Consider the following 141,500-nt stretch of genomic DNA (forward strand, 5'->3'; position numbering starts at 1 on the left):
CAAGACAGAGGGGGCTTATCAAGTATGAGCCCTTGCCAGATGCAGAGGTTAATGAACTCTGGCACCCACTGCTATTTGCAGTTGGTTGGTTGTACGTTCATAACAAATATGCAATCAGTTCAGTGCGGTCAGGAACCTGTTTGATCACATGCACACCAGGGCACAGGTACAGGCTTGAGCTGTCTCATTCTTCTTAAACTCTTTAATGATTTTCTCCTCTGTTGGATAGACCCTGAGCTGCTGCCCATGAGTAGTTCTCACATCTCCCCTTCACAAAATGAGTGCACAAAGGCATCTGGGGAGAGCCGAAGTTACTCAAGATTTTGACAACAGGTACAGCTGAAAAACATGTTTGTTTCAACATCTTCTTTTTTCCCTTCATTCCACCTGAGGACCTTTGTAACTCTTTGAAAGTCTAATGGAAGATTTTTAAATGCATTTTTTCCATTACAAGTAACTGTAAGTATAAGGGGAGGTAAATACAGGGTTAGGAAACACTGCAATGTTCAGGTTAACAAAATGCTTCTGATTGCTCAAGATTAAATATTTTTCTCCTCCCTGTCTTGCTAACCCAGACCTGTTCTCTTTTTGGTTTGTTTTGACTCTGACTCCTGAGCTGATAAACACTCCTGCCTCTGTGCCTGCTCGAGGGTACAGTAGGTGCACCTTTTGTACATTTTGTGTTTCTCCCCCCAGTGTTCTCATTTGCCTTGAGCTCTTTGAATTTGAAACCTTTATCTCTGCTTTCCAGCACATTTTCTCCCCTACCAGCTGAGAAAAAGCATGTTCAGCACTGTGACCGTGGAGGCAGCCACACTGAGCCCTGAGGGCAAGGGCTGTGGCAAAGCAGGCTCATGGAGCTGCAGGAACCTGAGGAGCCCCTGAGTGCCAGTATCAAGGTTTCACTTACGAGAAAGGAAGGATGCTTACACTTTCCCTTCATGGATTTTTTTTTTTGTTTGTGAAAGAACCAATCTGACCTTATCAGGTCCTCTTGCACATCTCACCTTGGGCAGAGCCAAGGCCACGGACCTGCGATACCCTTCATACCTTTCTTGGAAGTACTCCAGTGGCAGATGGGGTCACAGTTCTGTTATATCATGAATTTTATATCACCAATGTATCTTTATATCACTATATCACTTTATATCTTCTCGGTCAGAGAACATCTGCAATCAGCCTGGCCCCCATCCCCAACCTCCCGCATGCCAGGGCAGCAGGAGAGCAGCTCCAGCTCTCACCCCCAGCTGAGTGGGTTGCTGTTCTTTGCCACTACAGATCAGCTGTCACTTCTGAAAGCATCCTTACTTTGCAAGAGAAATTCTGAGGATTCAGAAGATTTTGAGCTTGGCAAAGTGTTTTGGAGATGTATTGTGGCACAGTAAGATTCCTTACTTTGTGGTTCCTTTGCTTTCTGCACTTTGGTGGATTCCTGACACTGCTCAGTTTAGGATGGGTTTTTATCACACACTTAAAGCCTGCCTCCATCTCATTAGGGACAGCCAAAAGCGGCAATATAAAGATACAGACCAGCAGGCTGATGTGTGGAAGCTTCAATGTCTGCATTGATGGCTTGTCTAATTCTCCTTCCTGATCCCTCAGCACATAATATTGCCATCCCTGATCCTTCTGCAAATGCCTGTTTAGGGTACAGAAATGTCAATGTCACAGAAGAGAGTCCTCATTGACAAAACCACAAACATGGGCAGCTCTACAGGAAAGCTGGTGTATTATACGTACACCAGATAACTGCCCTGCCAGGAGAGCGATAGCACAGGCAATAAAATTTAAACAATGGGTGTTTGCCTGGCAGCTTGTGGGCTCACAGAGGGCTGCTGGAGCAAGCAGGGAGCAGCTCGGATCAACTACTTCATGGTCAAGGCCAGAGAAGCAGTAAAGGAGAACCTGGGGAGGATCTGCTGACAGCTGGGATCCTGTTGGGTAGATCTGCATTTGTGGTCCCTTAGACAAAACTGCAGCCTTGAATCTCAACCATCCTGCTAAAACAGGCCATGGACCAACCATGTGTGACTTCTCCCACTGTCTGTTTTCTTCCACACTGAGCACTGTATGAGGAAAAGGAAGGAGAAAGCAGATGTAGGTGCAAGCAGGAGTATGAACTGCCCCCAGCTGAATAAAGGTTTTCATACAGCAAGTGAGGAAATACTACACCCTAGTGTGAATAAATTATGCTTATAATAATAATAATGAGGCTGAAAATCAGTTTTGCACACAAGTGGATGTGCAAGAGTGCTGAGAGAAAGGACCCCCATTCAACAGGTGATTCCATAAGCCACCCTGACTGCCCACATCACAGGCAGCTGCTATATCCAGGACTCAACCAACTCAGGCTGTTGTCTCAACAGTTGTGTCTTCCTAATCCCCCCAGCCACGTGTTAGAGCTCCCTTGGCATGCCCAGCACTGCTGGCAATGGCTGCAGCTCTGCTTGGGCAGAGCAGCTGGGAGTGTGGGGAATGGTGGCCTCCAAGAAGTCTTTATTTTCATGCTGATAAAGATCAAAGTTTTTCTCTCCGGAGTTTCATGGCAGTTCCCACCCGGAAGGAGGTCTCCTTGGGAGCTGAGTGATCTATCACAGGGTGAGGCATCAGCCACACTGATAAGGCAGAGCTACACGTGGCACCAAGGGCAAATCACAAAGGGCATTTTGGGACAGAGGGACTGAGCCCCTGGTGCATCTGTGTCCAGAAAGAAAAGCTCTCATTGAAGGTCATCTGGATCACAGCATATTTGTCACCCAGGGGCTTGTCTTCAGGAAACATGGGTTTTCATTGCCATGGCCTTTCACAGCCCATCACCCTCCTGTATCCCTTGGTGATGTCACTACTGCTTCTGAGAAATCCCACGTGTGGACCAGCACCCACCGTGTTAGATGGCATGTGGGCATTGGACATGGTCATTATCCCAAAACATCTAAATACTCTAAATAATGAGGGAAAGGTGGCAGATAGACACAGCAGTGGATTCAAGGAGGTGACACTGTTCAAGGAGGGTTCAAAATTTTAAAAATCATGCAGAATGTTGCAAGCCTTAACAAAAAAAGTTGTGCTGTGCTGAGAGGAATATCCTGCAGCTGCATGGCATTAGTAAGGGTGGGACTTGATAGCGGAAGCATTAAGAATTCTGTTTTGCTCACTTAGAGATTATTATCATGACAAGAAGAAGATGCCACAGTCTAAAGCTGAGATTTAAACCTGAGGAACTGTGCATGCACCAGAAATTTGGATGTGTGCGAAAAAAACCTTCCTCCCAGCTGGAGATGTAAAACTGTTACAGGATTATTTGAATTGCAGGGCAAAGGGTTTATTTACTATGTTACACACAGCACATCTTCCAGCTCCCAGGTCTGTGAGGCTGGTCCCCAGTGGGGAATTTAGATTCTTTTTCCCAGTTAACAGGGTGGGAAAATAAGGTTTTGGCTGGGAAAACAGAACAGGAAAAGGATAAATTACAGCTGGAGGAAAAACGAATAAATCATTTTGCACTGAGTTGAAGATTTTCAATACTTGCAGTCTCCTTTAAGTGTTTAACTTCTCATTCAAAAAGAAGTGTCAAGCAGTCATGCTTTAAAATATTACATTTGAATCTGTGGTTAGAATTTGTATTCCTCAGGATCTGGGGTGTTTGCTGAGTTTGACCTGACTCCACACTTTGTCATTCAGCAGAGCTGACCTTTTGGGAGAAGTTTACTATTCATCATGCAGCTTACACCCAGCTTTTATGAGAAGGGCTGGTCTGCTGATATTTGTTGCTGTTTAGAATCCAGAGGCAATAGCAGAGCAGTGCAAAAGGGTGAGCCAGGACCTGTGATTCAGTGAAACAGAAACACAATTCTGCAGCTATATTGGGTTTGCATGACAAGATTTTAGTAGCAGGAGGACTACACTGCTGGCTCCTGCAAGAAGTTGCTGGAAGCTTCCCTTATGGCCAAGAGGGCCAATGCCACCCGGCTCCAAGGTGGACTCACTGCTGGCCGAAGCCAAGCCCAACAGTGACAGTGGTAGCACCTCTGGGGTAACGTATTTAAGAAGGAGTAAAAAAAAACTGCAGTGGAACAATAGCAGTGAAGAGGGAGGAATGAGAATATTTGAGACAAACAATTCCAAAGACACCAAGGTCAGCTCATAAGGAGGGGCAGGAGGTGCTCCAGGTGCCGGAGCAGAGACGCTCCTGCAGCCCGTGGTGAAGTCCATGGTGACAGAGCCCCTGCAGCCCATGGAGGTCCACAGCGGAGCAGAGATCCACTTGCAGCCCATGGGGGACCCCACACTGGAGCAGGTGAATATCTGAAGGAGGCTGTGACCCCACAGGAGCCCCCTGCTGAAGCAGGCTCCTGGTAGGACCTGTGGCCCTGTGGAACAGGTTTGCTGGCAGGACTTGTGACCCCACGGGAGACTCACGCTGGAGCAACCTGTTCCTGAAAGACTGCACTCTGTGGGAGGGACTTAGCCTGAGCAGTCTGTGAAGAACTGCAGCCCATGGGCAGGACTCACATTGGAACAGTTCATGGAGAACTGTTTCCCGTGGAAGGGATCCCACACTAAACTAATTTCCCAAGCTGAGTCTGTTTTGCTCTTGATGGTAATTGCTGAGTGATCTCTCCCTGTCCTTATCTCAACCTATGAGCCTTTCTTTATATTTTCTCTCCCCTGTCCAGTTGAGGAGGGGAGTGACAGAACAGCTTTCATGGGCACCTGGCATGTGTCGGCATCCAGCCAGGGTAAACCCACCACAACATCCCAGCTCAGATGAGCCAGTATCGCTTTTTAGAGCAAGTCAGTGAATGTGAGCAGGACCTGTGTGCTCACAGCAGCACCCTCAGTATGGAGGCTCTGCAGTAAAAAAAGAAATCAGGAAGGTGTCCCAGCTGGCAGAGCAAGTCCAGATCAGCAGGACAGCGGGAAGCCAGCCTCACCAGGGAGCTCATCAGGACCTCTCACAGTGTGTGATTTCCTACTCTTTTTAAGGCAGCTCTTCTAATAAAATCTTTTAAGTAATTGCATTAATAAAGACATTGAATCCATGCTGAACACAGGTCTTAACAATCATTTGTAAACAAGGTCAGGTTTTCCAAGCTGCCCTCATGGCTAACCAGCCTGAAATCCATCAGACAGTATTGAAGTCATCACCACCACAAAAAGTATTTTTCAAAAGATAAAGCAAGTATATTAGCAGCTATGTGACAGAGAAAGCTACCTCAGATTTTCTTCCAGTACCAATATGATGGACCATAATCATATAATGATTGGAAAAAAAACTCTTTTCACAGATCAGGAGGGAATATTTAGTGGCTGAAAAATGTTTTTATGTGTTAATGCCTTTGGCAGTGCTTCATTCTCAGATTTCTTATGAGATACATGTGTGAACACAAAAACTAAGTCAATTGTAAAAATATTTGGGACAAAATCAAAACTAAAACCAAATGTTGCTTGCCCTACTTCTAGAAGTGCCTTTTATTCATGGCTGTCACAGCAGTTGAAGTTGGTCTGGATGGAACATAAAAAATGGGAAAAGTAAGTAAAAATAATGCTAAAACAACAACAAAAAAAGGTAAGAAGGGAACAAAACTCTTCACACTGCCAAGATTAAAATGAGATGAGATCTCCATGTGTTACTTTGTCCATCAGAGGAACTCCCTACTCCATCTGGGGCACTTGGTGCTGGTAGCTCTTAACGCTGTTTTGCCTCCATCTGGAGCACAGGCAGTGCTGAGGTTGGCAGGGCTGTAACTGCAGACACCACCCTGGGAGGCAGCTCCGGTGCCTGGGGACATGGAGCTGGGCTGCACACTGGGGACCACATGGCCATCTCTCCTGCAAGTGGGGCCCTTGGAAATGTCTTGGACTATCCACCCCTTAGCTGGATTGTTAATGGGCTCTTCTGCTGGAGTGGTTGCTGGGGCAGGGACCCAAGAGAGGTGCAGTCCTTAAACCTCATGTGATAAAATGCCTGGGGCAGGTGGTCTGGGGAATGTCCTTGGCTTAGCATGGCTGTGAGCAGGGGCCCACAGCACTCTTCTGAGAACCAATTTGCCCTTTCTGTACAGATCAGTGGGGCCAAGGCCCCTCAGGTATCCTCCATGCGTGGGAGTTGAGGGTCTCTCACTGCTCTCATCTGCCACCCTTAAAAGATCTTCAGTGCCCGCTGCAGAAGCAGGAGGATGTGGAGTGCCCTTGCTGGAGGACAACACAGCCTGTATTCTAATTCTGCCTGTTCCCAGCCCACTAGAGAATATTTTTGTTCCACAAGAGTATTATTTTCTTCTGTATTTAAGCCACGTTGCAGCTATGAATTCCCTTCTATCCCGCACGTCCCTATCAGGTCTAACAAAAAGAGCGAGATGGGCTTCTGGGAGGAATTCCTGTCTGAAGCTGATGCTGAGAAACACTTTTTATGAGCTGTTTACTGTCCTTTTTCAGTAAGTGACTTTTTTTTTATAGAGAATGTTGGTCAAAACCTGCAGACTGTTGTGAGGCTGGGATGTGAAATGCCAGGACAGTGTCCAGTTAAAAGTCCTGTGATGAAGACACGTAAGTGCAGAAGATGAGGATTCTGCTCACCCATCTCAATTGGCACAAATGCTCTTCAGTGTCATGAAGGTGAATATCCATGCAAAACACGTTTTGTTATGAATTCAGAAACAATTATATATCCAAATGAATTTTTAACATTTTGCAGCTTCTTCATTGCTGAACCCTCTTCCCTCAGCCAGGATGAGGTACAATCCTGCTCCGGCCAAAGAGGTTTTTCTGGGACACAGAAGCTTTCTGCAAATTCCTTTCACAGACTGTCCCAAGGCTGAACAATCCTTGGAGGCGTTGAAGCACTGTCTGTAGGGCTGGGCTTGCTTTCAGAGCTGATGGCTGCTTCTAGAGAAAGGTTTTACATTTTCTACAGTCCTTGTCATCACAGTAGAGCTGTTGGTTTGTCCTCTTCTCCTCCTGCCTAGGAGACATTAAACATGAGCTACAGACTACTGGCTGAAGAGAAGGCATATGGAAAAGACTTTCTGCACTACTGGAAAAAAGTGTGGTGATGATTCCAGAACGCAGACCAGAGGGAGAATGAGCTGAACTCTTGCCACATGACAGCCAATCATTTTACAACATGGAAATCCATTTTCTTGTTCTCTTTGAATAAAATATGCCTTGCTTTTAAAATGAAGCTTGCAGGAGTTTTGGTGCTGATTACTCATCAAAATACTACTGGGTGTTTAGTGAGTTACCAACCTTCAGCCCAATGCAAAAGCTTCCAACCACATGCTGCAGTGACCCAGCTACCTAATAACCTTGCCTAGAGTCAGGCACCAAGAGAAAAATTAATTTTAACACGTCTAGATCAGCAAAAACTAGAACAGCAAGAGCTAAGCACAGGGAGTACAGTAGTGGGGTCAGGAAGGAGAAAACATTTCTGTCAGCTGGATCCAACACTCCGCATGCTGCTGCCTGGAGGACTAATCCATGCTCCTGTGCCAGGGGGATGGAGCTAAACACCACTTATGGGGCTGGAAATGAGGTTAACCTCATTGTACCCACATCCTGCAGCTGCTCCCTGCACTGTAGCTGCACTCTGCGTGCTGTTTGGGCTTCTGCACAGATGGGAAAGAAGAGGAATCCCAGCATGACCAGCACTAAGAGGTGCTTTCCTGCAAAAAACAGAGGAACAGTAATAGTAGCAGATAAGGCTGAAAGTGCTTTGGAGAGGGTTACTAGTTTGTCTTGTGTCCCACAGCAGGACGACAGGAACCTGAACCACCCTAGACTGATTTTTGTTTGCCCTGTCTCTGCGGTTCCTCATGTTCCTCTTGTCCATTACAAGGAGTTCCTCTGATCTCTGCCCTGTCCCACACACCATTACCACAAAAGCCACATTATTTTCAGGCAGTTCTGTCTTTCCTGCTGTGTCTGCAGCAATAAAGCTTAGGGAATGTGAAACACTGATAGGTAAATGTGGGCTGATGCACCAGCACCAGTCCATGCACTCACTATGTCCTGGGAAGGCTGGCACACACCAGAGCCTCCTGGTTTTGATCAGCAGGATCAGCCCTGCCCCAGCAGTGCTCAGCTACCTGGACATGCAATTCAGGGCAAAGCAGCTTCCTTGGATCTGCTAAGATCAAGGCATCTGGCCTGATCTCTGCTCTGAAGAGGACAGGAGGAGGTAATAAAGCCTTGCAGTTGCTAGACCTGTTAGAGAAACTGCTCCACTGAGTTTCTCCCAGCCACTGCACTGGTTTTCACATCTCCTGGGCCCAACTGGAGCTACATGGGGTGTTTGGTTTGGCAGGCGTGGTGCAGATTGGCCTCAGAGCTGGGAGCAGCCACCCCAAGCCACAGCCTGGGCTGGGAGGCTGGAAAGCGACTTCTGTACCAGGCAGGGTGCAAGGGAGCGAGTGTGTGTCACACAGACAGCCCCACACACGGTCCTGCTGCCTTTCCCACACCCTGCAGCGCCTGTGCAAGCACACACATGGCTGGAGAGAGAGCACTGCTTCTAAGGATAACCTTTATTTCCCTCTTGGTAAATATCCTTATCCAAAATCAGTTTAAGGGAATTCTGTGAGTCTTATCTTGTTCTGCAATTTTCATGCTTTACACAGTCACTAATAGTTCCCTATTTATTAGCACTCCACACATCCACGTCATCTCCCAGGCCCTGGGCTTGCAGGAATGTAGACAGCCCTGCTTGGCTTCCGCTCACCATGGATTTTGGAGCCTCTGGGATGACTGAGTTTTGTAGGAGCTGGAAGAACTTTGTGCCAGCATGAGTAAAAGAGAGAAGGAGGCAAAAGGTAGAGGGGCAAAAAAATAACAAAAATAAAGTTCAGAGAGAATGAGAACAAAATATTCACAAATATATTACAGACTAGAGGGACTAAAAATTTCAAATTACTTAGAATCATAGAATAATTTAGGTTGGAAAAGATCTTTAAGATAATCAAGTCCAACCTTTAACCCAGCACTTCCAAGCCCACCTCTAAACCGTGTCCCTCAGTGCCACATCTACAAGTCTGTAAAACCTCTCCAGGGATGGTGACTCAAGCACTTCCCTGTGTAGCCTGTTCCAGTGCTTGAGAACCCTTTTGGTGAAGATATCAGCAAATGGGGAAATATTAGGAACATTAGAAACAGTGTCCTTGAGCAGCAGGAACACTTCCTCAGTTATCAGGCACAGCCTCTGGCTCTCAGCCTGTAGCAGATGAATATAACTCATTAGCTGCCATGCAGTCTCTGTGCCTCATTTTAACTTGAGCTGAGCCAAAGGAAGGCAGAATGGAGGGAAAAATGAAAGCAAGGCCATCGCTGGTGAGCCTGACTGGCATGAAGGTCAGCACTGTGCATACAAGGCTCCTCCTTGGAGGCCCTGTACACTTCCCAGTTTATCCCATGCCAAGCTTTCTATACCGTGCAGAGTTGCCTGTGTCAGCAGCTATTCTGCTTCCTGCCTCCAGTCTTTTCCCAATGACAAACCAACTGCATAAAGTATTGATCCAGCCCTATCTTGCCAAACCACCAGGCTTTTCCCACTTCAAACCCTTCCAGGGTAACTTTGTCCAGCTCTGAGCAGGTTGGCAGGATTCAGTAATAAGAAGCTGCATGCAGAACGTCAAGCTGTGGCAATAACCAGGTTACTGCACGCCAAAGTGTCAGCCCAGATAAATGACCAAAATGACTCACTGTCAGCTACATGGCCAGTGACTGTATTTTCCACAGTTTGCAGCTAACTCAGCTTGGTTTTCTGCCCAAAACTACCTACATCTGACTTCCTGCTCTCTGGAAATATTATTTTCTTTGTAAACAGTTGTTTCTACCTTATCTAGGAGAGAGGTAATGTGGATTTAGTAGCTTCTCAGGGCCTGGCCTTGATGGGTTGATAAATTAAGAGAAGACACAAAAGCACCTTCCCATTGCAGCGTTTTTTTTTCCTTTGGTCCACAGTGATGAAGGAGGGAAGTTCATCCCGTTGATATGAACTGCAAATAAAGTCACCCACTCTCTTTTGAGCTTCAAAGGTCAATGAGTTCTCTGTAAGCTCGACCCATAAAGCCCCCCTGTAATTAAGGGTTGTACAAAGACATTACTTTAGTATCTCTGACTTACCAGTCCTGGGTTGGAACTGAAGAGCTCTCCTTATGCTGCATGGGTGATCCCTGAAAACCTCCCCTTGGCAGGAAAGAACACAATTTTAAAATAAGATGTATAATGCAGGATAGGGACAGCACGAAACCCTGGGCAACTCCTTCGACAAAGCATGAGGACATTAAACAGGAGGCACTGGTGGTTTCATAACACAGTCCAGAGCCCCACAAGCTGATCTGTTACCTGGCAGCTGGGACAGTGAGAGGGAAGGCAGCTGCCAGGCAACCTGCCCACAGCCTGGCAGGCTGATAGCTTCGGTGGGTAATCTGCATTCACATGGGGAGTCTCACAGACCTCTTCAGACTTTGAATACAGATTCCTTGCACTGGACAAACTTGCTGGATAAATTTACTGGTATTTATTTCCCCAAAGTTGTTTTTAAGTAAAGAAGTGCCCAGAATTATTTGAGTAAATGTTTCTAGCAGGAGGTAAATTCAATTTGCTGGAGTTCAAAATATTATGCAGATTCCCATCTGCTTTTGTGCAATGGAAAAAAAAATAGTTCCAGATTATTAATCTATTCACAGTGCCACTCAGTTGTTCTTTTTGATTGATGACAAGTGTTTTTGACATTAATATCCTGGTTCTTAGATTCTGTTAATGTTGTGGGTAAGTATTTGCAGAAAACAAAACAAAAGTCTAGTTGAGAACAGATGCCCTAATTCTAATGGAAGAATTTCACACCAACTCCTTAAAGCCCTCATCTGAACCCATATGAACTCTTCCAGTATGTTTTGCAGTTTCTCTTTCTCCTTGGAATACTGTGCATTAGAGACACAAGTTTTTAATTGCCCTGTCAGGCTTTCTCTCCTTCTTTCTGGTTGTCACCACCCCTAACTTATGGTCTATGATGATCTTGATCTTATAGCACCTATCTTATCCACAGGATATCAGCATATATTGTTCAATAACTCAGCCAGAAGCAATTATGGAACTTTTATACCATGGAAGAGCAGTACAGATGTATTGCTAAGCTGCCAGATAAGAAGCTTATATTTAAACAGACAATAAAAGTTCATTTTACTTCTCTAGGCACAGAGTCACACTAACATTAACCTGGCAGTGGCAAAGTCTATTAAGGGCCTGTCCAGATTCCACTGGAGTCAGTGGCAAAGTCATACTGGATGCAGGGCCAGCTCTTACTCTGCCTAGTGATATCTATTGCAATAAACTGCATTTATGGGAATCCATTTCCTTAAAGTTAAAAATATTCAACACAAAAATCCAGCAGGCAGTCCTTCCATTGTGGATCTATAGCCAGCATTTTCTAACACCTGCTAAATTCATCATATTCTGCTAAAGAAGAGAATTAAGGAAACATTGTTTAAACTAATCTTCAAAAATATGGCCTATTACTTTCCTACTAAGTTCCTATATCCCAGTAGTTTGTGAAGTTGGCATCTTCTATTTGCATATTTTCTACAATAATATTTCACTATAACTTCATTTAAAAGTCATATTAAATTAAACTAGTCATGTTATAATTCGGGTTGGAAATACCTCTTGCCGGTCTGGCACTAACCTCTCTGTTCAAGCACGGCATTATGTGGAAAGTCACTCTGTGCAAAGAGTGCTCTTTGCCATTTTCTAAATATGACTCTTTTTGAAAGGGTTTTAAAAATTTCCCAAATGTAATTTCAGGCATTGGTCAATACTGATATTCCAGATCCACCCTGTGCTTCAGTCTTTGTTTAGAATCTTTGTGGGACTTTCCATAAAGGTACTGGTCTTCCCCTGCAACCTTTGCCAAAATTTCACCTTTTCTTTCCCATTACATCACCTGTGGATGCAGTGAAATAAGAACTGAACTGCCTCCTGTCCTGAAAAACTCTGTCCACTCCTTCCCAAAGCCGTAATTGCTGAGCCTTGTGTTGATGATTATTGAAAAAAGGAAACCGGTGTTTGTGTTAGTGTTTTTAAACATAAATAATCACCTAAGAACATGCAGTTGTGTGTTTTCTCAAAGAAGGTGTTTGCTACTTATATGTAAATAAATGTCCATATTTTGACATTTCACTCAGAATACAGTAATTACATTGAGCACATAATAAAAATCTTAAACTGAGCTTGATGGTTATATCAGGGTGCTAAGTGGTGGTTGTGGTTGGATAAAGGGATGTGTCTACTATAGTTCAACTTTCTTTGTGCATGAAGACGTGGGGAAATCCTAATAAAGAGGCAACTGGTAAATGTTCAATATGTTTAATACTTTGCTGCCTCATTTGGAGAACAAAGAGTTGCCTGTTTCATACTACTGGTTTGGACAAAGGCAGGGCATGGAAACGTGTAATCTGCATTTTCTGAATAGTCAAGATACACAAAGATGATTTCATGTCTCTAACTCTTTTATGTTGGCATCCTAGTAAAATGGGAAAAAAGTAATCTAAAGTTTTGATGGTGTGTTTTGGTTTTTTTCCCCCCCTAAAATCCAGAATCAGAAATATTCACAGTTCTGTTGTGTTTCTAATGTGATGTGAAGGATTGGTCTAATCTAGACACAGGGCTACCACCCTAGAGTGTAAAATTGAACTAATCTTTTAAATAAGTCTAAAATTACTACTCCTATCTCTGAGAGCTGGTCTAATAAACTAATGAATATGTAAGAGTTTCTGACACCCAATGAGAAATCCAACAGTATAAAAAGAATGAAAGGATCAAGGGAAGAGAGTCTAATTCTTCTCAGGAAGCTGCTCTTGCTAATGTGATGAGGAAACTCCTGCTGTGAACTGTGTCACTTCCATCATGTGGGACCACTTTGTGAGACCTTGTTATTTTGTAGCTGTGGAAAATAACTGAAAAATGAATTTTCCTGGCAGTTTTGACAACAAAATATGTTTTACTTTATGTTATAATGATCGGACTGACAGTCTTCCTGTAAATAATTCATACAAAACCTCATAACGTGTGACTATGCAATTCAGGTCCAGAAATGTTCACCTGTAACAGTGGCAACATAGGGACTAAGTACTCATTGCAATGAATTTCACTGGGCAGTTCTAGTTAAATATGCCTTATATTTACTTAATTTTTAAAGAAGAGAAAGAATGATGTCATGTTGGTGTGCACCTTATCTATTAATAGTCTGTTAGGTAACTGTTGCCTTTTGGCAAGTTTAATTTTTCTGACAGTGGTGAAAAATAGTTAAACATCAAAAAATGGGACATGTGCTATTATGTTATACAAGAGCTAGCACCTTACATTAGTGTTCCTGTTTTTTCTCTGAATGTATTACTTTGTGCTGTTCTCACCTCCAGGCATGGGAATGTCTGATCTTTCTGGCCTGAAAAGGGTCTTGTGTGCCTGAATGCTTTTCTCCTAAAACCAGAAGATATTAATACTTGTCCTGGTGGAAGTGCTAGTGTCAGGCCAAGAGTGTGAGGTTTCTCATTTGGGGAAATGGCTTCCCCCTTTTCTGGCCCAGCTTTGCAGTGCAACTCTGCCCCCATCTCCTTCTCCTTGTTCACCTCCTTCTTCCCACAGCAAGTGTTTGCTTTTTCTTTCTCAGTTCAAGGCCTCTTTTGAATTAACTTCTGTTCTCCACCACTTTTACGCAAAAGCGTCCCTAAGGCCCTTGATTTTCTGAACCCTTCTAGCGATTTTCAGCGTGAATGTCTGTGTGCAAATGTAGAAATTAGGACAGTTATGAGGTCACGTATCCCAAATCGGACAGCTAGAGGCTGGATGGGGAAAGGCCATTGCAACACTCCCTGCCCAGGAGCACAGAGTACAGGATGCAAGGGCCAGTCACTCGGACTCCCACATGCTCCTTGTGGGAGCCAGGCCCCGAGCCAGCCCCTGGCTCTGCTGTGTGAGGAGCTCCTTGCTCGATGCCCACCAGCATCAGCTTCTCCTGGGCATCCTCAACCCCACCCCGAGGGGAGGGGAGTTTGCAAAGGGAGCCCAGAGCTCCTCTGTCTGTGTAGCAGAGCTGGGGGAGCCAGAGTTGCCTGTGCATGGGAGACAGGACAGTCTTGCGTAGGAGAAGGGATGCAGGCACAGGAGGAGGAAGGGATGCTTGTAGATAGAAGGGATGCTTACTTGGAGGAGAGTTGTACATGGGAAGAACAAGGGATGGTTGTGGGGCAGGAGGGATGTATGCACGGGAGGTGGGATGCACGCAGGGCAGGAGAAGGGAGGGATGCACGCAGGACACGAGGGATGCAGGCAGGGTAGGCAGGGGAAGGCAGGGCAGAGCAGCCCGGCGGCGGCGGCGGGGATGGGGGCACGCCCTGGCTGGGTCCGCAGCTCCTCCCTCGCCCTGAGTGACTCCGCGCTCGCCCACTCGCAGCGCGGGGACAATGTGATGTGCAGGCGTGCGGCCCAATCCGGCCGGGGCGGCGGGGCTGGGGCGCGCTGAGCGCGGGCAGCAGGGCTGGACTGGCACGGCGGGACGGCTCGGAACGGCACGGAGCGAGCGGTGAGTGCTCTCGGGGCTCTTCCAGCGCGGCCACAACTTGGGGAAAGTTTGCCGGCGCTCGCCCCGCCGCCTGGACGTGCCGCCCGCCGGCGCGGAGCATCCCGGCCACGGCGGCGGTGGGAGCGGAGGAGGCACCCACTGGCCCGGGGGCTCCGCGGGGCCCGGCCCGGCCCTCGCTGCCGCCCGGCTCCGCTCCCGACCAGGCGTGTCCCCGGCGGGGTCCCGGGACAGCGGGGCGGGCGCAGAGCCCGGGAGTGTCGGTGCCCGCCGGGACGCAGAGGACGTGTCCGCCGGGCGCGCTCCTGCCGCCGCTTCCAGCCTCCCCGCGGCGATGAAAAGGCACTTGTCTGATTCATCCCCCTAGAAAAGTTCACCCCCGGGCTGAGCCGGGGCGGGCCGAGGGCGGGAGATGCTCTGCCCGCGGCCGAGCCGCGGCTCCGCGCTGGGATGGAGCCCTGGCTCCCGCAAACTTGGGGCTTTGTGCGAGCTGGGGGAAAGCAGAGCCCGACCGAGGGGCGGGGAGGTGCCGCTTCCCGCTGCGGGTTCCCGCAGGGCTGCGCTGAAAAGGGGTTCGGTTTGCGTTTAACTTTTATCTTTTGTTCAGGATAGTATTCCCAAAGCAGAAAAAGTGAGGAAATGGGGGCGACTTTTCCTCTAATAGAAGCAGGGTGAAATAAATTGACCTCATGGGACAGCTGTATGAGTTTATTTTTATGCATCTCTAATTTGGACTGGGAGAGGAAGTGTCACCCTGCTCCCCCTAACAATGGCTTCTTGTTGGGAGCCTGAGGAGGGGAAGAGGAAGGGAAGAGCATGGAATTTTTCAGGAGGTAAAACTTCAGACTTTCGTTTGCTTAGGAAAGGCTGGGACACCCTGACGCTGGCTGTAACTATTCTAACGGATAGTATCAAATCCCAGTGCTCGCAGAGGCAACAAACTCTGCAGTCATGACTATGCCACAGTGTTAAGTTTTTATCTAAGCAGCTCTGAGACATGTGCGTGGGAACCGACGTCCTTGGGACAGCTTGCATGTGTCTGTAAGAGCATCTGTACCTTCAAGAAGGGCATCCCTTGTACACATAGATGTCTATTCAGGAGAGCTGCTGGTATAGCTCCGAGCAAATGCCATCAAATCAGCCTCCGAGGTTGTTATTGCTGTTACACAATTCCCGTGGAATGTGAGAGCTGGGCTTCCTGTTTTTGGTCAATCTGTAGAAGAGACTATAAAAGATAATAGATATCTCAGATAAATTGCTTTTGCATGAAAACTCGGAGCCATTGTTCCACCAGTAACACTTGTGACTTCTCCAGTGGGCCTGGTAATCCGAGAAACTCCTTAATGCTGGGAGACTTGCTCAGAGTAACTTTAAAGACAACAGCTGGAACCTGGATATAAAGAGGGAATAGTTACCAAGATCAACATGTGTTAGTGCTGTGCATAATGATGTATAGAAATTCAATCTGTTTTGAAAAGAAATCTTGTGCTGAGGAGCTGCTGGTAGCTTGTAAGTGGAGAGCAGTGATTCAGGGGGATTAGTGGACACAAGGCAAGTCCCCTGGGTGCAATACTCTGAAGCTGATTTTTGCCCTGGGGGTGTTTGATGGTCTTATGTGTGGGGTGTGTGCTCGCGGAGACTTTAAATTCCAAATCTGCTGTTCTGCATCTGAATAATTTTTAAAAAAGTTATAAAATAATTTGCTAAGAGAAGTATTTTTGAAACTCTACTGTTATCACAGCCTGTTAATCTTGCCAAAGGTTTAACAATTTGAGGATGTAGCTTGGTTGTAACCAAGCTCCTTTGAAGGAATTTTCTGCTTGTGAAAGATGAATTACTCATTCTTTGTCTGAGTTAAGAGATTGTAATGTGATTATTAAACTCAGTTATTCAGTGCTAGATATAAAGAATTATGTTTAACTGGGGTCTTTGTTCTCTTATCAAAGTTAATCTGATTAAGTTTCCCCTCCTATAAAATAGGCAAACATCTCCCCAGATTAAAGAATGCCCAAAACTCCAGAAACCTATTTACTAGTTTTTGCTAGATTAGCTTCCCAGTGGACAGGGCTCTGGGAACTGATGACTTCATTAGGTATTTGGCTGATGGATGCTTGGAATTGCGATAAATGCAGAGGAACCCCTTCCCCTGGGGCTCCCTTACTGACTTCTCTGTTCCGGGTTTCAATTGTTGTGAGATTAAGGTGGTGAGTGAAGGAGTTGCAGCCTTGTTAAATGGGTTTGCTGCTGAATCCACTCATGCGGGATCTTCTAGTAACTCTTTCCTGTGTTTACTTGGCTTTCTGGTGCAGCTTTGGAGAAGCAGAAAGACAACAGTTTTGACTTGAAGGAAGCAAGGGAAAATGCTGCTGAGTGATTGGTCGGGAAGGATGTTAGGGGCCTTAATTCAGTAGTTGTGCTGAAGCAGCTGCTGGTGATTTAAGTGATCTATGTGCCTTGTGAATAACTTTATAGGTAAACTGCATGTCTTTTGTGTAGTAAAACTGCAAGTGCTCCGCTTGGAGCATCAGCAGAGGAGTTGCATTTTTTCAGTGTCTGTAGTGTAATGCGTCAGGAGCGTGAAATGCTTCTCTTTTAAGTGATTGGCAGTGAGTTTGGGGAGGGTGTGCCCATCACGGATACTGTAATCGATTTCCTTATCCAAGTAGATGGTGTGATCAGTGGCTCATTTAGCACCTGAGGTTGTCTTGGTGGTGATATTTAAGGTGGTGTTAATTTGTTTGGTGACGTGTCCCAACACACAGATAGTGTTCTTGGTAATCTATTTTACGTAGTATTAAATAATAGGTGGTGAAACACAAAGGGGCTGTGTTTTCAGCAGAGCCCAAGGCCAAGTAAGTTCTGCTTTATGTCAGAATTTTCAGTGTGGTATTTTTCTTCTTTGTGGGTGGGGTTTGTTTGTTAGTTTGTTTTTAAGTTACAATGTTTTGCATCTTTTCACTTCATTAAGTGCTGAGAGGTGTGGACCAGCATCCTCCCTCTTTAGATACAGGCCTGTTAGCTTCATTTTTCTTGCACGTGAACTGCCTGTGGCAGAGGAGATGATGGAAAAGCAGCATCAACCCTGCTTGCGTTATTCCAGCACAGGTTTTGTACAGATCCATCGGTGCCCTACAAAGCACAGCCCCAGCTCTCTAATGGTGTTCACAAGGGCAGCTCTTGACCTGTCACGCTGGGAGGCAGGTTAACCCTGTGCAGGGACGTGGGGGTGTTTCTGATTGTGAAGAGAGTGGAACGGAAATGTGAGGATGGAAGGAGGGAGACGCCACTGCTACAGTGTTGCTTTGCGTTTTGCTGAGGGTTGGACAGGGAAATTTCGTGCAGCTACAACTTGGTTTTTTCTGTGCTACGTTGTAGCAATGTACAGCAATAGAAACACGGTTTAAATCGTGGGTTTGTTCAGGCTTTGACTATTACCTTTGCTCCGTGTATATTAAAGCAGTAATTAAGCATAAAAAAGCAAATTCTCATCTCTTGGGGCCAGCTGTTTAAACATGACTGTCAAGCTATCAAGTTGCATGGTGCAATAACAGATATTAATTTTTAACTTACTAGTTACTACTGAGAAGTTCCTTGCAAATAGCCACAATATTATGTGTTGATATTTATTAACTAATTGCTGACCATTGCATACTCAGCACTTTTCGAAGTAAATACCAGTGTGCATAATTAATCTGTGTATCTTTTTGGACATTGAGCTCGTGGAGTAATTATAATTGTTAATTACATCGAAAAAACCAAACATGAATCCAGAAACTCCTATCACCAGATGTGTGAAAAGTAGAATTAAATACTGAATTAAAAAAGTTTACCAAACAACCTTAATGTGTATGCAGAGCAAAACATTTCTGAATATCTTTTCTTTTCGAGCATATTGCAAAACTGAGACCAGCTCTTTTAATGAGGGTGATGCAAGGCTGAATTAAATCAGTATTTGTTGGGTTACTGCAATGAATGTCACAAGATCACCTATCCCCGGTCCCCAGACCCCTTGATAGGCATCTGTTGACATCTTTGCACCTACATTCCTGTTCGTATTTTGGGAATTGGTTTATTGCACAAGCAGCAGTGGTTGTGTTTGTGGCAGAGGTCTGCCTGAGCACTGCTGGTAGGGGAGGGCATAAAAAGGACCGTTTCCCCTCTGATCATCCCAGGGACTTGCTCAGGCTCTAATGCAGAATAATCTATTCCTGCTTGCACTATTAAAGCCCTTTCCAGCTCGGAGGTACGTGCTACTCTTGTTACTGGTAGATGAGTAGGTGGGAAGTGTGAGAAGTGAAGGCAGTTGGGTGATGGTCCAACATCTGGGCTCTGGGTGCTGTGGCTGGGAGAAATGATGCTAACTGTCCATCCTGGAGGTCCTGTGAGCTGCAGCAGCTGACAGTGAGTGGACAACTGTAATCACTTTCAACCATGTGACTGCTGGTCATGAATGAACTACTGTTGTGTCCCCTGCTCCATACACAGGGGTTTGGGTGTACTGTCTCTCTTGGATTTACTGAATGGCAGGGAACTAAAAATAGGTATCTCTGCATGGTCTGTGCTGGGAGTGGGTATGGGGTGAGTGGTGCTTAGACACAGAAACATTTAGTACAGCTTCAGTCTTAGCAGCTGCCTACTTTGTGCTCTTCAGTGCTGAAGTTGTAGGTGCTGGGTTGGTCTTTTCTGTCCATCCTTGCTAGTGTTTCCTGCCCTGGATGTTCTTCCTGCCTCTAGGTCAGGTTTCTCGGAAGTGGAGACTTGGATAACACCTCTCCATCACATGCTGTGAGATTCAACTGGAGCACTGCAGCACAGTCTGCGAGAAGTCTCCTGGTTTGTGCACGTTTCTCAAGGGAAGGGCTGGGTTAGATGTAGATTTCCTCGGTTTTACCTGGATGGTTTTGCTCACAGGTGCCATCAGCACGAATACAGGGAATTCCAGCTGTCAGAAATCCTCCTGCCTTGTCTTGCTGTGCTGCAGCCCCCAGCCCACCCCATCTCCTTTGGCACATGGCACCAGTAACCTGGGGTGGGTGTGCTGCAGCACTGGGGATGTGCTGCATGGGGAGAGTGACGGAGGCCCACCCTTTTCACTGATGATCAAGGAGATGATTTGATTACAGCTGAAAAATGGGACTTGTGTGTTGGTGGCTGCAGAGCCCAACATGGGCAGCAGGTGCTGTGTTTGAGGTTTTGGGTATTTGGTTCCTGTGTGATTTGCCAGCCATGTAAAGAGCAACTGGTCTCCTCGTACAAGCTGAGCAAGAAAATGGGGTTAATCAGTGGAGCCGGAAGACAGAAGTGTCCACCTAATAGGGCTGGAGAGTGGGGTGGGAGGAGAGGACATGCCCATCTGCACTCTATTCCCACACAGGTGGTGGTGTTGGAGGTAATAGAACTCTTCCCCATGATGGGTATGTCTGATGTCAGTGCTGCTGACCAACAGCTGCCCTGACAGCAGGACTCCTGTTTGGCCTGGTCCACCCTCTCCCAGCAGCTCTGTTCCCATCAGGGGTGTGGACCTCCCTGGACAGGGTGCTGAGCTGCAGTGGCCAGCCAGGCCAGACCACTCAGTCACTGTGGCATCTGCTGGTCTCTCAGGAATCTATAGTCTGTTGGCTTTTTTTGGTAATAGATTACAAATGCCAAGAATGATAAGCAAGTCCTGTCTGGCCTGCTTGGAAGAATTATATCACATGTGCTCCTCTAACAGCTAGGGTTTCACATCTGGGTTTTGTGGGTTAATGCCTGGGCTACTCAAAGCTGGTTTTGTCACTGGGTTGTGAATGGTATGATGATGAAGAGGGAGCTTCCCAGTCCACAGGAGAGTTGCTATCAGCAGAGATGGAGCTATTGACAGTTATTCTTTCCCTTTTGTTTGTTTTGCTAGTTGATTCCTGTTAGTTTATCTCCACCTTTCAGCATCTGTGAGCCGTGAGGCTGACCACTGTCCATGGAAATGCAGCATCCTTGGCAGGTGGGCTTGCCTTAGGCCCCCTTCCTTGTGTCCCCCTGTGCTGGTTGGTCCATACTGACACCCTGTGCTGTGGGGCAATGTGCACGTTCCTGGGGGTGAATTGGCTCTTCCTGCAACATCCAGACTGTTCCCAAGGGCTGTGGTGGCCTGTGTATTACTAGCATTTGGGAGTCAGTATGGAAGAAATAAAATAATTGTTGATTTGACATGCATCTGAGGATGTGGGGAGCTGGACAACTGTCTGAAATGGGAAGCTCTGGTTAGGACTGCTGCTCATGTCAATCCATATGGGCCATATGCTTCTAACCAGTCTCCTTGTCTCATTTCCTTCTCTGAAATGCTTACAGCTGTTTTTCCTGCCTCTTCAGTAGGTTTTTTGTTCCTGTAAAAAGAGTGACGGCTCACAGATGCTGCTGGAAGTCCCCACTGCATAGCTAGGAAGAGAGACTACTACTGTGATCTTCAAGGGAAGATAAAGTGTAGTGTCTCTGCAGGAGGCCTGATTACTGCTGTTTTGAAGTAAGCTTTTTTGGTTTTTTTCTTTTTAAAGCTGAAAATAGATTTCACTGTCTCATTCACTGTTTCCTCATCACATACTGCCCTTAGTGATGGAAGTGAGAGCAGGTAGTTGATGAGGTCACTTTTATAGGTAGAACAAGGAAGGACAAAGTGATATTGGCAGTGATCATATGTGTTGAGGTGTTCGACATTCAGTCTTGCTACTGTGCATATAAAACCTGGGTTAAACTTCAGTGTTGCTTAGATGTTGGCTTTTTCTCTAAAGAAGTCTGTGACTGAGTTATTAACAGTGTTGAGGTTCATTGTTACTGGTCCTCCAGTTATCCCAATGTACCATCTCTTGCGTTCTGCCCTTTTTGCATTCTACCCAGAGAAGTAATTGCAGATCTCTGTAGTTGGGTTAATGATCCAGCCCTGGTCAGGTGAAGGAGCTCTAGGGATGCTGATGCCTATGCAAGTGTTTCACGGTTTATGGATGGATGGGAAAGGGCTATGAGAGAAGCTCTCTGTACTCACTTTTAGGCAAATGACCTGTGTACTTCAAGGAAGGTGGGCTTAATGTGGCAAAGTAAATGGCTGTGTTGAGTTGGCTTGAATGCCAAGTTAGGACAGTGCCTGTAACAAATAAAACCTAGTTGTGTGTTTATGTCTGAAGTCTATGTGATCTTGGGTTCGTTTAGGTGCTGAGAGTACAAAAAATCTCTGCTTTTAATGGGTCAGTTTCCTGTTGACCATAAACCTAAATAAACAAAACTTATTTTCCAATCCTCTGATATGACGTTTTTGCAGTCCCAACTACACAAAACAACAAGGCATCCCAAGAGTTGTTTCATTGGTATCTGAGATAGGAAACCTTGTATAAGATCCCTGTGTTGTGTCCATGGCTGGTGACCATTTTCTTGCCTCATTCTTCCAAGGCTCTCATTACTGTGCAAGGAGCCATGGATTGGCTTTTTCTTCTGCACAAAATATAGTGGGGCTGTACTCTCCTCAGCCCATGTTGTAAATTATACTTTATAATCTGCTGTAGGAAATGGAAAAGAAAGTAATTCTGATTTGTGTCCTTTTAGAGCCCTGTTCTTTAGACCAAAATACACAGGATAAGTCTGGCCCTTCCCTCTATTCACTTTTCATAGCCTCCTTTGTTTTTAATTTATATATCTTTTTTATTCTAAATTCCTCCCATCCCCAAAATAGAACAGACATCAGCCTGCAAGCAGAGATTGCCAGGCACTGGTCTTGTGGATTATAGTGGCTTTTTGGCCTGGTTGGAGACTGAGCCGCACCCTACGTAGGCTTGAATTAAAAATAGTCTTCCTTTTCATCAGACAGAAAACTGTGCACAACACAATCTATGTCTTGGTTTCTGGGATATTGGCAGCCAAGGGAAACCCTTCAGCTATAAAATACCTCAGAAAATCTGTTTGCTGTTAATTCATCCAAAAGTGCAAAGGTGACTGGTGTCGGGAAGGTGTAGAGCCAGGTGTCTGACTGCCAGCCACGTTGTTATTGTAGATGTTGAGTAAAGTTTTAGCCATGCTTCTTGAAGGACCTGAAAGAGTTGAAAACTGTAGACTACAGCCGATACATTAGGCTGCCACTTTAATAATGTCTCATCTTAAGTGGTCAGATGGAAGTCCAGTGGCCAGGAGACTGCTCCTGCCCCACAATCTCCAGCTCAATCCTGTCTGTCCAGACCTGAGCTGCACACTCCTTCCTCCTCTTATAAAACAGGAAAAAACCATCAAGGGCAAGAGGTTGACCAGTATCTGGTGTGGTGAACTCACTCTCCCACTGCCTATTGGAAAAGTTAAGCCTCAAACCCAAGCTTCTCAGGCACATCTGAGTGGTTGGCCGTGGGATAGCAGAGGGAAGATCCAAGTGTCTCCTTGCCCTGGGCATCTGCTCTCTACCTCGTGAGCCTCAACTGTTGACTTCTTGTGTGGTTTGTTTTCCACTGTCCTTGACCATGCTTGGTGAGGGCAGTGATTTGTTTTACAGGGTAGTAACAAACACCAGCCTCTTGCAGGCCCCTGCCCGCTCCGCAGGGGAAGGCAGGATGCGGCTGATCCGGGATGTGGAAGCGGGCGGTGCTGCCTAGCAATTCCTCCAGCTTAACCATAAGCCTTTATGGTTGTTTAGGGCAGGGGTGGGAGTAAATGAGCAGGGGAGTGTGATGGGAGGAGGGCAGGGAGACTCTGCCCATTGCCTGTTCACGGCTGTTTATGACTAGTGTGCTCTGTGGGCCTGGTTTACATGACCTTGTCGATCAAAGGTCTCTCTGTAATGAGAGAAAACGCTTTTTTCTTTTCAGTTTTTGTAGACTCTGCCTTGGCCTGTTCTGTTTCTTGTTCTTTTATTCTAGACTAGATAGATTGTAAAAAAAACTTGAAAATGTGAAATATTGTGTCTCATAAAACCTTTGTAAACAGTTTTGTTTTTTTTTTTTTTTTTGAAACAGTCACGAAACTGGCTGTAGAAGGATACTAGAAGGATTTTATTTCTCCCAAAGCCTAGGGACGAGCTTTCAACCTTTGTCTAACTCAGTTAGTTGCATGTTTTTAATGTAACTGAGAGTCAAGGGGCTATTTGCTCATATCTCAGTTTCTTAAAGTGGAAAAACTGACTCCTGCAGTTATGTCTTAACTACAGACTTTTTTTTTCTATAGGAAACTGAATTTTGTTTGGAAAAAAATGCTAGCTAGGATGTTTTTAAAAATTGTATCAGTACAGAAACTTACACAAGGCAAAGTGAGCTGCTACCCACTGCAGGGTCAGGTCAAGACAAGGAAAAACACCAATTTGGGAAAAAAACATAAAGAAGAAAATCTCATAATTTGGTAGATGAGACAGGCTGAGTTACATCAGAAATGCTGCTGGCTTGTATCAGTGTTTCCTGTGTCAGCTGCTGAGTGTGGCTGTGGTTTGGGGAGATGCTGTGTGTTTTGGGGGTGTCAGTGACTGCTGGAGTGACCTCACCTCTGGCAATAGGTAATCCTGACCCTGACCTGTGTCCTATTAGTGCAGCTTCTGCCAGAGTTTTGTGTGCTAGAACTGCTTCTGCTGCCTCGGTTCCAGATGATGGGGAGACTTCTTGTTAGGGGAAAGAAAAAAGAAAAACAATTGAGTGCAGAGTTCTGGGGACATCCTCTTGGATTGCTACTGAAATTGTTGTCTCTTGTGGTGGAGGAAAAGAAAGCTTGAGAAGAATCACCTTTGTTCTCCTATGCTTTTTTTTTTTTTCTTTCCTGAAGATCAACATATGAAAAGTATTTTGACACTAGAAGAACATACTTGCACAAAGAGTGGATGTGATTCTGCACTCAATTTATATCTGTGTGGCTTATTTTTTGCTAATATGTTAGGGATTAAATTAGAGCTTTCAAGAGCTGAATGCACAAGAAGTTTGAAATGCAAGTTGAAGACCTTGGATAACAGACACTCATACCCTGTCTGGATTGGATAGAAGGTGATGTGCAGTGGATTGTTACTGAAATAAGTTTGCACAGTCACCTGTGTGCCATTTCCATGTTCTTTCCTGTCTGTTGTGTTATCTGAAAACTATAGCTGGAGTCCTTCTTTTCTGTATGCTCCTTCCCTCAAAGTATCTTTGCAGCTTGGCATCCCAGGAGCTGACTGGGTGAGTGAGATGGGACCTGTTCTGCATGCTGAGAGTACCACGTAACACTCTGCATTGTCAGTGCCAGAAATAGTGACTGTGAGTGATGCAGTTCATGTCAAGATGGAGTGGAGAGATGAGTAGTTTTGTTTTATGGGAACATCCTACCTACGATAGACCTGTAAGCTTGCAAAAGAAACTGGATATTGGAGCACTTTGGGTTACCATGCTCATAGCAATGCATGTGTCTCTTCCTCAATTTGATCAGATTTGAGTTTTTTTTAATGTTTGTATTGGTCTTTGCCTCAGTGATTTTCCAGTGCATGTGGTCCCTGGTGGCAGAAGCCCACGTACTGGGACTTCTGCTCCATGGACTATGCTCAAAATCACAGGGGGTTGCTGATCTGCCTCTTCTGCTGTCTCTCCAGTGCTACAAGGTAGAAGAGTGTCTTGTTTTACTTTCACAAACAGTAGGACTGAACTTGCTGCCTTTGACTCTGCCCTGCTAGGAAGGATGGGAATGGTGAATGAGATCCCATGTTTTCACAGTCTCTCTCTCCATTTTCATGGCAGAGCTCAGCACAGCCCCTCTCAGCAGATGAACTGCTGGGCAAGCACCAAAGTTTTCAGAGTGCCCAGAACAGCACTAACCAAGTGGAAACTTGAATTCAAACTACCCATCCCTGTAATTGGCATTCATATTTGGTGAAGCAGTGCTTCAGCTGGGTCACTTACTAAACAGTGTCTGAAAGATCATAAATTGTGGGTCCTTGTTCGTGCTGCCATCGCAGTCTTGTGCTTCTTCCTGCTAATCAGCCAGGAAGGGTCTGTGAAGCGTTGTTTGGGTTTGGAGCAGGGCTGTGGTTTTGAGATTCCAGGATGCTGAGTCTTGTCCTAGGGATGGGCTTGGATGCTCTCCTGCCTTGGAGCCTGTGCAGCAGGACATTAATGATACTCCAGCCCGTCCCTGTTTTCCTTGGGTTAAAACAATGTTTACCTTCTGCTATAACTGTCGAGCAGCTGCAGTGCTGTGATGGTGTATATACACATATATATTCTCCTATAAATCCTGTAGTTAAACATTTCCTTGACCCAGCATAGAATAAGGTGCTTGTCTCCAGCTGGTCACAGAAATAAAGGAAGTGAGTTCCAAAACAATATTGCAATTAAATTGTTTCTTCCTGAATTTCGCACAAAATGTTTTGCCTCCGAAAATGCATTGTGAAGACTTTATTTTAGGGAATACATAGGGTGTTGTAGGTGTATATAAAGTTACCCTTTATGATTGCTATTGTGCAGGCATTCAGGGAGAAGGTTGGCCCCTGCTTTTAAGAACTGTTTCTGAGATGATAGCAACATTCTGAAGGTCAGTAGAGAACAAATGGAAATACATTTACCAAAACATTCATTTTTCTCAGTGCTCCTGGAAGTAATAAGCAATTTTCTGAATCCTCACTTAGGTAGAATTCACCTTTCTACAAGGAGAGAGGGGAAACTAGGCATTCTGAAAACTGAAAATATTTTGAATAAACAGCCTTAATGTCTGACCTAAACTTTAGCCTGTTCCTTTCTGCACTGTTTGGCCAAGGTTGGGACTAAGCTTTCCTTGGGGATATGGATGGGAGGTTCCAGTGCAATCCTGCTCCTGCCCTTCTGTTGCCCACCCCTCTGTAATGTTCTCGTTGATCTAATTTCCAGCTGGGCTCTTGCCATTGTTTTATATAAACCAAATGCTCAAGCAAAAGCAGCATAGTCAGACTTCTTGTTGAAAACCTTAAATTGCTTCTGCCTAAGAAGCTCCTGGAAGTTACTGTACCTGCACTGGATGGATGGTTGTGGCAGTGCCCATCCTACTTAATTATATCCATCACTAATGACAAAAACCTTTGTGTCTCCCCTACTTCCTCCCCGTTCTCTAAGTATTATATACCCTTTTTCTGTGTTACATAGGGTTATTTTTGTTGGTCCCCTGTGTTCTGAAGGCCTATATAAAAAAGATTTGGGAAGCGATGAAATGGAGTAAGATTCTGCCCTGTACCAATGGCCTTGGAAACCCCTGTTATGCAAGAGCCTTTACAACCAGTACCAGTCAATGATTCACTTTAGCAATTAAGGCTTTGTGCATTGGGTTGATATCAACTTGGCACATAGCAAGGCATTGCACTTTCTTTCAGTGCATTGCCCTTTCACGTGTAACTCTCTCAGCTGATATTCTTGCTCAGCATTTGGACCTCTTTGGTGTAGTCCACGTTGTACCTTGTGGTGTCATTGTTCCCAAGCTATAGATTTACCTCTCCTGCCTGAGCCACAAAGTTGCTTCATGCCTCCTGTTGAATAACACAGCCTTGCTTAGTCTTGGCTTTATGTAGCATTTGTAGATTTTTTGTTTGTTTGTTTGCTTTTTCAAATTGTTAGGATGAGGATTTTTCTTAATACTAATTCATAAAGCATTAAACTCAACAGCAACAACAGACTAGAGAATACAAGAAATCTACCCATCAAAGCAAAGACCGGCTTCACAGCATAGAAATCAGTCTGCTACTAGTAGCAGTTTTTTATGGTATGGAAAATGTGGGGCAGCTCACTAATTAACAGTGTAATGAGCTGTGTGGTGAAGATTGCACTCCAGGGACCTGAAGGCTATGGGTGATGGCAACTTACAGTATATATGTGAGTGGCTCTACCTCACCTTTCTACAAGTTTGAAAAGAGTGCAGTAGTTGTGGGAACCTCTGAAGTTGTCCTGTCCAGCAGGTCCATCCTAAAGGATATTTTCTGTTGGGGTCTGAGACAAAAGGAGCAGTTGGAGAGAAGCCAACAAATGCGTGATCTAAATACCAGAGAAAGTTTCAAGGTCCCTTGAGATGAGATTCTGGACTAACTCAACACAGCTGAACTTGTAGGTCCCCTTGCACAACATGAAGGGCCACGTGTCCCTGGCAGGATGTCCAGATGAGATACCAGTCCCTCCTTGGAGATGCTCCCGGACTGGGCTAGATGTGTGGGCTGATGCCCAGGCTGGTCAGTGACTGCACCAGCAATGAAACCTTTCTGATGGTGGGAGGTCACCTGCAGATGGGTTGTGTGGGACTGAGGAGCCACCCAGTGGCAGTGTCCCACAGCCTCCCACTAGCCAGGAGTGGGTGCAGAGGACTGGTCTGGAGAGTGGCCAGCATTTGGCCAAATGTCCATTGGGTGGTCAGAGCAGGCTGTGACTGCAGTGGTATAATCTCTTCTTGGGTATAGGTGGAGGATATTAAGTGGTTTCTGACCTCTGGTTCTGCATAATTGCCAGTCTTGCTACAGCCCACGGATTTATTTTTCAAGCCACATCCTTTCTACTGCTGTAATATTATTTTGAAGATGACACTAATTTTATTAGTAATTTAATAGGGTGCTCCTGTAGGCAAGTCATTGGTGATTTTTGGCATTAGAGAGGGCTCTTGTTTGAAGTTGAGTTTTTGAGTCAATATGAGGTGCATTGCTTGACTTTGGCAACAGTATTTATGTTTTAGTATTTAGAAAGTGAGTCTTCTCAGGGAAAAAGTCTGGCTCGAGCAGCTGAAAACTTTGCAAAGCTGTTGCTGCTGCTCAAGCTGCAGAGGACTTATCACTGGCAGAAAATTAAAAAGCTTATGACAGACTTGTATGAAAATACAAACCTCTTCTGAACAAATCCGTGCTCTGTCATTTACATTGTGCTACAATTTGCAGTTAAGATTGTACTAAGGTCTTTTGACATGCAAAAAAAGAAAAGTTTTAAGAAACATCAAAAACCAAAGACCTATTCTCTATTCCAAGCTCCTCCAGTGTCTTCTCCTTTGGCTCAGAGGAGAAAGGATGGGAAAGAACCTTAGAAGTGGTAGTGGCCTGCTCAAGCCTGAGACCTGCCTGCCTGGCCAGAGCAAATCCCAAAGGCACTGCACACCCCTGCAATGTGCTGGCTTCTACCCTGGGAAGTGTAGCACATCTGGCAACTGCTTTTCCAGTCAAAGAGCCGAAAGGGTTCCCATGTCATTCATCTTTAGTTTCTCTCTCCCTTTACTAAAAAACCCCACCCAACACTAGACTCTCCAGGGCCTGTGGTCTCGAGGGAATAACTTGTTCATTTTTTTTCCACATATTCCTTCTCCACACCCACCTTTTTTGTCTTTTGAATTTAATAAAGTGGGTGACTCAGTACTAAATATAAAGCCTGCTTCCGGCATCATCTGCCTGTGGCTCATTTCCTGGAGCTGACATCAGTTGAAGCCTCCGATTTCCTTATGAAATAGCAAGACATGAAATATCCTTCACACAGTGTTCTGGGCATACTTGTGGACTTCTCTGGTGACTGCATGGCTCCCTGATCTAAGCTGTGAATAACTAGCTGGTTAATTGCTAAGCTGAACACTGGTGGAGCACAGGGTATAAATCAGGCGAGCCCTCAGATCTGTTTTGCACCACAAAATCATACTGTAGTTTGCAGGCATTTTTAAAATAAAGACTAACTTTCAGTCCCTCCTGCATATGCAAGGTTTTTATTAAATAAGCATGAGCCTGACTAATGTCTTACTTTCTTCCAGATGACAGGCTCGCTGACAGAGCAGCTCAGGAAGCTTTTAGTGGGGAAATCTAGCAAAGATGGATCTGTTTTTTCTTTAAAAAGACTGATAAACCGAGGAGTTGAGGTCAAATGCTTGCTCCTCAGTTGTCACGTCTTTCCATAGTTGTTTACATTGATGGAATGTGTGCTGCCATTGGTTGAAATTGAGGGCGAAAGCAAGAAGTGCACAAAACCCCAATCTGTATCGAAAAGCATAGAGGAGAGTGCTTCTATCTGTCTGTGCATAATTTCATTAAAATCCTTATCTTTAAAAGAGAATGTGGACAGAACTGGAGGAGGGGAGCATCTGGTGCATGGCAAATGTCATTGATCCCAGTCCAAAATGGGATAGTGGCTGGCCACTCAGCTTTGCACTCTAAAGCCCTGGCTCATAAAGCATGGTGGTTTTTTTCTAGTGAAGTGAAGTAGACTACTTAGGTTAGCTGTCTTCTATTTCACTTATTTATTCTTTTGTGCCTCTCCCCACTCTCTGCTTTTTTCTTCTTTTTTTTTTTTACAGAGAGGGAATGTTCCATGTGCAGCACCAGAGCAGGCAGAGGCAGGCAGGAGGCTGAGCCACCTTTGCTGCTCTTGGAGGCCCACTGAGGTCTACTGATACTCTGTTGGCTCTGGGTTCTCCTGAGGCTGCTGTAGACCAGTTCCCTGACCATGCAGGTTGATCTACTATGGAGATGCTGGAGGGGCCCAACACATCTTATACCCCCTTGGCTGATTGACAGTAGAGCTGGCTGTATCCCAGCAAAAAGCTGTTTTAGACAGCAACTAGAAGTGCCCACAGGTAAAACCCATCCAAAAAACCACTAGGAGTGATGTAGCATGCTCATCACCATGGGTTTCGTTGGTTGTCTTGAACAGCTTCTGATATTAGCGTGACATCTCTTGGCACTGCTAAGTAGGTTTAGAAACTATTACTTCTGGAGTGGGCAGGAAAACCTGGTGTCCAGAAACAGGTGGTTGTCCTCACATGGGCAGTGGGACTCGCTGTGGGGAGCAGTGGGGCTGCACAGCGTATTGCAGCCAGAGGACAGCATGTTGGATAAGCTCCCTTCCCCCCCAGAACTTTGCCATAGGGTCAGTTCTTGAGGGCTAGTGGTAAAAGGAGAGGGACAAGGTGACTCCAAGATTTAACTTCTCTCTTGTCACCTGGAAGGCAGCAGCTGCCGCTCCCACAGCCATCGCTGAGTAACTTCTGGAGGGCAAATATGTATTAGTGGCCTCCCAGTGAAACTTGGCAGCTGGAGCTGGGGAGGAGATGTGTCCCCTTGCGCAATGGTGTGCTGAAGGAATCCTGTCAGTGCTGGAAGTTCTCCCTGTGCATAAACCTACATGGCAATGTTCCTTCTGTGCAGGGGAACGGACATGTCACCTGAGCACCTCAGGCACCTTCTTCTTCCCTAAAAGGCTTTTTAAAGAGGAAGGAAGAGGAAAATACACTGGCATACTGTCTCTACCAAAAGAATTCCTATTTTGGAAGACTGTGGGGAGTGGTGTGTGTGACCAGGCGTGTTGGAGGAAGTGGGCTGGGAGTGCCCGGGGAACTGCGCGTTCGCTGCCTGCCATCGCCACACCCCGGCGTGGTGAGTCTCGGGGCATGACGCACAGATGAGTGGTGCTGGCACTGCCGAGGTGCTATTTTGGGTTTGAGTGTAATTGCAGGTTGGACCGACAGGACTGGATTTGGAGTATTCAGGGAGCTCTTAAAGCTCTGGAAAAACTGGCTATCGCTGATCCTTTGCAAATGGGTATTTCACGCGCACTGTGTGTGTGCATCGAACTTCTCCTGGTGGTGGAGCCACTGAGGACCTGTGCTGCCTGATGACAGTGACTAGGGATGTCCTTTCCTTTTTGAGAGGGAACAGTGACACCTGTTAGCCCTGTAGGCTGCTTTTTACACTTACCTGAAAAAAAGAAAAGTGAGTAAGTGGAGGTCTGAAGACCCATGGGCTGGTGGCTTTTAGGCATCTACCTCTGCAGCGTGAATCTGTCACCTGCACATCTGCAGGTGCTGCTTTTCTGTCCCAGCAACACAGATGCCAGAAACAAGGAGAGGAGGCTTTTCTTTTTCCTCCCAAAAGCAGACATTACTTGTACAATGGCTCTGCCACTGATAAAAAGTCACAACCTAGTTTGGGAGGTGGGCTTTGGCATGCTCTCCCCAGGACCTGTCAGGCCCCAAAGCCTTAGCACTTTCTAACCCTTACAGGATGTGCAATATGCTGTGCAATATGCTCCCATGTAGAGAGCAAAGTGGAGGCACTAAACTTCGTGAAATAAGTTCTTGTTGCATGTTTGCCCTCAGACTTCACAGGCTGGATTCAGCCACTGATTTGGATTGGAGCAGCCAGTTGGGCTCCTTGCATCCAGGAGCTGATGTGATGCTGAAGCTGGTTGCTGATGTAAATCAGAGCAAAATCAAAGTCATTCTTCCCTAAACCCTATCTGATGTGCAGTCAGCCTGGTCTTGGTGGATTGCAGAAGTGTTTTTCCTTTTAACTTGCAGCTGCAGTTCTGGGCATAAAAACGTCTATTTTGGTTTCCATGATGTTTAGTATCCTGAGGAAGCTGTCAGGCTGTGGGTTTGGGGTTAGGTTTTCTGTTTAAATTTATTTTGGGGTGTGTTTTATACCTCTTTTGAATCTTTACAGCTGGAAGCTAAATTTTCAGGTGATACCCAAGAAGTGGGACTGGGTAGTGACTCACTTTCCTGGCTGATGTAATTTTTAAAAAGAAACAACAAAAAACCCCCAGTGACGCTATTGGTCAAGTATTCTTGCCTTTTAGAACAGTCACGAGTTCTTCAAATTCTTCACTAATTCAAATATTGTGTTTATTAGTAAATGACATCCTTTCCTTTTAGCTATGGGAAGGCTGAAACATTATGGACTTAACAGGATCAGAAATTTCTGAAATATGTGATTATAGTTTGGAAAACTCACTTAACCTTTTTGATGATTGATTCTGCTCCTGTGCACTGCATTAGCAATGACACAGTACACGATGTTTCTGTTGCTTGTGTCTTCCTGGTTGGCAGCAGATGTCTGTCCATGTTTCATCTAGAGCAGACAGGGATTTATTGCTGAGGTAACGCAATATACTGTAGTATGGGCCAGCTCCAAACTCTGTGTTTAACCACTTATTCAAATCAGCCTTGGGTTTTGTTTTGTTTGCTTGTTTTTGTTTTTTTTTAAGGAACTGTGGGGTGCAATAGCAGGCAGCATCCTCCTTTAATGCAGACTGAGGCCAAATAGGTCTGGATCCTCTCAGTGTTCTGTGAACTTCTGGTTTTTTCAAAGACATTCATAAAATAAGTACATAAAGCAAAATACAAGTTCTGCATTGCTCTTGGGCTGGACATGCCGAGAAATAGCAAAGCAAAATGCATTTATTTTAAATAGTAAAGAGCAAAAGAGAGGGATTTTTCTTTTTAATTTAAAAAAAAAAATAGTTTGCTTACCTAAAAGCTTTGTCTCTAACTGCCTTCTTTTCCCAAGTACCAAGCAATAAAAGAACAGGAGCTGGTTGTTGGGGGAGAATCCCCTCTCCGTGCCCCGTGCTCGTGGGATGCTCGGGCCGTTCTAGCGCATCTCTGCGCGACATGACCGCATCCCTCCGCGGCTCTCGGGAAGCGACCTCCCATCGCTGGGCGGGGATGGTGGGAGGAATGTTGGCTGCCCAGCTCCGGGCTGGGGGCGTGGGAGACGCTTCAGTGCTCGGGCCGGGCGAGGGAGCGATTCGCCTTCCCTGATAGAGGAGGAGAGGTAAGGAATGGATGGGTGTCCCGGGGCGGGCTGGCGTTCAGGTGCTGCCTGGCTGTGCGGATGCAGGCACAAGCCAAAGACTGTCCTGCAACGACTTGTTTTGCTTTTCTTTTCTCGGCAAAACGTCTAGTGATTCCTGCTGCTGTAACAGATAGAGGAAAATAGCTGTGGGCAGAACGAATTTAATGTTTTAATATGCTTAAATCTGGAATTTATCTGTGCACCTGACTGAGCAGTGTGTGCAAACTGCAGCAGCGAGGGTTGCACCGACTGTGCATCACCGAGGGTTTAATGTTCCAATGAGGGCAGAGGGTGTGCCTTCCCAGAAATCTGTCTGGGACACAGTCCTACTCCCTCTCAGTCTGTAGCAGGCTTTTACAAAGCAGAGCTGCTTAGACTTGCATGTTAGAAGTGTTAAATATTTAAACGTCTGCTTTGCAGAAAGTGTGAGGAGCTCTGGGTACTTTTGGGAAATGGCTGTAGGCTGCTGGCTGTGACAGGTACTGAACTTTTTGGGGTCTCTCATCTGGAAAGGCTGGGCTTTGCTATTGCAGTTGGAATGGCAGGAAGCATTACAGTCTGGCAGGATTTAGTTTCCAAACTGAGGAGTTTACCTTGCTTGCTGTGTTTTCTGGTCATGACCGGCTATACTTGTTGCTGGAAGCCCGTGTAGACATTCTCCAAATACTTTATAGCAACTGGCTTAAAACACTTATATACCAGTACTTTTAAGTACTGAACTGAAATGCTGAATTTTTTTGTGCTGAAAAACTTAAACTTAACATGTCTGCAAACCTGTAAAACACATTAGTAAACCTTTTTTGTGTCCTGATTTTGTTTATGCTGAATGTGTTGCTCTGAGGTTTTGCTTAGTTATGTCTTATTAAACTGATATTACACTTGATCTTAGGCAAAAGTCCGAAAAGTGATATTTCACTCTTACCCTCATTTATTCTGCAATGCATCTGTCTCTAAAGAATGATTTCCACAGCTGGAGGACTCTCACACTCTCCTGAAATTCAAAGTAGTGATGAGGTTGCATGGTGTTTACAGTGCATAGTCTCTTTAACCACAACATCTGTCCTAGGGGTATGGGGCACTGGCTGAGCTGTGAAACTGAGGGAGGAGGAGGAGGCAAAGCAGCTTGAAGGGTCCTGAGGAGAAGTTAGTGCTCGGCTCCAGGAGTGCTGGATGCATCTTGGAGATCCTGCATAACCTTGAAATCTGCTAATTAGAGTGCATTGTGCGGAGGTTATTAATGCTTGTCCAAAATCCAAGAGTCACAAAGTAGAGCTTGCCTGATCCTGGACTAGTGACTGCTCCCTATTGCTCCTCCCCATATTAAGTTAAATTATAGTGAAGTGTGGGGAACACCCTGCAGTAAGAGTAAATGTGATTTCCCTGTCATGGCAGCTTCCTGGGAGGCAAGGACAGCAGTTTTCCTTCTCTTCTAGCCATTTCACGTTAATTTTTGAGATTATTGTTTCTGCTTTTGTAAAGAGTGGATAGGATCTGTACCGTCTTCTCTGGAGTAAATAAGTGGTGAATTTATAGGGTTTTTTCTTACTTCCTAAAGCCACTAGGAGAACTATGCAGTGACACTAATTTATTGCAATTTAGTGTTGCTTTCTTCTTCTGAAACAAGTTATTTTGACTTTTTTCCTCTTTCCCTAGTGCTTTCTAAACAAGATTACAGACAGGAGGGGAAGGATGGAAAAGGTGGTTTATTTCTTTTTTTTTTTTATCAGTAGCTCTTTCTGGTAAGAGATAAGTTACTGAAATTCCTGGGGTTTAAGACATTTTTAAAACATAATTACAATGCCTAGGGTACGGTTTGTAGTTTCTATTGTTTCTTTTTAAGAAAACATTCATTGACACATTTCTGAATGTTTATCATCTGGGCTGTAGTTGCTGCTGGGATTTCAGCCCTGACTGTGCCATTGGCAGCTCTGCTTACCTTCAAACTGATAAAACGGTCTGCAAAACTGCTTTACCACAGCTGTACTTTCTAAAAGGTTGCACGAAACCCACCCTTCAAATATTAATTGCTGAAACTCCCTCTTGTCCTTCTTGCCAGGGATCAGCACCATCATGCTGGGTGTTTGGCTTGCAGGAGCTTGTTTGCTGGCGTTGAATAAGCAGTGACTGTACTGTGATTTAATTTAGGGATCTGGTTGATTCCCCCACCTGGGCGGGGGGGGGGGAAGTTTACCAGACTGAGTAATGCTTCTTGCTTTATCATGCCACACTGAATATCAGTTGCTGTACCTGCCAAGCAATGGTGCTACCCGAGAGCAGAGCCTGGAGGTACTGGGGGGATGGAGATGGGTCTGGGCTGTGTGGGCTTTGAGGGGCTTTATCCACCTGCTGCAGACCAGGGCACAGGCTGAGATCTGCAGCTCAGCCTTGTAAGGAATTGGGCTCCTTTGGGGCTCAGTATTGGGAAATCAGGAGATGCATGCTTAAAGCACGTTGAGGGTAACCTGCAGGTCTCAGCAAGCAGGTCCCAGTCACTTCTGGGGAAGAAAATTCACACTGACTGAGCCTTGTGATACTCATCTCTCCTCACTTATGCTGGCAGGGAACCCACTGTCTTTGCCCCCATTGCTCTGAGAGTCCCCTCATAAAACGAGGGGTGCTGAGTTTTGCAACAGGTGGTAAGAGATGGGTCCTTTTGTGAAGATGTGTATGGATAAGATACACAGAAGGAAGTGTTTAATGCTGCTCATTATTTAGGGAACTATGCAAGAATAAGAATTGCTATCAGCATAAGACTTTCCTGGGGTGCTAGCATGACTTTTTCTGTGCCTGAGCCAGGAATTTAAATGAAGCCTTCTGAGTTTCAGTCCATTAGCTGACACCTGACCCTGACCCCCCTCTCTTTTACCTTTTTGCACTTAAGTTTAAATTATCTCTGAATGTTACATGCTTTTGCAAGTTCCAGGCATATGAGCATACAGCTCTTCCTTTCCTGAGAAGTCCTGAAAGGATCACCTGTTCCACATTGTACTAGCTAGGTAATGAGAATATTGCTATTCTGTTTCCACTGATATGAACAAACTATTGAAATTCAAAAGTTAGTTAAACCAATCTGGTGGGTTATGATCTCAAATGTTCTCTAATCCTGGAGTCATCATCATCATGGCTAGGCTTCACAAACGAAGATTTGAGAAAATCCTGGAGTAGTTGCTTTGCTAAAACCAGAAGTGTGCCAAAATGTAACATTTAGGAGGAGTATTTGTCAATGAGGCTTTTAAGGACTGATTCATTTGTGCCTTGAGTGGTATTTTATCTGTGTTTTCACTGTGCCTTGCAGATTAAAAGTACTCTCTAGATATATATAATAGATTTGGAGCAGCAAGGCAGTCTGTATGCTGTAGCTGCAAGTCTGCAGCATGATGGATGTGTGTGAGTGTATTGTTCTCCTCTGTGAAAATCAGCTCTGTCCCTGCTTTGACCCTACATCCAGTCCACTTGGCCCTGGGCTTCCATGTCAAAAGCCTTCAAAGAGTGTAAGGTCTTCAGAAATCTTGCAGTGCTTCTCCCTTACATTTGAGTCCCAAACCAATTTTATGTTTCTGTTGGTTCAGCCTCCTTCTAGTAGATGCTAGGACTGAGAGTGACCAAGCATCCATCTAGTCTACCCTGGGATAGCATCTCACTCCTTAGTGTGCATCAGAGACAGTGTGCATCTGGCTCATAGGATGGGGATGTGTTGGAGGAGATTTCGTGGACGAGTGGGGAAGCTTTATCTTCCCTTCCATGGACAACTGGAGCGCAAGCATTTGTGTTCCTCTGACTTGTGCTTCCCTTCTAGCCTTTGGGCGATTTGATATCACATGGCCAAGCATCCTCAGCTGCTTGCTCTCTGTTTCCTCTATCTGTGAGACAGAGGGATTTGTGTTCTTGAATCCCTACAAATTTCTGTGTTGTATCCCTAGCTTTCAACATTCTGGATGCTGTCCTGATCTTTTATCAAGAGGTTGATTCTTATTTGATGCTGTGACTGGATTTGATGCTGATTTGGGGTTTTCTCTGGGTAGTGGCTATAGCTCGGTTCTGGGTCAGGGTGCTGAACATGCTGACCGTTATCCAGGCCTGGTTGAACCCCAAAAAACTTCTTTGACTGGGAAGTCAAAGGCATGTAAATTGGCTGATGGGTCAGTAGTTGTTTTTACTAAGGATTTAAGATGGTTGAAGCTGGGGAATCTGGTTCTGTCATGAAGGAAGAGGAGACACTTTGATCAGCATGCAAAAGGGGAAGGATCAGGTTGTCCAGGCTGTCAGTGGATGTTGGAGCAGCAATTAAAATCTAAGGAGAAGCCATGGGAATACTGGTTGGCTGCAGTTGTTGCCATACTCTTGGAGTAGCCCTGCCTGTGTGCAGCCCAAATCCCTGCTGGGCATCTACCCAAGTGCTGCTTAGAAAAATAGCTGGCATAGTTCTACACAGGTCTAGTGAGGAGAAACTGACTTTCTAACCTGGACCTTTGAAGGAAGGTACTTGTCCAGAGGTGGATACAATGGAGACACGCCTCCAAATCCCGAGAGAGCCTGTCGAGCTAAGTGCTTGTGTCTCTGCTCCTGGTGGGTTTGGCAGATTTGTCCCCTGCAGCAGCAGTGAGCTGTGCAACAACTGGAACAGAGTCTCACAGTCCACTCCCAGGTGAATGTAAACCTATCAGGGACCCTACATCTCCCAGGATGACTGTTTCAGGAGTTTGAAAGAACATAGAGCAACCCCCACTTAATGAGACTTTTGTTGACTTAGAGGTGGGCTTCAAAAACAGCAGCTGGAGGTAATCTCTATATGGGATTGGGATGAAGTGAGCTGTAAGATGCCTGTGCAGTGGGAATCCCTATCTGCAGTCATGTGTCCTTTCCCTGTGATGCAGCTGGGGGGCTACACAGCCAGCATCGATCAGTCAAGGGGTGTATTGTGTGTAAAGGCAGAAGCTTGAGGGAGCTGGAGAACTGGGAGGTGCAAGGTAGTAAATTCAAATAGCCAGGAGAGGTTAAAGAAATTCAGGATTAGAATAGAATTTGTGGGTAGTCGGTCTTGGCCTGTTGAGGTGAGTTTTTTTGGTGGTTTTCATGGCTGAGAAAAGCTTGGATTAAGAATTAAGTAAAGCTGGGTTTGCGTGATGGCTTTGCAAGTGTTAGAGTGCAGTGCTGTTCAATAGTTAAAAGCATTGCAGACCTTGAGAGCAGAGCTGTTGAGCCTGATGTGTGTGAGGCTGGAAAAACTTCACTGAAGGGAAAAACAACAGGAGATGCAGCATCTCAGCCAAATCTGGCACCACAAAGAAATACTTGCTCAAAGCTTTTTGTGCCCCTTTCCTCCGGAGGCAGGGGAAACAGCTGAGTCTGTAGGAACACCACAGTGTTTGTGTGCAGAGTACCACGTTTGTGCCAAGAGTGACACCAAAATGATTTCCGGGGGTCAGTATGGTGCAGCTCTGTGGATGGGGTAGCATCTTCTAATCTGTGCTCTTGTCAAGATGACACCTATCATATCACGGTGTGGAAACATGAAGTGTGGTGAAGGTCTGGTTTCAGTTATTGCCTCTGACCAGTGGTTCTCTGAAATGTAATTGCCAATTAGAAGTTTATGTGCTTCCAGCAGCCCAGTGTTTTCTAATAACCACACATAAGGTGTGGGTGCTGTCATGTAGGAATTTGATGAGCCAAACATTGTGATGAGCATTTGATGAGCACACAAACTGGTTATGAGCAGGAGAGGATGGATTGCATGATAGGTTTTCATTTACAGGCCATCAATCCCTAAACTTCCCTGTCTCCTCCCAGAGCATTGGAAACTGTTTATCTCAGAGGATTCATCAGACCAAGTCTGTGCACCACATGCTTTCATGTCCTCCTGTTGCTGTCAGGTTTGGAGATATTGTCTATAAAACCCCAAAGGCTTTGCTTGGACTGGACCAGAAGAAGGAGCTGGCAGAGCTGATGGGGCGGAGGGGGGTGTGTCTGTGCCCTCTCCTGCCTCTAAACATTTCCCAAAGGCAGCATGAGCCTGTGCCTGTGGAAGAGGGTTCCTGCAGTGTCATGAGATCACCGCAGCATTCTCTGCAGCTTCCCAGTCACCTGGCAAGGGATGCAAAGAAAACTTAGGCTTGCAACCCTTGCCAGTGAATCGCTTCCCTCACTGTTTGCCCTGAGGGTGGCTGCTCTGGACTGGCCCAGCAGCTCCAGAGCTTGCACAGCCGTGATGGGATGGTCCCAATGCTATACCTTGTGGAGGGGCCTTTGTGGTATTTGGGGGAGAGGCCCTTGCAGCAGAGAGGGCTAGAAAGGACTTTGTGGTGATTCACACATCTTTCAAAACAGGCTGGGGAGGGTAACAGAGGGGAGTGCAGATGGCCACCCCATTCTCTGATGCAGCCCTTGGCAGGGACCAGCCCTAACTGCAAAACAGGGAGGAAAAGAAGGTTGGGGTGAGCCACAGGAAGCCTGGGGGCTGGATCCTGTATCAGCTGAATCACCAGGATTCCCTCCAAATTGGCTGGGCAGCTGCGTCAGTGCCCAAGCCCAGGGGCTCTGGCCCTTGCTGTGGGTTGCAGGGGAGAACCTGAGTGCCTGGCTGTCCTATTCGTTATTCCTAAAGCAGGACTGATATGTGCTGGGTTAGTGGTCACAAATATGTGGGGTTTGGGTATTTTTAATTAGCTAATGCTGACTGACTTGCCTTCTGACGTTGGAGCCTTTGTCATGAAAAGGCAACAAAACCACAGGTTCCTGAAATGGGGAATACATGCAGGGTGAGTCACAGCCCCAGACTTGGTCTAGCTCACTCAGGATTTTTTTTTTTAATCAGATGGAAAAAGGACACATTAATACCTTTTTGTTGACACTTTAATGTGTCTCTGCATTTGCCTGTTTGAGTAAACAAGTTGATGTTGTTAATCAGTCATTTGTAGAAATGTTAATGCAGGGCAGGCCTGGGAGGGATGGAGCACTCAGTTTTCAGACTAATGCAGAGCTGCTAAGAGACCAAATTCTTCCATTTGGATCAGCAGCAAATTCCAGCTCTGTTTCTGTTGGAAGTGTTCAAGTGCCTGTCAGGAAATATTTGGTTGTCTTGTGCTCTCAAATTTGAATTAATCCTCCAACTTTAAAAATGTGCAAATATCTGAATGCCCCCCTTCCATCAAGTATCACTGATCCTCTATATAGGATGCAGCTCCCAGTGAAAAGTCTTGTGGACTTTTTTTTTTTTTTACTGTGCTTGAGTGTTTTTAAGTTGCTGTCTGAGCAGTTAATCCACCCAAATGTCCTGGTTAGCTTCTGGCACTCGTGCTGGAAGTGCTGAGGCTGCAGCAGAGGCATCCCTCCAGTGACAGCCCCTGTGATGGTGTGTCCCCAGGTGGTTTACAGCTGTCAAAACATGGGCTGGGACAGCTTTCCTTGACCTGCCCGTGTTGCAGTTCTGTCTGGAGAGCAAATAAACTAACCCCAATTCGGTGACTGCAGTGTGTTTAGGAGCTGTAAAATTTGTTTGCACAGAAACTTTATACAGCCCCTCTCAAGGAAGGGAGTTGATATTCCAAAACCTGAGACACACTTTAAACAGCTCTGATCTGTATCACACATGAAGTCTGCACTGTCTGCCAGCCATGCTCCTTTGGGTAGGTGCTTTTGGTGCATCTGTGTGTTACAGAGCTGCTCTTGCTTTTCTTCTGTGTGGTGAGGGATGAAGGCATAAACAAAAGGGATCTGGAGCAAGACTCTGTTTGTGTGTATTGACCCATGGACCATCAGCCACTAGACTAAAACGAGTGTGAGATCACTAGCTCACTTGTGTCTCCTCTTTCCCCCTTATTCTCTCTTCCTCTAAAAGTCTCTGGCTGTCATTGCAAACCCTGGCAGAGGTTGTGCTCACAGCAGGAATGTGACGTGGTGAGGCGTGAGCAGTGTGGTGTGTCCCACAGGGCTTGGAGTGAGGCAGCTGATGTGTGATCCCTATGCCACTGAGATAAAAGGGCTTTTTATGTTCCAGAAGACAAAGCCTCTTGTTTAAAAATGCAACTGAATGAAAAACACGATTATGAATGCCCTAGACTCAGCTATTAAAAACAAACAAACATAACCCCCCCAACCAAAAAAAAAAAAAAAAGCTCCTCTGACCCCCAGTCCAGTGTGCCAATGATGGTGTAATGGCTCCATTGCAGAAAAGCTCTGTACATTTGCTTTGGGAGCTTGTAACGTTGTGGCCCACTAACCTTTTCATAGACTGTTTTGTTAAATCATAACATCCATTCCCCTTTCCAGACAGCCCTAACACCTAAGGTCAGGTGTCTGCTTTTTCTCTGTTGGTTCAAATTCTCCCTCCATCTTCTCAAGCAAAGAAACGGAAGGAAGAGGAATATGAAAACTGAGAGGACTTCTTTTATGCATTGACTGAGCTCAACAACCTAGGGACTGGAAAGGAGAAACAATTTAAGTGAAGAGCCACACAAACAACTGCAGGGCATATCCAGAGTGTGACGTTTACCTGACAAAGTCAAACAGATCAGCTTTCTTAAAAGCTCTCAGCTTATGGTGGTGTTTGCTGCTTCTTTTGGTGTTAAAGATGTTAGAGATAGTCAGCAGCAAATTAAATTCCAATTAAGTGGTTAGATAATGATGCTTCGGGAAATCCCTTTTTAAGTGAAATCCTCATGGTTTGAAAATTAATTAGTGCATATTAGGATTAGGAAGAAGGCAGAATTTGTGGAGGAGAGTTGGCTGAGTTTTCAGTCTGTAGCTCAGCCTCTCCTACCTGGCAGCTCATGCCCGTGGAGCCAAAACCGGCTCCTTTCTTGGTAGTGTTCTGCAAGTGTTTCTGCCAGTTGTGAAATCCACCTTCTGTATCGTGCAATAAGCCTACTCAGAGCTGATTTTCTTGCTGAGCAACTCCTTTATCCCCTGGAAATAGCAGCCAGGTTCTAGTGTCACTAAGGCTCAGGCTGCTGGGGCACTCTGGGAGTGCTGCAGGGAAGGGGCTGCTCCAGGAATGGGAATAGGTCCCAGACTGGACATTGAGCAAGACAGGCATTGCTGCACACAGCATTCCTGCATCTGGCAAGGACCTGCATGGTAGCTTTGCCTTGGTCAAGTAGCCTAACTTGTACTCTGTGAAACGGCATAAAAAACTTACTGTGGTGCCTTTTTTCTTAACTCTGTCAGTCTGATGGAGCTTTGCTGTGGTTCCTCCCCTGTCCTATTCTTTCATCTTGAGCCCAGCGATGAAGTTGGTTGTCTTGTTGGTTCCTTTTACTGACTGTTCAACATCTTGTGTTTGCTGGCAGCTCTGCAGATGCTAGGAGGTGGGGTCTGCTGTGCTTTCCTTCATGTCTCTGCCCAGTGATGCAACTTCTTGTTGACTTTCTCTTCTGCTAGCACCTGTTGGAGCTGCTTTCCCAGTCTGCCACACCTGCCCATCGTGCTCATCTCTAACAGCTTCATTCTTTCCAGACTGAGTGAAGTGTTACAGAAAATGAATATTTACAGCTACAGGCAAACTTGTGTTCTTAAGCTAACCAGTGCTTGTTAAGGCAGCTGGGAGCCTCAGACAAAAGAAGGTTGCTAATCAGAGTACAGGCATTTGTGAAACTGAGCCTCCTGTTGCTTGAGCCTCGAGTCAGAGACAGCCTGTTCAGCATCTTGCCTTCTGACAGTCTGTAAAACTCAATCCACCCCTCATCCTTTTGCTTACAAAGGAGGAGGCACCTGTGTCTGTTCCCATAGGCAGAGGAGGAACCTTTTATTTCTTAACTTCAGGGACTGTAGCTAACAAAGTGGGAGTTGGAAATCTTGGGATGCAAATCTCATTTGAAGTTTCACCTGAGCCTGCCAAAATCCCTATTTGTACAGACCCTGAGCTAGAGCTAGCAGAGGTGCTAGAAAATGCTTATCAGTGCCTGTCTTTTTGTTCACACACAGGGATTACCCCTGTGTGCATTGATGCATCTATTTCTGCTCTCTCATGGTCATATCAGCCAGAGCACCAACAGGGCAGTTTATGTTCTGTCACGAATGTTGTGGGAAGGGGACATGGGTAGGTGACTGGTTTTCTCCCATCCCTATGGTGATGCCTCCTGTCCAGGCTGGCTGGGTGGAACCTAATCAGTACTTGGAAAGAAGGATGATAGCAGATGGGTGGAGGAACTCTATGCTTCGTCCTCTCTGTTTCTTAAACACCAAGCAGATCTGATCAAAGCAGAGTTTCTGCGTACTCGGGGTTTCAGCGTGACTGGTGCCTGCTGTTCTGTGCCTGCTCACGGTGCTCCTTGCTCAGGAGGTTGAGGGGATCAGTGGCTGTGCAAAACAACTTGTTCTTTACGTGTTTTTTTTGAGACTGGCTCTGGGGAAAGAGGCAGGTGTTTATTCAAACAGCTTTCTTGTAGCAAAGCAAACTCTTTTCATTTTTGCAAACAGTATCAGGTATACTACTTTGTGCCAAAAGACCCTTTGCAGGGTTTGGTAGCTGTGTGCTCTCAGGGGATCAGACAGGCAAGCAGAGCGTTCACTATCTCTTGCATTAATATTTTAAGTCTGGATTCTGGTTTTGCTCAAAGTTGTGGAAAATCCCTGGAGATGTGAGCTTTTCTGACCTACAGAATACACTGGCAGCGGGTATCTTAATGTGTGCAGAACAGCATAGCTGTAAAATAATACACAGAGCTAAATATTAACAAGGCTAATGGGATTTTTGACTTGTTAAGGAGTGTATTTCCCACCTCTGAGTTTCGCACATCTGTTTTCTTAGTGGAAAGGTAAATGTGGTTCTGAGAACTGTAGTGATATTGGCACAGATTGTTGCTATGCTGCTGTTTGAAACTGTATGTTACTGAATGCAGGCTGGTTTCACACACTGTTCTTTTTCTCTTTAGGTACTCCCTAAATTAATGAGATGGCCAACACCATGCAAATCTCCAAAGATGAGCTGGAGGAACTCAAGGAGGCTTTTGCCAAAGTTGGTAAGTCACAGTGAGGAGGGCACCTTGCTCCTGACTGCTGTACATTTGAAGTGGATTTTCCCCACCCCTGCAAGCGGCAGTTGCAGCAGGATGTGGGCATTCTGCTGCTCTCGTGATCGTCTCAGTGCCAAGGAGTCCCTTGGCAGCCTTGTTGCTTCTGGCTTGTCACTTCTAGCCAAGGAGCAGAAAAGCTGGGGCACGGGCAGTCTGACTGTCAGTGAGCACTGGCAGACAGCCTTGTGCTGTTGTTCTGTGTTTTATTTCAGAAAAAATATCCAAACAGGCACTGCGTTGCTTTGGCCCAGACAGCATTTCAGGGCTTGGGCAGAGCTTGGTTCTGGTGATGCTGGTTTTGGCAGGTTGGCTGAGCCTTGCAGGTGGTAAATGTAGGTGCTGCGTTTCAGGTTCGTGCAGGTGCATTTGAGCGTTTGTAGGCAAAACCCAGTTCGTGTCTGTTTACCTGGCCAGCATGGAGCAAATTGTGGTGATCATAAATGCTTTGTGGCTGAGCACACCTGCATTGCCCTCTGGTGGCTCCATCTCTGCTCTGGTGCTCACCTCCCTCACCTCTCTGTGCTCCAGGGGCTGCACAGCCCCAGCTGCTCCATCTGCCTCAGAGCTTTCCCCCTGCGCTGGCATCGCAGAAGCCTCTGACAGGCTGCTTCAGGAAGCTGACATGGGCAAAAAAACTGACATCACGGAAAAAGATCGTTTTCTGTTGGTTTATTTTCCTGATATGGCTTGCTGGAGTATCAGAGAGATGGCAGGGAGGGGTGGGATGGGAGCTGGAGCACAGCCATGGGGACTGAGGTCAGTGTGTGCAGCTGGGGAACCACACCCGGGACTGGCACTGGCCGGGAGCGAGTTGATCAAGTGGTCAGAGCCAGCGTGTTGTTTTCCTGACTGGACATGGGCATCGCTTGAGCACTGGTTGTAAATACAAAATCATAGTTGCCTCATACCTGTATCAGGTGTTGCTACCCTCTAGAGCAGGGTGGCTGTGAAAAACTCTCACTTGCTCAAAATTTTCGATCTGCAGAGAGAAATGTGAATTTCAAAGGCAACTGATTGTCATGGAATAGTATTCCCTGTTGGAACTTGAAACAAGTTGCATTTTAGGGAGTTCCCTCTCTGTCTTGCTTGTCCTGAGATTTTCCCAGCAGGTGGAATTCAGCTGCCACAGAGCAAAACAAATGACCCTAGTGTTTCTCTTTGCCTAATGTGTCTCTGAGTGCAGACCTCAATAAGGCTGGGATGTAGGCAGCCTGTTCTGTTGTTGGATACATTTAAAATTAATAACCTCTCTGGAATGTGGTGGCTTTTTGTCATTAGTGTGGGGGAAATTATTGAGATTAGGTTGGCTGGCTGCCTTTGCACTGGAAACATGGAGAAACCCAATTCAAATGCTGGTTTGTTTTAGCAAACCAGCTCACCCTGTTCAGGAGGTGCATCCCTGTTTAGTTTTAAATTATGAAGGCAGTGTCAAAGTTTAGATATTAATGAGAAGTGTGATAATTAACCTGGACATACCCACAAGTGAGATGGTATCTACTAGTTCTTTTCATCTGCCTTCTGTTTTGTGTGCTTTAGGCATGGTACAGTCCACAAACATGTGGGACATACCTGTCAGGAGTGTCTTTAATGCTCCCATTGCCTTTATTCTTGCCTAAAGGAGCCATATTTGCCCTGGAATATAGAACTGGTTGCTATGACTTTCACTGTGAACTTCTAATGCCATCTTTAGTGAATGTGAACAAAAGTTGGATTAAGACTGCTATGTAAAAAAAAAGTCTGTTTTTCATCTCCCAGCTACCTGGAAGACTTGGAATGCAACTGAGAAGCATGGTTATAACAAAACTCAGCTGGTTGGCTTCTAGGATGTCGAAAGGGAGATATGGGGAGGAGGGAATGTTTCACAGGGTGATTTCTCCTCACCAAGATGTGCCCTGCTCTAATATAGGGCTTCCTGGAGACCTGCTTTAAGTCGAGCATGGGGCAAATTGCTGCTCTGGATGTGTAGGTTGATGGGACATGAAAGGTGTGTGTTTGACCAGCTTTTCTGTATGCAGGTGGACTGGATTGGGGCATCTGGTAGTGCTGAAGGCAGTGAGGTGTGTTACTATGTACTCTGTCACAGCTTGCCTTCCATGCCATTGAAGGTATTCCCTCTCTCCATGCAGGTGGTGTGCTGTTCTCTGACAGCCATCAACAGGTATGAGTCCCATAAACACCTAGTAGTTACTAGAACAGTCCACTGGTGAGAAACCACTGTTCAAGGTTATCACTAAAGTCAGCTATAGCGCAGACAAGCAGCTTCCAGCATCCTACAGCCTGGGATTTGTATTGGAAGTGATCCAAGGGGTAAACAGCAGTGGGGGAAAAAAAGCATTGTAATGTCTGAGAACAGTAATTAAGTGGGTCATTGGAACTGTCTAGGCTTTGGGTGACCCACAGGTTAGTGGGAGAAGAGCAGGTTGCTCCAGATCTCAGGGGAGCTCTGAATTTGTTCTGCAGAACAGGTGTGTGTGTGTGTGTGTGTGTGTGTACTTGGCCAAACAGTGGCATTTCAGAGGGGAGGCGGGGCAGAACAAAATCTGCAAACTTGTTCTGTTTATTTGTCTTCCTTCTCCCTGCTTCTAAGATAAGCAGAGATAAGTATCTTTTCTGGAAACATGAAGTACTCAAAAATCATAACCCGGCTGAACACTTTGTTCAGTGCTGCAAGGTGGTGAAACAATGCTCCGAAATGTTTGCTCGAGGCCAATAGGGATCTGTGATCCTGCTAGTGTGTCCTGCTGAGCATTTATCCTTAAAAGGAAACTGTGTGGGTTACTTTCCCCTCTTGCATCCTGTTATTTAAGCTATTTTAAGTACTTGTCCTCGGGAGGAAGCTGAGCCAGAGCTTGAAGCAGCTTTTGGGATTCGCTGCGGCTTTGCTGCGCCACCTGTGTCTGGGCAGAGGCTGGGGCCGTGCGCCGCTGCCGTGACCTTTCCCAGGTTTAGCACGCTGGCCGTGCATGCATCTTTCAGTAGAAATAGGAAACTTCAGATGTGCTGTAGTTTCCTTTCCATCGGGCAGACTATAATGAATCCAGGCTGGGGCTTGTCTGTTAAAACAATTTCGCTTTCTTCCATTAGTAATTCCGGGCCAGCCGCCGGAGGATTTAATTTGGGATAGCTTCTATTTTGACAGCCTCTTCAGCTGTTGAATAACACCTTGGATTTTGTTAGAGAGGTATTTTAGACCACCTTCTGTCTGAAGGCTGGGCCTGTTGCAGGACATCCAGCAAGGCACCATATGGTGGGCCTGCAGTGATGCTGGAAATAATTTTGGAACTTGCTGGTATTGCCAAGGTGGATTATTTTTTTATTTTTATTTTTTAAAATTCTGCTTCTCTGTACATTTGATTGTGATGCCAGAAGAAGCATCTGTCCTGTGGGATAGGGGTTTCAGGCCTATTTGTCACATCAGGCTTTTTGACATGTTAAGAACGGATCCATTTTCCACCACGTAATCAATCACTAGTTAAGATTACTTGACTCTGCTACCAAGCCAAAACCACAGGCTTGCACATGCACTAGGCTTTAACTCTCAAATCTGCCCTTCTGTGGCCAAGAAGCTAAAGCTTGAAATGAGAGCATCTTTACTGCAAAACCAGTACCTTGGTGTGGGGTCTTGCAGTTCAACCAGCAGACCTGACTTTCTTGTAAATCCCACTCCCAAGTGTCCAGGACATAGGTGCCCTTTTAATCTATAAAGTAAATCAGTGATTAATTTTTTTTTTTTTAAGGATACTATGGAAGAGTAATTCTTACTGATGGGTGTTTTGGATATTGTTAAGATGGAAGAACTTAAGTCCTGAGTCCTGAGAACAAAAGGTTTTGAGTAACTTAAGCAGCCTTCACATTTATGTGCTGTTTGTCTGAGCCCAATGCAGGTGTTGAGAGCCACTGCTGTGCAGTTCCTCCTGATGGGCACCATCTTTCCTGGTGCCATGCTCCTGACTTTTGGGAGTTCACATGTGAGCGTGCATTTCAGATGGCTGTTCGTGTGGCAGAGCTGCTTTTTTTTTTAATTTTTTTTTCGGTGAGCAGAGGTAAATCTTCTTTGAATTAGGCACACCTAGAGGACTGGGAAGATACTGATTGCAGGAATGAATGAAACCCTCAAAATGAGCAGATGTTGACTCAGACTGGAGTGAATTCCTGGAGCAAGTGTTGATGGACCAGACAGCCTGGGCTAACCCCTCAGTTGCATTTCAATCAGTGTTTTTAAGTTATGATTTCCTTTCTTCAAGCAAACCAATACAAAATCAAGGCTGGGGATTAACTCCTGTAACTAGATTGTACCCTTAAAATAGAGATTAGGAAATCCCTTCTTGACTGATTTTCCTCACTGGCTGTGAGGTAGGGAAAAGATGCATATTGTGGAGTTAGATTCAGTAATAAAAGTACTGTAATAGAAGCTGTGATTTATCTAGAGGGGAAATAGTTTGCTCATGACATCGGAGGCTGGACCGTTAATAAAGCTTGCCTTTGTAAGCTTATATTATTTTGGAATCAAATTCTGAAATTGAGGGCCAGACAGCAGCCTGTTGGTATCATTAATCATTGCCCCAAATGACTTTATTTCACCAGCATTACTGTAAACACTGACAGTTCATAAAGTAATTTAATGTATTTATTAATCCACTGAAATTGATGCCCTTCTCTAGTTTGAGGTGTAGGGGAGGAGTACATGTTTGCTCTGGTTGCTTTGGATGTTTGCCACTAAGCATTTGAGTTTCACTTCCTTGCTAACTGATAAAAACAATTTTAAAATCCCATATTCCCCTACGGATCTGGAAACTGAGGAAGGTTTGAGTGCTGGTGTAGACATGCCGCTTGCTGGAACGTTGTTGTAAAACAAAACCTAAAAATTACACTGACATCTCACTAGAAGTAAATTGACCTTTACAATTTGGTAAAAAAAACCCCAAACCTCAAAACAGGACTTTAGAGCTATCCTGATTGCTTTCTTTTACTCTTGAAAGTATCTCCCTTTAAGCGTAAATACTGACCCTAGTGGCTGTGGTGTGAGATTCCCTCTTGAACAAAGCCAAATGCTGAGGCTGATGCAGCTCTTCCATCCTGCCGGGTGGGAGGATGTTTGGGCAGCAGAAGCTGTTGCTTGAGTGGAATTTAACTCCGTGGCTTTAAGGACAGTATGGTGGTGGATCCCTCTGGGACTGTGGGCTGATGGGATTCATCCCATGGTGCTCAAGGGGGCTGTCTGATGTAATCGTGAGACCTCTCTCAATGGTTTTTCAATGGTAGTTGGTGGTGGTGAGCTGCACTCAGCAGTGCACCATCACAGCCCCAGGAGCTCTGGAGGTGTTGGGGGAGAAGCTAACACAGCTACTTAAATGGAGGAAAAGCTCTCATTTAGCCTTAAAGGGCTGGGCTGGTGTCTTCAGTACAGGCACTGTGTTGACTTTGCAGAGCTTGTGGTTCAGTGATGGTCATAGGAGACTGACACTCTTCACCTCCTCAGCCCATCCAGGTATTTCCCAGCAGCAGCAGTAATCCAAGGTTAGCATCTCCCCACAGCCCCAGGCCTGGGGAGGAGACAGCAGCTCAGGCAGTAAATCAGCTTCCCTGGGCTATCTGTAGCACTTGCCTGCAGCAGAGGGTTTTTAACATTGCTAGTCAGCCAGTAAGAGCTCAACTTGCCCTGAATTCCTGTCTCTCCAAAGATGGGGCCGGAGGGTTGTTCTTATGTCCTGAGATATGAATCTGGGCTGTCCACAGCTTCAAATGCTGTATCTGACTGCGGACACGAGTCCTGAAGCCTTGGAACCAGCTGTGCTGTGAGGCACACTGCTCATCCTGTTAAGCCTGAAGAAGGAGGCATCCAACCACTGCCTGTCTGTCCATAGCGGCAGGAAAACCTCACTTGCCTGAAGAAAGGCTGGGGCTGCTGGATTTGCCATGTATTGTTGGTAGATGTGATGATGTCCCCAAAGGGGTTGGGATCTGTTAATGTGAAAAGCTTCAGTTTCACAATAGATTCTTGTTTTCGTCCTCAACCTAGTAGGTGACAATGTCTCACAAAGCATGCAGTGCTGTGGCTTGGAGACTGACTGTCAAAGCAAATGTTCTTGCAGACCATTCTTGGGCAGCAATAAAGTATCTTGTTGCAATTTGCTGTCAGTGTTTAAATGGAGAACATCATTATCAACATGATAAAAACGCAAATGTAGAGCTGACTCAGTGTTTTCAGTTCAGAAAATAAGTACTGTGTTTCATTACCATCTATTTTTAACACACAAAGGCAGGGACAGTTAGATGCAGAAAGAGACATTCTGGATATTGTTTATGAAAATACAGATGTGCTGTTGTGAAACTTTTACACCAGACTTGGTCACATGTGCCAAGAGTCATCCTGATCAGCCCTGCTTTGAAGCTGCTGTTCCCCAGAGCCAGAGAGACCTCATGGCTTGAGCTTGGGACCCTCTGAGGGTGCATGTGTGGATTTCCTGTGTGCCTTTGGTTCCTGGTGTGTTTGTGGTGGTGTCCACTGAACAGTGTACTCCTTGATATTTCTGGTGTGGGTGTCCTGCTGTGTGTCTATGCCCTGTGTGGATCTTGTTTTCCCAGTGCCCAGGTTGCTCTCCATTAAGCCCTTGGGGGTGGGGGCTGTGTTTCTGCCCCACTGTCTGGGGTCGGTCCCGTCAGGTCACTGACACATTTCTGAAACCTTCTCCTGTCTCTTCTCTTCCTCAGACCTCAACAGCAACGGGTTCATCTGCGATTATGAGTTGCATGAACTCTTCAAGGAGGCCAACCTGCCTCTGCCTGGATACAAAGTGAGAGAGATCATCCAGAAGCTGATGATTGACGGAGACAAGAACAAAGACGGGAAGATTAGTTTTGAAGAATTTGTCTATGTAAGTGGTATTCTTGAATTTCCAGCAGCCTGGGGGACCTGTTTTAACAAAGCTAAAGAAGACAGTAGAAGAGGCCGCACCTGACTTCTCAGACACCCTAATCCTAGTTTTCTTTTGACAAACTGATCAATTTTGAGGGTTACTCTTGTTAAAATCAGTTCTTTGTGCAGATCTCTGCACGTGACCAGTTTTGTGTACTGTCGCTTCCAGCCTTCAGACGTGGACAGAGGGGAAATATGTTGTCTTTTAAGCAAAAAACAAACAAACTAAAAGAATCCACACAGTTTTCCTATATGGAAGCTTCATTGGAGGCTAAAAGACTGTTTCCACATGAGGTGACAACTGGAAAAAAGTCTTCCAGTTCTCCAAGATTATAGTACTGGAAGCTACTCAGTTTTTCCAGGCACACAGATGAATGCTGTTTTTCCCAGTGTATCAGTATAATTTTCTTTATTTAATGGAACTACAAGTATTTGCTAAAGACTTGAGAAGGCATTTCAAGACACTTTTGGAGATTAGTCCTAGATGCTGATCTAGGAGAAATCAAATCTGTTGATTCAAAAGAGAAGAACAGGAGTAAGGAGACAGAAAAAGCTGGAGGATGGGCATATCCTTAAGTCTTTTTTTGTAGAAATAGATCAGAATTTTTTAGTTTATTTTTAAAAAAGCACAACACTTCTGAGATACTGGTGCATCTTTCAACTTTTATACTCTGATGGCTGAAAGCTGAAAAAGAATAAAAGTATGTGCAGTACATTGAGGGAGCTGTTTTCATGTCAATTAGTTTTCTTGATATTTTTTAATTTATCTTCACCTTCTGTTCCTTAATTATTTTCAGACCCTCTGAACTTTTGAGTTCGGAGTCAACTAGTAAGTTGGAGTTTGTTTGCAGTTTGTGAACACTTGCATGCTGGGTGCATGTTTCAGCTGTTGGTTTGAGCTGGTCCATAACTCTTAACTTCGCACTAGGAAGAAAGAAATAAATCTCTTCTGTCACATTTGAATGGTACCAACAATCAAGTAAACACAAAATGTCTTACAGGCAACTTAAGGTGTTCATTGGCAGCAATGTTAGTTGTAGGATTTTTACAAAATGAACTGTTGCTGTTTTCTAACTCTGAGCATTTTTTCTGGGGTTTATGTTTCAAAGGATGACGTGAACTGACTTGAAGTTGGGGCCAAGCGACTTAGTGGTACCTCAGCATTAAAGCACATGTTTTCAAGAAGATATAAAATGCCAGCAATTAACCCAGGAAATTTTAAAATAAATAAATCTACTTTAAATAAATACATAAATAAATAAATAAATAAAAATTCTTGTGGTTAAAGCCAACAAACAGAAATCCCCCAGATTTTGGGCTCTTGAATCTTTGATCAGCTTTACCTGATCAACTTCTGTGTGCCATCAGGAGAATATGCACTGTATCATCATCTTGACTTGCCACCTTCCCTATGTTTAAAGGTCAGGGAAGGTAAGGCATGACAGCCACCAGGCTGACCCTGTGGTGATGCCTACAGACTGGTGTCTCCTCCTCTCTTTTTAATAGGAGCACTTTGTTGTTCTGCTTTACAGTCCTGTTTCATTGCCTTTTTCTGGGCAGTGTTAAGAGAACCTTTATACGTTTCATTTGTGTTTTCCACGTGGTTGAAACTAATTGAGTTCAATTTTGAGGGAGTTACATTAAGCTTTCCAGACAATTCATGTGTTTTTTACTAATAATTGCTCAGTTCTGTAGGACCTTGGGGCTTCTAATAGTAACATACAACCTGCACAAATGGCACGTGTAATCTTTCTGTGCTAAAGCATCTCTTCTGCCCTCAAATGTGAGGTTGTTTTGTCAGTTAACCCAAACCTGTTGTTGAGGAAGGGGGAATCCTTACTTGGGGCACTCCTTGTTACATATCATTGCAGTTGACTATTACATGCTTAAAGAGAATTGTTTCTTGGGTTGTGGAGAAAGTATTGTGTGTGAACTAAAGTCACAGTCCCACGGGCATCTGGCTTATGCAGAAAGGTTAAAATTGCACCACAGCTTTCTCAAGTTTGGTCCTGCGGGAACTGCTGCATGTGTACCTTCTGTCAGTCTGCAAAGGTTTTATGTTTTATTTTTGTGGTCTCTTGAAATCTACTTGTAAAGGTAAATATATGCCAAGTACTTCATGCCTAATGCTTCTGTTTCAATAGGCACTTGCAATATGTGTTTGAGAGAGTGGGATGACTTTCTGCCCACTATCCACGTTAATTTAATACCACTACACCCTTGCTGGGCTCTTCACTTTTGCTGATTTTACTATGAAGTTTGTTTTAAAGATGAGGTGAAATAGCTTCTTCTGTGGTCCTTTTGTTTTATGAAGAGGAGCTTTCCTTGTCTAACAGAGCGCTTTAAATTGTAGATTTTCCAAGAGGTGAAAAGCAGCGATATTGCTAAAACATTCAGAAAAGCAATTAACAGGAAGGAAGGAATCTGTGCGATCGGGGGCACCTCGGAGCTCTCCAGCGAGGGGACACAACACTCCTACTCAGGTACTGCTCTGCCTTCCCTCTCTTCTCTTGGGTGAGTGGAGGCCTTGTGCCAAAACCAGTCCATTTCTACTGCTGTGCCCTGTTCTCTGAGAGTTGAATGATCTCGTGTCAAGGTGAGAGCAGCACAGAATTTACATGCTGCAAATTTAGCAGTATATAAATTAAATGTGTGCTTATTTGTTTTGTTAACTGTGCTGGCTGATGAAGTCATTGTGTCATGCTTGAGTAAAATAAAATTGAGTAACATGTAAGTAACAGTAATGTTCTGGTAATTGGAAGCGAGAGTCATCTTTCTTTAAACTTTTTGTGTGACTAATAAAATAGTGTGGTAATGATAACAGGACTGTTATTTCCCTGGGTTATTGTATGCTGATTCTTTTTGGAAAATCTTTGCTATGTTATGAAAAAGCTTGCATTAAATTTACAATTGGTTATCTTAGAGGAAGAGAAATACGCCTTTGTAAACTGGATAAATAAAGCCTTGGAAAGTGATCCTGACTGTAGGCACGTTATTCCAATGAACCCAAATACAGATGACCTGTTCAAAGCTGTTGGAGATGGGATTGTGCTATGGTAAGTCATGATGGCTCCTGAATCAAAAATTAAAAAAAAAAAAATAATTGAATATCACCATAATAACTTCCCAGAACTGTAGTTAGGGGAATTTTCATTCTGTTCTAGGCTAATTTTGTGACTAGTGTGTGTGCATAACACTTTGCACATATAAAGAGAGGCTCAGTCTCTTTCATTGCTATTGTGTGATGCTTCAACTTTGGTACCAGCTTCACAAGCTGGTATTTTCCTCTAGTGTTTTTGTTTGGGCTTGAATCTGAGTTTGCTGAAGGGGAAGAAAGGGCTTTGTGGGAGCAAAAGTTGTCCTGTTGCAAACTCAGCTTGGTACTGTGTATCTTGGGGGAGGGCATATGTGATAAACAGCCCATGCCCTTGGATGTTTAGACAGGCAGTATCCTCTGTGAGAATGTTAGTGACCTTATGAATTAACCCAAAAATGAATTTTCTGGGAATCCTTGTGTTGCTTTTAAGGTGACTTATTTTGTTGCATGCTGAAAACAGAAGGCATCCAGGGCTGCTAAATATCAGCCACCTTGTATGTATGGTGGTTTTGCTGATTTTGTTCATTAGGTTAATTTTTTTTAATTGTAAGTGAATTAATATAGTGGAGAGGTGAATCAGCCTGGAATTTCAGTAACTCTGTATCAATACACAAAATAAGTTTAAGTGAGATACTCATTGCCTTTCATTTCTTTTCTTTTTTCCTTTAGCTTGTGATACATATTTTTATTTTATTTATTTCCCAAGTTTCAAGTAGGTAGTTCAAGTCTTCAGGCAAAGACTGAACTGAGTAGGAAATAGTTTGTAATATAAAGTAAAACCTTACCATATTTTCTGTTGATTGAAAATTCATTGTGCTCACATGCTCCACACTGAGCTTCACAAGTGTTTGTGGTTTTCTGGGACAGGTTTTCCTGCCAGCAGTAGTACACCTTTAAAATAGGAGGAGGCATGTTGTCTTACTAGAATGTGCAGTGGATGTCAGCAGAGCAATGAGTCTTCACTAGTTCAGTGACTGCACTGTAAATAATTCAGGGACTCTTTTTACTCCAGCAGCTGAGTGGCCAGGAACATGTTTAAGGTTTCAGGCTTAGCTATTAGTTACAAATACATTCTTGATAATGTCAATATTGACTTCTGATTTAAACAACCTTGATTTTATGGGAAAAAACCAAACCAAAACAAACAAAAAACCACAAAACCAAACAGGCAAAAGGAAATGTACTGTTGTGAGTATTGTCACAGTGAATTTTGTTCAGGTTAAATACTAAAAGTTTTTCAAGTATAATTGTTTTTCCTCCTAACAGCAAAATGATCAATCTTTCTGTTCCGGACACGATTGATGAAAGAGCAATTAACAAGAAGAAACTCACACCATTCATAATTCAGGTATGATGCATTTTTGTATTTTTTTTGCTGAAATTCATATGCAGATAGACTTAATGAATGCAGCATGGTGGCTCAAGGCATTACTGTTGAACTCTGGAAGGGAGCAAGTTTTATAGCTTATGTTTAATTATTAAATGCACTTTTGTACTGTGCATAATCAACAGTTCTGTGGGCACAGTTCAAAACAGAAAATGCTTAGTGACAAAATGGGTAATGTGGCTGAAATGCTGTGCACGCCTGATATTGCTGTGGTGATTATGTACAGAACTGTCCTTTTTAAAACTATATGGTTATTGGTGTTGGGTGTCTGTGAATCATTTCATAGTAGGACAGGTTGTTTTTGTGAAGATGTCTGTGTATGTGTATAAATTAGCACTTCTCTAGCCTTATTCTTGTTGATGCCACTAGAAGATGCAGCTAACTCAGATGCTGAAACTAGATACCAGAGGCTGAAATTAAACCCTGGTGCCTAGTTCAGTTCTTATTGATTCAGCCTGCTGCCGCTACAGCTCCGTTAAAACTTCAGGCGGAGAGTGGCTGGGGGGCTTTCCTCTGAGCTGCTGACTTTGGAGCAAGAATACGGGGGAAAATCTCCACTCTGCTGGTGCTGGATGAAAGGGAAAGCAGCATCTCCTTGGACTGTGTCTCACTGGGCTGTACTGTTTGCAGGAGAACCTGAACTTGGCCTTGAATTCTGCATCCGCCATCGGCTGTCATGTTGTCAATATTGGTGCAGAGGACTTGAGGGAAGGCAAACCCCACCTGGTCCTTGGGCTTCTCTGGCAGATCATTAAGATTGGCTTGTTTGCTGACATCGAGCTCAGCAGAAATGAAGGTAAATTAAACTTTTAAGTGATTTCTTCCAAAGCATGAACACCACGTTGCTAGGGCTGTCAGCTCCAGCCCTGGTGGCTGCCTCTTCCCTCCCTGTTCTCTGCTGGAAGGGGTTTCATCAGGGCGTGTGCCAAGCTCACTGCTCTCCAGCCTGTTTGTGGCAGGAGAGCAGATTCATGCAAGTGGGTTGTGCCATCCTGGTGATGTGTGTCAGCCTTGGAGAACTGTCTGAACACCAGTCTGTAAGTCAAGACGCAGCTTGGCTTGAGCCTTGTAGGGAATGAGCACATTGCTTGGTGATGCCCCAGGCTGCTTCAGCTGTAGGTACCTAATGGAGCTGGGAGGTGACAAAAACTGAAGCATCCTTTTAGGATTATGGACAACTGCACATCTTTCTCTTTAAAAAAAAAAGAGAGAGGGCTCCAGCTCTTCAGTAATGATTCAGTTTTCCTAAAATACTCCTTGTTACTGTCAGTGGTGCAGCTGAGGTCTTGCTTCGTTCTTGTTGGTGGGAGAGTGGTGCTGCAGCTCTCTCCCTGTGCTCACTTGGTCCTGCATGACAGACCTCATAATTTAAAGTTTTCAAATCATTCAAAGAGCTTTGATATTCCTGCATGTGCTATCAGTGCACCCAGCTGGATGGAGGGGCTTCAGTGTCTTTTATTTAAACTTCCCCATCGTGAACTGGTGCCATTGTTTGGCTTAGATTGAAAATTCATGACAAGGGAAGCTCCGGGTGCTTATCTTGGCTTCTCTGGCTTTTTTAAACAGTGGTTATGAAACTACTTGGAAGCATTTTTCGTTGAGATAGAAGTACATTTACATTTAGCTTACTGTCATCAGCTTAAAAGACTGCATATAAAATCCAGAGAATTTTGTTATACAAGCAAATGGAAAATACACACAGTTTTCTAGATCATTTGTGCTCCTCTTTGTATAACTACCAGCTCAGGAAAACTCCACTAATACCCAGAACATTTTGGCATAATCAGTAGTGTTGTATCCCTCTGAAGTACTGCTGCAGCTCTAATTCTGGCATGCAGGTTTGACTCTTGCCCTCACAAGCATTTTTCTTCTAGCACTGGCTGCCTTACTTCGTGATGGTGAAAATCTGGAGGATCTTATGAAACTATCCCCAGAAGAGCTGCTCCTAAGATGGGCCAACTACCACCTGGAAAACGCAGGCTGGCACAAAATCAATAACTTCAGCTCAGACATCAAGGTACCAAGAGCTCTCCTGACCTACACATACCTGGGAAAAGACTGAGAGCCAGCCAGCGCTATTTTTGCATGTGTAAATGAGGCCTTTCATCCTCAGACAGGACCTTTCTTAATCCTAGTACACTGGGTGGTCTTAACAGAGGGGTTATGGATGGTATATTTGAGGTACCGCAGTGCTGTTCTCTCTTGCCATGAGGATGAGCCCAGTGTTGAACTGTCTATTTCCTCCAGTGCTGGGGGGGTTCTGCTATAAAGCTCTTGCATTTTTTAATCAAATACAAAACTGATACTGTTCATATGTTTTCTTACAGTTATTTTTCAGATGTGAGGGGTGACTCTAAGCACTAGTGAGAAATGGAGGGTGGTGACTCCTGGTCAGTGTGGGGTTTTTGGACGCTGTTTTCAGCGGGTTTCAAGTGCTTCTTCATGTGGCTAGCAGTTTTGAGGAGGAGAAAGGGGATTGGTGGGAAAAAAAGATAATTGATGTGCATGGGGAGCATGTGCACACATATGGTCACTTATTTCCAACTTCAAAATTGCTTCCAGTTTTGCTGATAGCTGTTGGCATCTCTGGCTGCCAGGGTATACTGAGGTCCTTCTTATTGCTGAGGACTAAAAGGAGATGTAGTTGATAAATAATTACTGTAGCTATTTACTCCTCCTGATTTGTGACCATCCCTGCCCTCTCTCCCTTAAGCTATCATAGCTAACAGGCAGGACAAGAACATTCAGACATTTTTTATAATCTGGAGTTTATTTTCACTGAGCTATTTTCATTGTTGCTGTAGTAGTAGGAATGGGTGCCTTGTTTAGGGATGAGGGCTGCCTTGGGACATCTGGGGACCGTGACTGGGAGCAGCATGGGGTCATTGCCTCCTCCAGCTTTGGAAAGGTGGCTGTGGCACCAGAGTTTGCACAAAAGCAGTTTTCAAACAGTCAGAACCCATAATTTTCATCTTAAATATTTCTAACTTTTTCCCTTTCTGTTTCCTTTTCTGCTGCCTGGATTTCTACTATTGTGCTCTTTTAAGCTTACAGATTTTGGCAATTCAGTAAAGGTATATAAGCCAATTATGCACAGTGACTTGTTAAAGATGAGCCTGAAATGAATTGTTACAGTGTATTCACTGCTGTGCAGGAGACCTGAATTTTCTTTTTCGTCCATTTCAGGATTCCAGAGCTTATTTCCACCTCCTCAATCAAATTGCTCCTAAAGGGCAGAAAGAAGGAGAGCCTCAGATTGATATTAACATGTCAGGTTTCAATGTAAGTACTCAGGCTGTCCTGGCCTCATGCTGTAGAATCGTGAACTCCCTGTACCCTGTCATTGCCCCATGACATCTAGGTAACCTGGTATCTTAATTTCTAGAGCGTCTACAGTGTCAATGGCCATGTGCATGCCTTGGGTGTGTTTTCATCGAATGGTTGTTGCTGGCCTGATCACTACCTGCCAATTAACAGATATGACTGAGAGACCATTTGTGAGTTTGGTCCATCTGGAAGTGTGCTGACTTCTGCTTTTGAACCACCAAGTTCCAAAAGCATAAGAACTGAAAAGCATATAATCTTAGAAAGCACCATGCTAGGAAAAAAAACAAGGCTAACTAGGATGATTACATGCAGAGCAGCAGGGGTCACCACGTGTGCTTCATCCCTTCTTTCGATTAGCGACTGATGCCTAACAAAGGCATGTGGAGTCGTGACATTGATCCAGGTAGTGGACAGGAGCTTCCCATCTGCTCTGTAGCCTGATCTTTCCCATGACAGCTCTTGTCCATTGCATCCCTGGCAGGAAAAGGATGACTTGCGGAGAGCAGAGTACATGCTTCAGCAGGCGGATCGGCTTGGCTGCCGGCAGTTCGTCACACCGGCTGATGTGGTCAGTGGCAACCCCAAACTGAACCTGGCCTTTGTTGCCAACCTGTTCAACAAGTACCCAGCACTTACCAAGCCTGAAAACCAGGACATCGACTGGACCCTATTGGAAGGTGATGGCCATATCAGTCACAAAATTAGCAGGAGGGAAATATCTAAAGTAAACAGTTGTGCCACGGGAGGCTGTGCCCTGCAGAGGTATCTCCATTGAAGTAACGCCTATGATTTGAGGTTTTTGGTGCTGCAGCGGTTGTTTACTCGTTTGGGGTGGATGAGAAAGGTACTTGACAGCCTGTTCAGCTACTCTGACCCTGTTGGTGGAGCCTGAACCTGTTGGCACACTGCCAGCAACCTGTCACTCCCTGTGCCAGGGAAGTCAGTTTTGGCATTTCCTGTGATGGGCAAGAGCACCTCAGTAATGCAGTAAGGTGTTCATGGGAGCACTGTTTGGCATGACTGGGATTAGGGCTTTGGCTGCTTGGCTCAGGGACAGCAGTTAGCTAACACCCATGTGAAAGACCTTCCTCATACTTTTTCTTGGAGAAAGTGCAAAAGGCATCCTCTTCTGCTGTCGAAGACTAGATATCAGGGCTACCCTCTTCCTTTGAAAAAAATGACAGTAGAAAAAATTACTTTCTCTTCTTAAAAACCTACTGATGAGCAATGCTGCTCAAAGCTCCCTGCCTTGCAAGGTGTAAATCCCTTGCACAATGCTGAGCTCGCAGAATTTGCATGAATCTGTTTTCCCTCATCTAGGAGAGACTCGTGAGGAACGGACCTTCCGTAACTGGATGAACTCCCTTGGTGTGAACCCCCATGTAAATCACCTCTATGGGTAAGCATTAGGCTCTTGAGAGAGGCACAAGTAGGCCAGACTGTTGATGTGCCCACACCATTGCCCTGTTGCCACAGTGCTGAGCCAAGGCCTTAAGAAGGAAAGGAGTGAGAGATGCTCACTGCACTGTCCCTGCAATGTGCAGCTGAGGGATTTCTTAGCTGGCACTTGGCTTTAAGGGTTGAAGACAGTGTGTTTATTTTCCCTTACCTTGTAAAATTGTTCCCTGAGATCCCAATACATTTGGATCTGCTTAAGCAACTGCACTAGAGCAACTGAAGCTTGATGCCCCATCCCCTAATTTTAGGTCATAACCAAGACATCATAGTTAGGAGGCAAGATATTCTGGGTCCCTGTAGTCAATTGAGAGAGGTGACTACTTTTGGATTTTACGTAACAAAATTCTTCCCTGGATGTGTTGCTGATTACCATGCTAAAATCTGCCCTAGCTCAGCAGCTGGCTGATATTAAGCATGGAGCATTTCTTCTGCCCTGAAAACTGCAAAATGTTTTGATTGGTTTTTTTCCCTTTTATGTTTGTTGAAATTGCAACAAACCTGTAAAGAATGGTAGTTATTCATGATGTAACAAAGTGAGAGTATACTTAAATCTAGAAACATTAGACTTAATCAGTGTTTTCCACTTTAGTGATCTCCAAGATGCACTGGTAATACTACAATTATATGAAAAAATCAAAGTTCCTGTTGACTGGAATAAGGTTAACAAGCCTCCATACCCTAAACTTGGAGCAAATATGAAAAAGGTAAGCATGTCAAAAGACTTCCAAAGAAGCCACAGACACTAAAAATTCCTGTTTGAGATTTCCGGTCAAGTGAGTGTGTTTGTGAGTGATTTGCTGTTTCAATTCTTGTTCTGTGTAGCTAGAAAACTGCAACTATGCTGTAGACTTGGGAAAGCATCCAGCTAAATTCTCCCTGGTTGGCATTGGAGGACAGGATCTGAACGACGGAAACCCAACACTGACACTTGCCTTGGTCTGGCAGTTGATGAGAAGGTAGGACCCCTCTCAAACCTGTAAAACTTGTGAATGGAGTACAGAATTTGGGAAGTCCTTTTGCTGTGCGAGCACTGCAGCACTGAAACAGGTCACCCAGAACAATTGTACCTAATCTTGTTCTCTCTGCTGATTCTCAGGTACACGCTGAATGTCCTCGAGGACCTGGGTGATGGCCAGAAAGCCAATGATGACATTATAGTCAGCTGGGTAAACCAGACACTGAAAGAAGCTGGCAAGTCCACCTCCATCCAAAACTTCAAGGTGCAGGTTCCCCTCTTGCATCCAAAAGGAGAGAAGTGCCCAAAAAGCATTTCCTTGTCTGGAAGGAGCAGCAGGGACATCCTAGAAAGGAGTTTAAACAGGATAGGATTCAGTCTGTGCTGGCAATAGAGTGGCTTCAAGCTACCAGATAGGAGACTATTCCCCACAGTGGGGGATGGCAGAGGAGGGGAGGGTGGTTGGGGTCTGGGGCAGAGGGTGGGGGCTGTGACACCAGCAAACAGGGGTTGGAGCTGGTGAGTACTTGAAGATATGAGCACTGTCCCTTGGGCTGTGGTCAGCAGGGCAGACCTGCTGCCTCCACATCAGTTACTACTTTGTATTTTCAGAGCATTTGCAGTAAATTGGAGTAATAATATTATATTATTGCCAAAGGAGAAGCAGCAGTTTGGTTTTCCCTGTGGTTCAGATGGGAATAATCACTAACACTGCTGCTTTGAAAAGGCTTGTTTAAAGCCAGTTTTGTTACACATTGCATAGCAGCTGAATTGAGGTGAGAAGTATGCTTTAAGGGTTAGACATTCATCTTTACTTCTCTGTCCCTGTGTTCTCTAGGACAAGACTATCAGCACAAGCTTGGCTGTTGTGGATTTAATTGATGCTATTCAGCCTGGTTGTATCAACTATGACCTTGTAAAGACTGGTCATCTATCGGAAGATGACAAACAAAATAACGCTAAGTAAGTCTGATACCTCAAAAGCTGTTTTTCATTGTAAGAGTGCCCCTTCTATGTGCTGACCTCAAGCTGCAGGTGTTCTTACTACAGTTTATTGCTGTGGTTTTCAGTCTCTTTTAACACTGAAATCCATTCAGACAGGCAGCACTTGCTGTCCTTGCCTGTGACGCTGGAGGGAGCAGTTGGCTGAACTCTGGCTTGTTGGGAGAAAGGCAGAACGGCTCAGACAGTTCTTAGCAATGATATTCCGTTTCTCACCTGCTTGTTCAGGCATATTGAAGAGCTGATGGCTCATTGTTTTGAAATTGAGCCCTTATATGCCTCATGTCTTGTTGAATCATTGTAGGTTGTCAAGTTTAAAGTATGCCTATTAAAACATGCCTTTGAAATGTGTGTTCTGGGACTGTTCTGCAGTGGCAGAAAGACAGTAAAGTTTCTGGCAGATAATAGTCTCGCTTTGTTATTCATAAGGAGCAAACAGAAGGGGAAATGTAAATGTTACTTGATTAATCCTTCACTGTGTGTGCTATTATTTCTAATAAATATTAATTACGATTAATTTTTTTAACTGTTGGCAAAGTGGACTTGACATTCAAAGGTCAATTTGCACATTAAAAACACTTTACTGTGGAAAAGAAAAACAGCAAAAGATCAGAAAAATTGTAAAACAAAAGGATGTGGTGTGCTTGAACTGTTCCACATCTTGAAATCTATAAATAATAGGTGAAATTGTGTTGGATAGGGCAGGAGCTGACTTGTAATTTATTGCTAGTAGTCTTGGTGCTGACCCACTCATCTTTCCATGGTGAATAGGTATGCTGTGTCCATGGCAAGAAGAATTGGTGCCAGAGTTTATGCTCTTCCAGAAGATCTTGTGGAGGTGAAACCGAAGATGGTCATGACCGTGTTTGCCTGCTTGATGGGCAGAGGAATGAAGCGAGTATAAAAGAGTTGATCCATGAAAAAAACCAAAATGCAACAACAACCCAACCTGCCACCCTGGGTGCATGAGTAGCAGATCGGCTGTGACCACGTTGAAATGCTGTTGGCCTGGAACTGTTGAGGTTCAAAGGACTTTGTTTTGCTTTGCAAGACAAACTCTTAATCAAAATTCTCAGGGAGAGGAGTTTTAACCAACAGACATGCTCTTTTCCCAAAGGAAAGTTTAACTTATCAAGAGCTCACAGAAATGCATTCATAGCAGACCTGCATCTTGCAATACTGCTCTGGAGCTGCTTTCACTCCATTATTTCTCAACTACTTGATGCGTGGTTTTTTTACCCCTGAGGGCTATAAGGTGGTTGGTATAAGTTGTAATGGAAACAAATCTAATTTCTATCTGCAGTCCACTTTAATTTCTGTCATACAGTCCAAGCATATTCTAGGTTTGACCACATCCTTAACTTTGCAAATAAAACTACAGTACAATTTGGGACCTGCAGGTCAGCTCACAATGCTAAATGAGAAATGTGTAATTAGGAAGATGTTCTTCCTCTGGTATTCTTTGTACATGGTGCTTTTTTGTACATCTAAACTATTTTGATTACTTTACAAATAAAGCATGGCAGTTTTTTCTCTTGCTGCTTATAAAAAGATTAAGATTTTTTTTTTTGATTTGTTTTTTTTTCTTTTCTTTAAGGTTATACTATATATGATAATACCACCATCCTTGGACCTCTTGCAGTAACATATGATATCATGTTGCTGATGGCACAGTTACACCTGAGAATGGAAGTGAATGCATTTTTGTATGCATCTTGGTTCAGTTCTGTGCACCTAGAAAATAATTTTTACAAAAATCTGCATGAAAACCTATAACTTTTTTATTTAAAATGCTGTTGGATATAAAACCACACTACATTATGGGGAGGTTTTGTGCAGGGAAGAGGCAAATGGTATAAACAGCAGGGTTCAATAAAGTGAACAGCAAATGTGCTGGAACATAAAACTATTTTTACAGATAAATGGAAGCGTTTTCACCAAAGAAGGAAGATGCTGTATCCATAGGATCTAATATTATCTTGCTTTGGCAAGCTGTTTGCTATATTTTGAGATCTTATTGCTATTCCAAGCTATTCAAAGTGATGTAATATGGTGGCAAACCATTAGTTGAAATAAAAACATTTAAATACATGCTTCTCTCCTTATTTACACTGACCCAGCATGGCAGCCTGTCTTCACTTGCAGCTGGTGCTTCTGGGCTGCCGTGTCACACACCAACTTTCCCCACTTTAATGGCCAGATACAAATCTGCTATTAGGTGCTGGTTCTTCAAAGCACGTTGAGAGGTTGGTGCTGCCTTTAAAAGCAAAGGTAGAACATGTTTGTTCTTCTGTATCGTAATGGTTTGTGGGCTCCAGAGATTAAAGTTTATATGAAGGCTAATCGAGTGAAAGAGATTTAACTTTTCTATGTGTAGGAGATGAAGAAAGGGCAGGTGAGAGGGAGGAATTTGGCATGGAGCTGGGAATGTCAGCAAACTGCCACAGTGATTTATAGCATGAAGCCTCATGCACAGCCATTTGGGAACTTTCCACTGGTACAGTTTTTTCACAAGAAAATATGTTAACAAAGCTTCCACAGGAAATTGCATGTTTTCACTGAAGATGAAGTGATATACCGTAAGTATATCATCCCTCCTGCTAAAATAGTGGGTGATTTATAGCACTGTGTGGGGGTATGGTATAATCAAGGGCAAAATTCTTCAGACTTTGGAAGTGGCCACGGTCATCTGTCCTGTCTCACCTCTTTGGCTCCTGGTGCCAGGTTACAGGGGGAGAAATGGATACTCTGACAGTTAGAGAACAGGAATGCATCTCTTACTTGTGCTGGATGTATTTTAGAAATGGGCTCATTCAAAGAGAAGTATTGGGTCAGAGTGAAGGTCCACTTCAGACCAGGCAGGACAAACCCCTGTGCTTTTGAACCAGTAAAGCCTCTGACAAGCTTTCAAATAGTTTGCTTTGTCAATCACACTTAAAAGTTTCCAGAATGAGAGGTACAAGTTTTTTTCTTTCTGAAAGTATTTTTACTTTTTCATATTAAATTGTTTATTGAATTACTTGTTTTTGTTTATTCAAGTCTGCTTTTGTTTCCAAGGTTTTTTTAACAGTGTCAGCTTTGTTCATAAAATTTTTTTTTTAAGTAGTCAAGCTTGCTACTGCCTTTGTGGATACGTGTTGTCCTTAATCTCAAGGTTCCCAAGCCAAAACTGCATTATCAGGGCCTGTGTTTTTTGGTGGAAGTTTTGCTTCTATTCCTTTCAAGTTTCATTTTTTGTGGATTAAAAGTATAGCTGTGTGTTCTTCCCAAACTGTGTACAACTTGTTAAGTATTTCTATTGCTGTTTCATTATAGCACAGAAGAAGCAATTCAGTTGTGCTTCTGTTCAGTGTTTAATGAAGTGGTGGTGTTATAGTGTAAGGAATGTTTTTGGTAAGCATTCAGAGGAAACAAGGCTCTCTTCCTTATAGATTTTTCACCAACTTATGTTATTCAGTGGAAAAAAATCTAATCTTTTAGGGACTTAAAAAATTGCTGAGGTGGACTTTGCTTGCTTGTTTTTTTGCTTCTGCCTTTTTCTATTGCAGCTTGATGGCAGAGAGGAATGCCAAAGCAAGAGACAAACTGAAGTTTTTCTCTGCTGCTTTCTGAAGTATGTGAAGCTGAGGATGGTGAAACAGCACCAAAAAAAAGTAAGCAAAAATTTATTGACCGTTGAATACTTTGCACAAACCTAATCACAAATCTGATAACGAGGAGGGTGCAGCACGTGTGGTTTTGTTGTACAGCCCGTTTGTCCCTTCACTAGAGTGGCAGCAAAGATTGACTTTAGTCTACACTCCATGGCAGGTTTCCCATGTCACAATGTGCTGGGGTTTGTGTTTTCAGCCCTAAACAAAGGTTTATTTCTCTTACCTCTTATTAGCTTGGAATAATTCCTCTAAGGACAACAGCAAATATGGTGAGTCTGCCACATGTTCTGTTGCTTCCTTCTGTGAGCACTCAGGAAACATGTTTCATGGCAAGTGCTTATACAGTGATAGTTGCTGAAAGTATTATCTAGGTGTTAGTGTTTTTAAAAGTTGGGTGAGAAATAATCATAGGCAAGAAACTTCTCTGAGAAAGCATCTCGGAGAAAAAGGCAAAGAGCTGTAAAGAGCAAAGTTCCTCAGATCTGGCTGTGCTGCCACCAGCCCTCATGGCTGATGGCAAGGTCAGAGCCAGGGACGCAGCTGTGGGTGGTGGGGGCTTTGCTCACTGCAGCTTTAGAAATTACTCAATTCCTGAAGTTTCCCAATGGTGGAAAACAAAGAGACCCTGTGAGGCACAAATACTGCCTGTGAAGGTCTTCTGTGTGCTGGCAGCCAAAGCCTAGGGAGGACCATGCTAGTTCTGCAGGGCAGGTCTCCATGGGCAGGCTTGCTCTACCTGTGATGTAATTTAATCTCTGTAGGAAATCCAGGTCTGCTTTTGACTATGCCTGGTGCCTGAAGGATGGGATTTGCTATCACTATTCCTATGAGCACCAGGCTTCTTGGATGAGCTCTGACAAATGGTGCTGCTGGTTCTGGAGGTTGTGGGGCTTCTTCTGTGACCTGGCAATGGGAAGTGTTTCCTGCAGAGTGGAGGGGTTTCCCAGTCAGGGGTTTAGCCCAACGAGATGTTCCATCTGGCCAGGAACACACTGCAAGTCACAATCTTGCAAAGGAAAAAGCATCCAAAAATACTTAATATTTCTGGATGCAACTGCATCAGTAGACAAGTGTCCCATGTCACCAGCACAAGCCCCTGCCCTGAATTTGCCAATGTGAGCATTTACCTTGAATTCTGATGCTAGCATTTCAGATTTGAGCATTGCCCATGAGTGAAAGCATTTACTCCTATATAATAAAATCCCTTTATTTCCGTATAAAATCTACATGTAATGAAAAGCATTCTTCACAAGCAAATAGCAAGAAAATAAGTAAGTAGCCTCCACCTTATAACTTAAACATCATTAAAATGTGGCTACCAAGGTGTCCTATCCCCTTGCACTGTACCACGTGTGCCAGGCGAGTGCCAGCAGGATGACCTTGCTGGGGAGAGTGGGGGGCCCTGGAGCCACACTGGTACCAGCCTCCCTGCACTTGTCTTCACTTGCCAGCTCGAGGGGCACGGTGCAGTCCATCAGGTCCCCTGGGCGGGGGTCATTGAGTCCTGTTGTGCTGTGAGGGCCCAGGAAGGCACAGTCCAGCCCTTCGATCACGGCCCTGCGCGTCACCATCCACTGCCAGAACCAGAGCATCCTGCAGTCGCAGTTCCAGGGGTTCTGGGATAAAAACACGTACTTCAGCTTTGTCAGTCCAGCGAACAAGCGGATGGGGAGGGAACTGAGGTTGTTTTTGCTTAGGTGAACGAAGTGCAGCTTGTGTAAGTATGAAAAAGCAGAGTCTGAGATCAAGGAGATCTGGTTGTTGTTCAGGTATAAGTTTCTCAAGTTGAGCAGATGTCTGAAGGTGCAGTCAACAGCAGTGATTTTGTTGGCTTCGAGGTGCAGGGTCTTGAGCTGGATCAACCCTTCAAAAAGCTGATTAGGCAAATCAGTGATGAAGTTGTGTCCTAAATTTAACATGCCCAATCTGAGGAGCTTTGTGAAAGCGCCATTTTGAATTATCCATATCCGGTTCTTCCTGAGGTTCAGATCGTACAGCATTTCCAGGTCCTTCAGGGAATCTCTGCCGATGGCTTCTATGTGATTGCCCTCCAGGGACAGCCTCGTGAGGCTGGAGAGGTTGCTAAAGGCTTGTGGGACATACCGCATGTTGTTGGAGGCTAAATCGAGGCTCTCCAAAAAAGGCAAGTGTGAAAATAGAAGCGGGTGGATTTCGAAGATATTGCAGTGGGACAAATCCAGGCTGATGAGGTTTAATAGTCCTCTGAAAGTGTTTGCGTGCAGGTTGGTGAGGCGTGAGTTCCTACTGAGGTGCAGCTCTTGCAGCTTGTTGAGAGCATGGAAGGTTCCTGGCGTCAGGAAAGTCAGATTGTTCCCATCTAGCCAGAGGCTGTGAAGGAAAGTCAGGTTTCTGAAGGTGTTGGTGGTGAGAGTCCGTAAATAATTATCAGAGAGGTTTAGAGAGGTGGTGGATGTTGCTATTTCTCCAGGGAGGGCTTTCAGTCCGGCTCTGTTACAGAGGACAGCATCTTCAGTTGTACACTTGCACATGCTTGGGCACGAATCAGAGAGATTCTGACTCAGACCAGCTTTTGCTGCACAGGTAAATACAAATATAACAAGAAAGGACATGACCAGCCACACACCAGCCACTGCATCTAGCACCTGATGGATAACAGAGAAGGAGGCAAGAAAAAGAGCGTGTACCTTTTGGGCAGGTGAACCGCGGGCATTGCAGGGTCGGTTGGGCTGTGCACAGTGAAAATAAATTAGCTGGTTCTTCCTGCTGCAGACTGGGGGTGGCAAGTGTGTGTGTGTGGGGGAAGTGGTGTGTGTGGGAAGTGGATTAAGTGTTTAGGCACATAAAAGCCGATTAAGTGCTGCCCTGCTGTGAGGAGCATTTCTGAGAAGTAGGAAGATTTTTCAGCCCAGCATCGTGCTCTGACAGTGTTTTTTCCCCACCTCTTGCAAACAGCTGCAGGTAGCAGACTTCCCTTGGGATCTCTCTGGGAGAGGCTCCTGCTCATGGATTGTCACTGCTCTCAGTCTGCTTGGCAGTTTGTGCAAAAAACCTCTGTGCTAGTGTGGCTGTACACACTGCAGATGCCTTGGGCTCAGACCTAGGGAACTGGAGTTGTCACTGAGCCCTGAGCACAGCCCTGGTGATGGCTATGATTCCTCTGCAGTAAAATGGGAGACTGTCAGGAGCTGTGCAAGCCTCCCTGCCAGCTGGGATTGTGCAGGGGAGTGCTGTGCCCTGGCAGAGCCTTTTCTTGAGATAAGCCCTGAGCCCTCTATGAGTGGTAAAAAATGATGCCCGTGATCTAAACACAGAGCACCCCAAGGGCACTCTGACCTTCCCAGGGCACTACCTGTCTGCAGCAGGTCTGAAGATGCCACTGAGCAGCTGGAGCTGGGCTTGGATCCCTTAAAACCTGTGTCCTTGACCCCGCTGGGTCAAGGATATTTTTATTGGATATTTTTTATCCAATATCCACAGTGCAAAGGAAAAGTGCAGTCGAGGGGCTGATTGATGCATCCAGAAGGCAGGAATCAGCAATCTGCAGGCTGATCATTTTGCTTACCATGCCAAGAGGACTAGACCCAGGGCTTGCAGCTGATGTGTCAGCAGGGCACGCAGTTACTGCTCATGTTTTTTGTCACTCTTTTCATTTTTGTTTTCCACCTCACTTCCCTCTGCTAGAGTTCTCTTGTTTTTGATGTGTTTCAAGCACCTTCTGTTAGCCCTCTGCCTTCCAGTCCATTTCCCTGCTCCTAATATCTTGGTCTGTCTCTTTTCTTTTTTCATGTTTTATAAACTTGGGTTTCTTTTCACTATCCTGCTCTGCCAGTTCTGTCCAGACAGTGGCTAGAAACCCAAATATACAGTATGCCCAACAGTAAGTGTGAACTGGACAAATTTGCAGCTCTGTTGTTTTCTCAGCAGAAGAAGATTAGGTTTCCTGTGCTGTTAAATCAGTGTTGGCTTCAGCTAGTTCTGTTTTCTTCATTTTTTTCAAGCAACAGTCCCCTGAAGATCAGCTTCTCCCTGGAAGGTTGGCTAGGATGGTCATGTTGTGTAATGGAGATCATCTTCCAGCTGTAAACAACATCATTTATTTAGCTACACAGGCTTTGATGCAGTGTTAGTGGGGGCCAAAAGCTGGTTTTCACTGAGAGCAGCAGTGATGGCACCATGCCAAGGGGCTTGTCCTGGGAGCCCCAGAGGAAGGTGGGGCTCACGTGTGCTGCTCACCCCATCCAGCTGCTCACATCTGGGGACATCCCAAAGGTTTTGGTGGGTGAATCTTTGTTTTCTGTGTTCCTGGCTCAGCTGGAACTGCTCCTTTGTGAACATCACTTTGGAGGGGTGTCCCACTGCTGGGATCTCCACGGCTTCTCTTACCTCCTGCTGCAGCACAGCTGTGAATATCCATTGCTCCATGACTTTGCCAGTGCAACCCTGTGAAGGAGACAGGTTTCTGCTGGTCTCTGTGCAGGACAAGTGAGCTGCTCTCTCTGTGCTAGGCTAGCTGAAGTTTGGTAGCTCAGGCTGAAGAAGATGGATCTCTTGCTCTTGTGTCCTCCTTATTCTACACAGACTTTATTTTTGGTTGTAATTCCAGCAGTGTTGCTGTGTTCTAGCCCTTTTTTAAGCCTAGAGTTCTCTCTCTTTGATTTCATAATGGAAATTTTCAGAGACTAAAAGCATGCAGCTCTTGGAGCTCATTGTTGCCAGATGTTGCTTAACTGGACTAAAACAGCGTGGTGGAACAGGACCACACAGCTCCAGAATGTTTCCTTGCTTCGGAGCCCGTAGGGCCAAGGAAGCCCCTAAGTATTACAGTGACCAGATTTTTACACCTTGTCACAGGTTTGGCACTTCCAGTTGCTCCCTATAAAGATTCTACAGTGCACAGGATAGTGGCAGCTGCCTTGCTAGGGTTTTGGCTGTGGCTGCCATCTGGACCACGTTTACTGATGGCAGCTCTGGTTGCAGCTGCCCTCGGGGTGGAAGTCAGGCAGTGGTGTGCCATGGCTCAACACTGTGGAGACCTAAACCTTTGCTGGGGGCTGAGCTGATCCAAGATAGTGGCCACAGGAATGTCCTGTGTGTGCTGTAGTGCCCAGTGCTCTTTTGCATCTCCACTGCAGTCATTGCCATGAGTTGCTGCAGAGACAAGGCAAGGACGTGGTCCTTGAGAAGAACAGGCATATGATTTTTTTCTCTAGCTACCTTTTTAACAAACACTTTCCACTACGATCCATTCAGTTATGAGCATCCTGCTTTTGGGTTGTCTTGTCCAGGCTCAGCTCTCTCTGCTCCATGTGCAGGGATTTTGGTTGTCTCAATCCATCTGCTTGGAGAGTTTTCTGGAGTGCATCATGTGTTTTGGCTGAGGTGGCTCATTATTCTGGCTCTAATAGAAAAGCTGAACCACTGTAGGTTTCTGTTTAAAATGTATTCCACCCACTGCATGACCATGGTTGTGTTTTTGTCTTTCTTTCAGTTACTGATTTATCTGACATCTGGGATTTACAGCCCAGCACTTCAGAAATTGTTTGTAGCTGATGTCAAGAGCCTTGCCTAATACTGTAGATTTTAGGACCTGTATTCTCCTTAGAAGACTGAGGTTTGATACAAGCGTTCCAAACATCTACTTTGGGATGGTCTTGCTGATCTAATGAGTTAAAGGAGCAAGGTTTGCTTTCTTTAAACTTTCTGTTGGGCAAAGATTGAGTGAGCAGAATCACTTAACAGCTTTGTTGGTTAAAAGATGGATTAAATAAGGTGAAATACCCAAGTGTCAGGAATATTCTGACTCTGCCAAAGCTTTATCTATCTGGTGAACTCTCGCATGTATCTCACCATTTTTGGAACACAGGAGAAATTTCCAATAAAAACAGTTAAAAAGTGGGAAAGCTGTTTGCAGTGAGTATAGTTCAAAATAGCAAAGGAAGGAAGATTTTTATTTGTAAAATGTCTCTGGAAAGAGACCCCTGGGTACTCTGTAGCTCTATAAAACTGGCCACAGAGTCTTAACTCTTCTTAAATATCACTTTGAGACACTAAAAAGAATGCGAAGCAGGCTCCCACATCCTTTAAATGCCAGGCTATATACACATATATTAATACTAATAAAACAGAAGTCAGACAGGATGGAGCTCGTTCCCACAAGCTGTGGGCATCAATGTCTTGACTTCTGCTGCTCATCACAGGAGCTGGTCTGTGAGAAGTGAGCAGGGGAAAATGACCTGTGATGAAAAATTGTTCTTTATGAAAGCTGACTGTGGGTTCCTGTTGCAATCTAGCTGAGCAGATCTCAGTTGCTGGAATGCTGTGTTTGGGACATAGCAGCATCAGTGGCATTTCGGCTCTGTGCCTGTTGTGGACAAGTGATGGTGTCTGGTGATTTGTGGCTGGGCCCATGACTGGGAGCTGTGCAGCACTCAGGAATGGAGTTTTGACCCAGTCCTGCTGCCTTCAGCAGATCCAGGCATGCTGCAGTGCTCCCCTGAGAGTGGGCAGTGGTGCCAGGGTACATGTACACTCGCTGCCTTTAATAGCAAAGGGTGCAGCTTGTTTTCAAAATCACTTATGTGCTTGTTTTCTTTACTACTTTTAGTAACTTGTAAAATACTTACGGCCAATTATTTGAACAAACAATGTCGTGGAAGATAATCTCAGTCTTGGCAGTGCTGTTGGCTGGACACAAACATCCCATAAAATAAATGCTTTGGAAAAGTTTTCTGCGTGCTGGAGGTAGAAAGGGTATCCCTCTTTCCTCCAAACTGCCTCTGTCACACTATAGATGTTGAACTGTTTCAAAACTGACTTCTTTCAGCATAGAAGGTTCATTCAATGGGACCAGAGCTCTCTGACCCTGTACTCTGATGGGTCCTGCCAGGGTGACCCTTGTCTTTGCTGGTGTGGTGCTGTGAAGTGAAAAAGCAAGGCTTTCCCCAGGCCTGATCAGTGATTCCACATGAAATCATGGAGGGAAAATGGAACACTGATTAAAGTTTTCCCTTTGAAAATGCTTGTAGTTCTCCCTCTTGATCAAAGCACTGGGTTTGCAGATACCTACTGCCAGAACTGATTATGCTTCAGAAGTACACGAGACAGTGTTAAGACCCAGCATACCAAGGCAAGAACCACGGATGCTGGACGGGAACAGGACTCACTGCCTCAGCCTTCGATCTTCAGCTGGTTGCTCCTCATAACTTTTCTTTTCCCTGACTTCCCAAATAGGATGTGAGACTCTGCAGGAGTGCTCAGGGGCTGCAGAAGGACCAGGTAGATACTCCAATCTTACTTGCAGGACTGAGCAATTAATCTCTAAGGAAAACCTTAAACAAACAAATGCGGGAAGGAAGAATGCATTTAAAAAGTTTATGGGGTGCTGGGGAAACCCAGCTGGGATGGTTTTGGTGAGTGTGTCCAAGAGGCCTGTCATTCAGCATGATGCAAACACACCATCTGAAGGGATGGAAATCATCCCTGCCCCAGCAGTGTGTGGATGCTGGATCCCCAGCTTCTGCCATCAGCCCTGGGACCAGGGAGTCAGAGCATCCTGCTGTAAATCAGCACTAAAGGGGACTGAGCTACGTTGGGTTATGCATCCTGGGCAGCAGGATGCCAGCTATGCATCTGGACACCACATTGTGTTGAGGACTTGGCAGGCTGGCAAGGTTTAACCTTAAGAGGTGGCTCTGACAGACTGCTGGCACAGTCAGATAAGCTGCCTGTTCGGAATATTCCATCCCTGACAGCAGCACTTCCCTGCAAAATCCAGGACCTAGGATTTGGAGTGCATGGATTTTTTATTTATTTATTTATTTATTTGCACAGTTGATCAGAAGTTGCTTTTTGTGTGGCACTGGCTTGTGAAGATGATGGCTTTAGTTTGTTTTTTTTGGTTTGGTCTGGGGTTTTTTAAACACTTCTAGTGACCTCTTGACCTCTTAAGCTGCACAGACTTGAGGATACAAAGACAAACCTGAGTTCCTCTTGAACTATAACTTTTTTTTCTTGATGAAAGATCTTAAAATCTTTCCCCAAATCCACTCCCCAGGAAGACCCACCTTCTCCCCATTTAAACAGGTCTTGGGGGGAAAACTCCCAGCTTTTGTAACTTTGCAGCCAGATGAGCAGTAAACAGGCTCTGCCCTGTGCTGAGCTGTGTCCTGGGCTCTGCTGCAGCAGATCCATGTGCTAGATTTACCAGCCTGGCTGTGGAAACAAGCGTATGGACAAACATATCCCACAAGCTCAGGGGACATTAGCTCAGCTGCAGCACTCCATGGCACGAGGTTGGCTCGTGCATGGACAGCTTGGGCACCCATATCAGTGTCCCATCTGTTCCACAACCATTTGTGTTCTGGTGATGCTCAGAAATAGTGAGAGGGAGAAAGAAATGATGGGGGAAATAGAAAAGGGAGGCGTGTGTACACTGGTGAAATGGAGCTTTGGAGTGAGAACTCGGGAACAGATAAGGAGTCAGATGCACTGGCAAGGGATTTATTTTTTTGGGAGCAGGATTTGTTAAAGGGCAGCCCGAGGTATGGCCCCTATTGCATGGGGTGCCTGAGGGCCATTTCTTGTGTATTAAAAGGAATGAACCCAACAAAAAATCTCAAGCAGTTTTGTAGGTAGAACAGGGTAGACACAGAAAGTATCTGTGAGGATTAAAAGTGCATCCGGAAAGGAAAACTTTAAATCTAAACAATTTGTGTTTGTTATTTTTGCAAAATAAATATTTTAGTGCATTTGACATTCCCCCCCCCTCCACTTGCAAAGCACGCTGGGTGCTTGGTGAGGGCCAGAGCAAGATCTTTCACCAGTTGTTTTTGTGCAAAGCAGCTAACAGCAAGGATTCCTGGCAGAGGGTGTCCACTTTCTGTCTCTGTGTGTTCACATTTTGGTCAGCTCTGCCAGGACTAGCAGCCTGTTTCACTCTCAAATGTGTTAGCAAGTGCTGGGAGTCCATGGACTGCATGGGAATCCCCCTGCCCTCAGAGATGCACAAATCCTTGCATGGAGGCTCCCATGTGTTGCATGTGCACGTGGAGGGCAGAAAGGGGTTGCTTGTGGGTGTATCCCCCTGGCCCAAGAACTGCAGTAGAAAACCTCAGCGATATTTGCATTAATTTCCTTTTTTTTTATTTGCTTGATTTCTTTCTTTTCTTTCTTTTTCTTTTTTTTTTTTTTGGCTGTGCTTTTCCTCTCTCCTGATTTACTGCAAGCGCTCACGTGGCCTTGGAAAGGGGGGTTCTCAAACCGTTTTGCTTCCAAAAGGAAAAGAAGCTGGCAGGCATTCATATTTCACTTCTTGAGTTATGTAGGTTAAAGTCTCCCAGTGGGGAAAAGGAAGATATGAGAGAGCAGATTGCTGGTGGCGATACTCACTGGGAGGAAAGCGGAAAAAAGGAGCACAGAATTCTAGAGCTACGTCCGGACGAGTGTGAGGTCTGAGAGGTATGTGTTCTGTCTGCTGTTAGAACATAATTTCTATTGATTTGATTCAGTTTGTGATAGAATGTCTCATTGTGGGTGAAGTAACAGTAGGAAGGCACAGCTTAGGAGCAAATTCTAAGGCACCAGTTGTTCATGTGCAGAGGGGGGAGCGTGTTTGTCAATGAAACCTTGTTCTCAGTAATGTAGCTGCTACTGATTATGGTATGGTCCCTCTGCTAGGAGTAAGTGAGATATGTAATGCTCTGTGACGAGTTCTGAGATTTCAACTTCTGTAGGTTAAAGTGAGGGGTTCAGGACAAAACGGTGAAATGGGATTCCAGACCCTCCCCTGATTATTTGTGTTCCCAAAAACAAAAAAAAAAAAGCTTTCATCGGGTTTAAGATCTGTTTGATTACAGAACATGGGTTTGTGAATCACTATTTGTGACTTTTAATACTGGCACTCTGCAGAAATTCTCCTACTGAATTTTCATTGTTGAGACAATATATTGAAAAATAAATTTTTGTCAGTATATCCAAAGTAGCATATTGCATATCTTGCATTGTGTGAATGATAAGCTACTGTACCCTAAACTGTTAATACAGAAAAATATGTTTCAACTGATCTGCCTTCTGTTAAATGAGAGATCATTACCCAGTTCTGTTGTCTTGATCAAAATTTCTGTTGTTTTTAGGGCTCCTTGCGAATTCTTAAACACCTGATTTCATAAGGACTTAATTAAAAATAAATCATCCCTATTATGCAAAATAAAATATTTGGGTATGATACCTTCTTTATTCACGTATGAAGTTATTTGCTTATAAAGTCTTGAACTTTGAAAAGTGCTCTGCCCAGAATGCAGACACAAGCTGTTGAACTGGAACAAAGGCAGACCTGTCAATTAACTCTCCTATTTTAGCTGTTTTGTAGTTATTTTTCCCTACTGAAACCCAGTCCTGATCGTTCTAAACAAATGGCACAGACTACTGTTAAGTCCGATGCCTTCAAGAACTGAGTTTTCTGCTTGTGCCTGTATTTTTTTTTACTGTTCTGATTAAAGCTGTCATGAGGGCAGGAGATGCAGATTTTCTGTGAGAAGACTTTGACAGTGAATGATATTTTGCAAAGACTTTTCAGTGTCTTTGTATCCAGCCCTGTGAACTGAAAAAAAAAAAAAAAAAAAAAAAAAAGGCATAGCTTGCTCTCCTAATAGTCTTGTTAAAAAGCTGCTTTCATGCCTGTGAAGTCCCAGGAGACCCTCAGGTGTGAACTGCCTGATCTCCACTGGTGACTGCTGCCTTTCTACATTATTTTAACTTCTCAGAGTGCTGGAAATAGCATGAGAAAGCTGAGAAAAGGATCATGAGGAGCTTCAGTGAGCCCTTTGGGTCACAGAAGTTCCCAAAGTGTCTCCAGCTCCTGAGTCCATAATCTTTCTGCTCTGCTGGCCCCAGAATGCACCATCTGTAATCACAGATAAAACCCAGCTGCTTGCTTCTCTGCCTGGCTAATTAAGAAGTGCTGTGACCTCCCTAGGGCTAATTGTGTCCTGTCAGTGGGATGGAGGTAAGGAGTTCAGCAGGGTTGCTTGCTATTTCAGCACTCAGCTTCCTGACATAACTTGAAATGGTTTTTATTTTATTGTGACTGTGTGATTTCAGAGCTAAGACAGCTGCAGAGTGCATGTCTAACACATGGTTTCTGATCCACAGGTGAGAGATGTGATAGAAAAGTGCTGCTAGCGCATGAATTTCCTGCAGAACCTCCCTTTCCACCAGCACCAGCATGCAGAGCAACTACTCCCTGGCTGTCACTACCAGAGAAGCTCTTCAAGTCGTCCCTACAGCACTGACAAACTCGTCGGCTGTGTTACTCTTGCCGCCTCCCTGCCCCCTTACCTCTTCAGATTATCAGTTTTCACTAATTCCAGCACTCTTCTCTGTGGTTTTTGTTCTGGGATTGGTTGGCAACAGTGTGGTGGTTGGGGTGCTTTGTCGCCCCACTGGCACCAAAACAGTTGCTAATATTTACATTTTCAACCTGGCCGTGGCGGATCTGCTGTGCCTTGCCACCCTTCCCTTCTGGGCCACCTACTATGCCCAGGGGTACAACTGGCTCTTTGGGTCTCTCATGTGCAAGATCTCCAGTTCTGTTCTGTGCTTGAACATGTTTGCGAGTATTTTTTTCATCACATGCATGAGTGTGGATCGGTACCACGCCATTGTCCATCCTATCCACTCCCAAAGAAGGACTCTACAACAGGCTTATTTTGTAGCATCGGTTGTGTGGGGCCTTGCCTGTTTGTCCTCCCTCCCGACTTTTTATTTCCGAGACACTTACTACATCGAAAGCCTGGGGGTCAAGGCTTGTGTTATGGCCTTTCCTTATGAGAATTATGCAAAATGGTCTGTGGCAACAGCCTTCCTGAAAAATGCCCTCGGCTTCTTCATCCCCTTGACAGTGATCACCACCTGCTACATCTGGATCAGGAGGCACTTGCTTAAAGCACAGGAGTTTGGGAAAAGCAAGCAGAAGAGGGACAAAGTGCTAAAGCTGGTGGCTGCTGTTGTTGTGGCCTTCTTAATTTCCTGGCTCCCGTTCCACATTTTAACCTTTTTGAATGCCTTGGCTCATATGAACATCATTAACAGCTGTGATGTGATAAGGATTATTGACACAGCGCTGCCATTTGGCATCTGCATGGCATTTGCCAACAGCTGCATCAACCCTTTGCTGTACTGCTTCATTGGGAACCAGTTCCAGCAGAAGATCCATCACTTGTTTAAGAGACGAGTTTATCAGTTCAACAGCCAACGAGAAAGCTCCTCTTTGAGGAAGGGCAGCTGCTTCAAAGAAGCTGAGACCCCCATGGGCAGGGAAAGGGAACCTGAGTCCTTTCTGTAGGCACTGGGCATGATGTGGGACTATATCAGTGCAGCTGGCTGTCCCTGCAATGATGACATTTCTCTCTCCTCTTCCCTTTGTTTTGTACCCATTCACTTACCAGCTGTTTGAAGGAGAATCTGTTTTTATCACATATGAGGATTTATTCCTCCTTCTGCAGCGAGCAGTCAACTTTTACAGGGGAAAAGTTCAGACAAATAAATATATTGATGGCATTTTAAATATCAGCTTTTTGCATGGCTGGGAACAGGCAAGTGTTAAATGTGACACTAAAAGACACTAAATATACCAAAGGACCATTGCACGACAGCTACAACTGCGTAGTTGCTGAGTATTATACCCTAAGCTGATTTTCTAAAAGAGATTCTCACTCAAGAATGTGTAAATAAAGAAGTGCAGATATTTCTGTATCTATCAGTAAGAAAATATTTTGGCATATTTCGTATATTTTAATTTTTTAAAAATATATGGCAAGAGATGTCGTATGTAAAATGCATCAAATATACCTCCTGTTTGCTTCGGCCTGGCATCCTGAGAAATGTGGAGACATGGCTCTGCCAACTTCTGGAGAGAGGAGAGTATTCCTCAAGGAAAATAAAGCCACATGCATGTTTCTACATCTTTCTCATATCAGGTAACATGTTCGTAGCCCAGATGGTCTTTTGCTTTGGTCCAATGTGGTCACGTTGACAGTAAAGCTGCAGGAACTGAACATGCAATGTCCCACTGCTATGTGGGAATGCCAAGCCCCTGGCAATGTCCAGCAGCCTGCAGGGAAAGGATTTGCTGATCGTCTGGATGTTTTGAATTTAAACTGTCAATTACTACTGTAATTTTGGGGTACTGCGAGATTCTGGCTGAGTGACTCCGCCTCGACACCTAGAAGTAAAACCATGGTGTGACTCCTAAGCCTTACCCACTAATTTCTAATCAAAAGAAGGAGTGGGAGGCAAAAAAAAGGTATTTGGCAAACACTGATACTATTTTGAGGTTGCTTTTGATGTTTCTTTGAAATTTTCTTTTGCTGGAGAGATACTGGTCCTCTTGGACCCTTCAGAAAGGATCAGCTTTGAATGAGCTCAATCTAAAAGTGACCTGTTAGCACATTGCTCTATTGCCTGAAGGTTGTTCCCAGGCTGGGTGATCAAAAGATTGTTAACTTGAGGGAAATGTTTTTGAGAGTTACTCCTGAGGCTTCCATTAACAGTTTTGGGTCCATAGGTCAGAAATTATGCCTGGTGCTTGGGGCAACCAGGAGTCTGGCCTCCCTGGAAGTCTCAGCACTGACTGCTGCCTGGAAGCCACGGGAACCTGGTGCAGAAGCTGGATAGGGGTAAGTTTCTTCACTGGATTATACAAGAAATGTGCCAGTCCCAGAGTGGTGAGAGACGGAAATTTTGTGCGGAATTTGGCAAAACAGGGCCTGACCACAAATAAGCCCTTCTGCCTGTCCTGGTCTGGTGTTCTGTGACGGGGTATGTGGTTGGAGAGATGCTTGTCCCTGAAAGTGGAAGAACTACTAATGCAGCTCCCCTGGAATGTTTTTGTTGAAAATGTTCCGAGGAGCTAATAGCGTCTGGGGTGTTGGGTATTTCTGGAAGGACAATCTGTTAATTGCTTAGCAATAAGGACAGCAAGGCAGTGGTGCTACAGCAAAACAAACCAGTGCACTAAGAAAATTACCAGGTGTTCAAAGCGCAGGCTCAGAGGGGTAATAAGAAGTTGGGGAGACTTTTTGCCTTTGCTGCAATACAGGTCAGCAACAAACATATGTGGGAAGTTAATTGATATCTCTGGAATCTCAAAACAAAAGCTAATCTGCACCATCTGAGCCCAGTGGTACCTGTGCTTCAGCTGCACCTGTCCTGAGAGTAAGCACAGACTGCATGTTCTCTACATGCCAGGCTGGACCTGCTAAAAAAGAACAGTGTTTAACAGGGATTGTGCCTGGTGTGCAGATTGAGGTTGATAGGGAAATACTACAGTGATCTGAAATCCAGCAGCATTTACACCTGTGAGAGGCTAGAGAAAACAAGAACAAAACTTTCCCAAGGAGAGAGCAGTGATGCAGCATCTCCCTCTGTTGTGGGATGAACTCCTGTTTGTGTGCTGGAGGGCAGGGATTGATAACCACTTGCAGGGGCTGAGGCAGCTGCACACAATGTTACTTTCCGAGAAACAGGGGAACAAAAAAAAGAGTATTGAGTGCGTGGCAAAACTGAAAGGGGAGGAAAAGTCCTTCTTTCAAAATGCAGTTTCAAAAGAAGTCTACCCTGAAGGTCATATTCTGCAAGAGTGACAAACCGAGTGACCCCAGTGGGACACTTCTGTTTACCAGATCTGCCTTGTACCTCTAATAGGTCATGAATTTGAGTAGTGTGGTTAAACAAACCTCCCAAAAACTCTGTCTCGATAGGAACCTGATATGGAAGCAGAGGAAGTGCTGTATCAAGGGTTTTGCTTTATTTTTAGAGCAAACTGATTAATGTCGAGCTCTAAGAATTTCTTCTATCATGCTCAAGTTTCTCATGAGATTTTTCAGGACTTTTAACAGAAAATGTATGTGTGGGAGGGGTTTCACAGTTTCCACGTGTTTATTTTTTCAAGATTTTCGGCAAAAGAACGTGAACAAAAGATTTAAGTAGATTTCTTTTCCTTGCAAATTTAGAAGCTACTTTTTTTCCTTTCAGGAGAATATTTTGCTGGTATTTGCAAATGATTCTAGTTGTTGTGCAGTGCTGCAGCCTCTTTCTGTCAGACCCCAGTTCCACCTCCTGCCCTGGTCCTTTGCAAGCCTTGTATTCCCTGAGGGAGCTCTAGAAAATGCAGCCCCCTGTCCAATGCAGGAGCCCTTCAGCCCTCTCGTGGGGTGAGCAAGCCTGGGAGCCCTGCTCAGGCCAGCCTGGCCATCCCCCAGCACCCACCCTGACTTTGGGACACACAGAACAATTCACACAGTTTTGGCAGGGATTTTGCAAGTGTGTGTGATTGCTTAGTGTTGCTCACTCTGCAAGTACAGAGAGATGAATTTATGAGCAACAACTGGGTTTTGGCTCTGTTCTGCCATGGTGCAGCAGAGTGGAAATCCCCCTGTGGAAGGGGTGTGTTGTGATCTACCACGTAGAAATGCTGATGGGTTTGGAGTTGAAGCTGACAATGGTAACAGGGAAACTCCCCTTTGGAAATGGGAATGTCCTGGAGCACTTCTGGGTCTCTCAGGTGATCTTTCCCCAAAGAGGGATAGAAGGGATGGTTTTCTACAGGGGTCACTCTGTGTCTGATTTATTTGCACAGCAAAACCTGTTTGTGCCTTCCTTTTTTAGCTCTAGTTGATTATTCTCAGCTTAAATGATTGCAGAAAGCAGCATCTCAGTCCAAACCGAGCATCCTGTGTGTGTCCCTGAGCTGGCTTGACTACACAACTTCAATATATGCAGCAGAGAAAGGCATTTATTATCATGAGCTAGTGCTGGGTGGTGAGCTAAATGCTTTGTTTATGTAAGATATACAGTAAGAAATGTTTGGTACAGCATGTTCTCCCTGAGAATTCAACACAGCCTGAATCTTGCACTGGCATCCACTCAGCACTCTTGTCCCTGCTCCTGCCAGATTCTGAGCAGGAATATCATCTTGCCACTTTGCAGCTGACTGCCACAACTTGGCTTCCCTTCACAACAGGTCCCCTTGTCAGAGCCAGAAGGTGCCATGGAACAAGTGAACTGCTCACGTTTCCCTATGAAAATTAAGCCTTTTGGATACACTGAGTGGTCCTGGCAGGAATGCAGGAAACCTGAAGTGTGGAGGTTGAGGAGGTCTGGCAGCTTTTCCTCCATGCTGGCAGACTTGCTGCTCTCGTCTCAAATCTCCTTCCCTTGGAGGAAAAACGGTGTTGTTGGGAAGGGCTGCTCTGTTCAGCAAGGTCCTGGGATGTGCCTTCTTCACATCTGCCTGCTGCAGGATCCAGCTTGTGCAACAAAGAGGAACTTGTTCCTCTGGCCCATGGGCTCTGCCATGAAGGGCTTGTGAGTGTCCTATGTCTTTGTCTTACCAGCTACCTGTCTACAGAAGGAGCTCAGGGCTGCTGTCTTCAACCTCAGATATCCTCTGGTTTTGGTACAGTGGTCAGCACATCACCATGATTGTGGTAGAGCATCCAGGGAGGTACCTGGCTAAGAGGCAGTGCTCCATCCTGTTTGCCAGGTTTCACTAGAATCAAAATGGGAAAGAAAAAAGAAAAAAACAAACTGGTAAAATTAGAGATTTTTTTAATTGAAAGCAATGTGAGTTTGTCTCTAAAGTGGAGTAATGCCTAACCCTGTGGGATACCCAGCTGCTTTGCACAAGCCTGGCTAAAATGTGTCTGGACCTTGGTCTTGGAATTGAAGAATCTGGGTACAGGGAGTAAGCCAGCCTCTTTCATTACCTCTTTCAAATGTTTACTTTCCACTTCCTCTTTAGCTGGGACAGAGCCTGGATTTGACACTGTAAGCTCCGGATAGAACTCTGTTAATCCCCAAAGCACTTCACGGGGACAGAGCAGAGTGATATGTAAGTGGATGAGGGTCATGACATTAATATCCCTGCCATGAGGTACATCTGAACTTGCCCCCCTCCCCTGCTGACACCCAGTAGCTCTTCAGTCTAAACAAATATAAAATCATAAAGCTCCACTCCATTCCTGTTAGACAAGAAGTTATGGGAAGCCAGGATCCAGCGTGATTTTTGGCTTTTAGAATTGTAAATTTAAACATTTTATTGTTTTTACAGCAAATAAGAAAATCAACAACAGTGCAAATATGACTTATCCAACACAGCTTCCAAGTCTACACAACAGACAGCTGAAATGAAACACAGAACGAGACTGTCTCTAGAAATCACACTCACCTTCTAACAAATGTAAGAAGCATTTCTAGCAGGAAGGGAAATGGTATAATCATTAAATGCATTTAGACAGAGATGTATTGGATATATGAGATTACAGTTACTCTTGAACAATGTGTGGGAGAGCTTAATGCAATGAAATGGAAATATGTCACATTCATATAATATATCCCCAAGGAAGCAGAAGCAGCATATTATTATTACTGTTTAAACTTGGGTTTAACTGTGTCTTCTGGTTTCACTAGGGATGCCTCAGAGGTTGTGCTCTGAAGTTACCTGCCCACACATATTGCAGTTCATTCATCGTGGAGGAAGCACATGCATGTAGAGGTGTTGGCTGTGCTGGAAGCGTGGGGCTGAACTCTGAAACAACTTGTCTGTGCCCTAAACCTGCCTCTTTGTGCTTTGCTGCCAGCTGGCACTGTGGGCAGCTGGTGTGTGAGCCCCCAGGCTGGGCAGTGGGGAGCTGTCAGCCACAACCATCCCAGCCCCAGGCACCCTGGAATGCCCTGGCAGCCAGGGTGCAGTGCCATACAGCACACAGCCTCCCTCAAAAGCACAGCAAAACATCTGCACTAACAGTTAGGACAGCATCCAAACATGAGCTCTTTCGCAATGACAGGAAAGTGAAAATTATGAATACAGCGTGTGCTAGGCACGCAGCTGTGTCATGACAGGGTAGAAAATATGTAGCAACTACCCCTGCCTCTGGAGAAAATGAAGCACTCCAAGAGGTGATGTTTATGTGACATACAGCTGTTTAGGGCCTTCACTTGCAGGGGAGCACGGTAAGTTTTCTCAATAGATGCTGATTGACTTGACTTTGTGATTTTTGGCTTGCTTTGGTAAGTCCTTTAAGGAGTTTTACAAGTAATGAAATAGATCTCATGACACTTGAGTACTACCATCTTACCCTGCCAACACCTTCACTAATTGCAGTGAGGTTTATTCCAAGGGAAGGACAGTGCAATCTCTCTATACGAATCTCTACAGTTGTGAACTCCAGAGTTGTAGAACATTAGGAATCCCTTTTTATCATAAAGTGCTGAATGTCCTTGTTTTTCTGTGTTTACTGTCTCCTTTCAGATAAGTACAGTGTGCTGAATTTGTTCTTCAAAGTGCTTGTGTTCTTTGCAAGAGGATTCCTCCATGTGCAACTCAATATGCTGTAAAAATGTTTGACAAAGGTCTACTCAAGAATGTACTTTAATACCCAGATAGACTTTCTGATGTAATGAACACGTTTAATAGTGAAAAGATTTTTTTTTTTTCAAATCCATGCTAATAGACTGCTGTAGTTCAGTATATGTGGGATTTTATTAGGGAAATAACACAACCCAAGGGAGTTGTTTTCAAGGACAAGTCTAAGAAAAAAAGTCTTCATGGTATGACACCAAATATGCTGTATTAACTGGGGAGAGCCCTGTGGACATCACTGGCTCTCAGCCTGGGATCTGGCAGTCTTTCATCTGATTTAATTTTGACCTTCATTTCCTGCAGGAATGCAAAGGGATTTTTCTTTTATCCACTGGAACACCCGGAAAAGAAATTACCTATCAGTCAGGAATGTTTATTCCTTCACCTCTGAGTCCAACATGAATCAAACTATGACACAACTAGCCGCTTTTCTAGCTACTTCTATGACGAGATTTGATACTTTGCAGGTAAGTCTCCCTAGGATTAAGGAAAACACAAAGAGGTAATGAAAACAGAAAGTTGTTAATGTTGGGCTACCCTGTAGATAACTGAGCTGCAAGAGTACCCAGAGCAGTCTTCACGCTGAAGGCAGGAGCAGATTTTATCCATACCATACACAAGCTGGATGGGAAATTATGTACTTGCTGACTTCTAGGACAGCATTTGAGTTAAGCAAGACATACCATCAAAAAAACAATCCACCATTTAAAAAATGTCAGAGGTTCATGTGGTACAAACAGGGTGGATTCGGTACAAGGGTCTGTCGAAAGCCTCTGAATAATTACTGAGGAACGTTCACAGGTTTTCCTTGGGCAGGTGACAGTGCCGAGGACTTGTTCTGCTGCCTTGCGACACTGGTACAGGAGGCCCAGTGACCTGAGCTGGATGCGGTTGGAGACACATAAAGAATGGAGAGGCTGATCCCAGAGCTCCCTCCTGCTGTGGATCCTGTCATAAATCTTTGTTGTGTTCATGATGCCACCTGTGCCTGTCCCATAATCTTTGTCATACCATTACCGCAGGTACGCAGTAATGTTCACACCAGCTGAACTCATAATGAAGTAGAGCAATGCTGGCAGTTGACGCCTAGAGCTGTTGTACAGAGCATTTCCTTTGGCCTTGCTCCCTTTCTGTCTCCAAGCTCTTATAGAACAAATAATTAATGAGACTAAATGAAGGAAGTCTGTCTTCAGCTTTATCGGGATCTTAAACCCTCCCTGTCACTGGTTCAAAAGAGAAATACTCCAAAGAAGCAATGGAGCTAACTCAGAGTTGCAGCAACACAACAGGGCTAAGGGACAGACAGTCATGTGTTTTCCTTCATAAGGTGACCAAAACAAGTCACTGGCATCTTTCCTTTTCCATAGAATTTGCCAAAGGAGCAGCCTTTTGTAGATCGTTCTTGTGCTAGTTCTTAATTTACTGGCTCTACAGGCTCCAGCCTTCACTCTCTCCCTGGCATGAAGCATTTACCTGTTCTGTAAACAAATTCATGCCATTTCTACTGATGGAGGAAGTTGCTGTTCAGCCACACCATGGTAAAACATGCCTTATTTCCTCGTATGATCTCACCTAATCACACATATTGCTCTAAGGGCTGAACATGCTCTCAGGCATTTGTTTAGCACAAAGCTTATCCTGCAGAAGTCCAGTGATTTTGCAATAAAGCAATTGTGCTTTGGGTTGTTGGGAAATTCTGAAAGGCAAATTTAGAACTCCTTTCCTGAGGCCATTTTGCCAGGGCTCTCTCTTGCTGAAGGCAATGCTCATTTCCTTGTTAGCCTCTTCAGGGAATCTAAATGTCCCAATTAAACTATTATGTGCTGGTCTCTGCATTAGAAACCTCAATCCCATTAGATTTTTTACCATCCATGAAAGTCCCTTAAATGCTCCGTGATTCAGCACAGTTTTCTGCATTTGCAGGCCACTTGACAGAAAGAGGGCACACTATTGGGGTGCATGAACTTCATTCCAATTGGAGGAGGTGAAGCTCTGATTGCTATTTCAGATTTCACCTGGGAAAACCTAAGCCGAGTAGAGAGGAGTAACTTTCATCTTCACATCCTCTTCTTTTCTGTATGCTCTTGCAGCTATGAGTAAGATGACAGGACATTGTGGGTTTGGTGGTTTTTTTCAGGAGTAAAATATTATGGGTACCTCCTTTATTGATTGTTGTGTGGACAAAACATTCTCAAGGCTCAGGCTGCAAGCCAAGTTACAGAAACTCAGTTCTGTATTCTGAGCTACAGTGAATGCACTCCAGTTAGGAAACACTGAGCTGTGAGTTTTGCAATATTCATCTTAAAACCTCACTGAACGAAGTTCTATAGATTTGCTTACAGATTGTTTTTTTGTTTCGTTAAGTCCTTAGGGGATATAATGACATGTCAGACCTTCTCTGAAAGAAGAAAGAGGCCACCTAGTGTCGAATTACAGGCTGCTGTAGAAAACTGCTTGGAAGTTACGAAAACAAAGCTTCGGTGCAATAATAATAGCATTTGTGGGAGTTTAAATAAAAAAACCCCAAAACAAAAACAAACAAAAGAAAAAATAAATAAAAACACAGCCAAAACAAAACAAACAAAACCCCAAAACCAACCAAACAAAACCAAACAAACAAAAAACCACACACACAAAAAGAAAGTTAGACATTAAAAATCAGATCTGAATTCTCCAAACTTTAAAAACTTCAGCATGTCTATTTTACAGGTGTATCTACTGCTTGTTGTAAAAAAATGAGTGAGATTTGGCAGCTGTTAAGTTACTGAAAGTTCAGTGCAGCACTCAGAAGACAGTTCTACTCTGGTAACTATATTGACATATTTGTGAAAACCCCACTGCCCCACAGAAGGGACAGCTGAGTGAGGGTGAAGAGTACTGGAACAGATGTTCATTGAGCCAGACCAGCTGCCAAGGCACTTCAGAAAATCCCTATAGGCTGCAGAGATACCACTGGCATCTCAGGATGCCTGTCTTTCTTTATGTTCAGTGGTGAAAAAGTTGCCCCAGCAGGTTGTTTCATGTCTTATAAGTCTGAATTGCCTGCTGGTATTGCTCCTTCTTCTGCATTGACTTTTAAGAGACCATGGAGCCACTGGCATGTTCAGAGGAGGGTCTAAACTGATGGGTTTTTTACCTAAGGTCTCTTTGTTGTCTTCTGGAGATACTTGGCTTTTCATACATTCTCTGCAGAAGGAAATGGGTCTCCTGGGTGCTTAATCTCACTTGGATGACTAAGGTAGATGGCATGAATAATCCCCCAAGGCATGTATCAGGCATCTCTGTTAAATACTGGTCTTGCATGCTCTAGCATTCAATCAGGCTTCCAGCGACAGCCTTGCTTTCAAACAGAATCTACCCTGTAGAGTGCAGGTTAATTTGAATATATACAACTGTAGGGAAATGCCTGTATTCATCTAGAAGGAGTCTGTCTACATAACATGAAACAATTTCCTTGGGAGAAGAGAAAGCACATTTCCATGTCCCCTCCTGAGCTATGGTGTTGTCCAAACAGACGGCTGAAGCAAAGTTCTTAAATTTTGGATTTTTCATATTTTGGTGCTTAGTTTCTCTTGTTAGTCACTGACAGCTGGAACCTTCTTAAAGTTTAGAACTTTCCAGATTAGACCTTAAGTATCTTCTTTGCAACATCCAGAAATGGAGGTACCCAAAATCAATGTCTCTGTGAACTTGTAGCCATTTCATTTTATTCAAGCAGTATCATGAAAGTACTTCTTCCTTTTTCAAATATTCACTATGCAGATCAGTGCTTTAGTAATTTCTGCAAGCATAGGGTGTGCTAACGTGGGACGGTTAATGCATGCCCTGGTGGCATGGAATTCTAGTAAGATCAGTTTAATTTGTTATGTAGCTATAATAAGAACAAAGTTCTGGTGCACAAGACTTCTAAAAACAATCTACATAGAAGTAAAGGGTAAAACCCAAGATAAGGTAAGATTCCATGTAAGATTACATATTGATGAGATCAACTTTGTTCTGTGTTTGAGGCATTTTGCTGAGGGCATAAATTGTTGTTTACCAGATTAGATGGGAATAGCAAAGTAATAGCAAAAAATAGTAATAATTCCTTTAAGTTGCATAACTTCCAAGAAAAAACTATATTTAGAGGACTCAATGTAACAAACTCCACAGATATGAGTATTACTTTATACCTACATCAATTATTTATTATGTTTAGAGAATGTTTGTGGCAGTTGCAGCCCTTTTACATATTTCAGTAGAAGCTCTAACTCAGTCTGGCATCTATGTGGGTAATAAATAAATTTCAGATCAAAACAGTTAGGTCACAGCAAATAAAAAACAAAGTTAGTCAAAACTTAGTAGGAACAGAAGTCCTCAGAGCTTGTTTTTAATGCCTCCCAGTTATTTGTCCTATATCAAGTCTATCCCAGATGTGTTCTTGGGTACGTGCTCTGTTCATGAGGAGGACAGTTCACATAGCCTAGTGGGAGCTTATATTTTTCACAATGTGTGCCTAATATTTGAAATTCCAAGATTTTAAGACAAGAGGGATATTTATAATGTTTAGAATTGCCTGCTCTTATCTCCTGCACAGCCCTACTTCAGTCAGGTTGTGTTTTTCTAACCATTTGGATATATGAATCCTAAAAAAAGTCTAATGAAAGTGTAAGTCCAAGGAAGTGCTACCAGGCTGGGTTTTTAATAATTGTTCTTTGTAGACCATTCAAAGTAGTCCACTGGTCTGCAGGGACCATGGACAAGAGACTGCAAACCACAGAGCTGTGTTTTCCAACAGAGTGGAAAACAGGGACGTATGTGGTGAGCATGATTTGAACATGCTGAAAACAAATGTGCATGTGACAAAGTGTACACAGGCAAACTCACATGCTCTTAAATCAAAAGGTGTCACAGGCACTAACGCTGGTCCTCTTACGTCTACAGAGCAGCACCTCCACCCATGAGCCGCTGATATCAGTGTTACAAAGGAGTTGGGTTGATCACGGAGAAGAAAAACATGCATGGAGGTCATCAAAATGTCTCAGAAAATATTTCAGGTAAATACACCACCATTTGCTGATAATGATCTTTAGCTGGTAGGAAATCTTGGTGGTGGTTCGTCAGCTTTGGAGGCAGCAGCAAACCATATCTTTATGTCCCCTTCTGAAACACAATCCCAGAATAGTGCACTAGAATTAAAGCCTACAAATGGTGTATTTGACAATGTGTTCACTGCAATGAGCAGTCCCTCCTCTGGGGGCCTTCTGGGCTGCAACTAAGCAGTAGAGTCCTCTTTTCCATCCATACCGCCACAAGAAGCAGATTTGCGATGTCTTTCTGTGATACCTTTACAAAAGCTGTTCCCTCTCTTATCTGAAGCAAAGCGATTACTTGAGTAAATAAATATCACCTGGGAGATTTATCAGCGGCTCTAACTTTTGCCTGCAGAATCCTCCAGTGTTTTCTGTCTTGTGCAATTGAGGAAATATTCATAAACCCTTAAGATACAAGAACTGAAGGAATGCTCTAGAGCTTTTCTGATAAGCCTCAAAATTTCCTGGTAGTACTAATGTCTTTTAACTTTCCAAACCTGAAGAAATAATACAGATAAAATTGCATGCAGAAGGAACACACACAGACAAAAACTGCATGTTTCAGCCAAGAGAGAACATTCTTCTGTAAGATTATGTTTAACACCATACTGTCAGATTTTTTGCCACTTCCAACAAAAAGTAAAGCTAGTAGTGAGAAATCTGATGCTGCCCATTAGTCTCATACACTGCAATAACTCCTGAGGAAAGAGAGAAGCATCCAAAGCTTCTTTGCATTCCCTTTTCTCTCCTTTGTTTTTGTTCAGCCTACCAAAGCTCTTTTAAAAGCTGCCAGGTCAGCATTTCAGATCCAAACCTGACTATCCTTGCCTTGAGTAGGGTTGGAGTCAATCATCTTTGTTATTAATGATCTAAGTGGTTCTACTTATCTTTTTTTAAGCTTATCTGTTCTGTTTTACAAATCTCTGGCCATCTCTACTCATGCATCTTCCTATTTGGTTCACAGCAATTACAGAACTTTAGTATTGCATTCCTCAGAGCTGTTGTTAGATTTTGTGTCTCATTTTACTTGTCCTGTGCCATCTGTACTTTCCTTGTCCTGACCTTCCTTGGTTTCAGTAAAACCGGTTAAGCTTTATTTTTGTTTTCCTTTTGATAGAAAACATATTTTGCTGAGTGATTTTAATTCTTAATGCAGCAAGTTGCATATGGTCAGACCCAAGAGTTGGTTGAATTTCTTCCAAATTTGTTAATTTTGTCTTCTTCCTTCCCTCAAACCACACCAAACAGATGATCAGAGTAGTGCTGGGATGGTCCTGGTATATGTAACTGTTACATAATTTAATACAGGAGTCCTGCCTGTACCCCATTAAATAAACAAGCACATTGCTTCCTTCAGCTGTTGGAGTTTGCTGCTTGATTTACAAAGTGGGAAGCTATGGCTTCTTTCTTTCCTTCAGCCCCTTCCTTCATTTCAGCTTCAGAAACTGAAGTTTCTTGCAGTTGGAATGCTTGGTAATACCCGTAAAGCCCGTCAGTCTTCTTTGAGAAGAAAGGGTGTGGTGGGCTGTCAAGGCACCTTTGACCTCCATCATCAAACCTTTCTTCTCCATCTTCCAGCATATAGAGAAAAGGCTTATAAGAAAGCTTGCTCCGGTAGGAGGATCTACTCCAAAATATTGGCAAATGGAATTTTCTTACTTTTTAACAAATACATTTTTTTGCTGCACTGAGAAAAATCCAAGGAAAATGCTAAAATCAACCATCCAGTAATTTCTGGTCCTAAATTTGTCTCAGGCTCTGTACTGGAGAAGAAGACATCTCCCCAAATATCTTTCTTTAGTTATTCTTAATTGTCTTTCTGTGTTATTTTTTTTAATTACTGCCTTATGTGGGAAACCTAGTTGTGTTTGTCCAAGATTTTTGATCTAAGAGTTTTCTAAGGGTCAGCTCTCTTTTTTTTTTTTTTTTTCTGTAGGCTCCTAAACTTCTTCTGTGAGTCACAAAAAAAAATTATTTGTGTAGGTATAACTCTGTGGAAGTCCCTCTGGGTCTTTGCACAGAAAAACTACCCTCAAAAAATTATGCCATGAAAAATCTGTGAAGTACTTCCTGAAGAACTGGTCAAGTATTAGGTCAGTGTAATCCCCTAACCTTTTTGCTGCGGGGTTTAATCCTCCAAACAGGTTAGAGTAATTCTCAGTAATGTGTCTTGGGACTCCATCCAACACAGGCAGCGACAGTGCTTCCTCTTCCTTCTCTCACCAGGCAGCAGGTCAGAGGTTTTGCTGTTACTTGTTTTTCCAATGGGACAGAAACTTGCTGGGAGCACCTGTGGGGAAAAAAAAAGGCTTCTGTTGTATTTACCTTTGAATGGCAAGAGGGAGAGGGACTGCTCTGTGTTTGTTTTTAACCTGGCAGCTCTCACATTCCTGGTTTCCTTCCAATTTCTTGGAAGCCTGGTCTCATACAATCACAAAACTCTCCCCTATTGAGCAACAGTTTTGTTCCTTCTCTGAAGCATGACTCCTTTGGGAATGTCCAACTGGAGCACAGAGTAACCACAAAACTGTAAATCCAACGTGTGCCTCGTGCCATTCAGTGCCAAGATCTGCCTGGAGTGTTTGGAGGGCATGACCCTCTGCAGTCCATGCCTTGCTGCTGCATCGTGCTCAGCTGGCAGGTCTCCAGCACCAGCTGAGAACTGTGTTCACCAGCCCTGGTGCAGGGAAATTGGGCCCTATTGTGGTCAGATTGAGTGTGATTCCTAGACTAGTCCTAGGTGAGTGGGAACACTTCTTCCCAGCTACAGCTTTATGCAAATCAAAGCAGCTCTCAGGAGTGCATATCAATTGATCAATCTGAGAAGCCTTTAAGGGAAGGACTTTCCCACATAGGAATAAAGTTGTCTGTGTTCTTCTCACTGTGACATTAGTGGGGGGGTGACTATGCCTTGGCACTCTTGGAACACTCTGTGCCAAACTGCACCAATGTCATAAGACATAACATCGGATGCAGCCCATGTGGGTGGGCTCCAGTCTAGTGGAAGCAGATTGTGGGGTTTTAACTTTCCTGACATGCAGGGCAATAGAGGAATCCTGAGAAAGGGTGAATATGTTGGGATAGAGGACTGGGAAGGAGGAGGAAGTCTCAGTCTTGTCCTTACTTTTTGCTACTGCAGAAACACCTCTATCTTTTTGTGAAGTCCTTCTCACCTCCCTCCACCCTCTCAGTGAGGTCAATGCAGCTGAGGAATGTGTACACGAGTTTTGGGAGGGAGAAAAACACTCTTCTCCCACACCCAAATATAGTCCTTAGAGCCTACCCTGTCCTAAGACTTAATTGCACCTGCTGGTATCGTGATAATTTGATGAAAGATAAAACAGTATCTTCTGTTGCTGGTACTCTTCCCCAGCCTGTCTGGCTCTGCTATCACCTTCTGAGAGGCTGCCAGAAGTTCAGCTTTGCTGGCTTCAAGGGCTTTAGAGTCCATTGTCACTCCCCTTGATATTTTTCCCACTGGTGTGGGAAAAATGGCTTTCAGACAGTGTTCTGCAAACATGTCCCAGTGTCCTACAGCTGATCAGGTATCTGTTCCCAAATTCCAAATTCCAGGACAGATTGGCTGGTGGGTGAGGCAAGGCAGGGTTAAGGAGATGAAGATGAACCTCTGCCTCTTTCCTCATGACACTCATCTTCTGGAAGGGATGTAGCGAGGGCTCTGGGCTCTGCCTGTGTTGAGGCACATCAGCTGTCAGGACTGAGGGACACACACATCTGCACACGCAGCTTTTTGGAATAATCACACACAATCTTTAATCCTGCACCAGTCCTATTGACAAATCAAACAGGTGCAAGGTCTTGAGTTGCTCTGCACTACAAAATGCCACACAAGGATAATCTTAGGTTAGATATGTAGATTAGTAGTTCTCCCAGTTCTATATAGGAGGAAACAGAAAGATGAAATTGCCCTCTCAAGCCATGTGTCTGCATTCCAGGCATATCCCAGCCTCCCACAGGCTCCCTGACAGCTGTGGGAAGATAGAAGTTGGTCAGCAGTGAGTCTGTGTCAGACTCAGGATGGATGTTTGTAGTTTCCAGTTCCCTGTTCTGTCGGGCAAGCAACATGGTGTCTGATTTAAAATTTGTAAGAATGTAGTATGAGCCATGAGAAAGTGAAATGATGCCAGTAATTCCATTGATCTCACTTGCTTTTACAATGTAATATAAAAAGGAAAATTTACCTGCCAGAAGTTCTGATAATTTTTTTCTTTGGAATTATTAAGAAAAGCTGACTTTTTTAGTTTACTATAATTAATTTTTTCTGATACATTTTACTTCTAAAAGATCAAAGCAACCTGATTAAAATAATTCTTTTTCTAGATCAAGGAGTTTCATGACTTTATCACTACAGCAGGTGTTAAAACCAAGATTTTTAATTCTGTTAGACTGAAAGAAACATTAAAATTGAATTATTTTAATTCAAAACAAAATATTTCTGTACATAACAGATGCAAAACTAGTGCTGCCAAAAACCCATTACACAATTTTACCAAGTTACTGCTCTTATGGAGCATTCTTCTCTGGGTGCATTTCCAACAAGATCTAACAGCAACTGAAGGAATGAGACTGGTGGGCTTTTCCCATCATTCCTAAGACTCTATGGCAAATATTTTTTATAGGAACTTAGAACTAGGGTCTTCTGTTAATCAGAAGTGCCTCAGCTTTTCATAGCAATGTGATAGAAACAAACAAAAAATTGTGAAACAAGTAGAACATTCAGTTCAGAGGATCTAGTTTGACAACTACCAATTATTTTCAGAGTAGTTTCTGAGTTCATCCTTGAAACCACCTGGGCATGGCATTACTGAGAGCTGTCTGTGCCCCTTACTGGAAGGGCAGATGATTGGTTTCTATACAACACTGTGCTCTGCAATTTCCTTGGATCCAGTCATGTGCCTGTAGGGCAAGAGAGACTGTTTTGGTATTCCCCATGGGAATGCTCAGACTGTCTTTTCCTGGAGGTGATGAAATCCTGATCCTGCAGTGCCAGTTCTGTTTGCAGCTTTCTGATGTGTGCTTTTGTTTGCCTTTCCCTGACCTTTAAATAATTTCTGCTGAATCAGAATAGGTTATTACTTCACTGGGGAATTCCAGTTCTCAAGAGAATAAATGGTTCTGACCTGACAGTTATTTCTAGTATTTTACTTGTTTCTTTCCTAGAATCCCTCACTTTCATCATTCTCCAACCTTACATTCAGATAATGTGATAACCAATGATAATCTTTAGAAGTATTTCCTTGCCAAAAGTCAAAACAAATTCTCCCCACCAGTCCAGTGTCAATTTTTTTCAGTAATGCAGCACTGTAAATAGTCAGTAGTGATTATCAGTTTTGTTTAAACTGCTTTCTGCATTCGACTGCATACATGGCTTCATATAAAATCCTTCATCAAATTTGATTCTCTACCAGATTTCAAATCTAATGGACCTATTCTATGGAAGCATGTGGCATTTTACCGAAGACAGATTGAAACACAGTCCTAAGGTTTGGGTTGCAGTTTTATAAGAGCTCTGAACTTGTCTAGTGGCTCCAGTTTTGAACTTGACCTTGTTTCCTAGCTGTTGTTCAGATAAACTGGCCTTCTGTGACATTTCAGCTCATCAAAAAGGAGCTTACAATGTTTCCTCTGTGTACAGTCCCGAGAACAGTTTTTGGAGCCCTGACAGCCATCCTAATGAATCTGGACATTTGTTGGAGGGCTCTCAAGTTGGAAAGAGAGCACTGAACATAAGCAATCCTAAATTCTGTACACAAGAAACCTTGGAACACTGATAGGTTTATTTTTTTGAGTACAAAATGTCCTCACAGCATAAAAATCTTCACACCATCTTCATGTGAAGAGCCAGTACTCATCAGCACAGTACACTTCAGTCTGAGAACTGGGCAGAGGTCACTGTAATGAGCAACCAAAAGATCAATATGCATGTAAGACGTAGGCAGAAGTATGGACATTGCATCACAGGATGAAAGGTTTTTCATTAGTGTTTTGCACAACATTTTAAATTTTTCACAGATTGTAAATTGTTGCTTGAACAAATTTTTCATTTTGTAATGCGAATGTCCCATTCATTTTGTAATGCTCCTGTTTCCTACTTTGGCTTCCTGTGCCTTCAAAGTAAAATGTCATTGAAATGTTTTACCAAATCTTAAGAATTTTCATCTGTCTTACATTTAACAAATTTTACAAATAATATGAAGCAGTGCCTTTGCATTAGAACAAGATATTAAAATTGAAGTTACTAGGACCAGTTGGAGGTGATCATGCTGCACAGTGAGTTTTACCTGGCTAATTTGGCTGAACTCCATGTATCTCATGATATGGTCAGGGAATTCTGTCTCAGAGGTTTCTGTCTTATGGTGTTGCTCTCAAAGATTGTCCCAGTCAGAAAGCCTAGATCTTGAGAATCATATGGAATAAAATTTGGGAGGGTTATAATTAACAATGAACCTAATGACTAACTAAGCTTGATGGCAATGAAGACTCTGATTAAGAACACTGTTGTACCTTATACAACACATTTCTCTTTGTTTACACATTCTACTTTTAGCAGTGTGTGTGTGTCCGTGATGTCACAGAGTGTTCATGGTACTTCAACACACTACCTTTGTATAGACATTGCCATTTGAGTTCATGTAATGCCATTCCTGCTCTATGTACGTACAATATCAACCAAATCGATGTCAGGAGCAGAAATGGAACTTAAAGATCAAACAAATGCCTGTAAATGATGTTGCTACATTTAGTAAGACAAGGCTGAGGTGCGTGCCGACCTTGACCTGAATGCCACGGTGATGGTGGTGAAAGAAGGTACAAGAATGGGTGCCACTCCCACATGAGCTGACTGAACACTGTCAGATGGTCCTACAGCCTCTGTATTACTGTGGTGAATTTGCTCTTGCTCTCCCTATTTGTTTAGAAGCCCAAGCACAAAGATATTTTTCTTCCTTACAAGAATGCCTTTTGTTTCATTAACTGTAGTGTCACCACAGAGCTGTCAGAGAATGCAGGAATTGATGTGCAATATAGAGGCATCAGCATTTTCTAAAAAATACTCAATAAGCCCCCTCAGACACTGCTGTACTTTCAAAGTCCTAATATCTTTAGATGATAATTGGGTTGCAGTTCTTGTGAAAGCAGGCTTACTTTTCACAAGTTCAGGGTTTGGTTTTTTTTGGTTTTTGTTTGCTTGTTTGTTTGTTTGTTTGAGTGCAAAGCATCTTCTATTGGCTGGTTTAAGAACCCAGCAGGAGCTCAGAGTAAGGTGCTTTAGCAGTTGTACAGTACCTTCCTTTTTAAAAGTGTTTTACAATACTAAGTATCCCCTTTATATTTTATTCCCCTTCTCCCAATTGAACCACCACTCTGACTCAGCATCTGCTCTGCCTCAAATCAGTTTTCCTGTGTGGGTCTGTTTCTCAGCATGTCTTTAATCAGCGTGCCCAGCAAGCTCTCAGGGACTGAGGTTCATGGGCTGAGTCTTTGTGACCACCATTATCACTCTAATCAACTAGTAATAAATAAAACGGTGAAATCCTACGCATACTTCTTAAGAGCTGGAGTTATCTAAATATAAGTCTAAATATAAGTTAACTAAATATAAGTCTTCTAATAACCTGCATGAATTAATGACAAATAGATGGGTAGGGAATAGCATAAGTGAAGAACAGAATGGAGAGAGGTGTCACAGGGTGGGAGCTACTGCAGGAAAGGGTCCTGTGTGTACTTTTCCCCAGGAATTGCAGGAATTTGCTGCTTCTATAAGAGTAATAAGTAAACCTTGCATTGCTAAGCATTGGAAATGTGGCTTAGATCTCTCATCTTAGTGTATGTATCTGTTACCTAACATTGTTCTGATTTGGATACTGGGGAAGATGATGATTCACACTTCAAAGGTTCTTCCTTCTCTGTTAGTCATGACCTTGAGGTCCCTTTTCCCTCCAGGTATCCCTACCATGGCCCTGTGCTCTGTCTGGTGAGAGCAGCATTCTGCTACACACTCTAACACTCTGCTTGCCACCATTATATGATTGAGGTTTATAGGTCAGTGTTTAGGACAATGCAGAAACACACTCATGGAAAGTTTTTATCTATGTAAATAAAGGGATCTACAGGGAAAAGGATGAATGCTTCATGGGAAAGATAACAGAGTGTTTAATATTAAATTATTTCCTCTACCAGGTGCCAACTCCTTGGCACTCTCAGGCAGCAGCTGCTGTCCAGTCCAGCTCCTGTGCACATGCTGCCAAGGTGTCCAAGTCCAGGCACCTGTAAACGAGAACTGGTATCTCCAGTGGTGTATACACTCCAAACCCTGTGACTTTCAAGTTCTTTTGTGTTCAGTATGATTTTAGGCATGTTATTTTTCAATACACAGCCTTTTCTAGCATCAGTAGTTAATATTGTAGACCAGTTACTTACAAAAAGAAATAGATTTTAATTGTGGTAAATCCTAGGGACAGATCAGGTCATCATGAGAACACAAAGAGAAGGAGGTGGTATGCACAGCTTTTGCTTTCCCTATCAAACTGTCCTGTCTTTATCTCAACTCAAAAGTTTTGTACTTTTTACCCTTCCAATTCTCTCCCTGATCCTGCCAGTGAGGGAGTGGCTGTGTGGAGCTTGGCTGATGGCTGGGGTTAAACCACCACACACCCAGAGCTACAGGAAAGACTTAAGCAGACAAAACTGAGGGGCCAAGGGCTGTCTCTTGTGCCAGGGATGGGGACACAGCCAGCCCTCCAAAGCCCCACTTGTGATTTCATTGGAAGCGAGATGTACAATAAATCCCTGCAGTTGGCAACACAGCACATTCCTCCTTCCTGAGCTTGAGTACTTCCGCTCCTTGGGTGTCAGACTCAATCTTGTTTCAGATTTTTGCTTCAAAGGCTAGGCCAATCCCATGCTGTGCTTGTGTGTTTCACAACTGACCTGTTCCCCAGACCTTTTCAAGGTGACATTGTTACCTACTTTCTTGAACTTTTCACTGGTTGGCCTTTAATCTGTGACTGCTGCAGGTGGAAAATGCACTAATCCATTTATGCGTCTTCCTGCTCCCAAGTCTGTGGGAGGAGAGGGTTTGATAAAGGCTTTCAGTAAATTCCTCTTGGGTAAAACAGAGAAGGGAAGGTTATCTTGAGTCATCTTTGTATCTAAACTCCAGCCCCTTCTATGTAAATAAGTTATCTTCCTCAATGCCAGACCAAGTAACTTTAAGGAAAGTTTAAAAAATAAGCCTCACACCTTTGAAACAAAGCAACTAGAAAACAGAAACAGAGCCGAACAATTGATAGTATCTGGGAGTTGCCTCTTTACACAGCTCCATGACAGGTATTAAAGCCTCTTACATTTACACCTGCCAGGGGCTTCACAGCATGGTGTGTGTTTCTGGGATCCAGCATACAGTGTGCTGCGTTTAACACCTGCCTGTGGGGGGTCCCTCTTATTACATGGGTTGGTGAGCACGAAAAAACAGAGCTTGAGGCATCTTGCTATGGACATTTCAAACCAGATATCCCTGCTCCTCAGCCCTTTCATCTTCTAAGTACTTTAGCTGGTGAGAATGGCAGTGTGTGCGAGGCAATGGCCATAGCTGGAGGGCAGCCGGGAGCACAGGAGGCTGGAGGAGTTTTGGAGGAGAGGAATGCCAGAGAAGGCAGGGAGTGCATTTGGGATGCTGGATGCCACATTCTCCTGCCGTCTCCTCCCAGCTGACAGCACGAAGCTGTGAGCAGTGTTAAGGCCTAATGTGCCCCAAAAAAGCTGCAGCTTTGGAGGATCACATTCATGTCACCCTTCTGTGTAAACTGTCCAGCAGACAAGTCCATTCAACTGGCAGATGATGGTATAGTTTAACAAATAATTAAAACAAGTCTGATATTTCCTTCCTGGTCTAAATAGTCTAATCAGTAGAAAGCACAGTAGGCACAGAAATAGTAAATTATTTGAGTTTATTTTAAAGCAGAAACTAAAGAATAGAATTTAATAGGATAAAACACTAATAGAAGCAAAATGATTATAATTTCTCATTTTTAATAAATACGTACAAGAATAAAATCATCACATTCTCTTACAAAATCTATATGCACCCTTTGTCTATTAGCTCAGGGAAAAAAAAAAGGGGGAAAAGTTTAAGAAGGTTTTCTTCACTGAGTGAGACTCTACCTCTGATTGTATTGAAATGTTTTGTCATAAAAAGAGCTGAAGGGGGACAGGAAGAAGAAAATATATTATAAAAGGTCTTTTGGTGTGCATTGCTCCACATGATTTTCAGGCTCTATTGGCATTTTATCCAGATGCTGACTTTGTTCATAGATGCAGACTGGTGTACACAGGACTTTGTTCCCATACGGGAATATTGGTATTGAACAAAGAGCTTTATTCTCAACCAGCTCTGAAAAAGCCCCTTGCTGGAGCAAAGAGCCATCGCTCACAACACTGAAGGCTGCCCTTGTGCAGGTGCTTCCTTGGCAGAGGGCAACCTCATCAAGCTCCATCTCAAGGTGTTTCAAGTTGCCTGTCCAACAAGGTCCCAAGTCATTGCTGAGGTTTGAAAACTTGACTGAGGAGGAGGAGGAGACTGGTCCTGTCATCAGGAAAACCAGCCCTGTGGGTTTCAGTCCTCTTAACACATCTTGGTTTCTTCAGCAGCTGTGAACACGAGTGTGCCTTCTACAGAAAATAGTTGTCATGGGGCTTCTAGAGGAGGAAGAAGTAGGTATTTTTAGAAACAGCTCGGAGGTCATCTGAGTGTCTTTGACCAGTGTAACCAACACAGGCTCCAAGGCTCATCTCAGCTTTGCATGTACACAGGCTAAGCTTGGCATCTCATCAGAGGGGTTGGGAATGGAGATAGTGTTAGTAAACAAACAAGTCGTGCTTGTTATCCTTCTTCCACAACCAAGCTTGAACTTTGTCTCTTTCTCACCATCCTGCTGTGAAATTGGAATTTCTGTTGTGATTGCATGTGGCTTAGGTTTTTGTGTATGTTGGTTAAAGTGTGTCTGGGTTGTAATCAGTTGGTCCAGACTGGAAAAAACAAGAGCAGATGCAAAGGAATTGCTTGAAGAGAAAATGAAACAGCCAACAGACACACAGAGCATACCTTATCTACTTTATCTGCAAATTCTTCTTCATTCACAACACAAAATAAGTGTGGCCAAAAAATCTTAGAGGCCAGCAGATTTCAATAATAGTGAGAAATTAGGTATTGTGATCTCATAAAAAAGATTTTGAAATATATTTGAATCCAACGGGGATAGATACAGAAAACTGACTCAGAGAGTTGCAGAGATACAACTGAAGGCTTTGGATGACATCACAGAGTTATTATTTCATCATTGTAAGGTTTCATGGTGTCATCATAACATTTGTGTATCCACCATATTGTTAAGGCATGGGATACACAACAGTGACTCTGGGGCTAATTGCAGCTGTGATTACTTGCTTTGATGGCCCTTGTCAAGTCTTCAGTTTCCCTTGTCATCTCAAATGCCATCTCAGCAGAAGAATGAAGGGGACAAAATGCTTCAGGTCTTTATGGGGCTTTATTGTTGTTGGTTTTTTTTGTTTGGTTGTTGTTTTTTTTTCTCAGAAGAAACGTTTCTTTTCTTTTCCTGGTATTAGTTTGGCAAGAATTGTGTTTCATGGTGCATGAGGAGCGGACCTATGTACTGCTTTCTACCTGTTGAGCCTGAAGTGCCATAATATATTCAAACTGCACCTCTGGGCTTCAGAAAGATCAGTGTCTTTTTTTCTGCCTTTTCCTGTTGAATTTCTTCTCTATGGCTTTCTAAACCTTATTTATTTTTTTCCCATAACTTTAAATTATTTAGGGTGTTAGAAGTTTTGAGTTGCTCTAGTTCACCATTGTTTCTTTCCCTCATCTCCAGCAGGCTTTTGCTTTGGTATTCATTTTCTAAGCATGGAAATTTTTTTCTGAATTTCTCTCTTTCAGGAATCTCATTTGTATATCTACTGGTGCTCATTAAAGTAGATTCAGGACTTTCAGCAAATATGTTTGTCACGACAATATTGCAGGCCACCTCTGACTGCAAGCATTCAATCTGAGATGGGGATAAGCTATTTCTCTTGGCTGTATTCTGAAGGTAAAAACTGTTTTGGCAAAAGAGCCATGTAGAGTAAAGTCTGAGTCCTTGCTTCAGCCTAGATTTCCATCCACTTCATTTCACATGTAAAAAGCAAAAAACCTGTTCGCCTCATAGGTAGGATTCTGGACTACAGGTACTTCCCAGCCTGAGTTGTTCTGTTACTGAGCCTGTTGTCATACAAATGCTCAAATTAAGTTGAATGAAAAAAAGTCAATTACAAAAAAAAAAAAAAAAGTTTTGAAAAGAAAAGTTTAAAAAATATGTTACAGTATTTCCTCCTTTTTATATTTCTTTAATATCTGAGCTTCTTTGTTGAACTTGAGATGAGTTAGTCCTTTGGAAATCAGTCCTAATCAATTTGTATTTAACAGGTTAATATTATCTAATCTTCTGCAAATATAGTTATGCTTGTTTTGTCTCCAGTGGGAAACTACCTTCAAACATTACCCAAAGAAACACCTTAATAAATAAATTTATTAAACTGATAAAAACTTCAGAATTACTGGGTCTACTTTATCACCCTGCTAGGATCAACAGCTTTTCAAATGGCAGGAGAATGTGCCTCTTCTGTTTGGGTTTTCATGTAAACATGAGATTGTCTTCAGAGGTTGCATCCTTGTCCTCCCTGCTCTTTGTCTCTGCCTGTGGTTACCCATGTTCAAAAAAGCTTAATCCTGGAAGAGGAGCAGAGAAGGGATGTCAGAATGCCTAGAGGAACTGAAATGTGACTGAAGGAATTTGGTTTATTTACCTTGGAAATACCAAAGAGTGAGAGGAGATATGATAAATTTCAATAGAAAAGGGCAAAAGGAAAGATGGGTGGAAAGGGGGGAAGGGAGTGTAACTGCGAAGGAGGAAAAGAAGCTAATTAAGCAGAAATACAGTTGTTAAAAAAAAAAAGTACATTTGATGTTCAGAGGTGTCAGATGGTGGAAATGCTCTATCTGGTGTAGCAGGTGGAAAACCTTAACTGGTTAAATTAAGGATTGATCATTTTGAGAGGGGAATGGAATGACACTACTGTCCATAATACACTGGATTGTACAACCTAGCTCTGCCCTTCCTGCAACTCCTGCCTTGTGCCTCCTGGCATCACAGTGACCCTTCCTACTAAAGAAGCTGACCTGGATAAACCCTGGTAGATCATCCATCCTAACAAATCTTTATAGAAATATTTATTTTTTTTTCTCTGACCCTTTAATAGGAATGCTTGATACCCTCTTTCGGTAAAGAAGAAGATCCAGGTGCCAAGTTAGCAAATATCTGTACTATTTCAGAGCAGAGCTAGCAAGTTACCTATTTGCAGTTTGTTTTATCATTTCTGACCTTAGTGTGCCTGTGAATCCCCTGACCTTGTTTGAGTGCCACGTGGTGATTGTATTCTTGTGTTTGCAATCTTTATCTTTCTAAGTGAAAGGCCTAAAACAGGTGTCCATGTCATTAAATATTGTGCTTGAAATATTCAAACTAGTGGAGATGTTATCTGTCCTTGATTTAGGCAAATAAGGAAGGACCTGACCTCAATCTTTATATAAACATCCAGCAGCATAGCAGTAAATCTGTTTGCCAGCATGGCAGATGGAACTCTTCTTTAGGGTTCTGTTTCCTCTCCACCATCCACCCCCATTTCATCAGCCAATGCATGTCCATTGAGAAAGTATATTCATTTCAAGTGAGCCAGTGAACCCCAAAAAGCCTTAGGAAACAGTCAAAATAAACATACCAGGATTTCTGATTGAATTGTTATCACCAGTACTCTTCTAGTCTTTGATGGGAAAATGTTTCTTTTACAGCATCACCAAGCTCCTAGTAATCTTGTTGAGGTTAACAAATGAAACATTTATTTATCTAATGTCTCAGCCAGTTACTTCACACACACCCAGAATAAACCACCAGTGTATGTCATTTGAATATAAAGGAAAAAAAGTGATTGACTTTGCACCAGTTGAGCAGGTGGATAAACACAGCCCTTTTTTGTTTGGCTTTACTTTCTATCATGATGTTTCCTCCCCCACTTAAACATTGACTTAGCTAGGAAGGACACTAGTTAAAGACATTTGGACACAAAACTCTGTAATTCAGCCTGTAAAGCCATACTATAAATGGGTAAAAGTCAAGAAAGGGAAGCACTGAAACATCTGAAAGAGAAAGACAGACAATATTAACCCCTTGCTGAAAGGACTCATGTCCATGTGTTCCTTCTACTGCCAGTGCCTCATTTAGTATCAATGTCATCTTAATGCTGCAGACAAACCTGGAGCCCTTCCTCAATGTCCCAGTAAAGAAGGCAACCATCACTTGCACTTAGGAAGATTCAGGTAACATCCTGTTCAATTTCCATTAACATGTATCAGAACAGAGGTGACCAAGTTACATGCTGAACAATTCCTTCAAAATGGAAGTATACTCCAACATGAAAGTTCATTTTATAGGGAGCAAAAAAAAATAGTAACAACAGCAAAAGAACCCCTTACCCCAAAGCAGTTTTTCATGTAACTAACAAAGCTCTGCTTCACAGGGGTGATTCCTAACCACAGAATCTTGTATAAGCAAGACTGGCATGTCTTCCCAAAACTGGACTTGCTGGCACCACAAGTACCACTGGAAACAATTCTGTAAGGTTACCTTTTAGTTAATATCTACCACCAGAATGTCCTAAATGAAATTCTACCTTGAAGCATCTATGGGAGGAAGTGACATGTGTTTAGTTAATGAAATTCTGCAAAGCAATGACCAATAAAGGTACAATCTTAGAGCTTGGACATGAATCATCAATTTTTAAATGAAAATTAACACTCAAAAATTATTGTTTTGAATGAATCTAATTTCTCCATACTGCATCAGCTCTGGAGTGTTTGTACTAAGTCTTAGAATATCAATTCGAACGTGCTTGGGATTGGATGCAATAATGGAGGGAAGGTTCCTGGGACTTTTTCCAGGTCTCCTGGCACTGTGAGATTGGGAAAATTTTCATGTTACGTGATGTCAGTAGGACAGGTTCTGCTCTGATTAAATCATCTAATCACTTTACTTGATTAGATTCTCTAATCAAGGCGGGTCCTTTCCATTCAATAGCCTGAAAATATAACATGTTTTAACCACATACCTCAAGCTACTATAACAGGACAAATATTCCTATGTATGCTGACGTGGGAGGTATGGCTGCAAAGTGTGTATTCAGATAGGCAAACAATCTCTGAGCACATTTCTTGGGTTTGAATTAGCCATTCTATGTAAACTCTGGGACCTGTTACTATTTTTAACTTCCTACTGGCCTACTGGCCACCATGACTCAGCATAGTATAGATGCATAGAACAGTCCTGGAGACTTCCTCATCTTGGGCAGAAAATCTGGTTCTCTCCTTCAGCTTTTACAACTGTTGGAAAAACAAAACAAAACAAAACAAAACAAAACAAAACAAAACAAACGACAAAAAACCAACCAAACAAAAAAACAACCAAAAACAAACAAACAAAAAAACCAAAAAAAATACCCCACCAAAAAAAAAAAAAAAGAAGATGAGCCTTTGGGTATAAGAAGGTGAACACTGTAGAGACATCACAACCAGAGTGCCACTATAAAATGGAGCTTTTCTCACAGCTAGTCCTCTATGGATCACTATTTGCTGTCCATCACAATTTATATGGTAACTTTCCAAGGATTGCTCATTCCAGTTTTTTTAGTAGTCACTGCTGCTGTGACGTGTCCTGGTGTTCCCTGCCAGGTGCATAAACACAGGTTCTTGTGTCTTGCTTCATCTCTCGGAAAGGACGTCAGTGCAGTTCCTTACTTTGCCTTCCTGTTCAAACTTTACTCCCTCATGTGCCAGTCAAGAAGTTTGTAATGAAGAGCGCAGGAGATTATGGGATTGCCAGACCATGATTATGCAAAGAAACTCCTAACTTAAAAAAAAACTAGCTACAGAAAATAAAGGTTCTTTGAGAATGAAAATACAACAGTGTAAAACTCAACACGTTATTCTTCAGCTTTGAGGAGAGTGGAGTGTATTTTTATTTCATCCTACGGAGTCAAACACTTGTAGAAGTGGGCATTCCTTGCACTGCTGAGCAGATGCAACCTGGTGGAAGCAGGTTGTTTCCATTGGGCACACTAATACTTTTAATAATTAAGCATAGCAGAAAGTGACAGCATTCTTACAAATTTTTCCTAAAATTTAGGAATAGTAGATGTACATTTTTTTCCTATTAATGTGGCAGAATTGTCTTTCAATCTCTTCTTATACCTGCATTAAAAAAGACAAAAAACCCCAGCCTTCTCTGTTCATTGTGTATGACAGTTGCCATGGAGGGAGAAGAGATAAAACTGTTCCATCTGGAGCCCTGATCCGACATAAATCATGGACACTAAAGTGCTGAAATGAGATGTAAATTAGTTGAGCTGCCAGGAAAGACAAATTTTTACTCTGCATAACTAATAGCAAAGTATCCTGTGAGAAATTCCTTTCAGATGTACATCTGCACGGAGACATCCCATCAGGACTGTACTTAGCTTTCTGTACTGAGATTCCTTGAAGTCTGATAGAGACTTTTGCCCTTCCCCTAAAAATTACCACTGCAGAGTGGCAATTAGATGAAACTCTAATCCAAAACTGTAATCCTAGAAGCCTTGTTCTAAGGTGATGCTTAACCCTAACATGTTCAAAAACTACGGACCCTGAGTTTAGGCACAGGAAGTCAAACAACCAGGAGGATCCTGGGGTTCCTGGGGTTCCATTCCATTGGCAATTCTAAATGGCTTAATTAAAATCAGTGTTTAATTAGAAAAAGGCATCTCTTTGGCTGTTGGGCCAGGTGCTCTGTGGGGGTTGCTAAGAGGATGCACCTCCAAGCAGGTGTTGTCACTGTTGCTTTGCTAATGCAGGGCCATAGGAAGCAGGGAGTTGCCTTCACACCCCTTCCACTCAGCCAAGGCTCTGTCCCTTTCACTGGGCTTTTGGGGTCAGATATGGCTGTTCCTGATACTGCAGTAGAAGAGGAAGGGCTGGGCTGTGAGGATGGGCTGCTCAGAAGAGCCTGAGCTAGAGGGAGAGAGCCTGGGGGCCTGGAAGGAGTGTTGGGGGAGTGATCAGGTTTGTGGCAAGCAGGGTGAATGTTGTGGATATTTAAATAACTCATGGTGTTTCTAGTTAAAGCTCTTTTCCAGTCAATCATAATCATGGATTATCTGGTGGTGGTCAGTTTTCTTACCTGTTGAAGAGGAATACAAATGCATTCCCTGATTTTAGAGGGGAGGAGGTCCTGTGGTAATGATAAAGGAAATTATGGAGTCTGGTGCCCTTGTCCACTGCAGTTCACATGTTTTCTACTGAACAGGTGCTGTATAAAATACATGAGCAATCCCATGCCTGCTATCCTCCTTGTAAAAAAGACCAATTTCTCTTAGGAAGGCTTTCTAAGTCTAGTGATGGAAAGAATTGTAGAACAACTAGATAGTAGAAGGAATACTATTAATACCTCTAGCATTAAAATTATTTTGAATGCCTTTTTTTTTTAATTTTGAAGATGTTCAGCTAAGTGTCCCTGTAAATCCTGCTTTTTTGTTTTAGACTTGGAATTGTGTTATTACAACAGATTATTTTATGATGTTACTACTTGATATGAGGTTGTTTTTTCTTACATGAGAAGCCCCACTTACTTGGATGAGCCATTTCTGAGAGTAATTGCTAACCTGCAGGAACAGGTATCGCACAAAGAAAAGTGTTGATGGAGGTATTTCCATTTCAAAGATATCAAGCACAGCTAACAACCTGGCTTTTGTCCTTTTGTGAAGGAGGACAATCACAAAGATAATTCGCTTGGCGATCACATATCAGGACTGCCCGATAATATGTAAAATTACCTCAAGGAAAGATGGACTGAGCTGAAAGGTCTTCTTTTTGCTGTGTGGTAGTAAATGTCTGTATTTCAAAGACTTACTGTTAGTCAAAAGCTTCTCAGGACTATGCATTTATGTTATCTTCTGTGAAAAGCTGTTTTTTTGTGTAACTAGCAAGAAGGTATAGAACTGGGGGGGCTGGGGAAGAAACCCAAAACCACCTGCCACCATCTCCTAGCTTTGCTGAACTCCAGAAATATTCGTATCTGATACTGGGGAAGAATTTTAAAATTAAACTGTTGACGAGATTGATGAACTCAGTATAGCATATCTGAAAATTACTATTGTACTCACTCCTAGGTTTTATTTTGCTCAATTAAAAATGACTCCTTGGTTTCTACTGGCCCCACCTCTGAAATATTTCCCAATAGGCAAGTCATTATATTCTGACACCTGTGCGCTCCTCGATCATTAAGTTTTGATAATTGCACGCTCCCAGTTTTTTGTTTTCCCCTACTTTATCTCTTCCCTTGTATTTGTTGTATCTGTTGTTACGTCTTCCATGATACAATACAGGATGGTTTTGCGTTTACACAGTGTTGGATTTGCTCAAAGACAAGTTGAACGTGTTTAGAGCTTGCCTCCAGGACAGCCAGGGAAGCGGCAGGTGGAGTGAGACTTGGAAGTGTGCTTGGCACAAGGCCACATGATTCAGGGAAAACTGAGATGCTCTGTACCACAAGCAGAAGCAAAACTGGGGGAACTGGGAACCCTGGGCCACAAATGCAGTTGTTCATTGCACTTTGGTAACTCTAAATCAAGTCCTACTTTGAACATCTTAGTTCCTTTTTGATTCCTTTGTTCCTTATTCTAGAGGGAGCTCCGTGTTTGAGAACTATCATATATTCCTGTATGGCAACTTCAGTAATCTCTGACAGATTGATGAGGTCTCAGGGACTGGAGAGAGACAGTGTTACAAGAAAGGCCATGTTGTCCTGGGAAGAGTTCTGGTCTGAGAGAGTGAAGTGTTTGAGGAGCACATTCCATTCAACAATTTTTGAAGAGGCTTGAGTCTCCTCTCATGTTCTCTTTAATTAAAACTTAAAAATAATAAAATCAACTAAAGTGGAGATCAATGTACCATAGATAGAAAACTGTCAGTCTTGCCAAGACTCTTGAAAAAACCTTGATTAGTTTTGTGGATGGAAACTTGTGGCTTCCTCTTGAGTGGGTGGGACAGCAAAATCTTCTTTCAGGTTTAGTGTAGTGGAAAAGCAGTGCTGTAGAACTTTCAGTTTTACTGGTATATTTGAGTGAGTTTATTTCTGTCTAATAATTTTTTCCTACATGTATATGTAAAACTTCCCCATCACTAACTTTATTAGCATGTAATATATAAACAATTTTCAGGTTGTAACCTGCTAAAAATGCCTGAAGGCAAATTTGCTTTCCATAGAGTTTCAAGTCTCCACCCATCCTAGGAGCATGACTTTGAAGGCTTAAGCATTTTGCATTTATAGCGCTTTTGTAACTTCTGTTTGGAGGAGATAAATCAGTGAACGAGCTTTCAGCTACCTCTTTTGGCTTATGATAGCAGACTGTCCATAGAGGCAGGTAGGACCGACTTTGCTGCACTTCTCACCTCTGAGATGGCTACAGAGATGAATCCAAAAGTCCTGATGTTGCTGTTAACAGCAGCAATGAACATCCTGGTTATGTAGAAAGGCACAAAACTGATAAAGAACTAAAACAGATCAAGGAAGGATATATAATAGCTCATCTCCTTTTCCCATGAGCAAAACTTCACCCCTCACCCTGAAGGCATCAGGAGGGTTGGAAGCACAATCTGCTTCATACCTCAGTTGTCTAAGTTGCACAAACTGTTGGATGGGGACCATTGGAACTAGGCAAGCCAGTGCTGGCATGAGGCATCATCAGTAATTTCCACACTCTTTGTGTTTTACTGTAAACCAAGACAGTCTGCTTCCATAAGTGCCTCTCTGAAGCCATAGATGGCCACTGTAGAAACCATTGCCTTTGTCTCTGTAATTTGTCTGTGTCCTTGGCAGTACCATCATTGCCTCTCTATCCTGTCTTCTAACCAGGAGGGTCATTTCTTGCTATGCCTTCCTTCTAGGTACACTTACACTTTGCTTACAGCTGGCTCACAGTGAAATAAGACATTTCTCACCAGATGGAGAATGATGCTTTCAGGGTTTACTAGGCCAATTATTGGATTTTTTTTACATAAGTGGCAAAGTTTGGCCTAAATCACCTGTAGTTCAGCTCACCACCAAAGAAATTGTCTCATTCACTATGACTTTGCCTTTAAATCAAGGTTGATGCTTTCCTAAGCATAAGGTATTAATTTAAATGTTAACTGTAGGGCTTGATCCTGTTCACCTGTAGAGGAGAGGATAATTCCTGCAGCTGAAGGAGCCAACAGCTTAATTTTTCTGCCTTGCTTCATCTATCAGTTTATAACAGTCCTATCTGGCTTTCTGAACCTCTCTTCTAAAGAGTGCAATGTAGCTTTGGAGTTGTGGATGAGAGTAATTATGTGCTGTTGACAGATGGTTAGATGGTTTTAGTCATCTTCCTAAGATCCTTAAGACCAGTGTGGTATGGTGATTTTGGCTTTTTTGGTTTGTTTTTTTTTTTTTTTTTTTTTTTGGGGTCCATTTGGTTTGTTGTTGCTTGGTGGGTTTTAGGGTTTTATTTTGTCTTAGTTGCTGTGTTTACCGCCATTTGGTTACCCGATGTTTGCCTGTAGCTGTAGGGAAGCTGCTGTGCTGATGCTGGAATAAGATAAGAGTTTCTGTCAGCCAGCAAATACAGTGTAGTCCCAACACCCTTGCCATGACCATCTAATGCACACTGGCACATGCCTTGTCGTTCTGAGCTGTGGAGCAGGTAACACCACGCTGGGTACCATGGATCAGGTGCCATGGAGCTGCCCTCCAAGGTTTTCCACAATAGCAGATGTGGGCAGTTTCATTCCCGTGGCAGGGACCCACACAGATTAAATGTAGCGATCTGCAGGCAGTCAGACCCAGTTCCATCAGCTTTTCATGTAGCATCCTCGTGTACTGCTGGTGGGTCTGACTGTTACCCTTGCAGAACACCAATAATTATTCTTGCACTTGGGCTCTTGCTCATTTTGGGATCTTAGCTAGTACAGGTGTTATTTTGAACTATATGGTTCTCATCTGGTAGGTGGACGCTTCCACATGCAGCTGTCACTATGCTTTGATCTTCTCTGAAAGAAAACCTGATTTGTTTGGAGATTCATTGCTATTTTCCAGGAGTTGTGCACATTAGAGATGACAAGGCTGCAGGCATCTCTTGCATTCATTCTTCTCTTATGGATCACTTTATCCTAGAGAAACCTGCCTCTCTTGCAGGCACACCAGCAATTTCCTTTTAGCACTTTGATGCCAGGATTAGTGCATTCTAAAGCCATTGCTACTATTTGCAAAGTGCATTTTCTTGTCTTTAGCTCCTGTCAGTTGGGAATGGGAGAGGTAAAGGAGCCCCAGCTTTGTCTGCTGAATCAGGTTTGGATGTGTGGGCCAGGTGCCAAAATTAGTAAGCACTGCTATCCCAGAAGGTATAGGTTAAGAAGAGAATTTACTCATCGTATTCTTAAATAAGCACATCAAACACATGTACTGCATCACCAGAACTGTTTGTGTTAGCTAAGGGCAATACCCAACATCTGATAATACCACTAGTGCAACCAAATGGAAAACACAGGTATCTCGCTGCTCCTAGGAAATATATCAGAATTGTTTGCTGTGTTGTCAGAATGTTAAGATTATCGTTAGTGGTAATTTTCCTCTTCTTTTTTTTTTTTTTTTTTCTTCCTCCCATTAGATTAACAGTATTTTCAGTAAGTGGAATTGATACTAATCCAGGACTGCTTTCCAAATGAAAAATATGACCTCAGTTAGGCTGCTGGTCAGAAGATGGGATATCTCGTCTACAGCAGAGTTAAGCTGGCTCTGCTTTGCTGGTTGAGGTTTCTGTATTTCTAACTGAGACATTCCAGGTGTAACTGGCTGGTGGTTGCTTGGTCAGTGGGTGGCTATGCCAGCTGTAAGGAACTAGCCTTCAGGGATGAACCTGATGAACTCAGCCTCCAGTGAATGCAAAAGGAACTGCTGTGCTGTTCAGCTGCACAGCTAACACAGGCAAAATGCAACCCTGCTTCAGGCACAATCCTCTCTGCCGTGATACTCATCTCTCCACTGTTCAACCCCAGAATTATCACCACGCTGTGATTTTTACTTTTCTCCTTTAAATAGAGAAAATGCATTACAAATGAAACTTTCACATGGTCAGAAACAGAACATATCAGAGAAGTGGTACCTCCAGTACAGTTTTACTTGTAGTCATTTTTGGTTACACAGAGCGAATGACAAAGCCAATGACTCCACAGCATTTCCACACTCACTTAATCCTAGTATGGAAGGAGAGGTTGTGGTTAGCAGGTTGTTTTAAATGTCATTTCATTTCTAAACAAGATGATAACCAGTTCTGAATCATGAGTTCAGAGGAGAACCTGGACTTCTTGTTAGGCCCAGCATTGTTTACAGGAAAGTTTTTGTTTCCCCTGGGGGAGATAGTGACCCACAGATCCATGAGTTACACAGAACTTAAAATAAAATCACATTAACTCATTTTATTTCGCATTCTTAACTCTGATCAGGACTGTCAAAAAGGTTCCTTTGGTTTATGTACAGTTCAGACAGGCTTTGGAAGAATATGGACTGATTTCTCAATGTATCCTTGGTCTGGGTGGGTTTTGTATTGTTCCACGAAGAACTAGCCTGACGGTCTCTGTTTGGTGTCGTGGCTTGGTCACTTGAATGCTGAATTTGCAGGCAGCCTGTAAAGGAGTGTTTAATTTTTATGTATCATTTTCTCAAAAAGCCTTTGTCCTGTTAGGACACTGCACCTGTACTTACTCTTTGTTCCAAAGATAAGAGTATTCTGGCATCTTTCCAGCTTCTAAAATAGAAGTCTCCTAGAGAACCTGCTACACAGGGTGATAAAATATCCTACCTTCAGATGCTGTCCCACACACTTCTCACTCCTGATATACCTCTTAGTTGTGGCTAGATTGAGAGATGCTGGGTAACACTTTGCTCAACAAAAGTCCAAATAATTGAGGGCAGAAAGTGGGTTTCTCACGGTGTGGATCTGAAAGAGCCATGGAAAAGACCATTTAGAAATGGGGCAGTGCAATTAAGCAACCAGTCAATCCATGTCTTCTTGTGCCTGTATGTGGAGTGTGCTTCGAGCCGTATCCTCCTGTGTGACCTTATGGAATGCTTGGGCAAGGTCACTGTGACATCCCTTCCCCTTAAGGCTGAGATGTCACAGTCATTTTGGTGGGTAAAGCAGGGGAGTTTGGAAAAGGTCCTTAAGTACTTTCTGCTCAAATTCTATCTCTGGAGATGGCTTTGCTTTTATGACCTGCCCTTTCTGTGCCTGTCATGTGTACCTGAAAGGTGTGTTCAGAGGCTGAAATTTCTGTTTAACCCCCTTGTGCCCTGCATCTCCTGAGCCTGGACTCCAGCATGGAGCAGGTTAAGAAAGAATGAGAGAGAAGCAGGCGGGGTGGAGCAGGGTCTCTGGGTGAGTGACCACAGGTGAGGTAGACAGGCAGTGGCTCTTTGGGGAGGCGCAGGGAGGCAGCAGTGCCGGGTGGGCTCATGATCCTCAGGAGAGGGTCAGTGTGTGATGAGGAGCTGGCTGCCTGTAGGTAGAAAACAAGCGGGTGGGTGTGCAGGTAGAGGAGGGAGAAGGGCAAGGAGTGGGGGGTATGCTAGAAGGGAAGGTGAGTGACAGCAAGCACGAAGGAGTGCAAGGAGGGCTCAAGAGCCCGGACTGGGGGAGCGAGCCCAGACGGGTTCTTGGGCAGGGGAAGTGGGTAAGGTGAGGATCGGAGGGTGTGTGGAGGGCAGGGGATGTTTAGGAGGGGAAGTGGGCAGGTGGCCGGGCAGGGTTCGGCAGGTGAGCGTTCCGAGGAAGTGGGCGCGGGGCTGGAGGAGGGTCAGCGGGCGGGGTGCGGCGGGGAAGCGGGCACGGGGCTGGGCTTGAGGCTGGAGCCGAGGGGGTGCCCCGCGGTCCGGGCGGGGCCGCCTCCCGCCCCCGGGGCAGCCCAGGGGCCGCGGTTCCCGGTAGGGCGGCGAGGGGCGGGCGGGAGCCGGCCCCGATAAAGGGCCGGGCGGCGGCCGGCGCAGGCAGAGCGGAGCGGCGGCGGCAGAGATGGGGATGCTCAGCTTGCCCGGCTTTCTGTCCTGCGGGAAGAAGAAGGTGAGACGGCGAGGGGTGGCTGGTCGGGGGCACCCAGGCAGGCATGGGAGAATGCAGGCAGGTGTGGGGGCACACCTGAGCAGGGTGCGGGTCCGTGGGCAGCTATAGGAGCGCTGGGCAGATATGAAGTTGTCCGGGTAGATGAGATCCAGACAGATGTGGGAATATAAGGGCACGGTGGTAGGTAACGTGAGATGAGCTAGGATGAGCACCTGGGCATGAGTGAAATGCATTAGGACAGGAGTTTTTTAAAGTGGATGTACAAGTATGTGCTGGTGTGAACATCTAACAGGTATGTGGGCATCTGGCCTTGTGCCGGTGGAACAGAGTTCAGGAATTCCCTGGAGGTGCTGCCCCCACGAGCTGACAGCAGAGAGGATTCAGGTAGGAGAAGTAGGGCAAAACTGACCATGAACGTGTTTGGGTTCTCTGGGGGGACCCTCTCTCACAGATCTGTGCTGACCTGCCAGGAATTGGCTGGACTAGCAGCCCACCTGGCTCTGCCCACCCTGTCTAGCTGCCCTGCCCAGCAATGCCAGGGTGCTGCCCTGGACAGAGAAATGTGGATATGACTGTCCTGCTTGCCTGTGGGGTGATCACAAGCCTCGCCTCTTCTCTTCCAAGGACTTCAGTTTGTCACATGAAAAAGATTCCCACTCCAGTGATGGCGATGAGAACAAGGAGCGTGGCAACTGGTCAAGCAAAGCCGACTACCTGCTCTCCATGGTGGGCTACGCCGTGGGCCTGGGCAACGTCTGGCGCTTTCCCTACCTCACCTACCAGAATGGCGGAGGTACCTGTGCTGGATGGCAATGTCGGGTGGGCAGGCCTTGCTGTCCCCAAGGGAGGGGAGGACAAGCTCCAAGGGTCAGCCCTGAGGCTGGGAACAGTTTCTCAAAGCTGGATGTGAGAATCACCCTGAGAACTGGGGTAGTGCCTGCTGATGGGAAAGGGAAAAGGAGCAAGAGACATCTATGTGCTTTTTGAGTACCAGCTGAGGAGGGAAATAGTATTTAGTTTTAACTGCTTGATTCCACCTGAGGGTTCCAGAACTCTTCTGATTTGCTCACAACCAGCATGCACCTTTCTGTCAATGTGCCAATATCCTCTGCGTACCTAAATAACTATTGTCCTTCCCCAGAGCTTACCTCCCTGGTATGTTATAGAGAACAGTTGAATCCTTTCTGCACCTTTGTTTTGCCATGCAAACAAGCTAAGCTGGAATAATTATCCAGGCTCAATAATTATCCCAATCAGATACTTGGGATGTGTGAGGCAGAGAGAGCCTCTATCTGCTTACAAAATGAAATAGTGGCAAAGCCAAATGGAGGCACTGGCTTCCCTGGCTGATATTCCAGAGCTTTATCTACTTGCCAGGCTACCACTGGTAATTAAAGAGAGCATAAATGCCAAGTAACTGCAGAGAACTTACCTGAGTGTACCTATTTGCTCTAACAGTCGTTGAAGTAAAATTCTGGACTGTAAATGCAGCACAGCCCATAGACCTGTGCTTGTGGAACATAAGGAGGCAGTCTCAGTACAGAAGTTTTATTGGAGTGAGCTTGGCCAGGTTGCGTTTTGTTGAAGAAACTTGTGAAAACAAAATAAGTTGTGACACCAGCCTTGTACTAGACCTTTTCCCTTATCTGCTGTAGCAGAAAACCTTGCATTTAAAGCATATTTGTGCTGCTGCTTGCATCCTTCTCTGTGCTCCTTGCCCGTGATTGATAAAGACAGCTGTTACATCCTTGTTTTGAAACACAGGAGTAATCCAGTTAATACAGTGGGCCAATTTACTTCCTGAAATTACATCAGGTATTTGCAGCTCCTTGCACAACTGGGTCCTTGGCTGCTTTAAATTCTCTGAGAGTGAGGAGGACAGATTTCCACAGGGACATTGGGTGGTGTTTATGAAACTTGTGCTCTCACTTTTCCCATCTTCTGTGAACACACAAAGAAGTACCAGTTCCTTTCACAGAACAGGACGCTCAATGATATCGGGTTAACCTACACTTTAAAATGGACTTGAACAAGAGCCACACTGAGATGCTGTTTGACACAGGACTCGGCCAGCCATAGAAAATAACTTTCATGCTTTGATGTCCAGTAGCTGCTCGAACAGGGCAGTTGCAAACCACAGCTAAGTACGTAAAGGAATGGTTCTGATCCTTTTAAAAGCTGGAAGACTAAATAGAAATAGACAAGGCTGACGGTGGCTACAGCTGAACAGTGTTTGTATAAGAGTGTTGTATCTTCAGTAGTTTCTGTAAAATTTTTTAATTTCTATAAGGGAAACCTTCCTTTGTAAATCAGCAGTTCTCATGACTGTGTCTCTTCATTGCAGGTACTACTTAGTCTTATAGAAAATGGGATTTAGAAACAAATCTCTCTATTCTGAAAAAAACCCTATAGTGGGATATTTGAGGAGGAGAAAAAGGGAGGAGTATAAAATGTGATAAAATGGTGGTGAATACTGAAAAATCATTTTCTTTGTGTGTGTGATTTTGGTTTTTCCCCCTTCTCTCCCCTCAGGTGCTTTTCTGATCCCCTACAGCCTGATGTTGGCATTAGCTGGTTTGCCTCTATTTTTCATGGAATGTTCCCTTGGGCAGTTTGCCAGTCTAGGGCCTATTTCCATCTGGAGAGTACTACCATTGTTTCAAGGTTGGTTTTGTTATGATAGATAACTTAGATAACTTTTATTCTCGTAACAATCTGATGTGAATTAATGATTTCTTCACAAAGTTACTAATTCCGAGATGCTGACTTTTGCGTAGTGACTATTCCCAGAGTTACAAGGTCAGTGTTATGTTCCCAGGTACCTACTTCCTTATTATAATAACCATATATTGATTAAAGGTTTCCCTGAAAAGGTAATTTGTGAGAGGTTTTATCAGTTATTCTCCTGGTGTTAAGCAGCACGTCACCCTCACTGCAGCCAAAAGAAGATGACCCTGTTTGCTGTCTGAGAGAAAACCTCAGTAAAACAACTGGTACTATGTGCAAGAGATCGAAAATAATTTTTAGAAGTTGAATTTGTCACTGTTTCTTTATGCTTCATGTCCAGCATAGCTTGCAAGGCAGTTCTGTGTTGGACAGACTAATTCTGTATTTGGCTGCCAGTGTTGGCATAGGCACAGGGCCTGGTCTGTATGCAATGCTGTGCTCACAGTCATCCAGAAACTGCCTTGGGAGTCATCTGCTGGTGTGATTAAATAGCCTAGACTCTGGCTTTGTAAGGTGAGGTGCTTCTTGAGATAAGAGAAACCCTTGTAGTCTGAAGTGGTAGTTTGCCTGTCTTTGAGAAGGTTTGCATTTCACGGGGAGATTTGTTTGGAAACAACTAACCATGTGCTTTACTCACTCCTATCCATCCCACTCCTGTACCATGAGTGTAAAGGACTATGCAATTGGTCTTGTTTGTTCTCTTTATCTACCAGAGGAATTAGTGTAGGAACAAGGAAGTTTCTTTCTGATGCAATAAGAATTCTGCTTGCTGCCTTCCATAGAAACTGGTTGCCACAACGTTTATTCTTTTGGTCATCTCTGTTCTGCAGCACAAGCAACCTTGCATGAGAGCAGTGTGTTTAACTTTAAGGCAAAAGTTTTTAAAGCAAGTCTTTCATATGTCTGTGAAGATGGAAACTTAAATATAGTGTGTAAGATGATTGGAACAGTTCGTCAGGCTTTCCCAAACTAGCAAAACAAAACTCATTTTAGCAAAGGGGAGAACAGGAGTATTAGCACAGATTTACTGTTCTGTGTTGCTGCTCATTTATTGTCAAAAACCTTTATTACAGTGGAATCTTTAAAATGGCTTGGGTAGTCCCAGTACAGTTTCTTTTATTTTACTAAGCTTCTCTCTGAACTGAGAGAGAACAAAATACTGAATTTCTCCTTTAGACTTGGACTTAGCAACGAGTCCAATTTTTTTATGGGCCTGATTAAAATTCTGTGTCAAATCCATCTTTGAGATGGTCAGTTTCGATCATATTTATCATTTCATGGCTTTACCCTTTTACTGTTTGCTCTTAAAAATAATTTAAAAACCAAACAGAAAATAACCTCAGCTTTTTCCCAGCTAGCCTTTTAAAAGTCAAGTAAAAGCCATTTGTTTGGGGTTTGATAGGTTGGGTTTGTTTGTTTTTGTGTTTTGTTTGTTTTTTTTTTTAAATCCTGGGTTTGGGATAGTTAAGACATTATGCCTTTCTCGTTCCTAGGAGTGGGCTTCACTATGGTCGTCATCTCAGCATTTGTGACAGTCTATTACAACGTTATCATTGCTTATGCACTCTACTATTTATTTGCCTCATTTCAAAAAGTGTTACCATGGTCAGAATGCTTTTCCTGGGCGGATGAATTCTGCAGCAAGACACGAATAGGTACCGTACTCAACAGATAAAATTTAATATTGCTGTTTTGGGAAATCTACAGAGAACTGGGCTGTAACCATCTCGATGGATCCTTTTTTCTCCTCTAAAATCTCAGGGTTTTTCTAGTACATACTGCATTTCCATTTCATCAGGCTTCATGGCAAACAAATACCTTCCTTCCATGAGACAAGTGTTACTGCTGTAGTTTCTATTGTTTTTTGGTTGGTTTTTTTTTTCATTGCCCCTTGCCTCCCCTGTGGCTATGGTAATCCTGAGCACCAGTGAGGCACTGGTTTCACACTTCATTAACTCTTTAGAAAGTATCTCCACACTATTGTTCTTGATGTTTGGCAACAGATGTAGGGCCAAACACTTGTTATCTCATCAGTTTCCATATCAGACCAGTTTAAGGCAAAAGGTGAAATTAGTGAGGTAATTAGTAGTTAGCAGCTGGAAATGTCTTGCCGGGTAACCTCTGAGATTATTAAAATAACAAGGACAGGATCTGGATGGATTACGTTGTTTACAATGTTAATGTAAACATAACCTAACCATATATCTCAAAATCTCTTCTAAGATTCATAGGTTTCATAAAATGAAATTAGGATGCTTGATGTAACAAAAAGTTGATGCTTGCTTATGGACAAAACTAAAAATATTTCAGTATAAAATTTGTAAGTGCTGGAGGAATATAACACTGAATTGAAGGAGCTGTCCTGAAATAGACTTCAAAGAGACTTTTCCAGTAAATGCTGATACGAATACTAATAAAATGTTCTTTAGGGTATGTACTGGCAAAAAATTCCCAAAGCCAAATAGTGCCCATTCCTCCCACACTCGTCCAAGGAAAGTGTTTAAAGAGCTCTAATAAGCCCTCTGTGGCAATAAGATGAAGTTGCTAGAAGATGATCTGTGTGTAATCTTGGTTTGGGACAAAGGTTTTCATAGAGTAACCAAAGCTACAAGCTTAACTATCTTCAGTTCTGATTTTTGCAAGTACTCTTGAGGATAAGTGAAACGTGGTAAGCACACCAGATTATTCGTGTTTTGATTTACAGTCAAGTAACAAAGTCACAGCTGCAAGTGATAGTTCAGATTTGTTTCTAAATGTGGTTAGTAGGCAAACTGAAGCTGTAACTTTAGAAAATTTATTTGTTATAACAGTGTTAGTGATTCCTTTTTCTTGCTTTCAGTAAATGACTGCAATACAACCTTACATGGAGAAATCATTCATGCAAACTACACGTTTGTCACAAGCAACAATCTCACGTGTATAAATGGCACTGTAAACTACAAACCAGTGCAATTTCCTAGTGAGCAATACTGGAAGTAAGTAAATATTTTAAAGAAATTGTTAAAAAAACTTTATTATGCATTGTGGTTTTGGATGTACCTTTTATTTTTGTCTTATTTTGGTGCCCAGAAAAAAATCTACTCAAGGGTTGGGGGCATGTAAATTGGTAGAAAGGAGACTTTAAATTTAATTGATAAATCTGGCCCTTATTAAAAAAAACACATGTGGAAAGAGAAGTGAGTGAGTCAACCTACAGCAAACTGAAAAATATTGCAGTTTAAAGAAGTATTATTCTAGGGAGTCCTGATAGAGACTACTTAGCATCTTTATATATAGCATATACTTTTTTTCACAGGAGTTACTGTGCAAAATATATTCACCTTATTCTGAATCTGGGCCTGTTGAGAAATTGCCATTTCTTTAGCCCCATGGTTTCAATTCGTCTCCTGTTCCCTGGGTTCCTGGAAGCTGTTTCATATGGGCTCTTTTCTTGCTGTCAGAATTTCACAATTAGCACAGAAGAGCTGTGGTGGGCCTTGTGGGTGATGCATGAAGAGCTGAGAGCTGGTAAGGGGGAAACCACAGTTAAATAGTCAGTTTTTCAATGCCAATCATGCAATTCTACCTGCACGCTCCTGAAAGAGGATGCAGTGTCTAGTAACACCAGCAGACACCAGCACCAGCTCACTTTCTTCCAAGAAGTAGCTGAAAAGGAGATGTGTGTGCTGCTGTCACCCTCTTCTCATGGGAGCACTCTGTGCTTTCAGTAAAGTGGCTCTTCAGCGCTCGAGTGGGCTGGATGAGACTGGCAACATCGTGTGGTACCTGGCTCTCTGCCTCCTCCTGTCCTGGATGATTGTTGCAGCTGCATTGTTCAAAGGAATAAAATCTTCTGGAAAGGTACGTTGGAAGAGGAAGGAGCAGACTTTTTGCCTGATCCTGTCCCTTCGGACTCAGGGAAGGTTAGCACAAGGCAGGATGCAGTCCTAACCCACCACCCTCTGCTGGACTCAGCTTTCCTCCTTCTCCTTGGCTTCATAACTGTTACATAAAATATGAGTAAGGTGCTGATTACACTGGCATTACTTAACACGTGGGCCTCAACTCCAGCAGGGCTGCCCTGTATTTAGGGATGTTGCTGTCATGCCGGTGATTCCAGCTGCGTTTTGGCAGTCACCTGGGCTGTGTGATGGATGTGTGCATGTGACAGCACACGCCCTGGGAACACCCGATGATTATTTGCACCTCCAGTGTAGTTGAGAGGTTTGGACGATACAGGTCAGGTCCTGCTAACAGATGTGCATGTGCAGCTTCCTGCCCCATTGTGAAACGTTGTTTGTTTTCAAGAACTAAAGCTGTTTTTAGGGACCGGGTTCATTGATATTTGTTTCAGACTATGGCTCTGCTGAGGTCCCATCCCCATGTGCTGGAGCACAGCTGCCTGGGCTTTTCCTTGCACTATGTTGACTTCAGGCAGGATGAATTTCATTCTTCCCTGCCTAAGGCCTTTTTCTGGTTTACTTCCTTCCTTTCCATACTCCTTTCTCACCTCCACATTGCATCTCTGTCGTTTACTTCTTCATTCTCAAATGCCTTCATTCATTCTTTCACCTTTTCTGCACTGACCTTTTTTTGTTTCCTTCTCTCATTGTGCCTTTCCATGGTTCCTTGCTGCCTGCCCTTCTCTCCTCAGGCTGATGTTTTCTCCTGTTTTTCTTTATATTTGGAATTTTTGCCCTCTGTCTCAGCACTTTGGGGTGGAGTATCTGTGCTTTACCGGCCACATGGCTCCTCTTAATCTCACGTTCTTTGGGTGCCTAGTTGATTATTCCTCTTGTCACTTCTCTTCAGGCACGAAAGTAAGCCTCTCTGGGGAGTAAGGTAATACTCAGAAGAATCTAGCTGAGCAGGAACAAGGCAAAGATGAAAAGCAGAAAGAATTGTCTATTCCAGGAAAACATGAAGGAAGTCTTCTGAAATGGCAGACTCACCACATGATGGTGCAATGCTATAGCTTGGTGTAACAAGCAGTACTGGGTCAATTATCTGTCTGCATAACACTGAAACTAAGACTCAAGAAACAAGAGTATTGTTGCATGTAGCCTGTGTGACAATAGCCTTGCTGCTGGCGTGGATCCCATCACTCTAGACAAACAACAGAATGAGTCCATGTCTGAAAGAACCTAAAAGTACAAAGTACTTGTTCTCAGTAAAGAAAGCATTCAGAATGGTGATTATTTTTTTTTAATTTTTTTTTTTTCTTTTTTTTTTTTTTTTTTTTTTTTAGGGAGGAGGGGGTGAGGGAGGCAGGGGAGTAGGTTTCAGTCTCATCAGGAGATAATTTCACACTGGTCACCTAATTTTCACTAGCTTTCAGTTTTACCTTTCTAGAAGCATTACTTAGCAAGAGGCCTCTGGGGTAGTTGAGTCCAGACCTTGCTACAGCAGTAAATAATGTCAGAAAAACACATTTCTGAAACTGGTAAAGTGCTATCTGAAAAGTGGATATGTGGCTTGGGCCTTCTGCTTCTGCTGGAATGCAGCTCAAGAACCGGCTAAGCCAGATGGTTTGGTGGTTGGCATGTGTTCACTTCCGTGGTTGCCTGTTTTTTTCTTTTGTACCAGCAGACCTTAGCTTAAAACCTGTCCATTCCTCCTCCACAGAGGTCTATGCATCCCCTCATTCCTAAGGTTTGTCCCTGCCCGTCTTTCTGCAGGTTGTCTACTTTACTGCGCTCTTCCCATACGTCATCCTGCTCATCTTGCTGGTGAGAGGTGCCACTCTGGAAGGTTCTATGGATGGCATTCAATACTACATTGGGAGACAGTCCAACTTCACCAAGCTGATGGAGGCAGAGGTGAGAGGTAGCGTCAGCCCCAGAAGTGTGACACACTTCCGTGGTTCTGTGGGCTTGCTGCTTGCAGAGCAACTTATTTTTTATCGAGTCAGATGCTTCTTCATGTCCTGCCCTGTATTTTGTATGGCCTAAGAAGTCCTAGCTCCTCTATTCTAGCTACTCTCAATTTAAAAGATAGTCACCCTCTTCCCACTTCCCTGCTGCACCAGACAGTGACAACAACTATGATATTGCCTCTCATCAGCTCTGGGTGGTCATGCTGGAGTTTCATCTCAGCAAGGCCTGCTGAGAAAGTCCTTGCTGATAATTTTAAGGGACTTTATCAGAAGGCTGAAGGGATCCCCGAGTTTGAAATTCAGGCTGTGCCTCGCCCAAGAAATTAGCTTGGGTAATTAGGTGCACCAGGAAGGGCACCTTGTGCAAAGAAAGCCCAGGCTTCTTTTGTTCTGGCTTATGCCAATATTTATTTCAGTTTTATCAAAAGCAGACATTAAGTGTGATGTTTATTTGTGGTATTTATTTGTGGCTTGGCACTAACTAAGGGGCTGCAGCAGAGGCAGAAGTGGTTTGTTTGGGTCATGGTGTGAGGAACACGAGTGGGAGAGTACATAGAAGTTCTCACTCCTGCAGGGCAGTCCTGGTTTTCTTTATTTGTTGGCCCTGTGACAGGATTCATATCTCAACAACCCTCATATGTGAACAAATTGAATCTCTTCTTTAGGGTTTGCCAGTCCAATAATATTTAAGTATTTGGCAACATACTTGGAATGTGACCTTTGGAGACAAGATACTGTTTGTGTTTGAGACTTCAAGGTCACCAGTGGACTATATCCCACCTACCCTAAAATTCATATGAAGTAGATTTAGGCTAAGTGAAAAAAAATACCCTTGAGCTTCAACAGAGGGCAGACTTGAATATTTATTGTACGTACTCTTCGTTATAGAGTAATTCTCCTGTTCTTATTTTTGGTAGGTTTGGAAAGATGCAGCCACCCAGATATTTTATTCCCTGTCTGTGGCATGGGGTGGGCTTGTTGCGTTGTCTTCGTACAATAGGTTCAACAACAACTGCTACTTGGATGCTATTTTAGTTTGTGTAACCAACTGTGCCACCAGCGTGTTTGCTGGGTTTGCAGTGTTCTCCATCCTGGGACACATGGCATTCGTGTCCGAGAGACCCGTCTCCGAGGTTGTGAACTCAGGTAGGCAGACTGTCACACTGGTGGTATCGGGACTTGCATTGACCAAAGCATGGCAATAATATCCTTCTTTCTACTACTTTCCAGGATTTAATCTTGCATTTGTAGCCTACCCAGAGGCTCTCTCCAAGTTACCAGTTTCTCCTCTGTGGTCCTTTTTGTTTTTCTTCATGCTTCTGCTCTTGGGCCTTGACTCCCAGTTTGCCACCATAGGTGAGTGGTGTTTTAAGTGACTCATGGCTTTTCAAATAACCATCGCCTTTTTTAATTATGCTGCTCAAACTCCCCACTTCTTTCTTTGCAGAAACACTTACAACAACCATTCAGGATTTTTATCCCAAAGTGATGAAAAAATTAAGAATCCCTGTAACCATTGGTGTGTGCTTACTACTCTTTCTTCTTGGGCTTGTTTGTGTTACTCAGGTAAGACATGAAATTATTTTTTGGTAGTGATTTTAGTTATGCTGCAAGTGATGGACTCAAATCAAAATACCCTTTCCAACTGTTCCTGCCTTCGTGGATCAATCTTAGAGACTTGAATTCTGCCAGTGTGCCTGGGCACACAAATAAGAAATTTCCAGAGGAAAGCTTGGAGAACCTAAGGTTTTCTGTGATTGTTGAACTGAGACATGCTTTTAAATACAAGGCCTGTGCAGAGCCTGTGAACCATCAACGTGATTTATCGTTCATCAGTTCAGGAGTTTGTGTAATCACAAGTATATGCACACAGTGTGTCCACAGCACTGTGGGTACTGCTGATAAATGTCAATGGGATCTCTTTGTTCAGAACTGACTACCAAACAGGACAGGAATTGAGAAATGGCCTATTCAAGTCATAAAAACCCATTAGCTCACAGGCATCTGTAGGTTGTATGGTTACTTCTCCTGTGTGTGTATATATATAAATACACATACAGAAAAGGAATTTTAAGTATAGTGTGTAAAATTTTTTGAGGCAATTGCTTTTAAGGCTACAAGGGTTCACTGTAATTATTCCATCTTTATGTGTGTAATTAGATTGACAATACAAAGACAGTAATTGTGGTAAACAGTCACTTTTATGGTCAAGCAAAGTATGTTCGTCATAAAACCCGGTGGCAGGGAAGCTTGCAAGGGACTTAGTACCCAAGAGTGTGAAATGGCTTAAAGCTTGTTTCCTTTGCTGTGATCCTGTTATTGCATGCTGGTGTTTAAAGCTGTGTTTAACCCACATGGAGAACTTGTGCATGTGGGAGTACAGAAGCCCCCCAGAACTTGTAACTGGTATAGCTATTGCTGTGGCTCAGTATTAAAACTTCAGCACCAGCTTTATTACTGTAAGCTCTGAGTTTAAATTTTGCTTTCAGCTCTTTACATATACTCTGCATGTACATCTGTCTTGGTTTTGGTATTTTGTCAGATGTGCCTTTCAACTTTATGTTTGAGTATTCAAACAAAATACATATTCACAAATGTGTATTTAACCTGAAGTACTAGGAATTTAAAAAACTTGGAGTGGTGATCACTTAAACTGCCTTGAACAAATACACTTTATTTTATTTGCACAAATGTGTTACTACTCAAATTTTAACCTCTAATGTTTGTTTTACAGGCAGGAATTTACTGGGTTAACCTAATAGATCATTTTTGTGCTGGATGGGGAATCCTTATTTCGGCTGTCCTGGAGATAGTAGGCATTGTCTACATTTATGGTAAATTACTTACATTGAACATCCATAATTTGACTAAGGAATTCCAGGCATAGTGTATATCATAGAACCACAGCATGGTTTGGGTTGGAAGGGACCTTAAAGATCATCTTGTTCCACTCCCCCTGCCACAGGCAGGGACACCTTCAACTAGACCAGCTTGCTCAAAGCTTCATCCAACCTGGCCTTGAACACTGCCAGGAATATTGTCTGTTAATTACTGCAGTAAATTATTTATAACTTAACTGTCAGAAAAGCTTTAACAGTTACCACAGAACTGGAGAAACTGTCCTTGATCATTGTCTTTTTTCTTTTGAGTAACTACACCCGCAAGGGAGGCACCTGCTTTACAATGTGCCCTGTGATTGTCTCTCAACAGGAGGAAACAGGTTCATTGAAGACATCGAAATGATGATTGGAAAGAAGAGCCGTTTGTTTTGGCTGTGGTGGAGAATGTGCTGGTTTTTCGTTACTCCTGTTCTGTTAGCGGTGAGTGCAGATGACTGGATTGTGTTAGTGTGACAGAACTTAGTAATTTGATATTGAAGAGGTTTCCACGTGAAGGTTCAGGGCTGAATATAAAGACAGGGTAGGACTGTGGCAGTGAAGGAAATACTGTCTCTGCTTTCTGATACATTCTCCCCTCCTTGGATCCTTTCTTAGAAGGGGCTGGAGGTTTAGATCAGTTGCTAGTGAGCTGGGTCTACACTCCCAAGGACTAAGAGAGCAACCAGATCATTTGTCTTGGCAGATAGATTATCTTAATTTTAGACTAAGAAAATGTTTTGAAAACTTGGATTTTTCCCTTTAGAGGGAAATCCCATTTTTGGAACAGATTCCTGGCTTGGATCCTTGGATATCCATTTGTTCTCCTGTCTAACTGAGACCTATTTATGTTGTGTCACATGTCTCAGTTTTTCATTAGTCTTGTAGTCCCAATTGTGATGTGATAGTGGATTATGTTAGTGTGAGAGAATTTATTGATATCCCAAATCCAGGAAGAGTGGTACGTTTCTCTGACCAGCACATTACCTTTCATACGTCCAGACAACAATTTAGAAAATGCTACTTAAAAATATCTGATTTCTGCAGCAATATTTGCCAACTTCTAATCTTAGATTCTTTCCTGTATTCCCATAAATAACTGAACATGGGAACACACAAAACATATGGAGAAAGGTACTGGGCTCATCCAACAGCAGATGTATTATCCAACATAAGATTTCAAGAGGTAAAGTTGTGTTTAAACATAGATGTACTTAGTGTTTGGGTGTGCATCAGTGTCGTCTTTCAGTCCTGCCCTTTGTACTTGCTGTTTGGCTGTAACTGAACACCAAATCCTGCACAACCGTTCTCGCACTCAGAAAGCAAAATTGAACCATGCACAAGTTGTATACAGCACTTTTTGGAACCAACTTGAAAACAGATTGCAAGTTCAAGGTTGCTAGAAATCTGCTTTTATCTCTTATTCTTTTCACCACTTTTTATAGGCTATTTTGATCTGGTCTTTGGTCACATTTTCACGTCCTTTTTATGGCTCAGTGCCATATCCAACCTGGGGAACTGCTGTTGGCTGGTGCATGATCATCTTCTGCGTCATCTGGATTCCCATTGTTGCTATTGTAAAAATAGTTAAAGCTGAAGGAACCCTTTATGAGGTAAGGGGGCAAAAAACCATGTCATAGCCTCAAATCTTAATTTCTTTGGCATTATCAGGACTACCTGTGCTTTTTTTTTTTTTTCCTCCAACACATTTACTACTTTGTCGTGTCTGTTAATTGGATTTTTAGACCAACACATGCCTCTGGTAGTTGCATCAGAGGCAAATTTACTGTGCTCTGATTAGAAGATAAAGTCTGATTCTCTGGGAGGGCATACACACATTCAAGAGTGATTTTCATGGGTTCTGAGTTATTTCAGCTGCTTTAAATTCTCTGGAGAATTTTTATTGCTTTATATCCCCATATAATTTTCCTGAGTTTTACATCCCATTCCTCATAGAAACAAGCAAGTGCCAGATCTGAGGTTTGTTGCACTTGCCAAGCTTTGCCAAACAGTCCTGTTGGTCACAGCTTTCTCTGTTTTTTCACTTCAGTATCCAGAATCCACTGGCCCCAAAGATGTTTGGAAAGATTCTAAACACCTTTGTTGATTTGCCATTTGTTGAGTTGCGGTGCACACCTAGAGTTACAGCTTTACTGAATTTTAACAGTAGCCTGGACTAAAGCTGTGCTTTGGTTTTGCTTTCCAGCGCATTGTAAACTGCTGCCGGCCTGCAGCAAACTGGGGCCCCTACCTGGAACGTCACCGAGGAGAACGATACAGCCATATGGTAGATCCCAAAAAGGAAAAGGAACACGAGATTCCTACTGTGTTTGGCTTAATATACACACATTAATGAGATAGCTGTTTGGATGACAATTTTTTAATGTATTATATGAGTTTTCTCTTTTAATATTAGAAAGGGACAATGCAAAAAAAAAATTAATAAAAAGAAAAAAAGCAAATCAACCCCCTGCCCTTCAAAATCCAGTCCCCAAATAAAAGTGAGCCATATTATTTATTTTTAGGGCTTTAGTCTTTGGGGAAGAACAGGTAAATTAGGCACTGAAATCTCACCAGATATCTAGGTTGAGAGGGCAGGATAATACATTGCAGGCTCCCCCCAGGCTGCTGGACTGGGCAGGCTTAACCCCACCCAACTTGTATCCAGCTGGACTGCAGATACGGGTGTGGAAGAGAGTAAAGACACATTGAGGCACTCCTCAGCTACAGAAATTTGAGCCCAAAGGTGCTGTGCATGTGTGCCCTGACCTGCAGTTACTGCCTTCTGCTGTGCTCTGCCATCCACAGTGGTGTGTGGTCAGCAGAGGTGAACTGTTGTGCTGCTGCCTGGCACTGTAGCTCAGGGAACACAACTTTTCTCTAAGCCTTGCTCAGTGTGCTGTGAGGCTGCTCAGGATTTGATGTTGAGTACTATGTGTGTTTGTGTGTGTGTGTGTTTGTTGTCTAAAGAAATATAAATATTGAGTGGCAAAAGATTTCCATCATGGGAAATAAGACTTCAACGTGGTGAAAAGCAGGCTGCTTTCTATCTGTCATTATTTCTCTTGGCATCCCCAAAGAGCCATCTTTTGTTGTCATGCCCTGTTCTTAGCATTCATTTGTCTGTAATTAAAAAATGCTGTACTTCCATATTCTGTCATTGGGATCTGCAGAATGAAAGAGTAACCACTGAGTTCTGGTGTGTCTGCTCTCCTACTCTCACCAAAGCTTTACGTATCAGTTTGTTTTCTGCATCTTTCACTCAGATTTGGGGTTTCCCTTCCAAAGGAGACCCAAAGGGCTTTTTTAAAGATTCAAACAGTGTTATCAGTGTTGTGATAGGGACAAAATAAGCAGAACTTCACTTAAAGTGGAAGTTATAACTGCATTGTAGTGTGGTTACTCCAAAATTTGCTAAAATCACAAGATTAATATAAAGTTATGAAGTTTGTAATAGAGTTAGGAAAACAGACTTGGGCATCTACCTAGGCAGGACGGTGTTAGGTTAAGAGAACCTAACTTCACTTGTAATACAAGTGAATTCCTGATAAAGGGAAAAAACCCCTTAGAATAGAATAAACACATTTGGTGTGCTGAGGAATCTCTCTCTTACTGTGATAATTGTTCCTTGGGAACAATGCAGCAGGGTATGTAGCTGTCACTTCCTCTCAGGGCTTTGTCACTTTTTCTGGACATGAAAGAGTGTGCATAGTGGCTTGTTGCCCAAGCTGTGTACCTTGGTGTATGTTTTATACTGGTACTTTTTGTGATAAATCAACACTTTATGGCAAATGAAATGTGATTTCCTGTTTTTAATCATTTTGGAGCTGGCAAATAAAATGTGATTTTCTGTTTTTAATGAGTTTGGATCTGGACACTTTTGGCATTTTTTCTGGAGTTGGTGGGGAGCCGTTGGGAGGAAGGGAACTGCCACCAGTGCTTCTATGATCCTAAGCCTTTGAGAGGTCGAACTGGAAAGATTCAATCTCCAGGAAGTCTTTCCCTATAGAAGTGCAGTAGTCCTGTTTTGGAGAGGGCTGAGAAAATACAGAAAGTAATTGAGTGAGAATTTATAAAGGACTGTGGGATTAGTGCTGTGGGATTAGAAGCTGGAGAAGAGGACCCTTTTCCTGCACTCCAACTGCTCTAGGATCACGGTTTAGCCACAAACCAGCAGAAAAGGGTGCTGTCACTAGGCTGGAGAGGCTGGGAGCAGGAGGGAGGCTGCGAAGCTGGAGTGTTCATCCTCCAGTGCACTATCCACTGGTGCTGATGCACCGAGCAACAGTTCATACCTGGGAAGGGACAGACTCAGGGACGAGAGAGAAATTAGTCAAATGAGTGAGACCACTGAGGTGGTGGGGAAGCAGACTGAACAGACCATCTTGAGAAAGAATTCAGGAAAATTTTTGCAAAAGAGGTGCTGAAAGCTAATACTAGCCATCTACTGCCCTGCAAGAAGCCCCTGTTGCTGCACACAGGACTCCCAAGAGGCTGCTTCTGCTCTGGATTTGTCTCATGGGCTTCTAGGAGTTGTTTTCCTGATGTTGCCCTACCAAAGCCTCCCAGAGGAGTGACAGCGATTTCTCAAGGGCCAGGGCTCTCGTTTTGGTGCTTCCTCCTTCCTCTGAGGTAAGAAAATACCCCAGTTCTGAAGGTAAGGTTGACTCTCCTGGCAGAGCTGGGATCCTTTTCTGTATGTGGATATCTGACATCTTCCTGGTTATATCCAGCTTCTGTTGTTCTCTTTGTGTGAGCTGATTCACTCATGTTGCTGACTGCTGGCATCTGCTGAAGAGTTTTAGAGAGTATTTCAGACCTGGCATTCGTATTCCTCATCAGAGCTGTGTTGGTTCTGGCCTAGCAGATAGGGTTGTTCAGTAGCCCCTGATGGTTCCATGAAGAAGTGGTGTCCCTCAGTGCTTCTGTGGACCCAGCAGACCTGGGTCACCTCACCCACCCAGACTGGTGGTACCCAACACTCTGGTATTTGTTGGGTTGAAACATCAACAGTCTCAACCAGTGCAGCATTCCTGCTAAGGGAGAGTGCTCTGTGCTGAGCAGGTGATTGAAATGCCTGGAATTTGTTTTTTATTACTTTGAGAGCAAAAAAGCAAATGATTCCACTTTGGATCGAGCTGAGCAGGAGTGAAAGGAAAACTCATGGAAAGAGAGGAGAAGTACAAGAGTACTACATTTGCTTTGGATTGACTCAAAATGCAAATCTGTTTTCAGTCAGGAATGAGAACACACACGTTTGCGGTTAAAATAAGGCACATCTATAGCATGGAAGTATTTAAGAATGGATATTTCCACTGGCATTTTTACATGTATGTAAAGCGATTAGTTAGGGGCCAAGACTGAGAAAGCAAATTGAAAACCCCTAAGTCGTTCCCATTGCAGAGACTGTTTATGAGCATGAAGTGTAATAAAAAATAGTAATAATAAAAAGAAGTATTTAATTTTGTGTGTCCCCCGTCGGCTCCGTGCGGCAGGCGGGTGTGCAGCCGGGGCTGCGTGGCGCGGAGCTGCCCAGCAGAGAGCAGCGTGTGCCCGTGGCTGCGGCTCCCCTCCCGGCGCGGGGGCTGCGAGCGGCTGGGAGACCCCTCCGTCCCTCTCCTCGCTGCTCTGTGGCCACACTGTAAAGCGGCTGGGTGGCTGGTATTCGATCCTGCCCTGCTGGCAGCTGTTGAACAGTGTGAGCTTTAAGTCAGACTGGTCATATGGGAAGGTCCCTGTTACCCAGTTCCAAATGTGTTATGCTGGAGCACCTGTTGGAGGCCTGAGGGGCTCCAAGCCAAGGGTTCAGGTAAGAATAGAGCTGCCCTGTTAAAGCTACTCTGGCCACAGGTTGTCTTGCCAGGCCAGTTGTCCCAGTAAGTGGATCTTTCCAGCCCCAATCACAGTTTTGTGACAATTTGTACACCTCCTCTCCCTGGTCCCCGGAGTTCAGCTGAGACTCAGCTCACTTCATGACCTTACTCTGGACTCGCTCCATCAGGTCCATGTCCTTCTTGTGTTGGTGACCCCAGAGCTGGATGCAGAACTCCATGTGGGGTCCCAGCAGAGTGGAGTAGGGAGGCAGACTTCCCTCCCTTGACCTGCTGGTCGCTTTCCTTTGATGCAACCCGGGATACGTTTGGCGTTCTGGGCCGTGAGTGCGCCTTGCTGGCTCATGTCCAGCTTTTTGTACACCAGCACTCCAAAGTCATTCTCCTCAGAGCTGCTCTCAATTCAATCCCTACCCTTTTTGTGTTTGATTTTGTCCAGGAGCTCCTTGTTCATCCACAAAGACCTCCTGGGGTTAATGTTAGTGACATACTCCAGGCATGAAGACAGGTAGAATTTCCTTAGGAGTTATGTGGCCAGAATGATTAAACTCAAGCAAATGACCACCAGGAATTTTGGTCCATAGTTTTACTTTGCTTAATACTGTTCAATTACTTTGAAAGCAAAGCAGGAAACTCCAAGAGCCAAAAGGACCAAACACTCGTCATATGCACAGGACAGATTGGGAAGGCAGACCGCAATGTGGGAAGGAGTAATATAGTGGTGTTACTGATGTAGCTGATCAGATGAAGGAGAATGCTTAGGGGAAAATCTAGAAATATGTAGATTACTGTGAATTAATAACAGTCATTTGACAAAGACTAAAATAATGAGAGGAATCTGCCATATTCCACCTGTTCAGATAGAGCTACTGGGCTGTGAAATGGCAGATCATATTAAAGTGCCAGGCAAAAAGGCTGTAATGAGAGACTTTGATTGCTGAGATGTCAGACAAACTCTGGAGTTGGTGACCTGGTTGAAACCAGTGGGCGTGTGACTTGCTGGAAGGATCCTGGGTTCAGCTGGAGGATCTGAGGTTAGACAGTCCTGAGTGCACTGCTTCTTTTGTGATCTTGGAAAGGATCATTTGGGATTGATGTTTCTGTGAAAATCAGTTTGGAAGGATTGTTTTGAAAATTTCCACCTAGGAAACTAGGTAGCAATTAGATATGGAATTAATTTTAGGAGTTTTTTCAACGAAACCATTAAAAATGTTTCAATGAGCGTTTCTGTGTAGGTCAAAGATGTTTCTAGACAACTGTTGGCTGACCTATCCCTGTTAGGTGGGGGCAGAAGAGCCTGGATTTACAGTGTAGAACTCATGCACCAGGCAACATCCAGCCTTGTTTCCATCACCTGCTTTCCAGGCTGGACAAAGCTCATGGCTGTGCGGTGCCTGTGGTCAGCTCCAGGCTTTGGCTGGGTGAGAGCTGACCGTACTGCTGTGGGAGGATAGAAATCATGTAGCTGAAATCCAAACCCTGTGGTTGACTGGCCCAAGTTGCCAGAGTTAGTTTGTTGTCATCAGATAAGACCCATCTGCTTGTGCTGGGATGATGCTCCAGCCACTGAGGTGTTGGAAAACTGTGCATCCAATTTTGGAGATGCAGACTTTGATTAAATCCAGGATTTACAAAATCAAATCAAAAGGAATGGGAGTTAAGGGGGAAGACACAATCAAGGAGAAATGTCAGTAGACTGGGAACCAGCAGAATTGGACTTTCCAACTCCTATCTTGGAGTTTCAGTAGGGCTAACTTCAACAAAAGAACTAACAGACACAGGCCTTGGTAAAGAAGCATCTCCATCTGAGAGCTGTACGTCTCTGAAGCTCTACAAATGCTAACAGGTAAGTGCTGGGATCTGCACTTCCACCAGCCACAGCTGGGTTGGCCAGCAGCATTGTCTCACAGAAGGAGGTTTAATAGAAGCTTTTCTGCACCCCAAACCCATACAGAACTGGCTACTGCTGTACTTTATCTACTAGATGTATTTTTCCAGCTTCAAAGCTTCTACTTTTATAAAATACGAATGCATGTTCATTTTCTCCTTCATTTCACCTTTCTGAGGGCTACTGATGGTGCTTAAAATGTGCCTCCCCTTTATCTGTGTCTGTTTATGAGAGAGAGGTGGATTTTTACCACTGTGGATGAAAGGCAAACCAGCCTTGTTCTCTGTGCTTTCTCCAACAGGCTGGGCTGCAGGCATCAGATCCCCAAATCCCTGCCCAGTGCACCAGTGTTCAAATCACTGCAGAAGCAGGGTTTGCTCTGGTCTTGCTGAATCCCATTTCTGATACAGTATATTTCTCCTGGCATTATTTTTTTTCTTTGTTAGGTTTTAGTTTTATAAAGAACCTATAAGCTATTTCCTTCTTTTCTTGCCAAGACACTATCTTCAATGTAGAGAATGAGAAATGTCTACATTTAAACTCTGTTGCAGCAACATGGTTATATTGACTCCAGTTACCAGCACCAAAGCCAATGGCTCCAGTCCATGCACAGACTTTGGAGCTGGTTGCAACATTAGAGTCACCTTTTCATTCTTGAAGTGATGAATGCTTTAGGCATAGTAGGCAGGAAAATAGAACCTGTCACCAGAAGACAGATGAGGGCAGTATTTCCCTGTAATGTCAGGACATGTGTGTTCTTCTCTAAATAGGTTTTCATCTTACGTTAGCTCTTAGTGTCTAATCTCCTTTCTTTGGCAGCCTTGCCAAACGTTCTGGTTTTTCATATGAAATTCATATAAAATTTGGGAGCCGTGTTGCTTGTGAGACATGCAAAAAGTATAGAAAAAGCAGAGGTAGTCTTCACAACTCTGAAACTTGTTTATGCTCAAGAGGTTTGATCCCCTTTTCTCATGGTTTCTTTAGCATTGCTTTTTGTTTGTTTGTGTTTTGGTTTCTTGTTGTCATTGTCATTGTTTTTTAATAATTTTCTTTATTGAGTGGTGTATTTCCTGTTTCCTTAACTATTAAAGGAAAGAATAGCTACAGTAGACAACGCTGATGAAACAACAGTGCCACAAACGTGGGCAGAAGTCCTGCTACTGTGTTTTTACAAATTGATGTTGTTGCCTCTTTCTCTGTTGATATCTTCCTTATGTCATGAGCAGGCTGATGACGGTATTTAACTGTCAGAACTGGGAAGTTTCCAGCTGATACTGTTGGTCCTGAAAGGCTTTTCCTAAAGAGCTGACTGTTCAGCTCACAGACCCTATTGTCCTTGGGATGTTTAGAGTTCAGTTTGCTCCTCTAAGCCAAGTAAGAGCTACGGCATTCCTACAGCCAAGGTGACTCTGTAAGACCAAGCCAACCATGGTTAAAACCCCTCTCTCCTCTCACTGCAGTGCTGCGATGGATGAGTTCATATTTTATTTTTTGAGCTTTCAGCTGACAGTTGGATCTTCTGGTCCTGCTTAGCATGCGGCAGCACCGAGCCGGCACTCCTCCCGCTCGTCCGAGTGCGAAGATTCATTAGCCTGCATTTATCAGCTCTTGCCAGGAAAATGGTGAATAATGAGGCCTGGTTCAGGTAATGAAATGATCTCCCTCTCACATCTGATTACATTGCTGCTTATTATTTCCTCGGTGTGTAATTTTACTTCCCTGGAAACTTGTTTTGTAAACATTAATGACTGTGCAGCTCTGGCCCGAAGTTAAACCAGCCCAGCAGTGCTGCAGGAGCCTGCAGAGCTGTGTGACCTGGCTGTTGGTGTTACTGCCTGTGCTTCATTAGCTAATATGAGGATGGAGACATCCCCTGCTCCAGTGCTGGAAGGTACAAGGCACAACACTAGGAAAAGTGCAGCCCTTCGCTTCCTCAGAAGCAGCTTATACGCTTTGTTCAGGTATCAGTGCTGTGATTTAGCCTAACTGCCCTTGTTCTCTGTCCTTGAGTTTCTCAGAGAGATATCTACCATGATGCCTCTCCATTTGTAATTTGTTAGCTAAGAAAAAGACATATTCCTCTCATTTCTTCCTTTATTCCTTTTCTTCTTGATTAACTTTCTTAAATAGCACTGCAGGCTATTCCAGATGTTTTATATGAGAATACTACAATTATTTTCTCTCTACTGGAAATGACTTTTCTTCTACATTTTGGATTTGCATTTGCTTTTTCCATGTCAACATCCATTTAGCAGCATGTAGTCATGCTAAGTTAACCAAATGCAGCCAGAAATACTCATCCTTAGCCTCAAAGAGTTGACGTTGCACTGTGTGTTCTTTGTCCCATTAATACAACATAAGCCCTTATCATCCAGTTTTTCTAGACAGTCTTCTCACTGACCTCTCTGTGACCTCAGTGACACCATCCCCACTTTAGCTACTTTCTTCTCCAAATTACCTTTGTTTGAAGAATCCCCAGTTCTCCAAGGATTGCATTTGTACCTGTGAGAGATGTTTTACTGAAGGGTTAGCAAAAGAGAGCTGCCCACCTAATGTGGTTAGCACTCTGGAAACATCTCATATATCTATGATAAGCTCTATTCTTGAACTAATTCCTCCTTCAGTAGCACAACTCATTGCAGTGGCTTTGATGTTGCCGTGACAGACAGTCCAGAAAATGCAGGACAGCTTTGTGTTACTGCTGAAGAAGTGAAGCTCTGTGTATGTAGGATGTAATTTATTTTTACAAGCTCCTGGGCCTCCTGTAATTATTATATATCTTCTCAAGATGAATCTCTCATTTCCCTTCTCCTCATTATTGCTTTACCATGCTGCATTGGAGCATTAGTAGCTGCCTGGGACTCCCTTGTGTAAGGCACTGCACAAGCAAGGAGCAGAGGAGTCACCAGCCCAAGTCAATCCAGGCAGCAGCACATGTGAGCCAGTCCCTAAGAGTGCAGGCCAGTAGCCAGTGGTTTGAACAAGGCAATAAGACAACACTGTTTCATCAACCCCCGCTTGTCACTGTGCAGAGACTTGTCTGACACTTTTTCTCTCTCCTGCCCTCTCTATACTGCACTTGGGAGGCTATGCATTTCTTAGGAAACATGTTTTCCTGCGGTCCCTTTGGACACATGAAAGCTGCTGAAAGTAAATCTCATCCTATGGGTTGGTTGTGTTTCACCCAGGAGTGTTTGGAAGAGTTTTGTGGTCTCTTTAGAGGGATTGTCAAGGCACAGATAATAAATCTGACAAGGCACCTGGCTCTGTTATGGTTACTGTGGTGTGCATTGCTGGGCCAAAGTATGCCCAGGGTGGTGCCTCCCCCTGTGTTACCCAGGGTAGATTTGATCCTGTATTGATTACATACAAATTCAACCAGTTACTAAAAGCTAAATTTGACCCCACAATGCAGGGGTTCCTAGTGAAATCAGCCAATTTATTGGCCTAATCAATGGTATATTCTCTGCAGGAGCTGAAAAAAACCTAAGTCATTTTTGCATTAAAACAAGTGTGGGGAAAAGACATTTCCACAAAGAATGCCTCAATCTTTTAAAATTAGGTTTCTTTTTTTCCCTAAACTATTGACTAATGGACTGAAAATTTTCTAAACGCCTCTTTTATTGAAGACAATGCCATTTTTCTCAGGAAAGAAAATCATTAAGTGACAAGTGAACAACGAATCTCTCATTGTCAGTGTTTCTCTGGCTCAGCTGGGGAAACAGGTGTGGAAAACGTTTAAATTAAATGGTTCTCCAAACTCTGAGTCAAAACGTAAATTGTTAGGAGTCTGATGGCTTTGTTTTCTTCAGGGTTTCACGCATTTTTGCTCCAGAGTCCAATTGTGTGTTATTCCAGAAATCAGTGACCTGGTGCTAAGCTCTTCAGTGCATTAATTTCCCTGAAATTTCATCCCAACACCCTGAACATTTTGGGCAATTTCCCATGGGTCCTGGGGTCTTTGCTGGTCACATCTGACTGTTCCCCTGAGATGAAGCTGCACTTAGGCAGCATCCCCATGTTTCAGCCCACCTATAGGCAGCTGCTCCATGTGACAAGTCACCCCGTGCTGGAGTGGATGTGCCACCTCATCACCTCTGTATGATCATCCCAAACCTGGGAAAGGTCAAACTAGGGCTTTGCCAGAGCAATGACTAACTCTTGTTTTGCTGCCATGAGCTTTGCCCTTCTGACACGAGCTGTTATAAACCCTGCACTTTGTACCCAGGGCACATCAGACCAATCCCAAGTCTCTTTTCAGTATTTGCTTGAAGAGATTAGTGACTCCAGGTGAAGCTCACAAGCTCCACTGAGTTTGGCTCCTTTAAGACAATTCATAATAGCATTCCTGTGTCCAACAAATATTCTATCTATCTTATCTAAAACCACAGAACTGGTGGAAGAGAGCAAAGCAAGTGTGGTTTATGCATCCTCCTGGCTACAGCAGTGTCCCTTGTTTGTAGGCATTTCCATCAGCAGAGGTAGGAGTGGGTTCTCCTGCTGTTCCAGAGGTGAACATACTTTAAGCAGCCAAAAATCTAGGCTGTTAATTGGGGTTTAAATTTCTTATGAATAAATGTGCTTAATGGCAGAGAAGATGAATCTTCCCAGATAAGGATAATTTGGAGACCCGAATCCTTGCAACCTTGGGCACTGCTGCTCAGACCCATCACACTCAGGGCCAAATCCTTCTCATTTTTGAATTAGTGGTAGACATAGAAAACAGCTGAAATCTTCTTCACCTGGGGGAACTGAATGCTCCTATTGTAGAAAATACCAAGTGTGTTACATCAATTACCTTTCCCTCTTAAAAGACTGATGCCAAAGGGCTCGTATGGTCCAAATTAGGCAAGATTTACCAGAGACAGTAGAGTTGTGGGTGTGATTTTGTTTGGTTGTTGGCTTTTTTATTTTTAATGGTGTGGCTTAGTGTCTTATGTATGGTTTCTAAGTAAGACTTTTCAAATGATAGTGATACTATTGAATTTGGAGGAATAGGGGCAATACTGGCATAAAGTGCAGGATATTTCAGTAACTGGATAGAGGAATATTGATTTCATTTAAAAAAAAAAAAGCTAAATTTTAGCACAGAAAGAGAGGAAGGACTCCTTCATTATTTTGTTTTATTGACAACACTCAAGATTATAAAAAAATATTACTCCTAGTGTTCTGAATTACTTAAAGCTTCATGCTGTTTCTTGTGTTTAGAACTCTTTACAAATCCTCTAACTTTGGCTTTGTAACTGTTCCCTTGATTTTACTTGGTTGTCATGAGAAACAGTGAGAAACAGTTAAGGAGCTTTTCGTTTCCTGAGATTTGCATTTCAGTTTCCTTAGGGTAGACTGTTTTTGATATGGGGAAGATGTGACTCGCCTTCTGGAGAGAACTGAAACCCTGAGAGTGCTGCTCCCTGGGGACTCTGGAGAGGAGGGACAGCTCTTGGGCCGGGAGTCTGCAGGTAAGTAAGATATTTCAAAGAAATTCATTGCTCTTGCTGTGTTAAATTGTGCTGCTGGAGAATACACAGTTGTGTGGAAAAATATTTCCTGACTCACTTAGAATTTCATGAGACACAAGCCCATCTAGGATTGCTGTTTATCTTGTCTAGGAACCAAGACAGAGCTCTGTTGCATATTTAATTAGATAGGGGGAAGGCAAAGAATCTTAAGATAAGATTATCTTATGTTCCTCATCACAGCCCTCATGTAAAAAGTTTGCATGGCATGCAAAACAGTGTCTGATGGTAAGACATTTGTTTTTGAGGACAGTGAAAACAGCTTTGCAGAGTAATACTTTTTTTGGTTGAATACTCCTATGAATTCTTTTCTGTGTGTGAGTATAAAAATTTATTGTGCATTGTTATGAAAATGAACCAGGAGTTGAAAAGATATGAGTGGGAATCTGGGGCTTCTGGAAGAATAAACACTTTCATTCCTATGGCTGCTGAAAGCAGAAAAAGAAGAACAAGTAAAGAGAACCTTAGTTTCTCCTTGCTGCAATAGGCTGACAATAATCAGAATTAAGGCACTGGGAATAACAGTATAAAGTCAGTCAGAAGCCAGAGCAATGGAGTTTTACAGCAAACAATTGAGTTTATATTGTGGTCTCTCAGTTCCAGTTCTGCAAAGGTTTTTGAGTACAATTAGGGACTGGTTGCTAGTCCTTGCCATGGAGTCAGCTGCAAGAGCAGAGTTTGAGGTGGCAGAAGGGGTGTGAAGAGGATGCAGAAGCAGGATGGAGTCTTGTGTGGTTTTCTGTTTAGTTTTAAAACTTAAGTGTTGGAACCAGTGTGCAACAAGCATTGCAGCTACATATCACTACCACACAGACAACAGAAATGTCACAAGTCTGCACCACCACCACAGCTGCAGACCATCCTCTGCTCTGAGCTAGTCTGTGCCTTTGTAACTCAAAAACCTTCAGATCTGTGCTCTCCCCTTGCAGCAAGGGCTAGAGGAAGCCTGGGGGATGTCTGTACAGCTAATCAGTGTTATCTGTACTGTCCAGGACTTGCTGAGGAGCTGGGGTCCTGCTCTCCTCCTGGCAGAGGGATATGGAAGGCAGAGGAGATGGTGCTTTAAACCCAGTTCCGCTAATTCTGTGTCTTTGAACAAGTTGTTACTGCTATTAAATAAACTCCCTATCTGTGAGATTAATGGTTATGAAATGCTGATATTGCACTCTGGTCATGAATCACTGGTGGATATCAAGAGATAGCTTGGTGTGGGGAGTGACTGGATGAGCCTCCTGGGGATGTTTTGTAACCTAGGCACCGGGCTAAGCACAAAACTTCTCTAAAGAGGACTAAGTCCATCAGGCTACCTTGGTCCAAGAGAATTCTACATCTCTGTGCTGTTTAGGAAGGGATTTAAGTTGCTCTGGGCCAGAGAGAGATCCACATTGTATACGGGAAAGCTTGAATTCCTAACTCAGAGGTATCTATAGCTTTAATACTCTGCAGTTAAATGCTGGCAAAAAGCATTCATGGTGCCAGACAAACAAGTAAAATTCAGGAACAAGTAACTGCCTTTGTGGTTTCATGAGGATCTTTATGTCTCTACACTTCCAAATGCTGGCATAATAAATCCTGAAGTGCCTTTTTGCTCACAGCAGACATGATTAATACAGCTGTTAGCTGGTGTGTCTGCTAGAGGAAACAATTGGCAACCCCTGGGTGGATAAGCACCAGAGGCCTGAAAACCCCACGATCTTCTCCGCTTTTGAGAAACTAAGACATAAAATAAAAATGTTCTTATTTTCCTCTTCAAATCCATAATCAGACATGATGTAAAGACAGTCACTTCAGCAATAAGTAATTATTTTGGAGAGTGCCTGCTAAAGTGAAAATGCTCTAATGTTCTGAACAGCTGGAGCCCCTGTGGGGTGCAACATAAGCATCATGGCAGCGTGTCCCATCTGCTGCACTACAGCCCCTTCTGCCCACTCAGCTTGGGGACTGAGGGATGTCCAGATGTGCGATGTCCCTTTTCCACTTAGCAGGTCTTCTACAGGGTGAGAAGGGGGCTGTGAGGATAGTCAGGAATGCTGAGCCCTGTAAACTTCAGCCTATAAATGCATCTTTCCTCTTCCTCACACTCATTTTCCCCCAGGGAAATCCTGAGTAGTACACAAATATCCTCCATGACTTTACCAGTTTTCCCTTCTGCTTCTTCCAGCATAATCACATCCACTGATTTCTGCTTGTTTGCAGGTTTTGTTTGCAGCTGGAAGCTCAAACCACTATTTATTTTCTGTATGGGTTCCTAATCTGGAAATGGATCTAATTTGCTTTACCAAATTACAAGTGAATTAAGATAAACACAATGTGTTGTATCTGGATACAATGTGGAGATTTCATGAAAGAGGGAAAACCATGTTTGTCATTGCTGTGTGTTTCTTCTTTCCTCAGTATCTATAACTTTGTGTTCTCAAAAAATATAAAATGTCTCTATAAATGGTAGAGTTTTTCCTTGGGGCCTGGAGCTGAGGAGCTGGAACTGCATCTGTTTCATATCTTTCATCCTCTCAGCCCTTAAAGAATACCCTTGCTAACATCCCAACATTCCTCCCCTTGTTCTTAGACACACTTTGATTATCTGCAATATTGCATTTGATAGTATTACTAAATAGTTCTTAAAAATTTACCTTTTGGCAACTGCTTCTTCCCTTTCAAATGGATTCTTTCCCCTTACCTGTAAATCAGCTTTAGAGCACTGTATATCTAAGGAGAGTAAATACCCCACTGCTCTGAACGAGACAAGTATTTTGCATTTCCATTTCCTGACCCATCAGCGAGAATTTTGTGCAAAATGCAGTAGAAATGTCAAAGTGATAAAATAGCATTGGTTTTGGTTCATTCTCTGGTTAGAACAGCTGATGTTATGGAAAACAGCCAGTGCTATCCAGACCTTGGGGAGGGCAAATACTTTATGGGTACTGCTACATTTCAATGACAATTTTACTGAGTGACAAATACTACAACACCTGAGGTTTTAGTTACAGTTTCTTAGTTTACTGTTTTAAACCTGAAGTATATCTGAAATTATATATTATATATATAATATGTATATTTATATATATATATAATATTTTATTTAATATAATATGTATATATTAAATATTTCTTTTTTAGGAAAGTTTGTAGTCTGGATGCTAAATGAGCTCCCCATAATGCATTTATAGACACAA

General features: G+C 43.7%; 5 protein-coding genes and 1 long non-coding RNA gene across 13 annotated transcripts in view; 5 read left to right on the forward strand and 1 right to left on the reverse strand.

Moving 5' to 3' along the window:
- The first annotated feature begins 226 nt into the window (after positions 1 to 226).
- LOC126637218 (uncharacterized) lies at positions 227 to 7,115 on the forward strand. The gene is made up of 3 exons (XR_007628274.1): positions 227 to 333; positions 6,460 to 6,618; positions 6,969 to 7,115. It is a non-coding gene; the product is annotated as an uncharacterized LOC126637218 (long non-coding RNA).
- Positions 7,116 to 14,476: 7,361 nt separating this feature from the next.
- Positions 14,477 to 64,313, forward strand: PLS3 (plastin 3). Of its 5 annotated transcripts, XM_050310249.1 has the most exons (18): positions 14,477 to 14,575; positions 20,918 to 21,068; positions 43,940 to 44,026; positions 50,792 to 50,955; positions 53,350 to 53,479; positions 53,920 to 54,052; positions 55,360 to 55,441; positions 56,111 to 56,276; positions 57,355 to 57,497; positions 58,528 to 58,554; positions 58,667 to 58,762; positions 59,289 to 59,484; positions 60,128 to 60,206; positions 60,855 to 60,969; positions 61,088 to 61,221; positions 61,362 to 61,485; positions 62,059 to 62,183; positions 62,994 to 64,313. In XM_050310249.1, exons 3-18 carry the CDS (start codon positions 43,960 to 43,962, stop codon positions 63,124 to 63,126), a joined length of 1,914 nt encoding a protein of 637 aa, XP_050166206.1. In that variant the 5' UTR covers positions 14,477 to 14,575; positions 20,918 to 21,068; positions 43,940 to 43,959; the 3' UTR covers positions 63,127 to 64,313. The 5 variants fall into 5 exon arrangements, with proteins under 5 accessions (XP_050166206.1, XP_050166208.1, XP_050166211.1 ...); XM_050310251.1 differs by lacking the exon at positions 20,918 to 21,068 and having other exon boundaries at positions 14,535 to 14,575; XM_050310252.1 differs by lacking the exons at positions 14,477 to 14,575; positions 20,918 to 21,068 and adding an exon at positions 24,518 to 24,537.
- A 2,890-nt stretch (positions 64,314 to 67,203) lies between these two features.
- LOC126637215 (nyctalopin-like) lies at positions 67,204 to 68,466 on the reverse strand. The gene has a single exon (XM_050310255.1). It carries the CDS (start codon positions 68,464 to 68,466, stop codon positions 67,204 to 67,206), a length of 1,263 nt encoding a protein of 420 aa, XP_050166212.1.
- Positions 68,467 to 74,949: 6,483 nt separating this feature from the next.
- On the forward strand, positions 74,950 to 101,638 carry AGTR2 (angiotensin II receptor type 2). Of its 2 annotated transcripts, XM_050310257.1 has the most exons (6): positions 74,950 to 75,313; positions 77,006 to 78,831; positions 79,419 to 79,530; positions 84,579 to 84,742; positions 89,199 to 89,311; positions 101,322 to 101,638. In XM_050310257.1, exon 2 carries the CDS (start codon positions 77,079 to 77,081, stop codon positions 78,195 to 78,197), a length of 1,119 nt encoding a protein of 372 aa, XP_050166214.1. In that variant the 5' UTR covers positions 74,950 to 75,313; positions 77,006 to 77,078; the 3' UTR covers positions 78,198 to 78,831; positions 79,419 to 79,530; positions 84,579 to 84,742; positions 89,199 to 89,311; positions 101,322 to 101,638. The 2 variants fall into 2 exon arrangements, with proteins under 2 accessions (XP_050166214.1, XP_050166215.1); XM_050310258.1 differs by lacking the exons at positions 84,579 to 84,742; positions 89,199 to 89,311; positions 101,322 to 101,638 and adding an exon at positions 82,965 to 83,007.
- An 11,947-nt stretch (positions 101,639 to 113,585) lies between these two features.
- On the forward strand, positions 113,586 to 127,593 carry SLC6A14 (solute carrier family 6 member 14). 3 transcript variants are annotated; one of them, XM_050310240.1, is made up of 15 exons: positions 113,614 to 113,635; positions 113,928 to 114,019; positions 114,260 to 114,428; positions 116,168 to 116,299; positions 117,856 to 118,017; positions 119,202 to 119,337; positions 120,070 to 120,202; positions 122,020 to 122,160; positions 123,134 to 123,362; positions 123,447 to 123,572; positions 123,664 to 123,782; positions 124,951 to 125,050; positions 125,427 to 125,536; positions 126,538 to 126,705; positions 127,299 to 127,593. In XM_050310240.1, exons 2-15 carry the CDS (start codon positions 113,930 to 113,932, stop codon positions 127,443 to 127,445), a joined length of 1,962 nt encoding a protein of 653 aa, XP_050166197.1. In that variant the 5' UTR covers positions 113,614 to 113,635; positions 113,928 to 113,929; the 3' UTR covers positions 127,446 to 127,593. The 3 variants fall into 3 exon arrangements, with proteins under 3 accessions (XP_050166198.1, XP_050166197.1, XP_050166196.1); XM_050310241.1 differs by lacking the exon at positions 113,928 to 114,019 and having other exon boundaries at positions 113,586 to 113,635; XM_050310239.1 differs by lacking the exon at positions 113,614 to 113,635 and having other exon boundaries at positions 113,807 to 114,019.
- Positions 127,594 to 138,081: 10,488 nt separating this feature from the next.
- LOC126637529 (protein FAM162B-like) overlaps positions 138,082 to 141,500 on the forward strand; it is a 7,580-nt gene continuing 4,161 nt past the window's right edge. Inside the window, exons 1-2 of the mRNA XM_050310876.1 lie at positions 138,082 to 138,091; positions 138,175 to 138,270. Coding sequence (XP_050166833.1) covers positions 138,082 to 138,091; positions 138,175 to 138,270 — 106 coding nt within the window. The remainder of the gene's footprint in view (positions 138,092 to 138,174; positions 138,271 to 141,500) is intronic.

Source organism: Myiozetetes cayanensis, unplaced genomic scaffold, assembly GCF_022539395.1.
Source record: "Myiozetetes cayanensis isolate MyiCay16 unplaced genomic scaffold, myiCay2020 scf15, whole genome shotgun sequence".
In the NCBI taxonomy this organism is placed as follows: Eukaryota; Metazoa; Chordata; class Aves; order Passeriformes; family Tyrannidae; genus Myiozetetes; species Myiozetetes cayanensis.

Excerpts from the sequence above, each read along its gene's own strand:
- PLS3 (XM_050310249.1), top strand. The coding sequence starts at position 43,960 with ATGGCCAACACCATGCAAATCTCCAAAGATGAGCTGGAGGAACTCAAG. Across the intron at positions 53,480-53,919 it reads GACACAACACTCCTACTCAG|AGGAAGAGAAATACGCCTTT; the intron begins GTACTGCTCTGC and ends TGGTTATCTTAG. Across the intron at positions 57,498-58,527 it reads ACTTCAGCTCAGACATCAAG|CTTACAGATTTTGGCAATTC; the intron begins GTACCAAGAGCT and ends TGCTCTTTTAAG.
- LOC126637215 (XM_050310255.1), bottom strand. The coding sequence starts at position 68,466 with ATGTCCTTTCTTGTTATATTTGTATTTACCTGTGCAGCAAAAGCTGGT.
- AGTR2 (XM_050310257.1), top strand. The coding sequence starts at position 77,079 with ATGCAGAGCAACTACTCCCTGGCTGTCACTACCAGAGAAGCTCTTCAA.
- SLC6A14 (XM_050310239.1), top strand. The coding sequence starts at position 113,903 with ATGTGCTGGTGTGAACATCTAACAGGTATGTGGGCATCTGGCCTTGTG. Across the intron at positions 122,161-123,133 it reads CCAAGCTGATGGAGGCAGAG|GTTTGGAAAGATGCAGCCAC; the intron begins GTGAGAGGTAGC and ends TATTTTTGGTAG. Across the intron at positions 126,706-127,298 it reads CTGAAGGAACCCTTTATGAG|CGCATTGTAAACTGCTGCCG; the intron begins GTAAGGGGGCAA and ends TTTGCTTTCCAG.